Source organism: Passer montanus, unplaced genomic scaffold (genome assembly GCF_014805655.1).
Source record: "Passer montanus isolate IOZ18808 unplaced genomic scaffold, ASM1480565v1 scaffold28, whole genome shotgun sequence".
Taxonomy (NCBI): Eukaryota; Metazoa; Chordata; class Aves; order Passeriformes; family Passeridae; genus Passer; species Passer montanus.
Window position 1 is genome coordinate 4,982,078 of NW_024367483.1, and position 144,179 is coordinate 5,126,256.

A 144,179-nucleotide genomic window follows, 5' to 3' on the forward strand; every position below is an offset into this window, starting at 1 on the left:
CAATAATGTGATTCATGAAAGGGAAGCTAGTAACAGTAAAGAAAACACTATTCTGGAAACAGCTCTAGTGTTTCATGTTGATCTTATTATTGGTAGGGGATTGGTAACACTTTCAAAAAAAGTTGTCAAAAAAGTATTAAACTCTGAGTGTCTAATTCCCATTTTATAACTTTTACATTGCATTAGCTGGGCTTTTAGGATAAAGAGCTACAATTTTCTTTACATCATTCTTATTGCTGTCCTAGCACTGTCTCTCTTAATATACAGCATTTGTAGAAAGAACAAGTATTTCTGTGTCTGCATTTGTAGAGTGGGATAGCTTTAGGAGAGCCATCACATTCAATAAGACTAAATTTAGTAAGTCCTAAAGACTAAATTAAAAATTTTAAATCTGTGGAGAGGAAAAACAAAATAAAACATTGTCTACTCTGGAGACTAATTTATAAGTTTGTACTCACAAATAGTCTAATCAGTTGCTGGAAGACATGCAGGTCTAAGACAGGTCAATATCTGTTTGGGAGATCTCTTAATCTCAAAATTATATAGTATAACATGGCTGAATAAGCTGTATGTTCATGGTAGAGATTAATGCCTGTGTACAGTTCTCTTTATTAAAGACAATTTAGCAATATCTGCAGAAGTGTGGATGGTACACTAATTTCTGTTTTCTCTCTCTTTGGGGCACGTCAATCTGTCTACATAAATTGGCTCCACCATTTTTGTGGTGGAACTTTCTTCTCATTAATTTTTAAGCTGTTTTGCCAGTGGCTTTGCAGCATAAATACCACTGCCATATTTAATCACAGATGTGCCTCTCACAGCACCTGAGTCATTCTTTCCTTCAGCAGTAGAGCAGAGCACTCAGAGATGCCACATATTAATGCGAAGCATTAGGCTGAAATTGCATTTGAAAGCTTCAATACAATAGAGCTCAGTGGTCTCTTTTTGCCTTGGAGGCAACAGTAGGGAAACCAACACACATAATAAGAATTTTAACTACAGTTCCACTTTGTATTATCTGCTGCCTTGTAGCATGATGCTGAGAGAGACAGGCATACCTCTGGGAATCAGCCCCCTGGACTGACTAGTAGATAAAATATAGGTGATGATAAACATAAGTTCTTCCAGTCAAAGCCAATAATCTTCTCATCCTTCATCTGTTCTCTTTTTTTTTATTCTTCAAGATTGTTTATATTTGTTTCTCTCTTGCAGTATATTTTCTGATTTTTTTTTAACATCTACTAAGCATGCTCAGGAAAGTTTTAAGTCTACAGTTAGAAATTAATTGTTATCAGTTACCTTGTTAAAAGAAAACGAAGGTTTTTTTCAATCTTCTGAATTAATTAGTTTTTCACAGTAGAACAACATTGGCAAAACTATACAGTTCAGTAAATTACGTATTATATAGGGAATTAGAAGTGAGGTTTGAAGTTGTACTGAAATATGTGATATACATGATAGGATTTGTATCATTTTTATCATTTTTTTCTTACACTTTCAAACACTTACAGTGTTTGAAAGATAATTGTTGACGCTTGAAAAAAAAGTAAAATATTTCTGGTTTTACCCACTAACTGTATCTTACACTTTCAAACACTTACACAGTGTTTGAAAGATAATTGACGCTTGAAAAAAAAGTAAAATATTTCTGGTTTTACCCACTAACTGTATTTTTATTGCACTGATGGGAAAATTGTACATTCCTTAACTTGCAGAAGGGAAGACATCTATTTGTGTTTGAAACTATTTATTGATGTATACATAGAATGGATTTTATTTTATTTTCACAGCTCAAGCAGTCCACTGGGAGCAAAGACAAATGCTGCTTAAAAAGAAAAAAAAAAACCAAAAAAAAACTCCCACCAAATAAACAAACATTACCCTCCCTGTCCCCTGACAACAAAACCTTTAAGGAAGAAATGTTTTGGGATAGAATAAGTTTATATTTGGGTCTGAGTGGTGTGGCCAATTTAAATTCACTTTGTAACCATAACTTTTTTTTTTTTTTTTTTTTTTTTTTTTTTTTTTTTTTTGGAGAGGGGGAAAAGTTATCACTTTTGTACCAATACCTTTTTTTTTTCCTTTTTTTTTTTTTTTTTTTTTGTGAGAAGGGGAAAAAGTTAATAGAAAAAGTGCCCTTAGTTTTCCTTCTGAGTTTCACTTTACTGATCCTATGGCTTCTTTTGAGTTATCCCTTGAACTTAAGAGAACCTTTTAAAAATTGTTCTGGACGTATGAGTTTAAGGTGTTTGGAACTCATTTTGTTCTGTAAGGACAGCTACATACTGTAGTGTATTCTTATGATAATTTGGCAAGTCTTGATAGCAAAGGAATAGAGGTTTTTATCCATCACTATTGCAAGGAAGAATAGCAAATGGAGCACAGTAAGTCTTCTAGGATTCAAAGATAATTAAAACACGGGGTTTTAGTTGTTGCAGTTTTTTTTCCTGTATGTCAAAAAGACTTGTAAATCCAATGTATATTTGTGTGCTGTTCTCCCATGCACACATTCACACTTCTTTCAGGAAAGATGTAGTGCCACCTTTTTCATTGTGCTTGCAAGAGCACAGTGAGCTCTGTTGCTGACTGAGATGCCCATTTTCAAATATCTAAGAGCAGATGCTGTTCATGGTAGTGCCTCCGTGTCGGTGTGCTACCAAGTCACATGATTGCCAGCTTGAAAATTATATATAGAGAGAGCCAAGTAAGGGCATGGTGCTTTGTGCCAACTTGAGATGGATCCTGGGTCTCTCATCTTGGCCAAAATGAAACTTTAAAAATAGAGGCAGAGAGAACGAGGAAAGTGTTGTGGGCTGGAAAGGGAAAGAAGGATTTTTGTGTCTAGCACTGGGTTTGTGAGCATGCCTCTGTGTGAACACACACAGAGAAACAATCACCTGTGCTCATCAGAAGTACATCCCCAGCAAGCTACATCCTGAATTATTCTGATGCTCAGTGATATTAACTAAACTACCTCTTGGAGGAGTCAGGTTTTGGTTCAGACATTAAGCCTATTATGGATGAGGATTATTTTGACTACTGTCAATGGTTGTGGACAATAGTATCTCAACAAAACAAATGTGAGGAAATCCACAAATGATCTGGCAGAACTGGCTCCTGGAGAAACACAAACTCAAGGTTTTTTTTGTTCTTTTATTTTTTCTTTTTCTTTTTTTTTTGGCTTTTTTTTTTTTAATCTCCATCTGTTTTGTCTGTGCCTATCTGCCAAAAGTACATGCTGAATTTCAGTTCATGAGTGAATGAGGGTCTGTTTGGTTTCTTTGAAAAGACATTTGAATCTAGGCAAATCATCTACAGAAAGGCTAAGCATAATTTACTAGCGCCTTAAAGGGTGCCACTCTTGCATGGGCTAAGTTCTTGTTAGTTAAATCAAGAAATATATGATTAGCAGCTGTGAAGAACAACTAATGAAATGAATTTCTGTGACTGCTAAAGTGGTGGTTCTGAAGTACCATTGTGAAGAAGCATCACCGATAGAGCTGAGAGAGCTCTGAGTTTTAGAGTGGGATTGGTTCATTATTAAAGTTTTTATTACAAGTAAGACAGTCAGCTAGCTAGCTAGACACTTCCAGACAGGCAAACAGCACTCCACAGAAATGCTATTTCTGATGTGGCTTCTGTTTATGTGTAGGGCTTTTTTTTTTTTTTTTTTTTTTTTTGAATTAACAAGTTATTTGAGTTTAAGCAGAAGAGTGTTTTGTTTGGGTTTTTTTTTCCCCCCATAAGGACAATGGAGCAGTAACAAGTATTTTCTACTTCAGCAGAATTCAATATGAAAGTGTACATCTGGAACCTGGAGTTTCTGTAAGCTGAAATATTAGCCACTAAGATGTATGTCCAAAAGAAATTGGTTTGCAAAACAAGGAAATAAGGTTATATTTAATATGAAATAAGTGTATCATTGAGAAGGTTTTGTGTTTAGCTGTTCAGGAGGTTGCTCTGATGGGAATGTTTGACCTGCTTGGCACAGGATGTTCATAGAGCTGAAAACACAGGAACTGGAAAGTCAGATGTGTAGGTCAAGGGGGATGGACACAAAAAGAAACCCCCAAAACTTGAAACCTTAGTGTTTAAGTGTGAGGATAATGAAAATTGTTATGGAATAGTAATGGTTTGATTTGAGGAATATTTTATCCCCAAATGAAACACAATTTATGAGAGCACTTTGTATAAAAGCTAAAACTCAGGGAACAAAGGAAGGCTGGTCTGGGAAGAATTATTACAAATCTGAGAATGATAAACAGGAGTGCATCAAGGACAACTGAGTCCCTGTTTTCTTCAGTGCAAAACTTTCCTAACACATAATTAGATAGGTAGCTAATATAGCTAGCTAATAATAGTTTTCAAGTTAATCAAGGGGGAATAAATCACTAAGTAGACTTGATAAGAATGTAGAAGACATGGAATTAATAATCACAAATACATACAGTATTTTTAAATCCTTGCCTTTGGCAGAGGAATGCAACAATAATCAGCATCAAGGTCATCAGGCATGTGAGGAAGATGTACATGGGGAGACCCAAATTCAACCCATTCTTTACTGTAACATATTTTGCAGATATTAGCCATATGAAAGTCAATGAAATTGGGAAAAAATTACTCTAGTTTGCGAGACCTCTGTGAATTAGTTGTTGCAGTCCATATTACTTCTGCTAGTAAGTGAAGTTAAATTAGGTTTTGCATGCTAATGAGCATAATGGTGCCTAATTTTTATTTGATACAGGAACTGAGAGTAGAAAGCTTGTGTGTGTGGTCATGTTTTTTAACCAAAGAAGATCTTTAATTACATGTGACTTCACTCTTGGTCCAAATGTGTAAGGTTCCATTTTCATAATTCCACCTTTATCTGTAGCATGGCTTCTTTATAGAGCGGTGCCCAAAGGATTAGCCTTCAAATTTGCTAAAGGGACTAAATATTAATCAGAATATAATGTAACTGAACTGGCCAGAGTGAAAACCCTATGTGCAGTTGGTCTCATGAGGAGAAATGTTGGGATGGAAGAGTAAAGATAGACTCCTGGGACAGGGAATGAAGATTTGGAATATGATTCTTTCAAAGATGAACAGTGGTGCTGGACCTGCTTAGTCAAGGGGAGGAAACTATGTATAACCAGGGGCAGAGCAGAGTCATGGGAGACAGTGCCATGCTGGCAGCTGCATTGAGCCTGGTGGAATTGCTATGTATGGCAAAGTCAGCATTGTGAGCTGATCCAAACTGAGCAGAAACAAGCTGACTACAGCCAGCTGAAGAAAAAATATACAGCAAAAGAGAGTTTAATCTGCTTGACGTAGAAAAAAAAAAGAAGAAAATTTACATTTGATTGAAAGTTATTGAATTGGAAGATATGCTTTTTGGGTTAAGGATAGGTACAGGTTGTATGCAGCACGACATGTGGGAGATGGAATTCTATAAACTACAGTTTACTTTACTATATTTGCATTTATCTCCCTATCCTAGCCTTCACTCTTCCCCTGGGTCACTGAGAGGTGAACTGGTTGGATGGTCATGGTTCTGGCACTACTTTGTTAGCCTGGAATTATAAAAGCACATTGGAATTATGAAAGCAAACTATGAAGAAAACTGGCAAGTTCCATGAAGGAATTTACAGCTCTAAACAGCAGGATGAAACAGAAGAGTCCTCACCCAACTGAATTACCTTAGTTTTTCTCAACTGCTTTCCAAATAGTATCAGTTTTTTTTTGATTGATTCTAATTTCTGTCAGAAGTTGCTGCCTTTCACCTTTACCCTTCTGTTTTTTTTTCTAACTAGCTCAGTTTATTAAATTTTATTTAACTCTGCCCTCCAAGTTTGTCTGCTTGGAATGGTTTCTTGCTAGCTTTGCCACAATAAATAGACAAGGGGAAGAATCAAGGCTGCCATTGTACTGAATCATCATGATCTAGAGATTTGAATTCCAAAATTTTTATGCCTGCTTTGCAGCTGCTTCTATTTGTGTTTGGTGTCAACCTGCAGAATGGATTAGTTGAGCAAGTTGGCAGAGACATAAACAGCATTGGTGAGACTGATAAGAGAGGTGCTCATCTGCTCGCCTTTTCTTTCGTCTTCATTTGTGTTCAACTTGAGCTTATTGGACAAATTTTGCCCATTTTCACCCTTTTGATCTGTCCCTCTTTTACTCTGTTTGGCATTAACTTATCCATAGGAAGCAGATCATTGTGGCACGGGAGAGAGTCGGTAGCAGCTTCAGCAGATGTTGCCCAGCATGAAGGAACTGCAAAAGCATTCCCTGTAACAAAACCAAAGTTGATACCTGGTACTTTGTCAGTACTGAGGGGGGTCAGGGATGCTTTGGGACTGCCTGCCTGTACCAAGAAATTTAAAACTCGGCACTTCTCTCTAATGGGACTTGGAAAAAGTTGGTTTGGTGAAATCAGGGATATATTTCTTCTGTCATACCTTGGTTGAAGCTCAATTAAGATTAAATGAAAATTTTATGATGCAGCTCTTCCAGCTCCAGAAGATTTGGGGAGAGGGGCAGTTGTACAGAGCACCAGTGTACACTGAGTGCTGCTTTGTGCATCAGATGAAGTGTAGAGTAGTTCTTAAATGTGTGGTTGGGAGCACCCAAACAAAATAGTTGGGAGATTAATGAGTCTTGTGCTGCAAGGCATTCTTCCAAGAGAATAAGGTACTTTGCTATTTTATCTTTTAGCCACAGGTGTATATTTGGTGCTAATAGTGCTCTTGAGATCATCAGGAGGAAAATGCCAGAGGCACGGCAGGATTTGGAATGGTTAGTCATTTATTATCCTTGTGTACAGTCACTGTGAGAGAAACATGTTAAATCATCTAGCATATAGTGAGGGTGGGGAAGAACATCTAAAGCTTGTGAGAACTGCCTGCTGTGACAGAAACAACTCGATTTCCTTACAAAGGAATGGGCATATGTCCAGCTCCAGGAGGAGTACAGTTAATAAAGAATTCTGGAAGACTGCTACTCTCAGAATGATTCAGTGACTATCATATAAACTTCTTAAAAGTAGTGCAGCTTTTGAACAGCCTTAGAAAGTGAGAACCTGTTCTTGGAACCAGTACAAACAGCTTATATGAGAGGGAAACCACTTGTTTTTTAAATCATCATGGCTATCTGAAATGATAGCTGCTAATAAGTGCTGTTATTAGGAGGTGAGGATTATGGGATGTCCTACTGCAACAGCATGCCTGGCAGCTGACGCCATCAGTGGATGACTCAGGATCAGTTCACCCCATCCAGAGAGTGCCTTTTTCCAGTAAAGGTGAAAATTTGGTGTGAGAATTATCATTGAGGTCTTCTAATTACTACAAACCTTGGATCATCAAAAAAAGCTTTGAGAAACACAGGCAGGAGGGAAAGGGGGAAATTAATCAGTTCAGCTTTATGGCACAGTATTGAGGCACGTGTTTTCCAGACTTCTTGATGTTCAACTTGATGAACAACTTGGGAATGCATGTTGATATGAATTTCTGTGACAGATAGACCTTGATCTCTGTGATTTTTGTGAGGGAAACAGGATCATTGCAGGCAGCATTGATCGAGGGTGATGGAGTCAATAAAAGAACTCTGCATGACTTGAGACTAATACCATAGCAGATCTGTGGGAAGTGACAGATATGTGGTTTTGGTATACTCACGTGGGAGGCAGAGGACTGAGATGTTGTTCTCCAATTGCTGTTGTTAAAAACAAGGTAAAAAGCCCAAATAATTAAACAAACAAAACTCCCGTAAGTTAATAATTTGCACACTGGCAGGAAGAGAGAGTTAAGGAGATAGGGGAGACTGGGTTTCACCACTGGGTCTTCTGGAGAAAAAGGAGGGCAAGAAGGCTGGTGAGGGGCTTGGAACACAAGCCCTGTGAGTAACAACTGAGGGAGCTGGGGCTGTTTAGCCTGGAGAAAAGGAAACTCAGGGGTGACCTTATCACTCTCTTCAACTTCGATAAAGGTGGTTGCAGTCAGGTGGGGGTTGGTCTATTTTTCCAGGCAGCAAATGACGGAACGAGGAGACACAGTCTTAAGCTGTGCCAAGGGAAATTTAGATTTGATGTTGCAGAAAAGTTTTTTGCAGAAAGAGTGATAAAGCACTGGAATTGTCTGTCTGGGGAGGTGGTGGAGTCACCATCCCTGGATGTGTTTAAGAAAAGACTGCACGTGGCACTCAGTGCCATGGTTTAGTTGAGGTGTTAGGGCATGGGTTGGACCCAGTGACCTTAAAGGTCTCTTCCAACCCAGTGATTCTGTGAAAAGTGAGCAGCACTCCTCAAGGAATATTTAACAGGGAGTGCCATCATGATGGCTGCACCTCAGGGGGCCTTGCAGAGTGACTCAGAGGCTCATCAGGGAGAATCAAAGCCATATGTCAGGAATCCTCTTCAGTGACAGTTTGGTCAGCACCATTAAACCCTATCTGCCTCTAGTTGTGCCAGCAAGGAGAACTTCCCAAGAAATGTCCCTGGTAAAATCTTCCCTGTGTTAAGTGTGGCTAGGAAATTAAGATGAGAGCACTGGTGTTTCTCTGGCATAGGCTTGTAAGTGGTTGTGTGGAGTTTTGAGTATTTCGTTAATCATACAGAAGCTGATAAAGCCTGAGGACTCAATGTATGTGAAATAAAAGGAAGGAAATATTTAGTTGTCAACAGCTTCAGGTACTTAAGAAATAGTTTTGCCACATTTCAACACCCTGAAGGCCCAGTACCATAAAAACCTGATGTACAGGAAAGATCTGGGGACAAACATATCAAAGAGTGATATCTACTATACTCATCTACTTTCTGTCACAAGAGAATATGATTTTTCCATGGATTTTTTTTCTGTGTTGTGATTTGTTCTGTGAACAGGTCTGCACTCAAAAGGATCCAGTTCTAATTCTATTAAACTATTCAATCATGAATATACTTGAGAATAACTGTTACAACTTTGGCAAATAGCACAGATTAGAGCAAATGAAATTAACTCCATCTACTTTCCAGTTTATTTGTTAATAAATTTATATATAAATACATCAGACAAAACTGAATTGATACAAAAATGTATACAAAGACTTTAAAATTTTGTTTGATATATATAATAATAATATTAGCATCTCATTGAAAAACAACAGGATAGAAAATATGCTGCAGAAATTCTTGCAGCATTTTCATAAAGCAGTAAACTTTTCAACATCACTACATTTTTTTATAGTAGAGCACACTGTGTATAGCAGGTTCTCTCAATTCTGTTGACACAATTCAGAGATGTACAAGAATCACCAATGCTGCTGGAATGACAGTAAAAAAGACCAATATCTAATCTCTCATTTAAAAGCACTAAAAGCTATTATGTAGGACTTGCTAAATATTAAAAGCTGCTTTATATAAAACTGTTATATAATCTACAGAGCCAGGCAAGAATAACTTTTCCAATTTTTTTTTTTTTTTTGCTATCGGAGCAAAATAAAAACCAAAAAAAGACTGCTTTTTAAAAAGCTTTCTGCTGTTCTCAAATGACAAAAAGTGGATTATAGAAGTTGTCCCCATAGAAGAAGCAGAAGTCCTGGAGGTATTGAAGTTTTTTCTTTCCCATAAAGTAACAGAAGAAAGTAGTTTTCCCCTATTGTGTCTTACAAAATTGTTAAGGCTCAATTGAATCCAATTCTTGGAAAAATTAGAGGCTGTGAAATGTTTAACTTTTTTTTTTTTAATGTTTCCTTAGACATTGTATTGAAAAAGTGCTTTTAAAGTGAAAGATCTTTCAGAGTATGTCAAAGTCAGAATATAAACTGTCAGAATTTCTTTATAGTTTACAATCTCCACACACTAACCAAATTGCTTTCCACAGCAGGATTGCTGTTATGAAGGGTGTTTTCAAATGCTAAATTTATGACAGAAAACATCTTGGAGGTGGGATAGGTTCAGCTGGCTGGTATTTTGTTCAGCAGGACTTTGTGTCCAGACTAATACAGTGGAGGTTTTTTTTGTGGGTAGTACTACCAACACATTGCTAGTGATGAAGGCCAAAGTGTCTGCATTGGGAAGAAGGCAGCAGATAGTGTAGAGTGGACGTGTTTAGTTAAGTTTGTAAAAGTTATAAACAAAATTCAAGCAATTTATGACATTTAGTAGCTTGGTAGCCTCATAAATAGTCCTTTGTTTTATAAAACTCATTCACTCTAGGTATCCTTCTTCCATTTCCTCCCTTCTCCATTTGAGAAGGAAGGCTGAAGTGATTAGTTAAAAAATGCAGATGTAGTGTTAGTTTATTTGTATTATTGAAAATCTAGTAACAAGGTGGAAGTTTCATTGGCCTTCATCAAAAGAGTTAAGAAATTATGCTTTATTCATCTTGTTGGGGAGGACTTATTACACTGAGACAAGAACATTCAAAGTGATATTTTCTGCTATATCCCGGAAATTTATTTCTCTCCTTGGTTTAGATGATGCCATGTTCAGCACTGATGAGATATAAGGTCCAATGTTCATGTCTCAAAATGAGATGGGAGAGAAAGAACTGGGTCGCACAGATGATGTGAGACGAACAGACATAGCAGATGTTGTACATCTATCACACTTACACTCATGCAGTACATATTCCATGACCCTAAGGCTTTTTTTTTTCACTTGTTCTCTTCAAAGAACTGCATAAGATTTCTGAAACAATGGAATAAAGTGATTCTATCATGCAATGTGAGGTAATATGTCTTCAAGATAAAAAAATAGGCAAATAGAAAAAATAGGCAAATTCATATGTCTCATATTGACAGAATAGGAAAGGAATAATTTCAAGAGTTTTTTTTAAATGTTATACTGCCTGTAAAATGATTTGTTTTAGCAGCAATGTTCTCTGTAGACATTTTATACAAAATCTATACCCACTACAGTGATCCAGACTTTAGGCCTATTTTGCAGTAATCTAGATAGATTGAACATAGCAGACACAATTTGAAAAGGAAGTTTCTCAGCCTTCCTGTGGAAGTTCACTGAAGACTTGAAATTGCATTGATTTCCCATGAAACTTCAATTTCTAGTTGTTCAGTTACTTACCAGAAAAAATCTGTTTCTCCCCTCATGCCGTTCTTGTGTGCCATCTTGATATAAATTAAAATACTCTCCACAAGCTGGATAAATCCAACTGTCAGGACTTCCATTAAGTAAACACCTGAAATGAAAAGGATACGACACACATTGTTCAGATGCCTTGCTGTGGTTTGACTCTGCCTTCTCAACTACCTCCACCAAACTGTAGCGTAATCTCACTTAGACAGCGAGTGTCTGAAATGAAGGACAAGAATAGAGGGCATAGTGGCAATTTTGGTTTTGCTAGAAAATATTACTGAAATGATTTCAAAATATTGTGGTTGTGATTCTTTTCTTTTTCTCATTGTGCTTCTGTTGTCTTCAGTTGAAGCCCCTGATATTCCCAGGTAAAGAATTCTTAATATTTATAATTTGTAAAATTAGCCTTTTTTTTTGTTTGTTTTCAAATAAAATTGGTAGGCTGTGTCTGTGCTATAGCAGTAAGGTTAACCAGTACATGGATTCTGACTTTTCTGTGTTGTGTAACCCATCTCTGCAAACATTATTTCCTGTGATTCTGTGAATTGCTCACAGGTTTTGGTTGATGTCACAGATAAAGGACAGAGTAAAACATTCAGGTTTTTTTTTTTTTTTGAACTGAGAACATTGATTTTTAATTCTAAATCAGGATATTTTGGTTAGGGTGGTTCTTTCTATTTAGTTAGAAAAAAATATATGAAAGTCTTAAACAGTGAACAAAAATAAATTGAAGTGCAGTTTTTTGGCAGTGGTAAATACACTTTCTAATACTGGCAAAAATGTGAGTTCAAAGATTCCAAAACCACCCCAAAAGTTAATATAAAAAAATGAATACAAACTGACTTAGGAGTTTCAGCAATGAAAGATCCTCATGTAATGTTCATTTGAACTGAAAAAATGTGCCTGTTGTGCCTCTAGAATTTGATGGGGCAGCCATGGAAACAGTAATAACTTTGTGACTGTTGGCTAATTATATGGAAGTTGTACCAAAAAAGGTTATACATAGCCTAAAGTATTAAAGACTTAATGAAACGGTCATCACTGTAGTGATAAATATCTGTTCCAGAATGTCTTCTCAGACAGTACTCTAAGCATATCAGACTAAATAGTTGGCCATCATTCTGTAATGCCACCATATTTTTAAAGAAATTATAGGCCTTCAGTAGGCTATAAGTAATAATTAGGGATTTGTAGCAAAGGCAGTTGGACCCAGTTGTAATAAGTAATAATGACATCATTGAATCCTGGAGTTCAAAGCACTGATAATTTTGTCCAGTTACCTCATGGAATAGATTGAAATTCCCTTGAAAGCCTCCAAGTCAAATTCAGCCATTACATAAAGGATGGCTTAAACTGATCATAAAAGTGAGCACATATAGAAATACAGCTTATATTTGTTCAGCATTCAGTAGGTCTGAAAAATGGATAGAATAGTCAAGGCAGAAACCAGGAAAGAGTAATAATAAATCGGAAACTTCCCTGTTTAGTGCCTATTTCTGCCATTCCTAACAGCCTGACTTGATCTCAAATCAGTGGCAGTTGCTATATAGTCAATTTAAAGTGTCTACTGTATGCTGAATTGGTGTAATTTCATGTGCACTTGTTACATGACTTTGGTTTTCCCTTAAATGCATTGCATATTTAGCATGCAAAGAATAAGAACTAATTTCAGTGATATATGTTGATTAGGTTCTTGTTAGGCATAAATAAGGGTTATCTCGTGCTATACAGTACATTACATGTGAAAGCACATAGCTTTCTCTATCTTCTTCCAGTTCCACCCACAGACATTTAGACAAAGAGCAGAGGCTGAAGTGTGAATCTCTTGGCTCTGAGCAAAGCCTGATACAAGAAACAGCAATGTTTATTGATTACTTGCAACTTTTTGACACTGCGAAACCAGGAGAAAACAAGGGTATAAAAATGTCAAACCTAGAGATAAAACTACCTCTTCAGAGCAAACGCATGAATTTTGCACTAAAATATGGACAATATATGTGAAGATATATAGTTGGTAACTTAGAAGCATGAAAGAAGGTAACTCACCTGGATTTATCAAAGTTTTCTAAGAAGAAAAGACCATGTTGATTTATTGTATTTGACTTGCTGCTGTTGGTAAATGTAGCGACTAAGGGCAAAAAGAAAAGCACTTTTAGAAGTCCGATTACCTATGAAAGAGCATTTGTGAGTAGGACTTCTGATGCTAACACAGTGTTCAAAGTGAATGAGATCATATGTTGAAAAAAAAGAGGATGAGAACACTTAGAGGGAAGGAGAAGAAATTTAATCATCTTAAAGAACACCCAGGAAGGTGTTCAAGGAAGATAAAAAGTTGGAGAATGAAATTTTCCACTCTGTCAAATGGGCTAGATAAAATGAGAGGGTAGGAACAGAGGAGTAAAATTGGGAGTTCAGGAATTAATGTGCGCATAGGTACTCGTGCAAATATAAAAGCTGCTCAGGTACAGAGGAAAGAGAAATTGGAAGGCATCTGGAGAAGGAGCAGTGGTTAGAAAAATGCTTTTTTCTGGGATCAGTGAAAATTGGATATTTCAAAGAAATAGACTGAACGCAGTCATACTTTCAATCCAAGAAAACCAAATCCTTTCATCAGGACTTCTAACCTAAGAAACAATTAATAACACTAGTTGCTATTGAAGAATTAAAATTCTCCTGGTTCACTCAATAAATATTAGTCTATAATATTTAAGATTATCTTCATGTCTTGAAGACACTGTAAACATGTCTGGAAATGACACACTCCCACAGTTTCTATACAGCAGAATATGATGAAACCAGCCACCAAAAAATATTACATTTTCCACTTGCATTCATATCAGCTAACAGAATAATATCCATGTGATTTAGAACTAGACATTTCAAAAGTCTTTAAAGGATCTGAAAATCAAGTTATAAACTGTGGTGCTTCCTAAAGTTCTCTAATAAATGTATTATTTCTGTATGAAGTGCAAAGGAGAGGAAAGAGATTTAGTGACATAGAATATTTTGTTCTTTTATTTTTCACTGTTGTTCATGCATATTTTGTACTTTTTTTTTTGGAGAACAACATAAGAAATAGTATTTCTTGTCTAAAATGTGAATACTGAGAGTCTATGTAGAGATTGCTGAGGTGTGATTATTTTTTCTTGAGCAAACTCTAGGTTTCTAACCCAGTTCTGTCACTTAAATATTATTCTGAGACAGGGTCTATGGTATCATCAGTGTTTATTTTCATGTTTAAGTTATTATAGTAGCACTTAAAAAAATTAATTGTGCCTTTCACAAGTCTCTTCATGGTACTGATTGCCATGTGATTATCAGTTTGGCAATTTTTAGTGAGGCTGGGTTCAGGTAGCTAGTACTGATACCCTAAATGCTGTTGAATTTCACTGAAAGCAAATAAGCAACTCAATGGAAACAAGATATAACTCAATGATTAGGATTACTTATTTCGCTTTTTTTTTCAAAACTACACCACAAAATGATGAATGATAATTTGTGTATGTTCTTCTGATGGACCTGAGAGTTGGAAAATGTTTATTTCCTGTAGACCCATACCTTTATGATTTTATACTTCTTGCACTTGGTTGCAAAGGTGTTACAGGAAAGTACCTAGTAATTTGTGACATCTAATAGAATTATTGCACATACATTAAAAGTATATATATAAAAACTTCTAAAGTGCAATTTTTGATGTGCTAGACATACCTGGCAACTCTGACACTACTAAAAAACTGACATCTCAAAACTTTTCTCTGAAAACAGGAAAACAAATTCCATTAAGTTCAGTAAACAGAAAAAAAGAAAATTAACATGTAAGAGGGATGAAATTAAACCTAAGTAAAGGGTGGGACACATGGAAGAAACAAGCAGGGACATCCTGGGGAAGGATAGCCTATGCCTATATATTATATATTTAGTACTGTACATTCAGTGTCAGTGTAAAGCAAGAAATAGCCAACTGCTTTGAATACAGGCCTTGGGAGGACTGCACCAAAAAAAAACAAACCCCAAAAAGATGGAAAGCCAAAAGAATTTCTCATCTTGTTTCCAGTTAGAACGGACAAAAATATTCTTAGAAAGCTTCCAAACCACTCAAACTGTAGTGATTCACTGAAATAGAACTGAATTGAAAAATATTCTTTGGAAATAGCAATGAACACCTCTCTTGCTGCTTTAAATGAGCACAAATAGCTGAAATGCATGGTGGCGTTATGAAACATCTAAGGATGTATTAATGAGAAAGCTCAAGCTGGACTTCAGCTACAGAAGTGCATGCAATGTCTTTGAGAAGAAAGTAAGGAGTAGTGAATTCCTGTACTCTAGATTACTTCATAATTATAAACCCAAATATTTATAATAAGTATAGATAGAAGTAATTATTTAAGTAGGGATAACATCAGGAGATTTTTTTCCAAGAAATCAAGGTATGCTGAGAATATAGAAGCCATTGATTTTTCTCTCTTAATCACAAGCCTTTGAAATCTCTTGTAATATGATTAAGAAAAACTGTTTCTTCTCAAGTGCAAGACAGATCTGAATGATCATTTTATCAGTTAAAAATGCCTGGTAGGTCAAGTGCAGTAAACATTGTTGTGTTTGCACACCAGGATTCTGGGCTGAGGAAGTGCCATTCAAGGACATGCATAAATGAGATAAAACTGAGCCATAAAATCAGGAACACAGAATGAGGAGGAGGTGTTAGACAGACAATGAGGTAAATTAACAATTACTTGGGTTAAGTTTGCATTGCAGATACAACTTAAACTTGTATTTACAAGGAGAAACAAGAAAGAGAAGTGTGGTGATGCTTGACATCTAAGGCCAAGTGATACTTTTAGAGGGTTTAGCATAAACCTTATATTAAATCATCCCATTTTAGCAGTTGTTTATAATAATACAAGGTGAGGAAAAACTGGTAAATGGTTCATCTACACAGGGAATTTGTTTAGCTGCTACGCAGTACTGTATTTTCCTAAAAAGAACTTCTATTTCTAGAGCTACCTGTCTCATAAAGCTTCACATGAGCATTGCTGACCCTCAAGCACTGGAAAATCTTGTGGCTTTTCAAACCCTCCTGTTTTGCTCTGATGATTTTGTCCTTGGCACATTAGGGAAAGTGGGAACTCACATAATTCTCTGACCCTCTTCTTGGAGGAAAACCACTGCTTACTCTTGCAGGTGTTATAAAGCCATGAGAGTTGGCAACAGTGTGTATATAGTTTTGTTTTCTACCTAGTTAGGCTGGAGAGAAAATTTTATTTAGTTTTTGCCTCAGACAAAATTTTAATTGATAATGACACTAAAAGCAGAAAAGCCATTTCCTTGAGATTATAAAAGCTCTACAAGCCATCGCAAACATAACAATGCAAACTTGCTGTACTTCTGTGCTTTAATCTGTGCAATTAATATGAAGACCAAATGTAATTCACATTTTTCTTTAGGTAAGAATTCTTTTATTTGCAAAGCTGCATTCAAATCTGAGAAAGCTGTGAAGGACAGCTTAATAGTTTATTAAAAATAAAAAGCTAGCATTGTTTTTAACCTGACTGCACTTCTCAACAGTGATTTGCACAAGCCCTTATGGATTCATTAGTTCCCACCACTTTAAGTGATTTTCTACCTTTGTACTTAGATTATTAAAAAGTTCATTTCTTTGTAAAGTTGTTGTCACAACAGGACTGTGTTTATATCAGAGGTTAAGACTTTTCTTACTAAATTACAAAGGTTGGGGTAGCTAACAAATAGAGACATGAAGATAGAGTTTGCATGATCATTTCAGTTTGTGATTTTTTTTTTTCCTAAATTGAGAGAGATCTTACACAGATATCTGCTGACAATTTTTTGGTATTTTGTTTATCTAGAGGAGTAACATGCCCTTTCTAGAAAAATCAACTTATACTGAGAATTAGATGAAGAAAAACTTTCTTGCACATGCAAAGTGTGGCCCTCTTGAATCCAATTTCAGCACTTTATTGATGGTTCTTAATGCATTTCAGGAAGGGAAATAATTTGGCTCTTCTGTAGGTGAAAGTAATGTGAATTCAAAATGAGAACGGAGACTACAGTGGATGGAGTGGGGTGTTTTATTTTTTATCAACATGTAGGGGTGCTTTCAACTTTAATGGAGGAGGATTCACCTTCGAAGATGTGGATTTCTCATAACAGAAAATAGTATATAGTCAGAAGTTATAATTTTATAGTAAGAATGGCACCCATTTTATTTGCCATTTTCAGGCACTAGCATTCAACAGGTTATTCTTTAGCTGAATTAATTTTAATAGTTTGTCAAAACAGGTATTTGAAAGGTTCTTGTTTTACTTATTTAATATGTCTGTTACTGATATTTGATCAGATTTTTTGTAGGGTTTAGAGTAATTTTATTTTCATTTTTATGTCTAATGCCAGTTCAGAGTTGCTTTGAACTGAACCACAGAGAAGTAAAAATCTGTTAGGACTTCATTCTGTATTTCAGTTACTTTATATTTTGGTTTTGCAATTACCACTAACACTTGTTGTGCCTTGACATGTAGTAGAAATGTATAATCTGTTTTATTAATTGTTCTTGAACAGTTGTTTTATTGGAGTGAGGGCCAGGTTGGTTTGATTTTTGAATTTTAGCTCTGAAAAAACCCTGTTTGTTTATATATATGTATATTTCCAGTTTGTTTTCATAATGGCTGTATATATTTCCTTTGAGTATTTAGAGATTTTCATCAGAAAATTTTATTTTGGGTAGGAACAATATTAAAGTACTCTGAGGCATGGAAATTAGTCTATAAAATATTTTGAATTTATTTTGTTGCATTCCACTCATTTCAATGAATGTGTTCTCCTTTGTTGGTTTTATTAAACTCGTGTGTCTGAAGCTGTTTGGAAGATATTTATTTACTTCTGAGGTATGGGAAGTTCTTGATAGATTGGAATACAAATCTAAGAAGAGGATTTCTGCCTTACAGTGTTTATAAGTTGTCTTCTAGATCCTCTCATATACTGAAGTATATTTTCTGCTACTAAAAGTGCAATAATACTACGTTGATTGTTAACATTGCAACATGCTAAAAATTCTCAGTTTTGTTTTGAAATGTAACAATAGCAAGAATTTTTTTTAGAAATAGTTTTATTTTTTGTCTCTAATCTCTAAAATTAAAAGAAACCTTGACCATAATGCATAAAAATGTGTTTCAGGACAATTCACTACAGTGAAGCACTATATTGCTTTGTCTTAGTAAGGAAATTAGTGCCTTTGGTACAATCCATTTTGGTCCCCCCTTGTGCTACCTTGACATATGAAGTTAAGTTAAATAACTTCAAGTTTGACATGGTGAAGATGAAGTGAAAATCTTGCATGCATGTCAGTGAAAGTATAGCTGTAAGTTTTATTTCAGGAAAACTGAACATTTGTGTCAGTTGTAAAATGCAAACTTGATTTACTACCAACTAGCTAAGCATTTAGCAGTGTACAGCTCGTGTTACTGTTGATAAGCTAATTTATGAAATATAAGGAAGAAATTTTTTTTGCAAGCCTTAAAGGATGAAAACTGAATTATTTTCAAGAACATGAGTTAATTTAGAAAATCATAATTTTATTTTTCTTCCCAGAAGAAAAAAGAGCCTTATTGTAGTAAATGGTGGAAATGCAACTTTCTTTTCAAACAAGAGGTAGATAAACAAATGCCTAACATGGATTTTGATTTTTTTTTCCTGCCTAAGTAATGCATCAAATATCCTTGCTCTTCTAGAACTGTCAGTTCTTGAAAGTCAATCCTAACAAAATTGTCACCTTCTGGTGAAAATAAAAGGCAAAGTTAGTAAGAAGATGGTGTAGGAAGTATGATACTTAAAATGAACAGAATGCAAGGAAAATAGATTGCAAGAAATAAGTTGCAAAGGAAGAGTCACCTCTGAGATAAACATCTCTTCATGTTAGCTCCAAATAATAACAGTAAAAGTGGCTGACAAACCTCATGTGATCAACTCATTCAACTGATGTTTGACATGTCTTCAATTAGGGAACCACAACATGCACAGGTGGCCTAGCTAGAAGAAGTGCACAATGAACTTGACTAATGTGCATGATTAATTTATTTATTCATCCCAGTAAAGGTGATCAGTTTCCAATTTAAAATCTATAAATAGATCTATAAAATTCAGACATTCTGATTCCACACTCAGCATTTTTTGTGGAAATCAAATGGGTACATATCTGTGGTACAAAGAACAGCAAAGTTCAACATCAAATGAGATAAATCCACAACTTTTAACTGAAAAAATGGTGCCTCTTGGTGACTGTTTTCCATTAACAGTTGCTGTTTTCTAAACTCAATTACCAACTGGTCATTTATGGAAGATTCCTTTGAGCTATTATAGATGTACATGGCAACTCTGTGTTTGCGGTGTGTGCATTACTTTGGCATCTGATAGCTCAGATGGGACCAGAGCTTCTCAGAGTTATTGGATAATAGTGACAAGAACTTTCCTTAGTGATGGGCCTGTCCAAGAGTCAAATCAATATTGCCATTAATATTAATGTAGTAAATGCACCTGCAACTGAGTGGAGCATATAATAAATGGGTTTAGGTACAAGTGGAATTTAGTGCTTCAGTTCAGAGAATGTGGTATTAAGAGAAATATCTGTAGTTGTCCTAATGCCTTATATTAGTACGTACAATATTTTTCTCTTTCTGAACACTTGAACTCTTTTTTTTTTTTTTTTTTATGTGAGCTACTGAAGTTTTGAATACTTTCCCAAGTGAGGAATTGGAAATGTATTTGTAATAGCAGACCAAGCTTAATGTAGTGATAATTCTGGTAACAATGTTGAAACAAGGTCTTCTGACGGGGAAGAGTGAGAAAAAGCATTTTAGAAGAGGCCTTAGGAAATATATGTATAACCTCTTTGCAGCAGCAACCCCAATGAGATCAATGTGTTGTGCTGTATTTATATTACTTCCAGTACAACATTGATATTCTGGTAAAAGATTGTAGGGAAAAGTAGAGCAAATAGCTTTTTAGTGATTATTCTGTATCCCTGAGTATTCTGGGTCATATGTTGTATCCGAAAGCAATTTGTCTGCATTAGAAACATATAATTTTTTACCTCCCTGAAAGCAAATAGTACCAGTAGCAGGATTACATTTATTATGCTGCAGTTAATGAGATTTGGAAGTGCTTAATGTAAAAGTGCGGCATCATATATATTTCACTTAATTTGAAAAATATGTAAGGAAAAGGGGTGAGACTATTTACTGATGAAAACCAAAACCATCCCTTTCACCACTGGAATGAGGACACCAACCAAGAGAAAAGTAATTTAGCCACCTACCATGCAAAACACCACTGAAAGTTATCATGGCAAAACTTAAACCACAGAAATCTGGAGACTTTTGAACTCAGAGGTTGGCAAGAGCAAGTACTAAACAACCACCCTATAAAGTCTGTTTGGTTTGTATCACTGTCTAAAAAAAGATTTATGCCTTTGCATTTCCCTTTATGTTGTGCATCATGAGCAGAATTTTGTTTCTTTCACAGTGCTTAAGGCATTTGGAAAATGTCCTTAAAAGCATGCTTTTACTTTGGGTCACTCTGAAGTTGTCAGGCACTTGGACTAGATGATTAGGGGTATCTTCCAACTAAATATGTTCTGTTCCATTCTAAATACATTGGCAAGTACTATACATTAAAAGGACATGATCTTTAGGAACAGTTTTCTCAGTTATGCTGGCGACTCAACATCCACACCAACCACTCTTACATTTATATATTCACTTGCTTGGTTGGTTTTAATTTTATTGATTGGTTTTTTTTGTTTGGTTGGTTTTTGGTTTGTTTTTTTTTTAAGTTATTTTTATTTATTAGTCCTATTAAGCCTTCATGGACTGAATTAAGTGTATTAGAGATGCCTCCAAAGTGCATCTTCCACCTTTTTTTTAATGTGAAAGGTTCCCAAATCATGTGCTTTGAAACCATTTCAAGAGAAAATCGAAACAGAAAATTGAGATGACAGGTTGTTTTTTTCAAAAGCATCCTTCAGTCAACCTAGAGAAGCTATAGGCACAACCCATCTAATTTGGCTTATCTTTAGAACTAATGCAGTGTTTCTTGTTTTTACTGTTTGTTTTCCCCTTCATGAATAGATTTGACACTTTTGATTTAAAGTAATACAGCAGTTAATCCCCTGCTATCCCCCCAAATTGTGACAAAAATATTTGTTTGTTTCCTTGACAGAGGGAAAATGAATATATGGCTTTAACACCTGCTCATTTTCTGTTCCCTTAATCTTTTTATTTATAATGAGGTCAAAGTGAAGCAAAAATTACTGCACTTTTCAGTAGGTGTGCAGCTTTTCCCAGTTTTATCTCAATTTTTTTGTATTTTTTTCCTCCTTTTTTTCTTTTCCCTTATACAAAACTAGTATAATTTTATTATAATACCTCTTTCCTAAGAGATGCGTCTTTTTGTATGCATACAAGCTCCTAAATCTTCTTTTTTTTAATCCCCCTAATGTGTTGCAAGTCTACCTTATTTAGTGGAACTCAGAAGTGTTTCTAAGGGAGGCGTGCATGCTGGAATATTGCCTTTGTATGGTAATTAATTGAATATGATAAAGAGGACATGATGACAAAGTCAAAGCAGAAGCAGAAAACAAGTACTCTGTCTATTTCTTAACAAGGAAACTGGCGTAGTAGAGGCTAGCCAGACTGCCTGCAAATTTAGTTTGCTTCATGGGAATTGAGTTTCAGGGTGCAAGTCCCATGGGAAAATCCCAGGGGATAACACTGTGTATGGCTGCTTTTCTGTAATAAAACTGGCACACTTGCCTGTAGGAAGGATATTTCTTATGGAGGAGATGTCAGGACAGGCTCTGCTGTGCAGGACTTTATTCTGTGAGGTCTAGACTGAGATCCCACTCTGCCAAGAGTTAGAGGACTTGTATCACCCAGCCTGAAGTGCTCAGAAAGATCCCAGCACTGCCAGGGGTATGTGCCTCAGTCACTTCTGTTTTCCTCCTGCTAAAGACAGCAGTGTGGATCATTGTTGAACGTGACCAAAGGACAGTCTAGGTGGCTATCAAATAACCCAGCCCAGGGAAAGAAGCAGCAAGTGAATGCTCACAAGGCGTTTGCAAGGTTTGTATGAGCTGTAGATTGGAAAATCCTCATATAATAGTAGTAACTCATGTGATTTTGTTAAAGTAAATCCAATTTTTGCACCATTGAGACACTGTTGCTCTCCTGAACTATTTTATGTTTTGGGAACTTTGGAAAATTTTCCCAGACAGCGAAGTTCTACAAAAAGAAGAGCACAAAGATAAATTTTATTCCCCCTTCTAATTTCTACATTTTGTTTACATTTTACGCTGTGTTAATCCTATTCTCCCAGCTGCTTACCAGCATGTTTAGGTTGATAAGAAAATGTCCTGCTTTCTGATTCAATTTTCTCCTCCGCTTGCTGTTGTGTACCACTTCACTTTTATTCTCTTTTTTCTTCTCTCATCCAGTCCAGAAATATTTCCTTTACATTGATAGCACATAGCTACTGAAACACTTTGGGATGGAAGGTGTCAGCATCACATATTTGCTAAGGACATTCTTATGCCTGTAGACTGCATGTACTGCCTGGAACAGGCACATGGAGCTGTAATTGCCTTGATTTCATTTGTTCTTGCACTTCAATTTTTCAGTAGCAATATAAACTGTATATTTTAGGCAGTCTCAGTTGTACAATTTTATAAACAAAAGGCTTGGTGTTGAAGCTTTAAACCTAACAAAGTTCTTAATCAAGGCTACATATCTGTCATTTTGTTCCCTTTTCATATATGCTAAATAAAAAAAAGGTGTTCCTATTTTAGTCTATAGCTCACACTCTTCTTTGGTAAATGTGAGCTTTACAGACCCCTCTTTTTGCATATAAATACTATTTATATCTCAAGGTAATTACTGTGAGGAAAATGGATGTTGTCTCACCTCTGTGGAATTTGTATGAGGTGAAAGAAATAACATTTTTAGGATGTTGGCTTTTTCTTAGCAAATAACCTCAACAGGGTTTTGTGGTACCAATGACCCTTAAAATTTAACATTTTTGAAATGAGAAAATTACCACTTAGCAATAATGTGACATGACTCAGGCAGCTTGATGTTGTCTGTCAAAATCTACCATCAGCAGAAAGATTTGAAAGAACTGGAGATGATAGGAAGAAAACAACCACTTGCCTTATTTTCTTCCTCTCATAATTTTATGTGGGTAAGCAATTAAAAAATGAAAGGAATTGTATACTGACATAGTTTTAAAATTCAGGCATTTTTTGTACTCTCATGTGAACACTTCTAATTTCATTGAAGATAGCCAAATTACAGTCATGTAAGTTGAGAATACTCTTGCCTTGTGCTATAAACATTAATTTGGTAAATAAAGCATAAGACTATGTGCAGTCAGAAATAGAGCATGTAAAAATTTTGCATTTAGGGATTTATTTTCAGCAAATGAAATTTGGCAGGAGTTCTCTTAAACCATTTTCAGTGAAGATTTCTTCATGTTATTCCTGGCTTTTACACGCTTTCTCTAAAATATCCACAAGCTGTTCCATTTTTTTTTCTTTTTTTGTGATCATGGATGCTGAGTTGTATTCCTTAATGCCTCATTTTTGGACTTCTAGAAGGAACATCCCAAGAGGTTTTGCAGAATGGACAGAAACAGAAAGCGGAGAGTATGCGTATGTGTGTATGACTGAGATGGGTTAGAGTAACATCTAGACAAATTAATAGGAGAAGCAGACCAGTAAATAAAAGAGAAAAATTGAGTGTAACATTTGGGAGGTGTGGAGCTGGAGAATGGAAGGGAAAATGAGCAAAGAGAAAGCAGATGCAATGAGCATTGCAATATAGACACCACTCTTTTTTGTTTGGAGTTGGATATTTCCATTTGGAGCCGGTGTAGAACATTTTTGATTCAAATAAATGTAAATATCATTACAACTAACGTTGTAACTAAAATATTACAGCTCCACTTGTAGCACTTCTCAGAGCTAAGCAGTATCAGCAAAGTGGACTGTTTTTAGAATTATGGTATTAAGTATTTGCAAATGGCTATCTGGTATCAAGCCTAAATAAATAAATATATGAACATTGACATAGGCTTAGGAAGAATTTAATTAAGATTTTTTTCAGAACTTTCTTTATAGTTAGAAAAGACTCTAGAGTGTTCTCCTAGGGCTACATTCATTCACTTTCTTCACATTTGAGGAGCAAGCCATCACAAACCAAAAAATCTACACTAGACCACAAAATCAATCTTGTTTGTAACACAGCTTGTCAGAGGAAGCATGTTTCACTGGGAGCAGAATCTCATGTTAAATATAATAGTTTTTTTCCAGCTTTGTCTTCCTCACTAGCTTCTGTGTACAGCTAGAAATCTTACCCCATTAGCCTGAAAGTACTGATTTCTCTGATGCCTTGTGAAGGCTGACCTAGAACAGAGACTAAACAGAGTTAAAGAATAAAGTAGGTATTTATTAGAAGGCCTCAATGGATATGCCTTGGGCAGCACAGGAGCCAAGCCAGGGGTACATCCAAGATGAACCAAAATGGTCACAGAATGGACAACTGGTCATGAAGTCTCACCCTTTAAGAAGTTCTGGTCCATTTGCATGTTGGAGTTAATTGTCCAATTGCAGCTTTAGGTTATGAAGTCCCATTCTCCTTGTTTTTCTCACTTCAGTCCACATTGTTTATGCTCTTGGTCCTGAAATTTGGATCTTTTGTCCTTGGTCCCCAGCTACAGAAGGAATTGTTTTATCTCCCTACTCTGTGAAGAGAGCTTACCAACACTTTATATGAAGCTCTGAACTACACACTAAAGCAGTACAGAATCTGAAAAATATAAAAGTTAAAACTTTAGGAATCATTTCCCTGTCCTTTTTCTTGCCATCTTCCTGCCAAGCAGCTGGCAGCCCCTTGGTGGGACACATGCTCAGTTTGGGCTCCTCACTTCCCTCCGGTATGTGACTGTCCCCTTTCATCTAGCTCTAAAAGGTTTTCTCTATTGCCTGCTCTTTTTAAAAAGCTACTGAAGCAAGCTGGCTATGGCCAGCTGCCTGTTGTGAGTCCCCTTCCTCAAGGACATAGGGACAGGAAATAAGATGTCAAAGCTCAGGGTTCAAAGGCTCAAGGGCTGCTTCTCAAACTGTTCTTCTCAACACCAGACAGGTTCTGCCCTTCCTTACCTTGATGAGATTTTGATCCTGGCATGCACTTTATGGCCTCAAGAGAAGGATTTTAGTAAGACAATTACAATTCTTAAATTTGCTCTATTTTATGGAGTAGCAGCATTGTATGAATTGCTTTAAAAGGATTACTAGGACTTTGTAGAGGTAAGATTATAAACTGTTATTAAGATTATAAGATTATAAACTGTTCTTTCCCCTTCAAGAGTCAGAGAGTAATTTGCAAATATGAAGCACATTCAGAATAAATAGACATGGAAGTAAAAAAGGATTTCTAACTACAAGAAAAAAGCACACAGTCCCAGCCATTTTATCAGTGGTGGTTTGCAAGGAGTGGCACAGCCCCGTGCCTTTCATTAAAGGGCCTATTTAATCGACCTGGACATATGTGATATCTGTAACAACCTGCACAAGACACTCAAATCCATTCATTCTAGGAAGCTGTGCATTTTCTAAGGTCAAAATAAAGCAAATCTAGGTGAACGGAAATGATAGCTATACTTCTTGGAGGAAACAGTACAAGTATTTTCTTTTATTCAATCTCCTTAGTTTACCAGGGAGACAGGACTTCTGTACACCTCCTCACCTATAAAGTGTGTATGTGTGTGTGTATATATGTTTGTGTTACAATTTCTTGGATTTTGAATGCCTGAGAAAGGCTAAGTAGTATACAGACTTGGTGCCCACTTCCTGTAAGTCACACTGCAGAAATCTGTGTGTTGATTGATAATGGGTTTTCATCAGCATGCAGGGATTTATTAATAATTTGCTAATAACCGCATATCAATTACACATCTCTCCTCCTTTTTTCCCCCCTTTAAATGGAAGCTTTCTCCAGGACTCTGCCTATATCTGAACTCTTTAATATCATAGCCTCTGTGTTTGAACCCTGATCTCATTTTATCACTCTAACGAAGTCCAAAGCTCAGGTATGATTTAATTCTGAAAAGAATGGTATTTCTTTGAGAGTGGGAAGTATGACTGAACCCTTACTATCTCATTTAATCTTGTTATGCATGCACCACTGGTATCTGAGATACTTTCTCAGGAGGCTGGAGGGAAGACAGATATGGCCCAGATGCTTAGGAAGAGGGGACAGACAAGGTGAGGACATTACTGGTGCAATGACTACCTGCTGTGTGGTGTATTTTATGCATGTAGGTGGATAGGAGTTTCTGAGGCCGACATCAACAATAACTAAAATTCACTGTTGTACAGATAACTCACATTTCTCTCTTCTCTACTTCCATGCTCAAAGTTGAGCTGTAAGTGGGGCACAGCCGTGAGACTCTAATAATCTGACTATCATTTGAAGTGCTTTGAACTTTGAATTTCAAGATGCTTGGGAGTCTGAAACTGCAACTGCAAGAAACTCTGGCACCATATTATAGCACTTTTTGTATTCCACAGATACTATTTGATTTTTCTGCTTCTTATAGGCAGTCTTCTTAAAATAAGATGATTTTTTTATTTAATAGAAAAAAGTAGAGAATGTATTTTTAAATAAAAAGTAAAAAAATAATCTGTAAAATATTTGACAAAACATATAGGCATGTGATTAATTTAGCTTTTTTTCTTTTTTTTTTTAGAGTAAGCTAAGCTTCAACAAGTTATGTGGGGCATGTATTTTAAGAACAAAATCAACTGTAAGGTGAAGCTGAATAATCTTGCAACCACAGTTTGGCTGTCAACACAAGTTTGATTCTCAAATGTTTTTATGCGAAGAATTTCTTTTGAAAACAGCTTTAGGTTGGCCTCTAACTACAGAGCTTTATAGGCAAATGAAAAAAAAAAAAGTAAAGCATATGGAAGCTGTATAATTCTGTTCTGGCACGTAATGCTGTCCCTGGATTGTAGTAGCTTCCTTCTTTATTATTCAAGGTGTGTGTTTAGTTTCCTGGCCAAAATTTTTGTTTCTTTAATTTCACAACTGAATTTCATCCATCCTTACCAACTTGTAACAACTGAATTAATTTTGACTGTTCTTGCAACAATCTCTTTTGCTTTTCTACAATTTAACTGCATCTTACCTTTCATACTATAATCTTTTTCAGGAGCAGTGTGGTTCAAGAATTGAACAAAAAAACACCTCTGCTAATATATGGGCAAGGACAAGGAAAGCACTGCAATTGCAGTAACTTTTTTTTCACACCATAAAAATGAAGGAGAAAGACAACTTCTCTGGGAAGGCAATGCCACTTGCTCACTCACATAATCACAAAGAAACGACACAGATCAGCAGTGGCTCCAGGGGGATCTTCCTGAAGTTTCAAGTTTTGTAGCATAAACTAAGGATAGTGATCTGGTTTTATATGTAGTAGAGTAGATGCTGGGTGTGCAGTTGTTGGGAGGCAACAGAAATTCTGTGAAAAGCAACATGTGGCAGGAGTAGCCTGGGAGGACAGATGACAACTTTATGTGCAGCAGCTTTTCTCTGGCTCCTTGTTTCCACATGCCAGGCACAGCTGCCATCCAGAGCTGCATGTGCCAGGTGCCAAGGAGTGTGTTCCCCTCTCCCATGAGAGCTTTGCCCCCTTGCATCCTCTGGTGTTCTCTGACCTGTTGCAGGTGTGTTCCTGTCATGTGGTTTTGCTGAAAGGAATGGTTTCATAGCAGTTGGACAATCCCATTGCTTTTGAGTGATACCATCCCTGCTGCAACAGGTGTTATAGAGTTTGCTGGGGAAAAAAGTCACACTAAACCCCCAAATACAAAAAGACAATTCAAATAAATGACTACGTTCAATTTTTTCATACTATAGGAGGAATATTTGTTGGCACTCACGTTTTTTTGTAGAAAGATTGGGATTTTTAGCATTATTAGTGGTGCTAATTGAAGCTATGTTTGGGTTATCTAGCTCCCTAATTTCAATACATTATTCCTACAGCCATATTGTATTGGTGCATGCAGGATGTGAAAATGGGAATGAAATTATACTGCCCTGAAGTTAAACAAGCTAAAATAGAGCCAAATCAAGACCAAAACAGTCTTTTCCATGTAGCTCTGAATGAAGACAATGTCATTGAAAATGAACCTGCCACTGCTAATATGATGCGGCAGCTTTTTTACAGGCAAGTCACTTCACAAATTATAATGGTGCTTAAAATGGCATATCTAGTGGCTGTATAGATGCCCAAGGACATCCCACACTTCCACCTGGTGCTGCAGAAGAGCAGGAAATCAAGCTCTGTGTTGTACTGTCTTGTATCCACTTGGGCATTTAAAACGGCACCTGATGCTTGTGTTTAGTACATGAATCACTCCCTTGGTATAAGACTCAGCGTTGTGTTTCTAGTTCCAAATCAATAATACAAGAGTTTATTTACCATGTTTTGCCCTCAGCTCTTTTTTCTCAGCTGGGGAATCTTTTCTGTTTTATTCTTGTCTTTACAAATTGTATGTAATAAGTGTAAAAAGGAGAAGGTGGTATAGTTCCCCCTTAAGTTTTTACTTTTATTGGGAACAAACAGGTAAATTAAATGATATCTGATGGAAAGAACAGGTAGTTGGACAATGCTACTCATTAAACAGACCTGACTCTGTTAAATTTCCGAGGCAGATGTTCAGTGAATCTCTTTCATTGGGTTTATGCATCTGATGGTGAACATTTACATATAAATGAATCTCCAACATAATTAAAATAAAATTTATTGTTGGTAGCAGCATGGCATAGTAGATTTTGGTAGATGATTTAAATTAAGAAGGCTAAGTTAAACAGCAAACCTCAAAGCTGAATGAATTTTTATAACCTTTTTCCTAGTGACTCCTGCCCTTTCTAACATTTTTGGGGGCTATTTAAAATGAAACTATCATTCCCCCTTCTGCATTTTTCCTTTTGCTTCTTCCCCATATGTGCACTTCCACTAGTACTTCTGTGCTGAAATATTTCTGAGTTTGTGACAGTTTTTTTAGGGGTTCTAATGATGATAAGAGGATCATGAACTTTAGTTCCTATGACCAGTGTTATCTAGTTGTGCTCCTTACAACTACCTTGTTAAGAACAACTTAACTGTATCTTTCACATTGTCTTTTGTAATGTACCTTGCTGAGATTTTATAGTGGAATCATTAATTGCCAAAGACAATTAGATAGAAAGTTTGAAAAAAAAAAAGTTATTTCTTTAGCCTAAAAACAGCGCAGTGGGTTCTAGAACTTAGTGACTGTTTTTAGCATGTGAGGACTATGGCAAATTTTTCCCCCTTCACATATTTCTCTCATTCTTGCAATGTGATTAACATTTCTTTAAACACATCCTGCAGGAAATTTATCATTGGCTTTGGAAATCCTGATAAATTTGTGGTTTGAAATTAGCATTTGGATTTCTTCGGGTCTTAAGCACACTAAGCCTCTATAGGCTGAGATCTGCATGCAAAATTTGTGTAGAATAAGAGTTGACTTCCTCACAGGTCCTGCATCCAGAATATTTAATGTGCCACAATGCTTTGAGCATATATATGGATGTTTAAACAAGAAAACATCAAATCTGTATTATCAATGCTGTATCTTGTGATACAGCAAATGCAGGGACAACTAAACACTAATTTTACTGGAGAATACTCACTTTCCTGTGGAGGCATAAATGCATGAAGGGTACTTTAATGTACTGACATTCAGGAAATATGAAATCTTAATAAGCATACTACAAACCCATCATAATTATATTCATTATGTTCTTGAGCATTCTTTAATATATTAAATTGTATATTAGCATGTTTGCTCAATTTTTGTCAGTCATGGAGAAAGTGTCTCAATAACTGGTTTTCTAAGGAATAAGTAATATATTTTTTAATCCTGGATACTCCTTATTATAATTTCTTATTAAGTTAATCTCTGTACTTCATATTTCTCTGGTTTACTTTCAAGTATCTTGGACCAAGTTGCAGTGAGTTCCATATGGGTCTCCTCTTGGGCTTCACAGTCTTTAAAAAAGACTGGAAAAAATCTACTTACCTTGTCTTGGCAAATATTTGCTAATAAGGTAACTGTGACCATACAGCTTACAATTGGTTTCTGTCCTCTGGCAGGGGAACTGTTTGAGGAAAAGTAATTAAAGAATCCCTGCCCACTAACTGCTTATAAATATAAACAGTGTCAGAGTGGAATGTTTTTACCTCTATTAAGTGGCAACTTTAAATTATTGCTAATACGGACAGAACATACACAACAACACCAGGCATTAATTGATACATACAAAGCTGGGCTGCACCACTGTTATATTACACAAGACACAACTAGACTTAAAATTACTTGGAGAGACCTATATAAGACTGAGTCTTGTTTCAGTCTTACACTGGAAGATGAAAAAAGAGTATCTATGGACTGAGTAACTGATTTTCAGGAAGTGTTACTGGGAGGTGCAGTCAGTGCAGTTTGATTGATCCACTTGCCTGCCCCCTTCTCCTGATTCCATTTTATAGTCCTGTAATTCATACACAAGTAAAGAGGATAATTTTCAATTAAAACTCCTTTCTTGAACACCAAGAAAAAGGTGTTTTAAAATCTTTGTGCAGAAGGGATTGATGAGAGATGAAGGAAAGGGAGGAGAAGAAATTTACTTAGAGTTTCTACATTAGAGAGTCTTTTGGCAGAATCCAATTAATGATTGTTAGTAGTGCTAGTATTTATTACTGATCTAGGGGTCTTTGCTTTGGGATATGTATTACCTAAATACCAAAAGCAGAAAATACATTATAAGTAGAGAAGACAAGAAGAAAGCCAGAGAGAAAAGAGGGAGAGGGACCTAAGGTAACCTAACAGTAAATGAACATTTAAAATGTAAAATAGGGGTCTTTGCTTCGGGATATGTGTTCTATATATAGAAAATAGATTATAAGTAGAGAAGACAAGAAGAAAGTGGGAGAAAAAAAAAGAGGAAGAGGGACCTAAGGTAACCTAACAGTAAATGAACATTTAAAATGTAAAGCCAGAACTAAAGTCAAAGAATCACAGAATGGGTAAGGTTGAAAGGGACTGTAGGGGATGATCTGACCCAACCTCCCTGCTCAAGCAAGGCCATCCCAGAGCCCAGGTTATAGGATTGTGTCCAGGTAGTTCTGGAAAATCTCTACTGACAAACATTGAGGTTCCCTCTCATGTGCCTCTTCAGGCTGAACAGCCCAGCTCCCTCAGCCTTTCATTACATGAGAGATACTCCATCCGCTTAATCAACTTTGTTGCCCTCCACTGGAATTGCACCAGGATCTCTGTGTCCCTCTTTGATTGAGAAACCCAGAACTGGACACAGCTCTCCAGATGTGGCCACACCAGGGCTGAGCAGAGGGGCAGGACCATCTCCCCTGTCCTGTGGGCAGTGCTCTTCCTCATGCATCCCAGGATACCTTTGGTCCTTCTTTGTCCCCAGGGCTCTTCTGGCTCATGGACAGCTTGGTGTCTACCAGGACCCAGCATTTTCCTTTGTGTTTCAGAAAGTTCTTCTCTGCCTGTGACTCCAACCTGCCAAGGCCCTTCTGAAGGGCTGCGCAGCCCTCTGGGTTATCAGCCACTTCTCCCAGCTTTGTGCTTTCCAATTCCCTGTACCCTCTATCCAAGGTGCTGAAATCCCTGTTTTAACTCCTTATGAGTTATCACTATTCAGAAGGAAAAAAAAATAGAGAAAAGGAAGCTCATTAATAAAAAATGAGGCGATGAAATCAGCTGTTTTTTACAAAATTGCTGAATTACCAAATCTGTTTTAAACTTGATCATCTAACTAGATATGTGAAGGAAAAAAAAAAGCTTGTGAGAAAAGTATAAATAATTAACTTGAGAGTGTATCTCTGATGGAAAAATACAATAAACTAACAGTCTGATTTTTTAAACATACGATATATAGATCAAGCACTTTTTGCACAAATAGGCAGCAGAGATATAGGTATTGCACTTAACAAAGCAATATGGATTAACTGTTAAAAATAAGAAAAATTAATATGAGATTGTGAAGACTTCCCTTCCCCAAGAGAAACATACTGAAAAATTAAGGAAATTCTCATTTACCACTTCTCATGTTTAATCTCTGTGGAAATGGAGATACAATAATCCAGAAATAACTAAAAGAAGCATAAAAAATATCTTAAGTAACATAATAAGTTAATAGTTATTAAAAAAAAAGTCTGCATCAACATAGAAGAACCTAATTAAAAATGCCCTTTAAAACTCACAGGAAAACTTACTTGTGATGAAATCCAGCAAAGCTTTTCCAGGCCAGTGTGGCAGTGGGTCTGGGCTCCTGGAAAGCAGGTTACTGACAACTGACAAAGGAATTTTATCTGTAATGCTTTGCCCCTGAGGCTTCAAAGTGTGGAAGATGCAGCTTATTGTCCCTTTACAATATCAGGAATATCAAAACAAAAATACTAAGAGATTTTCATTGTCGTGTTTGATGAAATAGGCTTTGGCATAGCAGGCTACTTCAGCATTTATTATTTATGTGATTTTTATCATGTCAGGCTTAATCTGCAGTATGGCTAATCTTTAATGGATTTAATGCTGCCTGTGAGGTGCTGAGAATGCTCTATAAAAAGAAGAAAATATGTTGCTGTTGTTACTTCCCTCAAAAATGACGTATCCGTAGTTTAAGTATTCCAATGAAGGATATACAGCCCAAGGAGTATGTTAAAATCAGATGGAGAATGGTTGCTCCTATTGTCACTTAGATGTCCTGGACATTCAGTCAGGCCAGATTATGGATGAATTAAAATAATTTTTAATTACCTTCTCCATCAGACCACACTACAACTCACCTTACAGAGAAAAGGTCCACTGCAGCTTCTGTGCAGGGATTTGTCCACATTGTTGCTCTGTAAATGATCTCAGAGGAGGAAGAGAGGAGCAAATCTGTCTTTGTTTTCCGCCTGTCTGCTGAAAGTTTTGGGAAGGGGAAGCTAGGCTGGAAATTATTTGTCTTTCAGCAGTGGGCCCCCTTTAGGTACTGGAAGATTGCCCTGGTGCCTTCTCCAGTCTGAGCAGCCCCAGCCTGTGTCTGTGGAAGAGATGCTCCAAAACCCTGATTTTCTCTGTGGTTCTCCTCTGGACTCACTCCAAAAGGTCCACAGCCCTATACTGGATGCCCCAGAGCTGAATGCAGGTCTGTAAAACGCCTAATTTGCATGTGGTTTGGAATACATTCTGGCATATATTTTACTCTCAGGCAAGTTAAAACTAGCTATTGGAAGTTGATTATGTAAGTGTACTTAGAAGAAAGGAAAGTGAGCATTTTATTTCTGTGTTTGGAAAATATCGGTACTTGTGCTAAGTAACAATTGCTAACCTAACTTCTGTAGATGACGATGTAGGATTTCCTTTTGATAAATCCCATTTTTACATGGCCATTAACTGCAATGACTGTAATGGAGGTTTTGCCAAAAACAGTTGATTTTGCTAAAGCCAGATTTTGACATATTTGCCTCAGCTGCATAATTTTAACCATCAAGCTAACAATACCAGCCTTTGCTAAGCCTCTACTCAAATAACCAGCAAATTTGCTTGAATAATTTTGTTTGCCTTATTTTTCCTTTTTTTAACTGAATACCAACTGCTGAAATCCAGGCTACTGGATGTCCTGAGGCTGTGCACAGCAGTCTTTGTCTACAACTGGAATCATAGCTCACAATTCATGTTGATTTTGCTGCTGTTTTTGTTTGTTTGTTTTTTGTGGGTTTTGTTTTATGATTTTGGTATTGGCTTTTTTTTTTTTTTTCATGTTTTATTTTGCATTATACTTTAAGCTCCAGGAAGAATGACTAACTGTAACTTGTCCTCAATAGCTGTATATCCATTGTGAGACTCTGAGAAGAAAACCCAACACCTCAACAAACAAGCAAAATATTTTTCATGCATTAAATTGGTATTTTTAGATAAGAAATAAGTAAAATATCTAAATTCTAATGAAGTGATAACAGATTTCCTTTATTTTACAATTGATAGAAGATATATATATGTAGATAAATAGATAGATAAAGAGGACAGTAGCTACCTCCTTGATGCTGTTTCTTCCTTGAGGGCAGAGAGATAGTGGGTTGAATGTCCATAGGAGCACAAGTATAACTTAGAGTTTGTGTACCAGCTTTGTTCTGCATTTTTCATAAAGATAAATACTTTATACCCTAGACTTGAAGCAAGGGAGAAGGAGAGGGGAATGATTGAAGATGATTATGAACAGCAAACTATCATTTAGAGAGCCATTATTCTAAGCCTTAGCTCTCAAGTGCCTCACTGGAAAGTACAACTTAGATAAAATTTGTCTGAATGACTTGGTTATTCCTATGACCCATTCTAAGACCACCAAGTAAACATCCATATATCTATAATATTGCTTTCTTTTTGTCATTCTGTTTTAAATCTGCTGCTTGTTAGATTGAGTACGGTACTACTACTAAGACAGTTATTTTTTAGCTGAAAAAATATGTACAAACTAGACAGTCAAAGCCATATTTACTTCTGTGTCTGTAACAAGTCTCAGTGGCTTTTTCTTCCAACATGTTCCTCATCCATTGAACCCATACGAACTTGGGTAGCCAAGTGTCCAACAGCCACTGGGGGAGGAAACACGGTTTTGCAGGTCTGGAACATTTCAAACAGTGGAAAAAACACAGCAACATCCTAATTCAATATTTACTTGCTGATCTTTGGATTTTAATGTGGCTTTCACTACCTTCTTGTGACTTTTAGCTCTTTTTCTTATGACTCTTCTCACTGGAGAGACAGAGTGAACATTTAGACCTCAGCCAGCCTATGCTGTAGACCAGCTCTTAGAAGTGTTATGTGGCAACCACATTTAATATCTCCAACATCTGTTTCTGGATGGTGAATTGATGTATTATGGAAAAATCAACTTGTGCTTGAAGTAACTTTTGCTTAAATGATTGGATTGATTTTATCCAGAAATGCAAACTTCAGAAATTTTGGAGCTACTGAAATCAGAGCAGAAATATTCATTTCATTAGAACCAGAATTCCTTAGAGAACTCTGTCTGTTTCTTAAAAGTGTAGAGAAAAGAATGAAAGTATAATGGGCCTTCCTTCAACACTGTCAGAGCTAGAGCAAGAAGAATCTTAACACAATATTTTCTTGCTCCTTTTGCATTTAGAAAGTAGCAAAAACAATCTCTGCCTTCCACTTTTGTGGCCACATTAACATAATGTAGGTGAATTAGCCAAAGTGGTTTATCTAAGGAGGTGCTATACAACACTACCAAGAACTCTACTCTGCCTAATGAAGTGTCAATATGTCTCAAATGGTCCCTCAAATAATTTAAAGGAATTGTCAGATTTAGTCAAAGAAGCCTCCAATGATTTATGGTATTGTATAAAGCTCTTAATCATTTAACTATAGGAGTGCTTCAAATCACTCATCATTTTTTCAGCTACTTATCCTGATGCATATACTAATGTCTAATTTGCTAATTAGAGGAGGAAGATTGCAGTGCTTTGACAGACAAGGCCAAAAATGTATTCTACCCATAAAAGACGTCACAAAGGTAACAAAGATGATTTGCAAAGGAGGCAATAAGGCGTAAATAAAGCAATCAGTTGCAAGACTGGAAATCTTCAGTTAGATAATTTACTATAAAAGATTAAAATGAATGCAGAATTGTGGTAAATGCATACAAAGCCAGAGGAAAATCCTAATAGGTTTCAAAAAAAAATCTTCATACAACTTCCTTTCCACAGCAGTTTTAATAGGTTCACTTGTTAAACAATCTTCAAAAATTGTCCTCATTATATAATCTGTTTTAAGAGGAAATATGAGGAATTCCTTACTCATTAGTTCAGAGTGATGTTAAAACAAAGGACAAGACATCATGAAAGACTGCTAGAAAAACTGTTATTAAAGCAGGAATATAATGAAAGAGAGAAAAGTGATGAAATATTTGAACAACCTCTGTTTTATAAGGAATCTGACAAATCAGAGATACAATTCATTTAATGGAGATCATGTGACTGTGTTAATTTTGCAAGAGTCCACAGGCTCTGACAGACATGTTTCTATAATTGTAGAAGCAACCATAGCTTTGCATTTCTAATTTGCTTTTGTCACATGTCATATGATCAAACATAAACTTCATGGTGTTAACAGCCCAGATAGAGATGGTGGCTAAATTGCAGAGGAATTATGTGAAAATCAGAAAGTAAAATTTGGGATATTAACATTAGTATTTATCCTATGAGATTAGCTACGAAATAAATTCAAACACCATAGTGTAAGAAAACTTAAATAACAACAAATTACAATATAGATAGTATATCACATTAATTTTAATATGTTGAAATTGTAATCAGAAATAATTGGACTTGGAGTAGAAAAGTTGCTGAAGCAAAAGGAAATTAACATTGATTGCAAGTGGAATAAACTGTGCAGATTTGGAAGGTTCTGATTTATTGAGGTGGGAACTACTTCTAAGGCCATTAACATAAAGATTTAATTAATGTGTCATTATTTTTGCCAGATAGTGCAAGGAGTTAGAAGCCATTAAAAATATAATTTCATTTTGTTAGGGAAAATCAATATGAAAATTGCAGGAGTAGCAATCTCAGATTACCAGACTGGACATTAATAAACTTAGCTATTGAAAACAACTAAGAAACAACAAAAGTTCCTAACAAACATCACAATTTCAAGCATGAAAAGCTGTTCTCTTTCACATTCTAATGAAGTCTTTGTCTCTTGGAGAAAGTAGCATGTCTAGGAAATATATTCCTTACTTATTTGTCTGTTTCTGTGCTTCTCAGTCCCTCATGCTCTCAAATACCTGCCCTTTGAGCAGTATCCAAAATGCTCTAACACTGCTACTTTACATGTTTCATCCTCCTTCTGTGCTCTGCCTAGTTTGTACCATGATTCAGAGAGCATTACATAAACTTAAAACATCTCTGCATAAAATGATACTGCCCTAAAAGCAACCCACTGCTGTTGTAAAAGTGACCATAGGTGATGATGAATTGGGATGATTCTGTGCTACTTTACTTCACCAGTACAAATTAATATTCTGTGAACTAGACAAGGATGAAAAAAGTCTTACTGGATAAGGACTCTCAAATATAGGTTAATTCCTGACTTGAAAAACTATTCTGTTTGTGACTCAGTGAAAGGGGAATACTTCCTGTGCTGATTGAAGACCTCAAGGATAAAATCCAGTCATGATTTTGTAGCTCTCAAACTGTTTCTGAGGACCCTGTAAGCAGGTAGATAAATAGGAAGAGAGAGATTGATTTTTTCTCTATTTATATTCTGTAGACACAAACATAAAAAAAAAATTCTTACCCTCTCTGCTTTTCCATTAACTTGAAAATACCAGAGATTTTGTAAACTACACTCTTGCTTGCCTTGAGTGGAGAATTCTGTGTTACAAGGCTCCCATCCCCCAGTGATTTCTCAATGATCCTTTTATCATGTATGAATCCTTTAGAAGATAAACCAATCACTCTCTTTCTATTATCTAACCCTTTCTACAGTAAGTGGTGTCTTTTAATTCACTCAGTACTGAAAGAGAATGTGCAATATATGGTACTGAAACATTTTGAGACTCAGTTTGTAAATGAGATGTGAAGGGCCTCCTCCTCACTCCTGATGTCTGTGTTCTGAGCACATTGGCAGTAGAACAGTGCAGCCTCTTTACTTTCACCACTAGAAGGGCAGTAGCCCTTTCCTGTGGGGCTTCCTGGGTAAGAATTCAGAAATTGAAGCAGTCTGTCATGTTGTCCACTGGATTCCCCAGATACCTAAGTGAGACATATTTGAAAACAAATTTCTTTGTCAGATGAAAAGAAATCCTGTCTTGAAGTGCTGCTGCTCTTGAAGGGAACTCTAAACTTCTAGAAGCTGTCATTTTGCAGTGTTCATTATCAGCCTCATTGCTATTCAACAGACAGTTTGGGACAGCAAAAGGAAAGCTGAGGCTCTGTAGGAGTAGGGAAGTCACTGCATTGTGCCTGGATCCTCTTTTCTGTGTATAACATTATCAGCACTGGAAGAAAAGCTTGAGTATAACCATGCTGAGGCCTTTCAAATGTATTTTATCAGATGGTCTCTGTCTCAGGGCACAAAGAGCATATGTTAGGATTACTGAAGATATTTCTTTTCATCCAAAGAGTGGAAAAAAAACCAAACAAACAAACCACCCAAATAAATTGCCCAAAAAACAACCAAAAAAATAAAGTCACCAAATGAATAAAATATATTCCTAACTTGCTAGCCAGAAAAAACCACATTTTAGTTCTTTCTTCTCCATTCAGTTTTTTTTGTCTGTTTATCACAATGCTTGAGTTACCTAAACCTAGATAGCTTCTGTTTTCTCTCACTTTATTATTGTAGCTAAAAGCAATATATATAGAAACAAGTAGTTCAAATATCAATCCTGCAACTGGAACTCACCTAAATAGTATAAAAAATCTTCTGAGATGCAGTTTTTATTTACGTTTCATCCTTACTTTTTGCATTGTAAAGCTGTGATTTCCCTATTTCCCTCCTTTAGCATCATAAAATCAGTGCTGTAATGGAAAGGTAGTGGGTTAAAACATAATAAACAACTTGATATTTATAGAATATATATTTTTAAAATTCATAATTTAACCTTAACTGTTGGATTATTGCACCAGTTCCATTGAGTCTTATGGAAAAAAGCACTTTAGGTTCCACTATTAGGTTCAAGATGGTAACAATCCACTGTTGAGGCTCTTCTTTAAGAGTTTCATTAACATATGCAGCTTAGAAGTTGCAATTAGCTTCTGCTTCAGTCAGTCAGAGCCGAGAAACAAAGGATTCTGAGATGGCCAGGGACTTGTTAGAGTAACTTGACCTGGCTTTTTTACCTGTGAGGTTCGGGATGTGTCCAGTATTGCCGAATGGCGACTGTTTGAGGTGCCCCTTACTGACTGCTTTTACAGTGGAGCCAAATGGCTTCTGGGGATATTTCAGGTGGAATTCATGCCCTTACCCCAGAGTACAGCTGAGGTGGAGACACCAATATCTGAAGGTAATTGCTCAGCTACAGCAGCCAAATGCCACCGACATACAAAATTGTTGATTTATGTCACACAAAGGCAGCATGGAAAGCAAGCACCTGGGTCAAGTGTGCTTTTTCAATTTTTTTCCTTTACTGTCTTCCTGCGTTCAGTCACAAGAAATGATACAGAGCTAGCCTGAAGAGTGGAACTGAATGTTTGTGGGAAGATTGTCAATTTTAAAGCAGACTCAGGTGTAGATGTAATGGCCATATCAGAAAAGAAGTTTCACTTCCCTCACAGCTGAACCAACTGTGGCTACTCCAAATAGTCCTAGAGACAACATAAACACAAAGAGGAAAGGCTGTGTCTTAATTTAATACTTGGGACTGGGAGACTTTACACTTATATTTTCCTTCATCAGAACACTTACTATTCTCTTGATGAAAAGAATGAAAAAAAAAAATTTAAAAGTGTGCATTGGACTCATCTGTTATGTACACACTGTCACTGTTTTAACATTGAAACTATGAACTTCAAAAAATCTCCTTTCTTACACTTTTCAAATCGCTTCCAGCACAACACAGTGTTGGACCAGCTACAGTCAGCATCTTGTATGATCAGACCCTGATGTGTCAGGCAATTTGCAATGTGTAACAGAGCTGTTCTGTGTTAGAAGCACAGTATCATCTGCTGTCACACTGTGAGGAAGAATGTAAAAACCCAGATGTGAGAACCTCAAAAAACTCTTGAGAAGGTGGAAAAAACATTTTATAACTTTCTAATTGTGGAATTAAATGTATTCTATTGAAGCAGAGGTAAGGATAGTCTAGCTACCTTCCTAACAAATCAGCACCCTTGTCATCCTCTACTAAGGCTGAGGCATGGCCATTGAAATTTTCCTGTTTGTCCCAAGGATTTAATTGATTACTGAAGAGATACTGCAGTGACTTGGTCTTAGGCTTTTCTGCTCATCAAACCTGTCAGGACAGGTTTTGAAAGGGTAAGGGTAGACAAAATTCTCAGTTGTTATCTGTTGTGACTTCATTTCATTCATTTATAATAAAACCAGTATTTTAAAGTTTACCTAAAATTCTTCATTTTTAAAAAAAAAGTCACTGTCTACAAGTTAAAAAAACTAAAAGATATGAGGTAAGTTCTTTCTATTTATCTTAAGCATAAGTTAAACTTTTTGCCACATAGAGAACATGAAGGTGCATGTTTTAACTGAGAAGCATTTATATATCCAGAGGATAGAGTGATCATCTGATTAATGCCTGTAACATCACATAACATGAATGTATGTTCCAGGACGAGACAGTGTGGATTATTTCTTTCCTTTCATACATGGAATATTAAACACTCAACTTCTTTCTAATGTTCCGTCAACTATAAACAATTTTACTTTTAATTAAAACAGCATATTAAGGATAAAACCAAAGGTGTAGAGATGAGATACGATTTCCCTTCTATAGTTATCTTCCAGGCATTATTACTAGGATTTTGTGAGGAAAGAATTAAATAGAAACTAGGCTTTAGTTTTATTATAAATGTGAATCACATCATTAGGAGATAATACTATATTATTTTTCTGAATTGACAATGAACATGATCACCTTAACAGGCTCCTTTTGATGCAGTATTTAAAATGATAAGTGAAGGATGTGTAAGGAATAAAATAGAACCACAGGTGGTGTTTTGGTTTCCCTGTACCACACTTGAAATACTGAGAATAAATTCACAGATAACATTTTCTACCTGAAGTTTGGAAAGACTTTATTAATTGCTAAAATGTTTAACTTCCTGGTTTGAGTCTGAATTAGAAACTTCAAGTCATAACTCAAATATTTCAAAACAGCTAGATTTTAAGTTAAATGTTAACTATTGTTTAATCATGAATTTGCTTCAAAGTAGCGATAATACTGAGACAGGCTGTGAAGTCTTTCAAATTCCAGCATAAATTAGTAGATTTATTTAACTCCTAGATTTAATTTAATAAATAGATTTAATTTAACTTTTTGTCATTCTCAGACTCAGGGTTCACTTTATTGTTGACACGTACACGGCTGCATCACTTGGAGAGCACAAGTGGGTGGGTGTCGCTCACGCAGCCGCGGCCTCGCCGCCGTGGGGAAGGTCTCAGCCCCAGCGGGGTTCTGCTTGTTTGACAAAGCCACCTCTGTGGGCTCCTCCGTGGAAGGCTGGAGCTAATTTGAAAAGTCAGACAAATGACAGGCAGGGGAGAGCGCTGTCCTCCCGCTGTGCCAGCGTGGCACTGATTCACAAGGAGAACAGATGACTTTGCTGAGGCTGGGAAGAAAATATGTGGCAGAGCTGATCCCTGGCATGAGAGCGGTGCAATGCATCAGCTGCAAAAGCGTCAGTGCTGTGTTTCTGTGGCCTTTGCCTTTGACTGCAAACTATCTGCCTGTCTCCTGTTAGGGCTGAAAGACTGGGATTCTTGCCTTCTGCAGGAATTAGTGTCAGCTGAGCTCCGAGCAGTGGCTGGCATTGCCTTCCACATGAGCTGTCAGTCAGACAGTGGAGATCTAACTGATCACCTCCTTAAAAACACATGGTGATCAAAAAACCTGTACAACCAAAGTCCTGACTCAGAATTGCTTGTTTGGAAACTAAAGAGTTGACACTATGCCAGTAGTTTGACAAGACTAGGTCTCATTAAAGTGATTATTGTCATGTAATGATTAGGGTCAATTACATTTTCAGGCACTCTGAGATGTCTAGCTGCTGCTTAGATATTGAAAAACTTGTGTAAAGCTAAGCCTTGCTTAATGAAAAAGTAGAGTTCAAAGTAGCATATAGAGGAATAAAAAGGGCATTTATGCAAGAGGCAGTAAATTAAAAGAGCTGAGAAGATGTGAAGATAGATGAAAATGAGTATGTGAATTGCTTCTGAAAAAACATTAAGGTATGGTAGCATCTATATCAATTGTAACAACATAAATTATGTTTTCAAAATTCTATTCACATTTATATTCATCTAGTTGTATTTCTTTTTCTAGTATGAAATATTGAATGTTTTTTTTACCAACTGTTCCCTGTAATAAGACATTTGCCATGGTATTACAAGATAATAATAGCTTTGTCTGACAATGCCTCTCTCTCACTCTCCATGTTTTCTGGGTGGTTTATTTGCCCTTTAATATTTTAGGCAGGTGGGTTGAGATCAGAATAGTCAGTCTGCATAATTCAAATGAGAAGGTCATGTCCTGCTTCCCCAGAGGGGAATCCCCAGAGTGATTGTCCAGCTTGAACTGCATAGAGATTTGAAAACAAGTCCCATTCAGTTGGTGGAAGAACTAAAGGACTTGAACAATGCATAATCACTTCTTTTTCACCTGTCCTGTAAGGAAAACTTGAAAATATTCGGTAACATAATGGCATGTTACACTTACGTATTTGTGTATAGGTGGCAAATTAGGAGGGGAGGGAGAAAGTCAAGCTTTCATCCTAAAGAAATAGGAAGCATGTCCAAACAAATGGTCCTGACTATTTAAATACATGTTATTACCAGGGTAAAAAGACAAAAAATATTTTCTTAATTTTGTGAAGGAGGAGGAGATGACAGGCTGAGGAGTCAGCACAGCTGGATGGGCCAAATACAACAGCAACATCTGGCAGATGCATCTACACTGAGTGCAGATTCACTGCTGAGCTTCTTTATAGTTCACACTTAGTAACCAACATCTGGGTTATGCCAGCTGTTCCAAGGCTCTTGGTGTCCACCATAGATGCTGCTGGGTGGCAAAAGCAAATATAATGTGGGTGGATTAAAGAGCAAGTGCTGCCTTTTCCTTAAATGCAGCAGTATCAGCTGTATGAATGTTTCCTTTTTGTGCTCCAAGTCAAGCAGGGACTTCCACAATTATTCAAGTAATTTGATGCAATTCCAAAGTATTTCAGATCAGTGTTTGAAAGTGCTGGTGGGTGTGCTGATTGCATTTTCCATTATTTTAAGGGGTCAATTCATTTGCTACTTGGTTACTTGTAGAGAATTGTGTTGTGCCAGTGATGGTAAGATGTTGATGATTTCTCAATTCAGGCAAAAATATGTTTTGATGCTTGGTTTTTTTAAAAGTCTGTTCTTCACTATATCTGGGGCTATGCATGCTTTTGTCTTTATTGTTTCTTTTTAAATGAGAATAAATAATAAATTATCATTAATAAATTAGATGGAGTTGACAAAAGTGTAAGTGCAAATGATGGATTTCTATGTAACCTGTAGGGAATAATTCTGGATCCACTGAAATAAATGACAGAAGTCTGAAACTTAAATGGAAACAGCTTTATAAAAATATTTCATTATCTTAACTAGACATTAAACTAACAATGACTTCAGCCTTCCGTCACTGAGCTGAATTAATATGAGTGAGAATAGAAAAAATCTACTATTGAGGAAAAAGATTCCTTCCATTGAAATTATTGATGTGGTCTCATGCATTTTATGGGTTATGCTTATGTAACACATTACCAGTAGAAATAGAGGTGATGGAATGGCCATCAAAGTTATTAGGGCGCTGTTTGTTTTATTGCTCTGAGTAGATTGGTTGATTTCAGAATAACCCAAGTTAATGGAGCTGCTAGTGTAAGTACAGTGAGCATGATTTAGTCCTTGACACATACATATTTATGTATTGTTATGTTGTGGGGCACTTCTTCAAGCTGTGATTATTCTATTAAGCCCTTGCATTCACTTGAATTTTTCACATGCTGCTTCTTATTTACAAAAAGCTATCCAGGCCTTGCAAGACCTAATGAATTTTTAATTGTGAGCCAATGATAAAGGTTTCTGCAAACACTCTGAAGTCATCCATCATTAAATACATTTTACAAAACAATTTTCTTTTTCTTATTTTGATGTTGCCACCCTATTTCCATCTTGTCATTTGACTTCATCAAAATATAAGACTATATATAATATAGTGGATGCAGGTGGATCCAGAATATAAGTTACTCAGCTCTTGAATGTCCTCTGTATTATCAAAATTTTGACTGAATGCTTGTTTACATACAGTCAAATCTCAAGTTGATTGCCATCTCTTTAGGGGTCTTGAAAAACCTTAACATATATGAATTTTAATGTTTTGACTCATTTGTTTTCATATTATTTCCTTGAAAAATGCATATGTTATGTGACTAAAAAATGTGCTTCTTCCTTTACATTGTTTAAATTGTTTAATTTATAATGATAATCCAATCTTCCTTACTGACTTCACCATTCTATTTTTTTTTCTATTGAAAATATCTTTATATGAAAAAAATATTGTTGGTGAGCAGTAGTGTTAGAGAATCTACACTTGCACTTTATTGATGTTGTTCTTTTGCTATTACTCAAGTAAGGTGTATTTATATTGCATTTTATTCCTCAGATGCTGGGCAGCATATATGAACATCAAACATTCTTCTTACATTTTGAAAGAACAATGAAACCTGCCAAATTTAGACTGCAAGATCAGCAGGTTCATTCATGTTTAGGATTATAAAAGGAGTTTATGAGAAATGAGATATTACTTCTGAAATTTGGCAATATGTAAATTAGAGGGAAAAAAAGTGATTTTTTTTTTTTTAGCCATGATGCATAGTGCAGGGAAAAGTGATACTGTTAACATGTAAGGAAGATTTACCAGTGAAAAATTATAGCTTTTCCGTAAAATTAATTGATTTTTAAATTTTTATATAGAACCCCTGCTCCAATGTCTGTTACATTTTTAAGCCTTTTTCCAATAAGTGAGTGTGAGAATGCAAGTTCACTGTTAATCAGCTTTCCTAAATTAAAATATTAGCCTGTGAGTTCTTGGTATTGACAGAAAACAAAACATAATAATTTTGTTCTTTTAATATTTCCGGAAAGCTTCATAACTAAAGCAGAGATTGAATTAGAAATTGTTTGAGAAAAAAAATGGTACCACCCTTTATTTAATGAAGGCTATAATTCATAGTTGCTAAAGGGTAAAGAAATATAGTCAGTTATTTTCCTTTTTTATGTGAGTTATGGTGTTTTGATTTTTTGGAATGATGGTACAAAATCCTCTTTGCAACTCAAAGTGTTTGATGCTCATACTTGTAATATTGACTAACAAAAATAGATTAAGGTGCTTGTAAAACACATCAGCAGTTTGATTTTCCTGAATTGTTATAAAAATTGTGTGAAATAAATGATCCATTGATATTTTGAGGGCTAACTTGTAGAGTAACATGATGGGGTATAGAAACTTTAGGGTGAAGGCTTTTTTTTTGTCACTCATATTCCCCTTTCAGGGATGAGTGAAGCAAGCAGATGTAATTCTATGGTATAATATATAGTGAGGATATAGAATTAAAATATCATGCTTTGGAAATACATTTGAGAAAACAGTTAAGAAAGTTCAGCAGAGGACCTCAGTGCCTGAAGGGACATTTCCTGTGGGTACCCAGCCAAAAGGATGGCTGTACTCCAAGGCTTTGTCAATCTTTCAAGGGAGAATTCTCATATGTTCTCAGCTGGGTAGAACCTTTGACAGAAAACAAAGGGATAATATGGATTTATACATTAAAAATATATTTGTTTATGCAAGATTGGGGAATAATTTCAGATATTAATTAAAGCTATTTGTTTAGACATTCTCCTTCTTTACTTAGACTAACTGCAATGTTTTCCAAATTTCAGCCTGAACCCAAGATTCAGTTGGGCTTCAAGCTCCAGAGGTTCACTGAGATCTAATTCCTCTTTGTGGACAGCTGTTATATCCTTGGCACTCTGAAAATCTGGCCATGTATCACAAGACAGGTTCAAAATGTCTTTTTTTTTTTCCATGAAATCGTGCATGGACTTCATGCAACTTCTTCTGCATGGACTCATTTCTGCATGAGTCCATGCAGAAAAAGGCTTTTTAATGTGCTATTCAAAATAATTGAAAAGGAATACCTCTCCAATTTACAATGCTGTCTGAATCTGGTTTTGAAGATATCAGCCTTTGAAAAACAAAATTCTTTCTTTTCACAAAATTGGTAACTCACAAAAGCCAACCAACCAATGAAAATCCTTAATGAATTAAAAATCTTTTGTGAGCAAAGGGACTTGCCCATAGAATAGTAGTATTGTTTTTATCCCCTTTGTTTTACACTAGAGATTACCTTTTATTAGCATGTACCAATAGGTATTTTGGTGAAAATCCACTGAAGTGAGTGGGTTTTTGACTTTTAAATTAGTATTGGAAATATCTGGTATGTACCTAGAAATTTCACTATGGAAATGGCCACTGGGTTCTTGTTTAGATAAGTCAACAAGATTCATAGAAGCAGAAACAGGGTTAATTTTAAAAACCTCTTAACTATTATCTTTCTCTTGAGAAAATACCTTAGACCATGCCCTTGTGTACAATAGAGAGAACTACAATATTACATTGAGAAAACCCTGTATTACTTTATATAACATTTAAAGCCAGTTTTTGTAGATATAAAGGTGTAGCAGAAATTCAGTTAAGGTTGAAATATCCTTTGAAATGTGTCCTTTGAAATGTGTCTTCAGCATTTTTGACTAGCTGTAACATTTAATTTTTTTTAAGAATATAAAAAGATGGTATTTTTCAAATGCCTGAAGTATAGGGGGAAAAATTAAAATGGTTCCCTTTTCAGAAAGCTTTCTTCAGCCTTTTCATTTAGCCTTTTAGAAAGGGCAGGGTTATGCAAACTCAAGATACTAATAACAAAGGACAGCAGAAATGATCTTCCAGAAGGTAAGGAGGGGGATATACTCAGTCCTACACTCTTTACTTAATGAGGTGATTATTTGTTTTTCCCTAAATAGGAAAACATATTCCTGAGAAAAAGCTACATTTTAATATATTGGGTAAAAACTTGACTGACACTCTATAAAATTTGAGGAACAGTAACTAAAAACTATAAATGACACATTTTTGCCTTGGACAGATTTTCTACTAGATTACTACAAAATTTGGTGTTTATATTGGAGATTTAAAAATATTTATATAAGTTTTTTGGGTGAGGAGTCTGAAATGAAAGGGAACAAAAAAAAGCTCTGAAGAGAACACTTGATTGCATAATGGCATGAGTAAGTATCTCAGTATTATGCAAATAAGGTTTGCTGTAGGTGACTACAGAATAATTATTCTAGTGCTAAAATCGGTGATGACAGCTGTGTTTTTCAGGAATTTGACTGCAAACCTTGTTTCTTGGTGCTCACCTTCTGTAAGTGGTGACTAGTGACACAAAAACTTCACCATTAGAGAAATGTTCCGCTATGGAGAAGACTCTAAAGCAATAAATTGTGCCAACACAAGTCCATTTCAGAGATTCTGTAAGTTAATAGACTGCTTGAGTAATTGAACAACATGGATAAATGTCCATTTGTGGAAAGTTCTTGAAAAATGATGGCAACATGAATAAAATCTAAAGAACAAGCAGTGCAGCACAAATAACTTGTGATAGGGTCCAGTGTGAATCCCAAAGTATTATCATTTTATTGCAGAAAAGTCTATGATGCAAATTCTAATAGCAAGAGACATTAAGCTCCAGTAGTAGACACATGAAGATTTAGCAGGTGGAAACCATAATATGCCAAGGGATATTTTTTTGTTTTCAGAACACCCACACTCCTAGTAACTGATATTAATCTGTATGCAGAAAAATTGTCTTTGAAAGGATTTCACAGAAAATTTATGTTGCCTTTCTGCTGTCTTTTCTGATATTAGTTGCATGCTATATTTTGAAAATAAATAGTCTGTGTGACAGAATATGATTTTTTCAATGTAATAGTAATATGTAGCAGTGTCACAATGAAAGTAATGGTTTGATGTTTCCATGTTATTAAACTTCAACTTAGTTCTTAAAAGTTATAAAATACTAAAATTCTCCACATATTTAAAGCTTGAACACTTAAAGTATCTTATTGATGAACAGCATCAGTATATTAGACCTTTTAATCAAATTTAACAAAATGTGGAGAAATTCGAGGAATTCATTTTCTCACATTTTAAATTACTCATAAACATTTTATTATAAATATTTTGTAGTTTCATAAATTATCTTTTATAACATAGCAATATGAATAGATTTCTTAACCTAGACTAAATGAATGTTTATGCTTGATAGTCCATATGACTTAGCAAAACTCTAAAGTCTCAGAACTTTTTTTTTGTGGATAGTCCAAAATATTTTTGCAATATACTCTAGCTTGAATTTATATGCTTTGTTGAACACCCACTTTTCTCAACAGGTTTGCAGCTTTATAGGGTTGCACTTCTGCCGTGCAGTTCCCCTTGAGCTTCAATTTGTGACATTTGATGAGAACTACAGAGATACTCTTTAGGGATGGATTTCCAGATGCATCTTTTCTTTTGTTACATGTCTAGGTATGTGGAACCAGTCCTGTGAAATGCTGTATTTCAGTGGGAATTGACAGTGCAAGCAGGCTCAGAAGTACCTCCTGAAACAATGGATGGAGTAGAAAACATCAAATTACTCCAGAGTTCCTGTGACTTGTGAGTATGACTCAAGTGTTCTGAAAGAAAAAAAAGAAAAAAAGGCAAAAAAAAAAAAAAAAATGGATGGAGTAGAAAACATCAAATTACTCCAGAGTTCCTGTGACTTGTGAGTATGACTCAAGTCTTCTAAAAGAAAAAAAAGAAAAGAAAAAAAAAAAAAGCACAGCTTTATAGATAACACCAGGTCCCCCTAAATCATCAAGGTTCCTTTGCCTAAATCATCAAGGTTCCTTTTATCCAAGTGTTGTGTTTCTACTTATCTCACTATGCTGGTATAGATAAGCTATGCTTTCCCTTATTTTTAGTAGTACTCACCATTTTCCCAGTGTTCACTCAAAATGTCTCAAGTCGCTACACCTTATAAAAAATCATTTTGAATGCTTAATTTTATCTTAATTTTTATCCATATTAAATTAAAACAAAGCAAACATCTGAAAAAATAACAACAATGACTTAAAATACTCAAAGATTTATTTTAGTGACAACTGGAGAGTCACAAGGACCTTCATGAATCTGCTTAAGTTTCTCAGGGAGATTTACCTTGTTTTCCTCTATTTTTTTCATTTAAAAGGTGCATGCTGTGTGCCAGGATTAGAGAATTTCTTCCAGTTAATTTTAAAACCTTGAGAAGATTTTTGTTGTTTTCTTTTTAGGTGCTTGTAAAACTTTCTGTTAGTCAGTCTGGGTACTAGACTAGGTACAGCCATGGGACTGAAAATGAGTTTTGATTATGTACTCAAAGGAATGTCATGACACAGGGCTGGTGATTGTTTAGTCTTTGTTATGGTATAAAAAAGGATCACCCTCATCAGTGAACTGATGAACAGGATAATTCAAGGAAGAATTGACATTGCTTGAGGCCAAAATGGTGAAATGTTTTTCACTAGAATTTTAACCACATGAGAGAATTTTGGAGAATGAATAAAGGTAATTTTGTCCATCAAGACCTATTCTTTGTAGTAGACTGTTTTCCCAAGGATGATATCTAATTGTTTCTTGAATGACACTGGTGCTTTTTGCCTCCACAACTTTGCCTGCAGGCTATTCTATTTATTATTCTCTGCATAAAAAAGTCTTTTTTGATATATATGCTGAATTTATTTTTCAATTTCTAGTTAATTTCTCTTGTCCTATAATCTGTGTTGGAATGGAAGTAATAACCTGAATTAGCATTTTCTGTGGCAGATAAGAATTTATATGCTTGAAAGGAGACAGTTCTACACTGTCCTTAAAATTAGATGCCCAGATTTACAATCTAGGTAACCACAAGTGCATATCAAATGGTGGCAGGGCTCTCCCTTGAAAGATTTCACATCAGAGTTAGTCTTATTTCCCTGAATGCACTTTACTGATGTTGTTGATGCTTTGTCCCTCATTGACCAAAAACCTGTCCAATACAGAACATCTGATGACACTTGATGTCTTTTTTAACATCAGCTAAAGGGAAGACAAATGTGAGATGTACTTTAAACTTATTTCAACAGGCAGAAAAATGAGAGGCAGTAGCTGGGGACGTGAGAGTAAGAGCTCACTAACTCCTCCTTTGCTCTTTTTTCAGACAAACTCTCTCTTACTTTAGTTTTGGAAGATTTAAAGATAAATCAGATTGACTACACTGCTTGACTTTAAACAGTATCAAAGCTGGGTTACTGGCCTTAATGGAGGGGTGCCTAATCTTCCTGGATCTTTACAGTTTTTGCCCAGTACTGGCCAGAGGAGCCAAGCATCTGATTAGACAATTCAGTCACAGTATATTCATGTGGAGTTTTTTACTGTGTCAGGCTCCAGAAAAGCATCCAAGACAGTGTTTAGCTGGGTGTAGCATAAACTATTTTAGCAACAACAGCATCATGGTCTGCATGCCACATTTCTTTTTTGTCTGGAGACAGAGAAATCAAAGATTGTTACTCTTGCCATTCCCCATCCAACCACCAGGCCCTAGGTCCATCCATAAATGTTCTTCAGTTGCAGACGTCTTACTGGGTTTCAGATGGCCCAAGTCTACAACTCCTCAACAAAAACAAGAAGAAAAATTTGTTTTTCTCCCACTTCTGAGAAACTTCTTGAACTTTTGTACTGCAAATAGACACCATATCCTCTCCTGTGGCAGACCCTGCTAGCACTCTTCTTCCAGCAGCCTGTGTTTCAGATTAGTTGAGGGTCTGCATTATCAACACCTCCACAGATGTGAGAGCCAGGTTTCGTAGCTGATAAGCTGCACATGTTTAGGAAAGAAAAACTGACTTAAGCAGTGAGATGTTACTGTGTACATTACGTGAAAAACTTTATGGAAATGCAACAAGTGCCTCCAATCTGGCTCTGAGACACTGACCCTCTGTGGAAGGTCTATAAATCAAGTCCTGTTACTCATGGACAGAATTGTTTAAAGGGAGCAAACAGGTGTCAAAGTAGTAATAAAACATGTTTATTTAGGGACTTAAAAAATACCAGGCTTTAGAGAGGACTTTGACATTTCTAGGACTTACTCTTTAAAACAGAATGAACGTTATACCCCCTTGCTTTCTGCTGGATAAACAACACTCAAAACAATGTCTTCAATTTGTAAAAAAATAAAAACAAAAAAAAACCAAGCAAGAAAAAATCATGACCAGTTTCCAGTACTGGACTTTTCTAGGACTTATTCTTTAGAACAGAATGAACATTATACCCCCACTGCTTTCTGCTGGATAAACAGCACTCAAAACAATGTCTTCAATTTATTAAAAAAAAAAAAAAGGCAAGAAAAAATCATGACCAGTTTCCAGTACTGAAGGAGAACTTTCCCTGACTATAAATGCTTGTATTACCTAGTTTTCCAACATGCATTTGAGATAAGACAGTTTCAAGCTATTTCTGAACAACCATTTTATTGAAGTGATTTCAGAAACAAAATCTCTATTGAGACTTTCTTATCCCCCATTGAACAGCAAGAACAATCATGATAATTGTTTCAAATCATAGTTAAGTGGGAAGAAAAAAGACCCATGAATATATCCATGGCAGAATTTGTGCTGTCTTTAGTACTTTAATTATCTGCTTAACCTGGAATGCTCTGCAAAGCATCTTTGTAATGTATTGGTCACAAAATATTTGTCTGAGTAGTGTGATTCTTGTATATCAGTGCCCATTTCTGATCATGGGAATCTGGCCTTACTTCCTTGCCAGTAATGGGTGTGAACATGGGTTAGAGTTTGTGCCAGAACATGTCTGTGGAACAAATTAGTTACAAGTTATAATGGCATCGACTTTAATTTATGCTGCCATCATAATAGGCCTGTGCTTGATGGGAAGATCCTTTATTGCTTAAAACTGAGGAGGATGATGGACAATCTTAACCAGTGTCTTGAAGGAATTCTCCTTCAGTACTGGAAACTGAGTTGCACCATACAACCTTATTTCCCCACCCATACTAAGATGTAGGGAGGCCCAGGTACAAAGCAGTGTACAGATACCTTGTAAGAGCTTTCTCAGTGAATCCATTATCACTAGGTGTGCAACAAAACTAGTGTAAAAAGAGAGAAAAATTGAATGTATAGAACATTGTTCCCTTGTTTAAAATTGGAAAATAATGTGAGATAACAAGAGTAATTATTTTATTCCAGCTAGCGAAATTCAGTGAAATTAAATTTGCAGAAATTTCTTTGCTGTTGCAAGAAAAAAAAAAATAAAATGAATTATGAAAAATATAGAATGGATAAAACTGTGTAGTGCATTCCAGCAGAGATTAAATACTCAATGTGATTTTTAAACTTACTTTGTTTTATTAAGCTTCAGGTTACTAGAGACTCTTTTATTAAAAAAAAAAAACAAAAACAAAAACAAACCTCTATGAAACTGATTTTGTTTAAGCTCTGAATTAGTATCATAGCATGAGACACATGGTTTTAGCTTATAACTATATTTTCAAGATATCTTTATATTTGCTTAGGAGAGGGTAACTGAATTTCAGTAAATAAATATTTCACATATATCTAGAGGCCATGTTTTTACTGAATATGCATTCTGTTTAGCCATATTAACAAGGTTTGCTTTCACAGGTGTAAAACAGGGTCAGTTATGCTAATAAACCCAGAAATTATTCCCCTGTGAAGACCAAAACACTGCCAGAAGCAAAGAAATTGATAAGATTTAGCCAGAAATTGAATATGACATGTTTTTTGCATCCTAAAGTGATGCATTGACCTTACTTGTTCTTCTTGAAGTCTAAATATTTAGAGTCTCTTCATTCACTTAAATGCAATTCCTTATTTTCTTAAATTTTACTTTGTTTTGAGCTAAAGCTAGAAAGGAGATGCTACTTCAAAATAAGATTTTTTTTTTTTTAGTTTATTCAAGAGAATTGCGATTTTACTGTTTTTAATGGCTGCTTTGTTTCATAAAATACATTTATGCTCTCACATCAGAAGGATTTGTAAGGAGTCACCTCACTTAACAATAATCTTTAACTTTGTATCCTTTTACCTTCAGGTAGGGTGGAATGACTAGTGCAGATTTCAGTCTGCCTAAAATAATTTTCTCTGTTGGATGGAGCAGATTATTACAAGGTAATTTAAAATATATATAGAAAGTGGGGAAAAGTTGTTTACAGCAAATGCATTTGTTAACCCTCTGATAATTGCCTACAGTGTTTTGAAGATGTAAACACAAATATGCCATATGAATGTATGCATGAATTTCATCTAAGAATATCTCAGACTTGTCCTAATAACTAGAAATACATTTTCTAAAGCAAATTGTTATCTGGGAATAAATTGCATGTTGTCTACATCTTTCCTCCCACAGTCACTTGCATATCTCCAGTTGCTCGCTCTTTCTGCTATTCCCCTTTTTTTCTTTTTTACTTTTTTAATTTTTTTTTTGAGCAAACACATTTAACAGCTGTGGAAACAAACAGGGCATACTTGGCAAAAGTAGGGACCAGATGCCAAACTCTGCAATGCTTGTTCTCACAGCATCAGGCGGGGCTGCTGCTAACTCCTTGGTGTCACCTCTGCTGGCTCCTTTTCCAGTTTCACTGCTGGCAGGCAGCAGAAGGTGCATCTGGAGATGTTGTCGAGGTCCTGCAGCTGTGGGGCTGTCTTGGCTCCTGTGTCCGTATTTCTCTTTTATATTTAAATGTTATTTTTGCATGAAATAACATTAATTACTCAAACATAACTAGTATTTCTCTCAGCATTCATGGAGATGGGAGAGAAAAGAACTTTGTTTTCTGTAGGAGTAGATGTTTTTCTGTGATTAATTAGTGTCTTGAATTTTGGGGGAGATTGGGCTCCTCTTTAATGGGGTGCAAAAATAGCAGTTGGCACTGCTGATGTGCTCGGAGAATTTGTGTCTGGGTGTGATATGGGGTCACATCAGTGTGTGGGGAAGGAGAAGGTGAGTGGGCTGTGAGTTCTGCTGTGGCCTCGTTCACTGTTGGTTTTGCTTTAAATTCCAAGTCACCCTTGAGAGGTCTGGGGAGCAACTAATTCCAAATGCTATTAATAGACTGTAAAATAAATCTGGCATCCCAGACAGAGAGAGGGAGCAAAAGAGGAAGCTGAAGGGAGAATACATTATCCTCCTCAACCAGTGATAGGACACAAGGAAATGAAATGAAGTTGCTTCAGGGGAAGTTCAGATGGGACATCAGTAAAAAGATTTTTCACTGAGAGGGTGGCCAGTCATTGCAGCAGACTCCCTGGGAAAGGAGATGGGACATCAGGAAAAGGTTTTTCACTGAGAGGGTGGCCAGTCATTGCAGCAGACTCCCTGGGAAAGTGACTATGGTACCTGAGCCTGCCTGAGCTCAGGAAGTGTCTGGAAAACTCATTTAGTCAAATGGTTTTGTTCTAGTTAGTCCTGTGAGGAGCAGGGAGTTGGGCTTTGTGACCCCTATGTGTCCTTTGCAAATTCAGATGCTCAATGATTGCATGGTTATGGTACCAAGGCTGCCTGAGCTCAGGAAGTGTCTGGACAACTCATTTAGCCAAATGGTTTTGTTTTAGTTAGTCCTGTGAGGAGCAGGGAATTGGGCTTTGTGACCCCTGTGTGTCCCTTGCAAATTCAGATGCTCAATGATTGCATGCCAGCTAGAGTGTGTTGGGGAGCATAGCATTGGTGAAGACTGGACTCTAAATTCAGATAATGCTTCTGTATGCTTCCTCATTTATACTCACATAAATGGAAGTTTAGATCTTTATGGGTTCAGTTTCATGCTATAATTTGCTATTGTTTTGTGACTAATGCTGGGTCTTATTTGGGTGCTAATAATCCTTCTCTCTGGAACGTTTGTTCTGACTGGAAGTCTCTTCTTGTTCCAGAAGTTACTTTCTGTTTTTCTATGGCTCCGGTGTCCATGGGGCATGGCTCTTATTTGCAAATTAGCTTTTCATAGTTAATCCTTGCTGCTCTGTGGCTTTTTATCTTCCTGCCCACACCATCAGCACCAGTCCAGACTTCATCAAAGCATTAGGCTCCTGGACTGCCATATCAACTACTGATACGTGAGCAGATATAAATTTCATCCCTTGTTGTGGTGGTGGTAGGTTCTGTCTACCACGAGGTGAAGCCCAAAATCTTGCCTTCCCTTCAGGTTTTCAGGTTTAGGGAAAATTTGGAACAAATCTGGGGAAACAGACTGCCATATCAACTACTGATACATGAGCAGATATAAATTTCATCCCTCTTGAAATTGTTGTGGTGGTGGTGGTAGGTTCTGTCTACCATGAGGTGAAGCCCAAAATCTTGCCTTCCCTTCAGGTTTTCATGTTTAGGGAAAATTTGGAACAAATCTGGGGAAAAATGTGAGCATACAAGGTGTGTTCATCAGATGGGTGAGGAGATGAATATATATACTAGGCATTGTGGTCAGTGAAGGTATCCAGAAGAAAAAAAAAGGATGTAGTGCTGGTTCTGAGGAGACTGAATGGGCAGTGGGAAGAGGAGTGTCTGATGATCAAGGGGCTTCCATGGCAGAAGGAATTTAGGGACCCCTGTCCTTGACTTGCCCTTCTCACAGCAGCTATTAACCAGAAATTGGTGTGATTACTGGTCCATACCTATCTGAAAGATTTATCTAAGTCACAAGGCTTTGCATATTTGTTTTCACTGCTAATTTTCATTGTTGCAACATTTCTTACATGTTGTTACATTTCTTTTTGCAGTGAGAATGTGATTGTTTTTCCATATGCAATCGTTCGAATTGTCAATTTTACTAAAACTCAGCATTGTTTAAAATCAGAAATGGAAAAATACTATTGCTTCATAGTTAACTTTGATGTGTATTAGTATTCTATCTTTCCCCATTAAAGCAGCCAAAGTTAACATTGTTCTTTTCAGCAGATATTTCTAGTAATTTCAATGACTTCTTTTGCCTAGCATTTTTTCTTATAGACAGATAGTATAATATGAATTTACTTAGGCAGCACAATTTTGTAATGCATTGTTGAAGGTTTTAGACCATTCTGCGTATTTTTCCTGTAAAAGGGAAAACACCTGGTTCTCATATAGTGTTTATGATGTGCATCAGCAAGCTACTACAAAGAACTGAGATGCTGTACAACTTAATATGTCCATTTGCTGTCATTTTAGAAGCTGTAAGGTGTTGATTTACAATGCATTTGGTTCCAGGTTAGATCTATAAACTGGGGTAATGAATAGAGGGACCATGTCACCTGGGAGACACAAACTTATTCAGGAGTGGGTGATTAAAGAGCAAACAAAATACCACCTTACTATATCTCTAAACTCCAAAGCTGTGAACAATAATCAAAACTGTATTTGAAGTATATTCATTTGTAACTTTTCCTTGAGATAATTTCCATTTAAAAATCTAATTCTTACTTCACAACCAACAAGAAGATTGCCTATAATAAATAAGCCCTTTGCCTAAAATCTGAGGACATAGCTGGTACATACCTCATTGATCCTGCCATGCATTCCCTGCTCCTAGCCCATGGTCAGCTACACATGGATAACTAAGGATAACAGGAACTGGTGCATGCAGCATCTGTTTTCCTCATGACCTTGCCTCATTCATCCAAATAAGTTTTTATCAAATATGATAAAATTTTCATGAGGCAAAAAATTTTAAAGTCTATCTTTTCCTGCTGTTGTGTGCCAGCTAGAGACATACTCATATTCTGGCATGCTTTTTGGTGATTTTATTTTTTTAAATCAGCTTTAGTTATATTTAGGCATAGGGGCTGATCAGGTATAGGTAGTATCTGTCCTGGAAATTTTACAATAGAAACAGACATGGAACATGCAATATGTTTGAAATGTCTTTTCATTTTTTAGGAGTTCAAGTTTTTCATTTGTCTTTTTATTGTTGGAGTCATTACAATGAACTTCAGAGTTTGTACATCAGAATTTTTAATCATGATTCAAAAAGTTACACAATGAATAAAAAATAAACACATATTTACACATGAGGAAGAGAATATACAAGCATTTTAGGAATTCTGTTTCAAATGTGAAATATGGTGATACTACAGACCAGTGGTGTCCCCTGTGCACAAATGGGTAACTTGTATATCAACTTATTTGTTCTTGTGCAGCTACTGAATTGTGCATGGCAACAAATGTTTCTAAGATGGAGGGGGAAATAAGAAGCTGTTGTAAACTTCTCAATACATGTCCTTGTCATGACAGAAAACCTGTACACCACAGCAAGCAGTCATGTGGCGGTTCTCAAACAGGAATTTAAATTATCAAATTATTAAGAATTGAATGCTGAGGAATGTAAGCAGGAAGAGCAGATGTATTGGATGTGAAGCCAGTCATATTTGAGAGCTGAAAACAATTAACAAAATACCCCAGAAATTGTCCAATACCAATAGAACAAAACTGTGACAGTGTATGGATATGAACAGAAAGAAACAAAACTGTTCAGTGTAACCTTATTAAACTTTTTCTTAGTAGGTTACTGCAATAAAGTTTCAGGTTTTGAAATCAGGATTCATACCTGGGTGGAATGTACAGCAGTTGGACAAAATCCTTAATTTTATGTGAATGCTGTTTGGTATCTTCTTTACAAATAAATATCAACAGATTAGGATAGAAAATTATTCCTTAAATCACTGTGATTATTTTCTGTAAGTGGAGCATCATCTGGAGAAAGCATGCTGTGTAGTGGCTATAGAGTCTGTCTTGTGTAATTTTTAGATAAATTGCTGCAGCACTCTGTATCCTGGTCACAGATCTGCTGTGGTCTATCACAGCAGCTATGCCTTACCCAGTGTTAAAAAATTGAGACCAGTGCATCACACTCCAGTGACAGTTCTTCCAGCTACTCATCCTCTTCTACTACATCTTGGCCCACTGAGTAAGAACGTTCCAAGTTCTCCTTCCTCTGTAATCTGTCTACTGGCCTTTCCTCCATGTGATTGCCATGGAGCAAAATATCACACAATTGAATATATTTATACACACAAATATTGTTTTCAGATTTTTTTATGCTGTTGTGAAGGTTATCTGTGTAAAGGAGAGTGGGAGAAATATTTTTTTATTTACATCACTTATCATTTTGACAGTAACCTGCATTTTTTTACAGAAACCCTACTTGTGATCTTCATCTACAGACAACAAATGAAATTAATTGCATTTATGACTTCCTACCTTTTTTGTCTCTTGGTTGGATTGTGTTCTGCATGGAAATGTGAGAATTCCAGCTGGGGTTTGGTTTTTGTGTGGGCAAAGGCATTCTTAATATTTTGTTTGGACGTTGATTCTTTATACCAGGACAAAGCTGAATATATTCTGCTGTATTTTGCTTATGAAGAGGCATTAATTAGGTATTTTTTCTTCACTGCTTTAGTGGAAACAGCAGATCTGTGAGGTCTATCCTGCTGTCTCAAAATTGGTTAAAGTTATTCAAGCAGCTCAAAGTTCAGAGTGAGGAATTAAAGGATTACCAGACTTTTGTATTCCCCAGAGGTGAGAAAAAACACCAAAACAAACAAACAAACAAAAAAACACAAAAAAAGAAGAAAAGGAAACTCAACAACAACCAATCTTCATTAAACATATCTTGTTTTCTTTGAAATTGAGGTAAAAAAAAATTCATTCAATCATTTAAGTTACTGTCCATCTCTGGAGACTTTTAAAATGTTGTTTTGCTCAATGTGAAGTGTATCATGCTCCACAGTTCTTTCAGTTCTATGAGGAGAGGACAATGAACCATTGAAGAGATTGGTGTGACTTCTGGTTGCCATTACTGGGGATCTGCTGGTGGTAAATATCTGGCACTGGCAGAGGGATGATGAAAAATACAGTCAATTCAAAGAGAGACTTCTTTCAGAAAATCATGCAAGCTCTGTTATCTACAAAAGAGCTTCATGATCACAATAGTAGTAAACAGCTGGCTGTAAAGCATCTTGCTTATTATTAGTGCCACTTTTTCTCTGAGTGTATGATCTGATACAGGTGATGTTCTTAAATGCCATTTCTTTTGCATCATCCTCCAGTGAAAGTATGTTCTGCCACAGGTGAGAGTGATGTGGTAGAAAATGACAAGGGAAATTTTAGTCATTACAATAGTGTCCAGTGTCAGAACATTAAACTAATTCATCTTGAATATATTTAATGAGATAATTTTTCATTTTCCGTTCTCCATGTTTCTGTTTTGTACTCACCATGGTCAAGGCAATTGGGTAAAAAAATGCAGGGTCAGTTATGCACGACCCTTGAGTAATGTGGTCCATAATCCTATGTTTTACCTTAAATTCATTTAAATTATTTGTATTAATTGCCAACTTGAATTTCAGGTGACTGCAACCACTGCAAAACAGAAGCTCTGACACAGTGAACTGGAAATTCAATAACTTTGGGGCAGTGTAAAAGAGAAATTGAAAGTGCTTGGTGGAAATGCAGAGATTTCTAGGGTCTCCATAAAGTAAGGGAGTTACAGAGATTTTTAGGACAGTATCACCTTATGCTCAAGAACAGAGTGAAGACATCCATTAGAGGGCAAGGCCATATGATTTGTTGACTTTTCTATTAGTTTTAAAGGTATCTTGTGCTGATGTTTCAAATTAATATCTAAAAGTAGTTATATATGGTAATCAGTAATGAACCAATGATTATTCTACTGAGATCAACACAGCAGTTGAAACATGGAGGAAATTGTGGTTGATTTGAAACAAATAGGGGGAAAAAAGCAACTGTTAAGTCTTATTTAAGGACTCTACAGGAGTGTTACTTCAGGATACGTGTAAATTAGTGGCTAAAATTCTGTTACAGGGTTGATGGGGAAAGTAGAAAATTTAGGCATTTGCAATTTAATGTCATATTAAACATTTCTGTACACAGAAAATTGTCTGGCTCATTGGTTTATATTATTTTTCAGAGAATGCAAGTGTATACATTTTTGCACACACAGTGTTACAATTGTATTTGTCCAAAGATAATTTACACTGAAAAAAAAGCAAAGGAAAATATGTAGCTCACTAAAAATTAACTGTTCTGTAGCATGCAAAATCAGACGCTGATATAGACATTTATAGAAATGGGTCTTGTTTTAGTTTCGTATTTCTAAGCCACCTGCTAAAAACTGCAAGTGCATTGAGAACTTTTTCAATTACGAATTTGGGCTGAGATCCTTATTGTTATTATATTCATACATAGAAAATGCTGCTAGAACTCGTGAGATGTTTTCAGTTTTGTTTTGTTGGGGTTTTTTAATGAGGTGTTTGATGGTTTGCAAAACCATTAGACTTGATTTTTTTTTTTTACTGCATTACTTCTACAGCCTCTTGAAGTGAGTGACTGTACACAGCTTTTTCATATGCAGTATGAAAGGCAAATGAAAATAAGGGAAATAAGATGTAAGCTGAACTTAAGGTAGCAAGTTTGTTTAAAAACAAAACAAAAACCAACTACTTTCATGTCTTTTCAGTTTTCCAAGTGTTTTTGCTCTTTTTTTTTTTTCTCTTTTAACAGACATGGAAGCACCAAAAGTTTGGAGATGCAGTTTATATTTTTGGAAGGAATACACTGGTTACAGCTCTTGCATCTTTCAATGTCTTTTGTCTTTCAAAGCGTTTCTGAGTTTGCTTTTCAGACTTTCAGGCTGCGAAACCCAGCAAATGGGAGGTGGCATTGCTGGAGCTGAGGACACGGATAATGATCTGAGAGTATTTTACATTTCCTTTTGGAGACATAACTCAGTAACCAGACCCTACCCTTCCTTCTTGTGGTGAGAATTCCCGAAACACTGTGAGTGGTTTGAATCTGTAATGCTTTTAGTAGAAGACAGTGTGACATGGCAATGTTTCACACAGAGAAAATTCAGAGTGGGGCAAACCTGTTTGAAGCCATTGCATTTTTGTGTGTGCCTGCCCTCTGTGTCCCTGTAGGACTGAGATGTTTTACTCTCTGATCAGCAGTAATTTTCAATATCTCAGAGCTAAGACATCCCTCTCCAGGCCCTTCAGAGAAAATGTTTTCCGTCCCTCAGCTCTGATGTCTCTCTTACGGGTGGAGTCCTGGCTCCTCTCTGTCCACCTCTGCCACCATCTCTCCCTGCTTTGAAAGCTTTCTTGGGCTCTCCAGTATTTTTTCCCACTTCTGCATGATCAGCTGGGTCCAGATAAGAGGACAAAATCCTGCTTCCTCCAAGGGTTCTCACCTTCTTGTAACAATTTACTTCCATGCTTCCAGACTCAGTTTATCCAGACAGAGTAACATGATGCTGGAAGCAAACAAAAACTCTGGCCTGCTTGTTATGGGTTCAAAGAGTGAAGGTAAAGGATTGCCTCTTCCCATGTTACACTCAACATTCAGGCACTAGTCAGCTCTTCAGTTAAAGATTTTCCTTTAAAATTTGAGCTGCAAATAAAGAAAATAAGGAGATCTTGTAGAGCAGTAAAAAATGAAAATACTGATAGGTGATTGCTATAAGAAATAATTTTCCCTTTATATCTTAATAACTTTCAAGTTATTGTGTATGTAAATAAGGAAAAATATTCCAAATTCTGGACAACTGACATGATGTTCAAAATCACCTGTTGTTTCCTTTCTCAAATTTTATTAGAAATATTTTTACTTGCAAAAGGATGGAACACAATCAAGGTACTGGCAACTGATTGCTGCAAATTGTTGCTATCTCAAAATAAGAAATATCACAACTTTGTATTTTGTTTGCAGTTTTTTAGATTATGCAAATAAATTATTTACTTTTAAAGATACAGAATTGCAGTGTCTTAGGAATTGTAGACAGGAACTGGAAATTAACTGCATAGATTGAGAAGTTATATCTCCCTTTCTAGCAAGTTATTGGCAGTCTAAATTAGTTTAGAAGTATGATTGGAACTGTACCACTATGAAAACCTTGTGTATGGGGAGTTCTTTGTTTTTCTTTTTTGATTATATATATGTACTAATTATTGTTTAAAGCTAATATCAGAGAAAGAGGGAGAAATTGAAAATAGTTATGCAAGAAAGGTCGAGTTTGTCTAGGTTCCATTTTCAAAAGCAACTTACAAGAAATATTCATATAACTTTATACATTTTAACAGTATATTTTGAGAAAGAAATTAAAATCTTTCCATCTTGTTTCCTTGTCCCTTATTCATCTCTGTGCTCCCAGTTTCTTCTTATAGCTTTTTATTACAGTTGACTATTTTTGGAATTGATTGAGGAAGTCCTTTTATTATTATACATTACTTAGTATCTCAGTTTTGTCTACTTTACATAATGATAAAGTAGTTTAGAAATTCAGAAACATCAGTAAATCAAAGTAAGCAAATAATGCTGTATAAGAAGTGGGGAAAATGTTAGGAATTTTAAATAGTTGTTTTTACAGAGAGTGGGAGTGAAAAGTTGTGACATGATTTTCTTCTGCAATGATGAAGAACAGATATTGGGCATACAAATACTGTATGATGAATGCTTTCTGTTCAAAATTCTGGTCTGGAACTCTGAGCCTTGCATGTTTAGTAAAACTGGAGTTAAACAGATGCCAAGGAATCAGGAAACATGACTGCATCTAGATCACAAACATTTCTAGGTCAAAAAATGGACTGTATCTTCAGAAAAGAAATGTCATGTATTAAGAGTCCTTCGCAATCCCTGAAAAGGCTGTAAGCATTCAAAGGATTTGTATCCTTGGATACTTTCCACTTCCTTTTCATTTGCTGTATGCTGTTCTTCTGAACACCTCAAAGTAGCTTATAAATAATGAATTAAGCCTTACAGAAAGTTCTATTTTGTATAGACAGCATTGCCGCCCATTTGCTAGGAAGCAAAGTGAAACAGAGGAAGAGAACACTGGCACTACTGCTTAAGAGGTAGAAAGAGAATGGAAAAATTAGGAATTTGATGACCATTTGCCATGACCACATGACAACTGGTTTTCTTTAACTATCTTTCAGTAATCAAATAAGTAGCATTACCTCTCCTTCCTCCCCAAAAATCACTTAATAACATTTGCTATGTACACTCTCACAACCCAACCCATGTTTTGATCTGTAAATGTATGTGGAAAATAATATTTGAACATTCTTTTAAATTATTAAATGCTCTGCTTGTCTGTTATATTCATGTTGATCATTAGCTACTAAAATCTGTGTATCTGTGTATCAGGTATGTGCTTGGGAGAGAACAACATTTCATTTATTCTTTTTATGTTCATAATTGTACTCTTCTGAAGAGATAGCTGAAAATGCAGCATATGGTTTGGGTGAAAGCAGTTGATCTGACTATTTTTAAAAGATTAAATTCCGCAACTTTTCTTTTTAGTTTTTTGTGAACTGGAACATATCTTATATTTGAATGTTAAAGAATTTTTGATATAATTGGACTATTTGTTTCAATTTTTTTTTCTTAACACTGTGGGACATAATTAACTGCTATTTAATGATGAAAATATTTGAAATGTTTATGGACAGTTCTGTGATTTCATTATGGGTGCAATAACTATTCATAGATTATGACAAATTTCTGTTCCTATTTTTAATGAAATAACCCTCAGTGATGTTTTTTGCTTGTGTTTTTTTAAATTTATGTTGGAGGGACTTATCTAAAACTGTTGGATTTTTTCTTTAAATTGTTGCAAGAGTCCTTGAAAAAGGACTCTTGAAAACAAATCAGTATAGTGAATTCTGCCCATTCAATGAGTAATATATTAGGCCCTAGATTTTTCTGAAACAGGAGATTTTGATAATTCAGGCACCATCTTTGTTACTCTGTTCTGAGATTTTGCTATTGCAAAAGGTCTGGGAGGCAGCACTTTTGAAGTATTTTGTTTGCATTTCAATCAAAACCAATGTTCTTTCTCCGTGCCATTAGCTACTTCTTCTGATGTAAAAGTGGGAACAAGATAATATTTTTCTTCATTGCAGTGAATGGTCAAAGAGACAAAGCATGAGGGTAGATGCAAACCCTGATCCCCTCCATGGATCACTTAACACTCAGTCCTCCTAAGCCTTGCTTTTGTTCCTTTATTTGCACACTTATAACATGTGCTTTCCCTCAGAGTCCCTCTTGGAATTTGGCTTTGTGTTTGTCAGTGTAGACAATCAGCAAAGAGCTAAAACTTCCTGTGAGCTCCATGTGCCATTATGATAAGAGCCAACAAACCCTTTCCAATACCTTACCATGGCACATTTGTGAGAGGTAATTCAATAAGTAAACCCCTCTCCAGTTGGTGTAGAAGCACTGTAGGGTGTGATCTGGCAGTGAGTGAGTTTATGCCATTGAGTTTCAAAAGTGCCTACAAATTTTTGAAGATGTTAGGTGGTGTATTTTTTTTAATCCCTCTATTTGTAGACTTCTTCCCAATCAGGATGTGCAAACCACCAAGAAGTAGTTTACAATGTTATCACAAAAAACCCCTTTAAAACTATAAGATCCTGTTCTCATGCTGGGTATTTTAGTACCATTAAAAGTTACTATTTTGAACAGATGAAATGGGGTTGATTTCTATTAGAAAGGTCTTGGTCTTCCTTTTCTGTCTTCAATTTCTATCCTAACAGGTCAAAAGATATCAGTCTTTGACTTGTCACAGGTGCAGGACTGCATATTGCCATTTCTGGGCTTCAGGCCAGTGTAAATTTCCAAGTAGAGGGAAAAGTGAATGTTTTTCAGGCAGTCTGGCCGTTATGGTTGCTCTTTTGTTTGTTTTCTAATTTTATTAATTCTTGCCTGTCTCAGTTATTTGCATTCCAGTTATTGGTTGATAAAACTTTGAAAGACTTAAGGTAAAGCAGAAAAGTTTGTGATAAAATTAATTTTATTCTTTGGCACTGATCAATAGTGGGAACAAAAAGTTCATAAATTAATATCTGTATGCACAGAACTGACAAAAAATGCAGTTTTGTTGTTCAATTTCATTTGTTTCCTGGATTGTCTCACCCATGCTAATAGTTCTTATAAATTTGCATTTATTTCCTCTCTGTATTACTTAGAGTATGCTAATATTTTCTCCTCTTCTCCTACCACTTGTATTATTCAAGCACAATGTGTCCCATTTGTACTTAGCTTTTTAGCTACATGGTGATTTTTATTTTTAGCCAAGTTTGACTGCATCAAATAATTTATGTGATTAAATAAATTTTTTTAAATAAATATTTCTTTTTTGTGTGAGTGTGCGTGAGTGTGCATTTTTTGGGGGAACAGCCCCCAAATGTTTTACGTTTATCACTCTTCTCAATTCTACAGAGTTTGTGAAACATAGCAAGGTGAAGTTCTATTAAATTTCTGTCTAGAATTATTTTTATGAAAATATTTGGCTTTCATCCCTAATATTTTCCAGTTGGAAAACAAAAATTACTGGTGGCACTCATGTTTGCAGAGTGTTCAGGAGGGGAGGGAGTGGGGCTTGTGCCAGCTAGGAGAACAGTACATATCAGAAAGCTGGAATTCCACATCAACCTAGTCCAATTTGCTCTTGTTTTAGAGGAATCTGGTATTGACTAGACAATTAGCATTGTTTGAAATGCTCATCTATATCGTGCATTGAATACATTATCCTGTGAAAAAGTTATTGTTCCCTCTGAATATTCCGTCTCCGGAGTCTATTTGTGTTTAGATAACCACAATCTGCAACAGATTTTCTGTCTCTTTTGTGTAAGAGATTAATGAGGTATTGGATCAAGTGCAATGTAATAAAGGCTGTTGTTTTTATGCTTTTGGTCAAGCCCGTAGCAAACTGTCTAGAACTAAATTTTCACAAATGTACCTTGACAACTTCTGTCATGTTTTAATCATTAGATCACTCTTTTCAGTCCCTTGGGTTTCCTGCTTTTTTGTTCCCCCCCAGCCCCCAAGATATAAAGTAATGATCCCAGGAGGCAAGCTCTCTTTGTTATATTTCTATATATATTTAAATTATTTTTATGACTCTGCTTCTAAAACATGTTTTACAATTGTTTTGATGCATTTTTTTCCTTTGAACAAAGCATAGCATTTTATGATCACATATATTTTTATCATCAGTTTTTAATTGGTGCAGGAACAAGATATTTATTCCTTTCCATATAGAGTAAAACAATATTAGACAGAAATGTACCTATATTCATGCAGTTTTTAATTGTTTTTGACCTAGAGCAAAACACATGCTAAGCAAGTTCTGATTTTTGAAATTGTAATGCCCTGAAATCCAAAACAAAGATTTCCTCTTTCCATAAGTCAAAATATTCCTAATTATCTCTTAACTTAAAGCTTGTGGAAGAAAAAAAGTTTTAAGGAAGCTATTATGTGAAATGGTTGAAAAAGTATAGGTAATTATAATCTGTTCATTATATATTTCCTTCTCTGAACCTCTGGATTGTTTGTCACATATATCTTTCTGCTATGCTTTTGGTAGTATTTTAATGTGAGAAAAAGACTTCTGTCCTTTTTTTAACACACATACTAATTGCTCAATAGAATTGGATTGGAACTTGGAAGGGTGGGATGATGGTCCTCCCCTGTAACTGCCTTTAAGTGTGAGTTATTCCCATTTCATGCATCAGTATAAGGAAATAGCCATTTTTCTCTGACAGAGAAAAATTTTGTTGGATTGCAGTCAGCCTGGGCTGGTGCAGAATGTTCATAGACATTGCAGAGGGCTCACAGACATGTTCTCTCCTTTTCCCTCTCAAAGCAGAAGTAATTCACATGAATAGAAGTACAATGTGCCTGAGGCCCACAGAAAGAAAAATTCGGAATATTACTTAAAATATACAGGTGCATTCATATTGTGTCCCTCTATTACTATTATTCAGCCATGTAGCCTGAATTTAACTTGCTTAATATTATCCTAGTCTAAATTTAATGTAGCATACATATTGCCAGATTACAAAGGGGATATCCCTCTGATTCTCCTGTGAGATCAAAATCTAGCCAAGCCTTTGAACTGGACATCATCTGGCAACTTTGGGAAATTCCACATTATCCCTTGGCGTCATTTAGGGTAAAAATTCAGTCAGTGCGGAAGATGAATAGCATTTAACCTGCGTTTCTAATTTATGTTTCCAATAATACCTTGAGGCTTTGTTCACTTCTTCATCTTCTGGCTCCTCCTCTTAGAATATTGTATTTTATTTTAGGAACTGGGCTGGTTTCCCCCTGTACACATTTAATACTGGGGTGTGCTCAAGTTTTGTGCTGCTTCAACAGCAGCTGAAATATTCTAGCTCTCTGTGATACCCATAGTGTAAGGGAAACCCCTGAGTGACATGAAAACCACTGAAGCTTTTCTCAGCTTATTTAAGGCAGGTGAAAAAGTGCATGGCAGGAAGACCATGGTGTGCTGGTGGCTCCTAATTAGCACGCTTGCAGTGAGACCACAGTACATCAACTAGACAGGGCTGGTGAGTGGCCAAAAGCTCACTGTAGCTTATTTTTCCTCATTCACCTTCCAGAACTATGCATTCACTTGAGTTCCGTTTTTTTTCCCCCCCTTCAATTTATTAATGAGAGACTTAAAGTCCTGCAACCCTGAGCCATAATTTCTCCTGATGTCACTGGTGGTTAAAGCCTGTCATCAGGCGTTTTAGCCTGACTACACATCAAGATTTGCTGTGTGGGAAAGAGCAGCTCTCAAACAGTAAGATTAATGCTTGATTGGTCTCTTGTCCATCTAAAAGCCTTAAAGACAGAAATAAACCAGAAGAAATCAGAGAGAAATAGTGTGGTTTATGTATAGTTTTGAGATCGTAGAATTCCACATCCTGTTTTTTGTGTGTGTTTCCACACAAGCCATCACAGGCGGGCACAAGCATGCATCAGTGTTTCTTCCCACAGGAAAACCTCTCAAACCCATTGCCATTGTGCCAGTTTCAGTGGGAGAACCTGATGACCTGAACCTCCTGACCAGTCAGGTGTTCCCACCTCTTAGGTAAGTTCTGTCATTCAGTGGATTATTTGAATTGTTGTGAATGCTTTGTTTTACCACTTGTCCTGCTTTGACCAAAAAGGTAATCTTGCTCAGAATCCCTCTCCCAGAGACTGGTCATTCCACATGGAGTCATTCCTTACCTCATGTAATAAATGCATTTTCCCATTAATATTGCTTTTTGCTTTTTCATCAATGAGCAGTTGTTGAGAGAACACCTAATCTAGACAGTTACTGCTTAACAAGTACAAGCGTTCTGGCTGTGTGAAAGATTCACCTCTGAGTCGTTGTCTCAGAAGGAGCCTCAAACTCTTTTATTCTTTAAATTATCATAATTGTGTGCCTTGTAGCTGCAGTATTTTCAGACTAATGTTATATTTTTCTCCTTTCTTTTTTGGTTAGTTCACTGAATTGGTTTCAATGCCCTTTGAAGTGTTTCCTGTTAAATAAGATGGGAGTGGTTTTGTTGTGGTTTTTTTCCTCATTTGGTTGTTGGGGTTTTTTCACTCCAGGTGCTAATTTCAGATGACAGCTGAACCAGCTTTGGTGATAAATCTTCGTTTCAGTGTCACACTCAATGGATTGTTAGGAGAACCCTGGTATTTAAATGACTGTTAAGTGATAAAAATCTAAAGGAAAAACTTTCCAGTTTATAACATTTAATAAGCTTATTTCTACTTAACCTCCAAAATTAACACATATATACCTTTCAGTTTTATTAACATTTTTGAGTTGATTTATTTATGAAAATGTATAAGATTTAGCCTCATGTTTGACTATTTACCTAATAAAAAATACGTAATGATGTTGAGTTCATCTGTCTTAAGAAAAAAATATACTGTGCTGTTTAAAAACTTGGCCAAGGTACAGCAGAAATATTTTGTTTTACAATCCAACTGCTTAGAGGGATTATTCAATTCATATTCACCGCTGCTGAAATCTCTCATAATAATTCATTACCTAATAGGATTACCTTAAAAGAGAGCTAGATGGCACAGTTAGTCAATAGAGCACGATATATTTTTGGAGGGTTAGGCTTAAATCTGACCCTGGGACACAAATGCATCATGTTTGCTGGTCTGACTATAAGCCCAAGGAGATGTTTGTTTATGTTGCATACAATCTGGCATAACTTCATGCAGCTGGCAGACTGCTCAGTAAAGACCTGAGACTCAACGAGCAGTTTTGGACAGAGGAGCATTGGCACAGCTGTTTGGAGAACCTGATTTAGCACATCTGAACTGTTCTTGGCTTTAGCCAATGGAGGTAGTTTTTAATTTCCCTGACTGCTAAAATTTATAAAATTCATATAATAATTTAGTAGAAAATTGAGAGCAACAGTGCCACTGGAACTCATCTTTAGCTGCTGTGTCTAGGTATTATTCCTAATGATAATCGGGATAGAAAAACTGGCTTACATAAAATTTTGTAATAAAATCCTCTGTTGCAATACTCAGATAGCTTAGCTGTCTCTTAAAATTAGGAAATGTCAAAGAATAGACCTCCAATAACAAGAGCCATTTCTGAGTTTTTAGGACATAATCTATAATTACAATAATCAGTTGGTAAAATCTGTGTCACTTTGTGCTGGATAAAGTCTAATTATATTTTACTTCTCTGTTAGTAGCTCAATTAGTAGTTATTCCTGAATTAAGTTGTATGTACATTAAAATGAAGTATGTTATCTAGGATAAAAATATCACATCAGTGAAAAGAATAGTTGTGAGAAATAATAATAATGTCAACTTTTCTTCTGTTTTCATTTTTCCCTGTTGCCATACAAAGGAAAAGTTTGTATTGTAGCAGATTTCATGCAAAAAAAATTCAGTGCTTTATTCTGACATTGTGCTACATCTTCTATAGGCTAATGTGGGAACACTTTTCCAACACATGCAGATTTCATGTAAAACTGTCTAGAAAATTTTGTTTGTGCTATATAAGTTTCTTACTCTTTGTTTCTAATACAAGGGTTGTATTATCATTTCCTAGAGGAAATTCTAATGGAGAAAATTCTCCACTAGAGTAGTGGAGTACATGAGGTAACACTCAGTCTGTTGCTTTTCCTCAGGAACAATAAATACGTATTATTTTGTGCTAAGACAGGCTCTAAGTTTCTATGTTTTGCTTTTAGAGTATCAGAACTCAGATAAGCTATTTTAGTACTTGTGTCCATTGTCTTTATCAATTCTATTTGAAAATAGCAAATTGATGATAGAGCTGGTGTGTTACTAAAGGAACCATTCTAATTTATTTCTCATATATTGAGAAATTGAGCTTCCTCAGTAGCTTCAATTTTCTTTGCTTCCATATGTTGGCTTTGACAGGCATGTAACATTAATATGTTTACCATTTCCACCATGGACATCTTTGTGTGAACTAAGACAGGAGATTAAAACTTTTGGGGCTAGATTCTTTGGTTTGTAGCATATAGGTGAGTAGAGCTCTCTATCTTAAAAAGAAAAAATAAAAGGAGTAAAAATGTTTAAATGTAGTGCCTTATGATAGATCTGTTGCATGTATGGCATTTGTATTGGAATAATTAAAGAATGCAGCTTTACAAAAGTTTGAAATTTATAGTGATAAGATCTAGAGTGTCATTAACATTCACATATTCCACCACAATTTCAGCTAGTCTTTAATTGAATATGTGGTGCATTTCACAAATCAAATGCCATTAGATATAAAAGATGACAAGAGTGTCTCTGTTGAGAAAACCTTGGATATCTATGAGCAAAAATCAAAAATGCCATACATTGTATCTGATCATACTTTTACTCTGCAACCTAATGAAGTGCATTTGGTAGTGGCTTTAATTGCTATGAATACAGAACTTGCTATCTGTGAATGGGAATCATTCAAACTTAATGATGACCATGAAAATCTTGAAATTCTCCAACACTGTTAAGATAAACTTAGAGAGCAACATGTTGTCTGAACAGAACAAAAAGAACGAATTTGAAATTAGTCAATTTTAGAAAAGGAGACACTGTAAAACTGGGCAGATTGAGTTGTTCCTTATTAGAGGAATTTTTCCTTATTCTTAAATAATATTTCCTATACTCTTTTGGATATATTATTAGGGTTTGGTTTCATCATTTAAGAGAAGTGCAAGTGGATAAAATCACTCATTCAGAACTATTCTTCATCAAAAGCAGACTAGAAAGAGTTCCCTGTATCATTTTGTGTTAACATTGTCTGTGTTGTGTTAAAATTATCTGTAAAGAAAAGCATGTGTCTGACTTAATGTTTTACTGAACATTTGAGAGATGTTAAAAATACCTCTTTACCTCTTTGAAGTACTGCCTATATATGAATTTCGTCACCTGATGGGTGCTCCTGACCACTGCTGAATTGAAAGCATAATAGTAAAATTTTTAGTCTGGACATCATGGAAAGTGCAACATATAAGGTACAAAATTCCAAATCATAAAGCACTATGGATATTCTAAATTTTAACTATCAGAAATCTCAAATTACAGTTTGGAGAACAATTCACTTGGTACATTAGGTTATACCAGAAACCAGTGGAGTATAGCCAGGTCTGTATTCTTTACCCGAATGCCTCATGTTGTGTGCAGTGACCCAGCTTTTGGCAGCCACAGAAAGGCAATGATTTTCTGCAGCATGCAAGTTCTCCTGGGGTGTCTAAAAAAGTGCAAACACATGTAAAAAAGATCATCCTCAAAATTCCACGCTTTTGATCTCAGATGAAAAGTAGAGATACAGAAAAAATTGCAATACCTTCCCCTTCGTATTAATGTATGAAAACATGTGGACTTTGACTTACAGCAACCATACGTCTATGTATCTTTGAGCTTTTGCTGGAATACATATTTATTTATTATTTCCCAAGTGGCTTTACTTTACCACCAAAATGCCTGTGACTATATGTGCAACTGAGAAATACAGGAAAACCAACTTCAGGTTTGGTGGTTTGGGTGTGGGTTGTTTGTGGTTCTTTTCCATTTGAAAGTATAATTTAGTGTTTGTTTTTGCTGTCATATGTTATCATCTAGGAGATCCAGTCATGAATCCTGTTATGACAGGTTATGACTATGTTCTATTGACCCTATACTATTTGTAATGCATAATAGGCAGTGTAAAATATCAATTATTAAAAACAGTTCAAATACCGTGTGTACCACCAAAATGCCTGTGATTATATGTGCAACTGAGAAATACAGGAAAACCAACTTCAGGTTTGGTGGTTTGGGTGTGGGTTGTTTGTGGTTCTTTTCCATTTGAAAGTATAATTTAGTGTTTGTTTTTGCTGTCATATGTTATCATCTAGGAGATCCAGTCATGAATCCTGTTATGACAGGTTATGACTATGTTCCATTGACCCTATACTATTTGTAATGCATAATAGGCAGTGTAAAATATCAATTATTAAAAACAGTTCAAATACCAGATTCTTTGCAGTAACAGTAGTTGTGAAGATTTTTAGAAAATGTTGTCCATAATTATTGCAAATTTACTTTTGCTGGTTCTGAATTGTGAATTATGTTTTTGAAAATAACCCATAGGTATTAACTCATCAGTGGCTTGGAAGGTTCATCATTTATTTGGAACATGAGGAAATAAGGATATGGTATTGATCAGAGACGGCATGTCTGTGAGGCATCTTCCTGTGGCAGAGAGTATGCATTGCACTAGAAAATGCTAATAGACTATGGCATTCCCCCATCCCATTAAGCCTGAGGGAGTGTCAGGGTTTACCATATGGCTCTCCATGTGCACTACTTTTGTCAAATTCACTCTTCTCACTCATTTTTTTTGTCCTTTTTAATATGTTTTTCTTTTGTTAAATAGAAAATTATTTTCTTAATTTTTTTTTCTTTTCTTGCCCTGCTACCACCAGTCCTTTCATCCTTCCTCCTGTTCAAACAGAAATCTTCATTTAACTAGGGGTGCTTTTCTCACTTCTGTTTCTGCCTGCCCACTGTTGCTAATAACAGCTCCTTCTGTAGTCTCTATAGCAATCAGGCAGCAGAAGCACTCAGCACTGAAAAACAGGCAAATCTCGGTAGCAGCCTCCCATTTTTTTCTTTTTATTTACTCTGCAGCAGTTGCCACCTGCCTTTACCTCTGCAGAAATCTGTGAATATGCTGATATTCATCGAATAGAATGGACCAAGAAGAGGGAAATAGCAGCATATGTATCAGTTTCCTAAAGTAATAAACTGGATTAAAAATTAGTATATTTTACCACACTTTGTGAAACTAATGAAGCTTCTCAAATGTACATAAATATTCTGCTTCTGTTCAGTGTAACTAAAATATCTCGAGAAAGTGATATAAACAAGGTTAACCTCTTTTGATATTAAACATAGAATAGTGGAATAGTGAATAAAGTGTTACCCTATATATTTTGAGTGAAAATACAATAAATATTCTAATTCATACAGGAAAAATTCTTAGACTGAAAGAAGACAAAAATATTTAATTTTCTATGTATGAATGTCTGTGCAATATTACAGAGAAATGGTGAATTAAGTAAAGTTTGCTTTTATTGCAAAGACAAGGTTTGGGTACTGTATGCTGTGCAGGAAAATCAAATAAGACGTTCTGTCAGGAAGGCAAAAAATAAATAGCATTAGTTCTCTAGGCTGATTCTGAGCTATCAAAAATATGTCCAGTCTAACATAGATGGCATTTAGTTATAGTGCAGATGAATATTTATTAATATTCTTCAGAGACTGAAAGGATGGCTTTTGTTTTACTAGACACTTGAAGACATGATATTCAAAATGATTCCTTTGTTTGGAGTCAAAAAGTATTATTATCATTTTGGCAAAGAGCGTACAAACAAAGCTATCAGGCAGTGCACTGTACTGACAGGCTTTGAGTTAGAAGATTAGTGTTGAATGAACAAAACTTCAAGTAATTTGCAAGGCCTTTCAGTCAAATGTAGGACAGGTGTTTTATAAATAGTGTAACACATAACATAATATGTGGCATTAAAGATTTTCAACAAGGTCAGAGAAAAACCTGTTTTGAGGTCACTTGGCAGGTGACAATCAGTAAAGTATAAATTAAATCTCAAAGCAGTTTTTCAAGACATAAACAAGTGTGATTTTCATTTGGTAATGAGTGGACAGTGTGGCAGTAGAATTAAAAAGCACCAGCAATTGTGCATTTTCATAAGCAAGAGAGAGTGAAACTTTAATTGTTCCTTCATGGTGTCTTTGTTGAATTTGTCAAGAGATGCCAGAATAGGAGAGATTGTCCTTTATGAATGATACCCACACTGGCATGACCCACTTGTGGGAACATGGGGAACCATCTGTGTCAAGGTACCAGAATATTTTGTGTCCTCTTATATAAGAATGACTCATCATGTAAAGATGATCCCATTTGCATCTGCACCTGGGGAGTCATTTGCTTTACAGAAGCTCATGTTCAACACAGTTCTTCTGATGCAACAGAAGCAATGAGTGAAGCAGATTTCTGTCAGAATTCTAGGTACGAGAGAATAGCAAACAGTGCAGGTGACGCTGTGCTGACTGCACCAGCCTGGTTTAAGTGAGGTGACTTTCTAGCAGAGAGAAGGCCTCAGAGTACCCTGCCTGTGCAGTTAATAGTGCAGGGATAGCTCCCTTCCACCTGCTTTATCCCACTGTGCCTTCCAAGCACCGACTAAGGGTCAGCAAAGGGTCTGAGCAGAGGATAAACAGACTGTCTGAACTCTTCAGTTCAAAAGCAAAGGGCTGTAGTCTCTGTTGAACCATGGCTGACTGGTGCCACTATGGAAAATTAACTGGCTTTGTTAGCAAATGCAGAGGAGAGATGTTATACCAACAATGTTGAAAGCAAAATTGACAAAACAGTGGAATAAAAGCTCTTGAAAAATGCCAGCAGGGCATGAACAGGATGGAACACACTCTAAGAAGGAAAAAACTGTTTCTTTAAGTCAAATGATTTGTGCACCAGTCTCAGCATTCATTTAATGGGAAAGTAACTTCCTGTGTGATAAAAATGCAAAGAATAACTTGAAAGCAAGAACTAGCTGGTGAGTGATGTACTTTGTTAGGCTTCAGCAGTAAAGCCTGAAAACTGCAACCTTTGTGTATTCTAACAATCCATTCACTTCCATGCTGCATTCTTCTGGCTACCAAACAATGACACCTAAAAATGTTCGTCACTGCTGGGCTCTAATTCAGCAGCAGCGAGAAGCAAAAAGATGGCTGATTGCAGTACAGAGGGAGAATACCTGCAGGGAGTGACTTCTTGGTTGTCACAGAGGAGATGACAGAAAATTTGGCAGCTGAAAAGAATGACCACTGGTTTTTTTTGTTATTTCAGGAGAAACAAATTCCAAAATTCTCAGTAGGATGAAGATTGTCATTCTGTTCCGATAAGCACACAGAGCAGCACACAAGCAAAGAGGTAACAACCCAGCATATTAAGTCTGTAAGAACTTACTAATAATACCACTTTTAATATATATATGAATATATATGTAAGTTGTACTGATTATGGCTACATCTTGGCAGTCAGAGTCAGCAGATCAGGAAAAGTATCCTAAGTATTTTTCTTATCCCATGCCTCATGATAAATATTTGGTTGTATTTTTAATGGAATCTACTTTACTTAACTCTTGTCATCCTTTTACAACACCTATTGTTTAAAAACTATTAGAAGAACTATTAAGAGCTACTCTTGTGTGTCCATGATCCCAAGCTACAGTTATCTGTGCGTGTGGACTATTCCTCTAGATGTGCATGTGCAGAATCAGTACAGAATACAGAGTGAGATGGGCAGGTGGTTGAATGATTAATCTCTAAATTTATTGCAAAATCATGCAGCTTCACACTTTGATCTTCTTGGCTGTTAGGATCTGATTATTAAAAGATGCCTCTGCCCAAATTAAGGTGGAAATGAGACCATATGCCAAAGTCAATAGTACAGATTTTATTAAACACTAAATGAGAGAGAGAGGGAGATTAAGTAGAAAGACAGTCACCACCACATGGATCCCTGTGGTGTCTTCCTGGCCTTTTTCTTCTGGTCTTCTTGGTGCTGGGGGTCTCCAATTGGTTTTCTGGAGGTACCATTTTTATACAGGCCTTTTTTGTATATTCTGTGCTTATCACAATTTCACTCAGCAGAATTTTATCCAGTGTGCTCATTCCAAACTCTCACCTTCATTGAGCCCTGGAAATAATACCTTCCTCTTTTCCATCTGCACCTGTTGTAGTGGCTTAACTTATGGGCAATTCCTTCTTTGACAGTGGTTTGAAACATTCTTTAAGTTCTCATAATGGTTTAATAATCTGTCTCTGGAAGTAACAATCTTTAGAAACATCAAAGAAGAAACACAAACTTTATAATATTCAGCACTTACTTTCCTACTATAATCTTTTTGATCTTTAATTATTATTGCATTTAACAATATTTGTTTTAGGCTGTGGCTTCCAAGCTTTTTTATTGTGGTCCGTTTCTTCCCTGTATTTCTATTTGCAACTAGAAATATAAATCAGTGAACAAGTAGCAGAATTGGGGAGCTAATGTTTTAGCTCTCAATTTGAATTTGTAGGACTTCTAAAATGATTTGTTACCATTAAATTTTGCTGTTTAATTTACAATGTTGTTAAATGAGCAAAGCTCTCCTGTTTTAACAACATCCTTCAGTAATATGTTCTATCTGGGGAAAAAAAACAAACCCAAACCAACAAAAACCCCCACCCTTTATTATAAGTTTGGAACTCATGTTCTTTCTCTCAGTATGCATTACTGAATTGTAAATCAGGGAGAACAGAAACTCCCAGTCTTCTCACTTTGTTCTAGTCAATATTAATGCTTGTTTTTATTATGCATTCATGTATTTTCCCTTTCTTGGAGGGAATGAAAGCATTGCTGTATATTTTAAGGAGTCTTTTGTGTCTTTTCATATTCCTCTTACTCCTCTTTGGCTTCCTGTGCTTTTTCTTCTAGGCTCCTTGTTAATACTCAAAGTTTTTACTGTTGAGTTGGGCAACTTGATATTTCTGTCTTAGAGATTAACATATGGTTTTACGCTGGGGTATAGCAACTAATATTTTCTTTTTTTGGAAGCTCAAATAAAGATCAATTTATTTGAGCAGGGTGAAGCCAAGAATTTTCCAGATTTTTAAAGAAATCTACAATTTTTTTCTGGATATTTTACTACTAGCATAAAATTATATGAGTAAAGGGTGTTAGATGACTCTCACAAAATCCGTCAAGTATTAGGACTAATTGTAGTTATCCACAATCTAATTGCATGGTTCCATACCTCTTCCTTCTGGTTTTTGCTCTAGTGTATTTTAAGCAATTTTTTAGAAAATAGAATTTCTTCAAAGGGAGGCTTGCTTTCTTGAATGTTTATGACAATCTTTAGACAGTTAAAAATTACCTTCTTTGACAAAGCCAAAGATCAAGACTAGGAATTTTCACGTGAATATCCTAGCCACAGGACTTCCATAAAGTGAAGGGCAGAAAAGGGAACACGAAAGAGATGTAAGCTAGAAAAAACTGTCACCTGAATATTGCTTCAGTACTTGTTATAAAATATGAAATTTTTTTTGGAAACAAGATTAAATAATGTATTATAACACTTCCCAATTTTTGTTCTCATTGAAAATGTTTGGATTTGGCATAACTACCAATTCATTTTCCAGAAAACTATTACCCAAAAAAGTATGTTTTATCAGTCTGTTCTAGGTTAACATAAAATTCCTCATGTGTGTGTACTCATGTGTAAATATGCTTTAAAAAAAAGCTAGGAAATTGTCAGAAGCTTAAGACAACTTGCATGTTTTATTATTAATTCATGATGAAATTAATCAAATGTTCATGTAGATACAAATGGGAGATACCTGCAGATTATTTTGCTATGCCACACTCATGTCAGATTTAGTACACCACAAAAATTGTTCCGATCAGTCTGCAACATTTTCTCTATAACAAGAAAACAAATGAATGGTTTGGAGTACAGTTGAAAGAACAAGCCTGGTGTTTTGTTGCTTTATGATCTGTGCTCAGAGTCTGTGTAATACATTCTTGACCTTTCAAGGAATGGCGTTTTTCTTTCAAATGTAGTTTCCTTTTTTTGAGTCTACGTGTCTTTGGGTCGAGCAGGACAGCGATGGAGCACTGTGGTAAATTGACCAGTACACAATGCCACTGTCCCTGCAATTGAATCAGAGTGGTTCAACATATCCCTTCTGCTAAAATAACTGAGGAGTGTGTTTTGCTTCACGTGGTAGAAAGCTGGATTTCCACAGGGAAAGGTTTGTTATCTCTGTTCTTTCTCCAATTGTATGTCATGATTTTAGTGAATGTTCAAGCATGCAAACAACCAAATTTATTGGCCAACTTGTTCTGTTTGTAAAAGAGACTCCCATCAAAACCAAAAGGGAAATGGTCAAATGCAAGATTATATTGGAACACTTTTACATGTAGAAATACAAGGCAGTGGAATGATGATAATGACTGTTAAAGAAATAACTGACAAACTTCAGAGAGGAATAAAAGAGGGTCACTACTTTGGTATCTACTGCTGCTGCCTTGGCATCTGTGGCTCTTCAGCAAGCGAGTATTAATGTTCACACTGCTTAGGTGTTTGCTTGTCAGTCTGTAGGGTATGCCAAATGATAATTTGGGAAAAAAACTCCTCAGACTAGTTCCTTGGATGTACAAGTTAAGAATTTGAGGTAGTTTTAGAATAAGAATTGGAGGAAATTATTATTCTGGTGGGTAAAGTTGAAGCTCCTGAAGCTGAAAGATCATTTATTTTTTCCTTATTCAGCAGAACTGGAAGATTTTTGTTTCTGATGTTGAATTACTTTAAGTGATGAGAACTAATTTTCTTTAGGTAAACATTAGAAATGATCAGATGAGCTTTTGTTATTTGCCTCCAGTGCAAAGCACAATTTATATAAGGAAGGCTGGTGGGGGTTTTAAGTGATGACTTGTTCTCCTTAAATACCCATGAAGTTGCAAGCGAGAATATTGATTGTGATATTGATCAGCTCAGTGATGGTGATGAGACATCACTGTATTAATTATAAGGTCCTACATTTACTGAATAACTGTTCATTCCTCTTTCTCTCTCCTTTTACTTCTTTCTCATAGCTATACAATGTAGGTGGCTAAGAGTGTGTTTTATTTTGTGGTGCTCTTGTTCAGGTGTACACTAAGAGCAAATGAGAAATTGTGAATCCTCATCCAGTAGCCATTTCAAAGGAGAGTTGTTGTAGTTTTCTTTCCTCCTATAAAGTTCAAATGCACTTTGCTTCATAGCCAATGGGAAGCAAGGAAACAGAGAGTAAGAAGGAATGAAAGGCATGTTTCCTTTAGTCTCTGTCAATTCTTCAAATAATTTAAATTATTATTAGTAGCATTATTATTCTATGTCCGTGTGCCACAGGGTAGTTTAATAGCCTGGCCTACAGGAGAAAAGGGAAAAATGCTTTGCTATCATGAAAATGGAGGAAGTGGCTGAATTAAAATTATGAGCTGTCAGAGGGGAAGAAAGGTAACTTCTAAAACGTTTTAGTGTCTCATGTAGAAATACAGTATGGTTGGCATGTCACTTTCATTTTGGTTGTTTCAATGGCTCCACTACTTGAAAAAAATCAGAATTCCTATCACATCGTGTGACTTTTTCTCACTGTTTACTTTTGAGTTCACTTTCCCACTGTGTCCAGCTGAATCATTCAAATTTGTGTTGAAGTCTAGTGGACAAGTGACAGGGAGTGTATAAGCCTAGGGGAGACTTGTACTAGAAATAACATAGGCAGTGTGAGCAGCTCACTGTATCTTCGGGTCACATTATTTATTGATTTTATTTTAAATGTTGTTCCATAGAAATAACTTTACAAGGTTCACAAAAGATTTTCTTAGGGCTCGAATAGACATCAGTATGATACAAACAAAATAATACAATAGCTGTATGTCATCACTCTGGAAAGATATCACTACCTACAAATCCTTATAAAAAAACTTAAGTGTTTCAGTATTTGAATACCAGACAGGAGATGGATTGCTGCTTTTATTCCTACTTAGGAGAAAGCCAGGGTGCCATCAGATGGTGAGAAGCAGCTGAGGAGATGGAAAGCTGAAATTAGTTTACTTTGTTACTGTTAGACAAATTAGTTAGACTTTGTTACTGCACCTCTTTTTTTAAACTTTGTTCTACTTTTTAAACTTGTAAGTGTTCTCTTAATGATTGGGAGACCCTGAACATGAAAAAAATGTTATCTTCCTGAGGCACTGAGATCACTGGGGGGTAGTGATGGAGCTCTCTTAATGATTGGGAGACCCTGAGCATGAATGTTATCTTCCTGAGGCACTGAGATCACTGGGGGGTAGTGATGGAGCTGGTCAATCTTATTGGAATTAGAAGACGTCATGTCCAACATTTTTCATCCTTGCCCTTTGTGGAAGTTACCTTCTGTGTAGTACAGTTGTAGTAAAGCTGACAGAAGTAGGTGTTTGCCTCTGCTTTGCTGCATTTTCACGTGGCTCAGTAAAGACACTGGCCTTTGAACTGGAATGACTGAAGAATGAATGAAGAATTGTCCTTTTTACCAACTCTGGCATGTCAAGAAAACGGATAAAAATTGAGAAGCTGGAGAACTAGTAGCTTCTGAATGTTCATGGTTGTGGGTTTCAGGGTTAAGAGTCAATGCCTCTGAGTGTCATAAATGGTACAATTAATAAATTGTCTGATTTGAAGCTGGCAGCTTCACTGGGTCCTCTCTTGATGGGATGTGAGGCAGCGTCATCTCCCCCAGTCATGGATTTGCGTTGATAGGCAAAATACAGCCACTGATACAAGGCCAGTAAATAAAAAACAAGCTTCCTGATATGCTTTCTTGATATTCAGCTCTAGAAATGCATGTAGTGGAGTTGTGCCATCTTATGTTTGGAACAGTGATAGACTAATAAAAAGATTAAATTTCCCTTCATATCAGTCCAGAGAGGAGTAATCTGAATCAGGACTTTTCACACACAAATCTACATCAACCCATCCCTTGTGTGCAAATGAGTACAGTAATAATATGCCGAAGTGTTGATATGACACTGGCATACCTTGTTATAAATTATTTCTTCTTATATGGCTATCCAATGTATATCTCAGTATAAATTTTTAAATGCCGTTTTTTGGGCCTGGGGGAAAATGGGATTTTGTTAATTTTGTTTGCTTTTTTGTTTGCTTGGTTTTGATTTTTTGTAATTTTCTCGTATTGGGAAAGAAAAAAAAAAGCCAACCAACTATTTCCTGCTTACCAGGAAAAAGCATAGAGCATAGATACAGCATATTGCTGTCCAAACTGAGATCAGACATGGAGAGTTGGAGTGGTAGTCTTAGAATTGAGGAAAATTCTCATTCAAATCTGTCCTTAGCAAGCTGCATACATTATACATTCAAATATATGTATATACATGAACATATAATTGAGATGGATGTACAGGTGGTATGTTCCAAGAAAGAGTCAGAAAAAGAGATTAAGGTTAAATGTGTATTTAAAAGTAGGGTTTTAAAAATGCTTGCTTTTCTCAAATTCAAATTCACATGTTTTGAAAAGTTAAATGGGATTCAGTTGTTTGAGGATTACTTTGTGTATGACTTGGATTTAAATCACAGGGCATTTCAGATCAGCTACTCTGTTCAAAGTGACTGCTGTTAAGGATTTAGACATGATATTGCTTCCAGGGTATTAGTAAAGCAGGTCGTCTTCTAGCTGGTTTAGAAGTGAAATGTAGATTTTACATTGTCCTTGTCTAATGTGTATTTTTTTTGAGTATTCTTGATCGGCTGTTTAAGGGTATTAACTGCTTCAAAATAATTGGCATCATTTAGAGGATTTTAAATAGAGGAATAGAGTTAAGCTATGTGAAACCATGCTTTCTATTTAACTGTAAAAGTGTAAAAATAAAGTCTCTAGAGTGAAAAAAGTTCTTAGAATCATGCATTCAGTGATTCAGATCCTAAAGAAACACACAGATGACACTTCAGTAAGGGTAATATGAATATCTTGGATTATCATTATATAGCATTCAGCCCAACAGGCTGAAAAGAACATAGAGTATTTATGAGGGGAAAAAAAATAGATAAGATTTTTGTAAGCTTTTTAAGCAAAGTCAAAAGAAAATGAAATATGCCTACACTATTTCACCCACAAACAGATGGCCAAACATAACAAACCAATAGTATGTAAATATCAGTGTTAAGAAGATCTGTTGCAATGCATGAAAAATTACTGGTTTCTTGGCTGCTATATTCATACAGACTAAACCTTCACACAGAAGATTAAGATATATGTTATTTTTTTCGCAGAGACAGATGTAGTTGCTCAAAGTTGCCACCTTCATTTAGAAGACCATTTTTTAAGAAGTGCAATGTAGAATCAAGAGATGCCCTTTAGAACTTGTAAAGGTGGTGAAAGAAATACCCAGAATTCGAAAGTCTGAAGATGCAGTCAGTGTTTGAAATGTTGCTCTGTTTTCACAAGGCCTGGGAGTCCCTTGCACCCACATAAATCTGTGAGAGAGAACTTGTGAGGGAAATTGAAAATTTGAGCAGAGTTGTTGCAGCAGGCAGGCTGTGAAACAGTGAACTTCTGGTTCTGTGTCACGCAGTCATCAGAATGCTGGCACCAAAGTGTCTCTTCCTGTTTAAATTCACAAGAAAAACAATGATCTAGAATGCATCTTAGTGTGCTGCTCCTGGATGCACGGTTTATTAACTACCATCAAGACCTACAGTTTTTTTCCAGGTGTGTTTCAAATAGCATCTCTAGTATTTGAAGACACATTTCTCAACTAAAGTATGCTAAGGGTGTTTGCTTTTTCAAATTGCAGTAAGGGGGGGTTTTCATTTTAATTTTAAAAAAGGGCTGCGCAAGTGACTGGACTTGTGACCTCAGGCAATTGCTTTAAAATTTCCCTCTGACAATGGTTTGTCTTCTCTGGAATGTGAATGATGCTGCTTTACTCCCCTGCCCTAGTAAAATGTTTTGAGTTCCTTAGATTAGGACCTTTTGTCTGGCCCAGGTTCTGTACAGCATTGTGCAAAGCAGAAGTTAAACACTACAAAATATGGAATGGGCAGAGATCCCAGTTTTAAACTGAGATTCTTCTTACTATTATTTCAGCAGAATCAGAAAAATGTACTACAGTTTTCTGAAAGTAAATAGATATGATGAAGTGAGTATTGATCATTTATAGTCTAAATAATCATGAATCAAAGAGCTTAAGCTATTAAAAAAAACCAAACTATTTTTTAAAGAAAGCTGCCAGTTTCAAAAAATTACTTTTTGTGCAGTTGATCAAAATATGTTTTTGAATATTCTCTAAAATAAAATTACAAAAATAGCATATATATTTTTGAGATGAAAGTCTGTTCTCATTTTTTCCCTATTGTTACTTGTTGCTAATAGAGGGTTCCAAAAAATCTAATTCTATTATTCTTCAAGTTTTTATCAGGATCAGGGAAAGAATTCTCTGGTTTGAGATTTTCATGAAGTGCTGCTTATAATATGTCCTTTCCTAAGGCAGACTAAGATAGCCCAATATCTTTGCATCTCACCATTTTCAAAATATATTTTCCTGACATTATACATCTTGAAAGCATTAGAAATAATGTGTAGCAACATGATTTTGGGAATTTGCTGTTGACTATAGGCATGCCTTTGTAAAAAGCAAGTCTAGAGACGTGTTTGCTGCTACATTTTTATATCAGTGACATGAATTATTTCAGTAGTATTGTGACCAAACCAAATTCAAGAACTTCTGAACTTGAAAGTTTAGGTAACAGATGTTAAAATTAAGTGCTAGGGTGTTTAAACTTTCTTTATCTTACTCTATCACCATGTGATGGTTGTTGGGAAAGATGTCCCTGTCACCAGAGAGCTGAGATCAGTGCCTGCCCCTCCTCTTTCCCCCACCAGGAAGCTGTAACTGCAATGAGATCTCTCCTCAGTCTCCTCTTCTTCAGGCTGAACAGAGCAAGGCACCTCAGCTGCTTTTCATATGCTTCTTCTTCAGATGCTGTCTAAGGGAAAATAAAGCTTTTTTATGTGCTACAGATTTATTAATCAGGAACTGTATATAAAAAACACAGGGGAAGAGAACAGGTACTTCTGGATAGGTCACAGAAAGAAAGATCATCTCTGAGCATGCAAAAGTGGCTGTTGTGCAAAGAGAATGCTGGTTCCTGAAATTGTAACAAAATGTTCTTCATGTTTCCTTCCTCCTCTCCCCAAAAAATCATGTATTTTATAAAGGTAATGCATCTTGGAATTCCTGTTGTGTCAGTATTCCTTCTCTTAATCCTAAACCATTTTATCTAGTATGGAAGTGCCATGGAGGGATGTGGGTCAGTAGACATTAAAAGGTCTAACTGGGTTTCTGATGTAAACAGAAGAGGAATACAATGAATGAAAATATTGTTCTGAAGTAGGAACTGAAGTACTCTTTCAAATTTGTCAGCATTAGTATGTCAGAGTAAAGCATCAAGTTATAAAAAATGCATTTATAATTTTGTCTCAGTGTTGATACCATATATATTAATTGTTCTATTTGATTCATGTCTTTAGTTCCCTCAGCTCTGTTCTCTCTCTGGGTAAGACATTCCCTTGCCTCCATTCTCTTTTCATACTTTGCCAGCTTTCCTTGTAGACAGCTGAAAATGTGTTATAGATCATGAACATGACAAATCTCTACATACTGTTATAATAAACATTGCTAGCTCTAGCAAGATAGACCATTTCCCTCTCTATGTTCTGAAATTATAGAAGTTAGCTCTGAATTCTGTTGCTCTCAAATGTTCTCCTATTGCTGCCTCTCCATCTGACTTTCCTGTGTGAAGTGTACGTTAACTCTGGCATGACCACAGCCTGGTAGCAGAGATTGTTTTGTCTGTCAGTGTGTTATCACCTGGGTTACATGAGAGAGAGCAAAGCTGGTGGTGGGAAAATCGAATTAACAACACAAACATCAGTTTTGTAATGGAAATTATTGTTTACATTTAAAGTGCAAAGTATAGCAAATACAATGCCAGTCTGGTTACATTAATATGAAGAGAAACAGAGAAACATTATTATAATAACAATTTATTACTTGTACAATTTAATAAGGAACACTTTCTGGTGACAAGCTGGTTAATAAGAACAGGCAGTCAGAACTGAATATGCTTAGGGAGCAAATGATAGTCTTTATTCCTATGGGTTTAGTTTCAAATTCTCCAGGTTTTCTGCAAATGGGAAAATGAGAAACCATCCAGTTGTAATTGTGAAAAATTTCCCTCTCCTGTTTTATTTAATCACTTAATCAGTTTCTTATTGTGGATTCATTTACAACTTTCTCAGGTTTGTATTACAGGAGCAACCATTTAGTTTTTTTCTTAACAGACTTGGCTTCTGAATTTTTTTTGTTGCAATTCTGACTTTCTGTATCAATGTTTTTCCATTCCCCCCTCTTTTTTTAGTTTTTTGAAAATCAAAAATCTATCTGTGTTGCATGATATGCACTATTATAAATTTCCCATTTACTTCTACTCATCTTTTTGGTGTCCCATCACACGATGAGTATCTTCTGTCATATGGAAATACCCACACGAACTGACAGCTGATCCAGGAAAATATAGATTAACATCAAATCATGCATGTTAATGGAAAGGAATTTATGTTGTTCTCTCACCAATGAATACTATGATGGAGTGAGAAAATGCCATAGGACAATCTCAGTGCTGAACTTGCTAGAAATTGTTGCCAGGGTAGTCTATAAGATGTTTAATTTTTTTAATGAGTTGCTATTTGGATTCTTTACTTAGAAGCTGGTTTCATGTTTTCCTGGAAGGACTCAGTTTTCAGCTGTTAGCAGTTTTTATCCAGCTGAATTACAATAACACAAAATGTGAGTGGTGCATTCCAACCATAAAATGATACATCCTTTGCTCAGAGGGTTTGTGTTCCATATCCACTGAATCAGGGGAGCTATGCCAGGTTATGCCATCTGAAGGTTTGGCCCTCAGTAGCACACAACATTCTGTTTCCAAGGACCATTACTCAAATAGAATAACCCAATCACACTACAGGCCAAGTGTCTGCTTTGCCAAACTTTGGGACAGGAACTTCCTTAATCTAATTGTTGTGATAGAAAATGAAAGTACAGATGAGTAAGTAGCACAAAGTTTATATGGTATTTCCTTTTCTCTCTTCTAGAATTAATTTGATGTCCTGTGGAAGTAAGATGTGACTTTCAAAATGGAGAATAATTTTGTTTATTCAAATTGCCCCTGTTAAAATTTCTAATTTTAATGGCGGTTGTTAGGGTGTTAGTTTTAAATGTACTGAGGGCTAGACTTGGGCCAGAACTTAAACACTGACATGCAAGCAGCCAGAAACCTCTGGCTCTCTATTGCCTGAACTGTGATAGCTGCATAGGTCAGACTGTGTAGCAGAATTATTTCTAAAATTGCATAATTTCTGTTAGTAATAGTGCCAGGAAATGATATGTAAGTGAGGAAATGAAAAAGTACTTATAGCAAAGTTGAAATAGAGGTTTTAGGAACTGTATTTGGCTTTGACAAGTCAAGGAAAAGCAGACAGATTTCCTCAGTTTCAATTTATATTTCATTAACACACCCGTAACAGCAATAAAAATGATAACAAGGTACCATTTTGATGACTTAGCATTCACATGGAAGTAATTAAGAAAATATTTTGTTGATATAAAAGATTTTCTGGGGCTTTACAGTGAAAGAAATGTGTTACACTTGATAGTGAGGAAGGTTGGCTGGAACTACAGTGTAAGTAAATTCTGCTCCATTGTATCTGTGGGTAAAAACAGATTAGAATATACAGGATTGTTACACATAAAGAGGTTATTGTTACTAATGTGCATTCAAAAGGTGGGGGATGACCCAAAATCCTAGTTTCAGGGATGGAATAAGTCCCTGATGTTTCTGAAATGAAGGGTTACTGATGGCAGTGGTTTCTATTCACCGGGAGAGGTCAGGTGGCTGCTTGTGCTCAGAGCCTTCCTTTTCCATCTCCTTGGACAGCATGAATGCCTTGCTGAAGGAAGTCCTGGTTGCAGGTGTTCAGCCTGCGAGCCCAAGTCGTTCATTGCCTCATGCCAGGCCACAGTGCTGCAACTGCAACTTTGAAGTTTAATTAGAGCTAATGCACAGAGTTACAATCTGCCTGGTTTTGAGTGTTTATGTAAAAGTAACCAAATGTGTCAAACCCAAGAGAAGATGCCTTTTTTTCAGACTGCATGCAAGAGAGTGCATTTTCCCTGTGAATTACTATATTTGGAAAGAGGTGGTTTTTTTAAGATCATTAGAATAATATTAAATTGATGAGATGTTGAAAAGTAGTTTCTTTATGTATTTCATATGAAATAAGGGAAGATAGCTAAGATTAATTTCATTGTAATGAAGCCTTTGTTTTACTCAAAGTCTGTAGAGGATGTTTTTTAGCTGTGTTACCTGAATGAGTGGTTAAGAATGTGCTGAATGTTGTAATCTTGCTTTAAATCCATCTGACACACTGATAACTTTGAAAGCTTTTGGTATCTCAGAATGGTAAGAAGTGCGAAAATAAAAAGGGCATTTTTTTAGGGGAATTTAGCCAAAGTGGCAATATACTGGGATGGAGTGAGTTGTCCATGTGTATCTCCTATCTTGCTTACTCTCTTCCCAAGCTGTCAGCTGGTTAAAGCACAAAATGAGAATATAGTTCCCTGATACCACAATGACAGTTTAAGTAGTACCTTTCCCTGACCATATCTTCTATTGCCAAGTCCCTGAAAATTGCTTGCGAGGGTGTGAAGTGCATCAAATCAGATCAGGGACCCGATTTAGATTAAAAATAAAGCCTCCTTCTCCTCACCTTTATTCTTTCATCCCATTTCATTCCCTGGCCCGGGCTGACAGCTGTGCCGGAGGCTGAGTTAGCACAGCACAGAGCAGAGGAGGGAGGCAGCAGTGACAAGGGGCAGGGGGTGGCTGCTGCTGGCCAGAATGAGTATTGAACGCCTCTTCTTATTGACCTGTGGCCTGTGTGCTGGCAGACTGGATGTCTAAGGTCAGGGTTGCCAGCAGAGGAGGGAGTAAAGTTTCTGTACACTTTAATATCTGTGCAGGTGCAATTAGTAAGGAATTGGGGCTTGGTCATACCATGTACCTTGGGAAAGTGTCTGAAACCTGTTGTATGAAACTATTTTAAACTAAACCTCTTAGGAAATCTAAAACTTGTTTGAAGTAGATGCAGGAAGTAGCACTGAATTAGGACTGAATTTTCCAATTTTGTGTTTCCCAACTAATTAGGAGTTGTAAAGCACCTTCTCTTGTTGCAAGAGCCCCTCAAGCACACACAAAGTAGATCTCCAGGGAATTAAAACTTCCACTGTTTTTCAAGTGACTCTCTTCCTGCAGCAGGGTGCAGCCCTCTTTGATTTGATCAAGTTGGCCAAATCATTTATAATTTTGCATCATTACTAATATGTTTTGACAATACTTTGTGCATAATTTACTTCTAATAAATATATGTGGGCCTCTCAATTTGGAAATCACCCATAAATCTATTATTGACAACTTCAGAAGTACGAAGTTATCTGATAGCTCAGGTAGGATATTTTAAGACCAATTCAGATAGTGTGCTATGGATTATTTCATTACTACAAGTTCTTATAAATGGCTGTTAGAAATTAGTATGAATATGGATTTTTCTTTCCCTGGTAGTTCACCACTGTTGCAATATGTGGTCCAAGTTATTTGTACAAAATTATTTATCTGTAAGTTGGGATACTGACATGTCTCCATGTGGTGTTTATAAATGCACATATATGCAAGCTACATATATACACACATATATTTCATTATTATACTATTATCTGTGAGTGCAAAAGGATTTTGGAATGCATATTTCAGATTAATTTTTAAACTGCATAAGTCTAAAAATTTTGAAAGAAATTGTACCATATTTGTTAGCTTGTATCTGTTGCACAGTATTCAATTAAACACTTAACTTGCCTACTCATTGATCCCATGTATTTATGCAGAGCTGTGCTCACTTTTAAATTCAATTTCCTCAGGGAGAATACAAATATTTTTAATTTTGTTTTGTGAGCCATATGTTCAAGAGCCGCTACTAGTTTGCTGTTTCAACTTTCTTTGCCTTTTTCTGCCTTTACAACATTCCAGACATTCAATAGTACAGTCTAAATAGAGCACTGTAAACATGCCACTAAAAAAAGTTTCTTGTGCAATGTAATTTTATTATGAACTCAGCACTTATTTAGTTTTATCCTAATATCCCCTCAGTTCTTCTCTGAAAAGCCATCCCTCTTTCTGTTTATTTTGTGAGTCAGCTTTTATAAATGTATTGCTCTTCATTCCTTTTATCTTAGCTCCAGCTTTGTGGGTTTGCCACAGGACTACATTAGGGTGGTTTTTATTTGTATTTTTAATGTGTTTCTGACCACCAGACCATAGTAAATGTGTCTTTATTGAATGATGGCTATGCTTTTTTCTTTATGCAATATTAAATTTGTCTCTCTCTTGTGGTCATCTACCCATTTTCATGACTCATCTCTGTTCTTCTGTTTGGTCTTGACAAGGAGGTAGAGCCTCCAGGGATCAGAGGAAGAGCAAGTGAGACCCCAGGAGCAAATGGGCAGGAAAGGGCAGGAGCTAAAATGCTGCAGTCAGACTGGATGTCAGTTTATGCCTGCTGGCAGTGGGGGAAGGCTACAAGGAAAACAGCAAAGAGGCAAAAGTGGCCTCGTTTCATAAAAGTGACAAAAGGTGTAACTAAACCTGTGCAAGAAGAAAAAAGACAGAATCTGGCTTTATCTTGAGTGTATTTGTCTTGAGAACTATGTGTGCTAAATTTCAGTTTGGGAAATAATCAAAATTACTTAATTGTATCATTAAATTTTGCCATCTGCAGATTTTAATTGACGCTTGATTATTAAAGTGAGATGTCCTGTGAACATTTTGGGTAGTACATTGAATACTTGAAGAACAGTTGCTATTCCAGTGATGTGGATTCTTTGCAGGATCAGGTTATAACATATTTGGATGCCATCTAAAAAGTGTATTCTCTCCTTTGCCACATAATTATGTTTCTGTAACCAATGGATTTCCTGTATCAAATTTTGAGGGTTCTACTCTAAAACACTTGCATAGATCACATTTCCTTTCTGTTGAAGTGCTTCCCTGGCCTATAAACTTGACATAGAGGATGAATGGTCTTAATTTCTTATGAACACTAAGGAGCTACTTTCCATCTTGTAGGATTTTTTTTATCAGGTTCTAGCTGTGACAACATATTTTTACTCCAAATAATGCTCTGCTCTGCCTTATCATTAGTCTTGGCATCTTGCTCACTGTAATCTCTCTCTCTTCCCCTACCCCCTATTACTTGGTATTTTAAATCTTCTAAGTGTTTCATATATGCTATTATTCTCAAGATTCAACTCAAAGTTCCATGATATGCTGCTTATCTGTAAAGGTCGATATTGATTTGATATATCTTGGCAAGCATTTTTTGCAGCATGAGGTAAGGGAAAGGGATATCAGAATTCTCAGTCTTTGCATTACAGAGTCCCTGTGGAGCAGCTGCATCAAATTTTTCACATTATTTATGACTGAAGCAAAAGTAACTTTCTGATTGTCCTCATTTTTGTGATTTGTCCCCTACTCAATGTCACGCCAGCTTCCCTCTGGAAGAAACGTTTTGGGATCATTAGTCAGATGGAAGATCACATACCTTTGTATAATTATTTGAGATGGTTAGATGCCATCTAACCATCTAGGTAATTCAGTCGTACACTTTGAGCTAATTTAAATATAAAGTGCACTAAAAATCACTACCCACTTCTGTACCAAAAAAAAATCACCACCTACATTTTAGCTGCTGCTATTGTGAACTCCTGGGATCACTTTGTGTTAAATTTAACTTTGAAATTGCTAACTTCTTTATACTCTTTCTACTGCAGAGTCTTTTCTCATTTGATTATGATTTTTTTTTTTTTCTAAAATAAGATTGTATCCAGGTGGGGGTTTGTCTCTTTTTGTGAGTAACAGATGATAGGACAAGAGAAAATGGCCTCAGGTTGTACCAGGGGAACTTTAGATTGGCTATTAGGTAAAACTTTTTTCACCAAAAGGGTTTTTAAGCATTGGAACAGGCTGTGCAGGGAAGTGGTTGAGTCACCATCCCTGGAGGTGTTTAAAAGGGGTGTAGGTGTGCACTTGTGGACAGGGTTTAGTAAGGAACTTGGCAGTGATGGGTTTAACTGGATGACCTGAAAGGTCTTTTCCAACCTAAATGATTCTGTGATTCTGTAAACAATTTTCTCTGCATTGTAGAATGACAGACATTATGGCTGCTGGTCAGTGGGTGGTAAATTCTATGCCTGAATAATATTGAGGTAGCTGAGGAATATGTCCCTTTTTCTAGAACAGAGACTTCCTAAGCTTAGTCTGAAGAAAAAAAATCCATGAAGAATTTAATGTCTATTCCTGTCAGTGCTAAAGGAGGGAAAAAACCTCCAAAACAGGGCAGTGTGCAAGCCCTGTGATCAAGCCTTTTTTAAGAATCACAGAATGACTATGTTGGAAGAGACCTTCAAGATGATCAAGTCCAGCCCATGCCCTAAACACCTTAACTAAACCATGGCACCAAGTGCCATAAGCATTTGTTTTTTGAACACATCCAGGGATGGTGACTCCACCACCTCCCCAGGCAGGCCATTCCAATATTTTATCACTCTTTCTGTGAAAAACTTCTTTCTAATAACCAACCTATATTTCCCCTGACACAGCTTAAGACTGTGTCTCCTCCTGAATGCAAGCATACAACCAAATAAGCAAATTATTATGTACCCATAATAAAGAATTGCTGCTGATATTTTTTTTTCTTCCCCTTGAGTTGTTCCTCTGTTTCCTGAGATGTATGGTTTGGTTCTTTACTTTGTTTTGGTGACAGATCAGTGTCTTAATATTTTTCTTCCTAAATTCATAATTAATTTGAGCATCTTTCTACTTCTATGACTTGGAAAACAATGGCACTTTGTTAAACTCTGCCTTTTAAGAGAGGCCATTATTACTGTCTTAAGTTGTGCTCTATTACTGTTTTCTAAGCACTTACTGACTCTGTACTAAGCGCTTTGAAGGCTTAGTAAACACAGAAATAATAATTATATTAAATCTGAAATTACAGCTGGGGCCATGAACAGGAAATCCATGCCTAAGTGCATTTTCATCCTCGTTTAAAGAAAATGAGTTTTGGGGAATTGGTTCTTAACATAATATTGTAGCATGAAAGTAAGTTATTTGGTGAAATATTTTCAGGCAATTGTTATGCCCACTTAAAACACATTGAAAACATGAGATCAGTGCTATCTTAAACAACTGGGGCTGTTGGATGAAACCTCTTTTGTTGAAGAAATTGGGAATCTGAGTAGGAACATTCTAAAAAAAGAAAAAAGTGAGAGTGAGACTAACAGTGACATAGAAAACTGTTTGTTTTAAATCACCTAGTCAAGTAACTGCATAATTGAAGTGAAAAACAGAAAATTCATTAAAATATTTAGGGGCATTAATTTAAATATTAGAGGTAATATTGAAAGATAATAAATTCAGACTAAATATGGAGAATATGGTCCAGAGACTGATCAGTGTTGTCACCACTCAAATGAATGTGCTGGTCTAGTGCACCACAACCCTTGCACCTGCTCCATTTGGCTATTTTCATGCATCCTTACTTATTTTGTTTTTTCAGTGGCCTGACATTCACCTCTTATATATCCAAACTGCATGGCTGTAAGATTGGTTATTCATGGGGTAAAGTTTTAGAACCCGATTTTAGTTTTTCAAATGTGCAGAGGAGGTCACAGAGTAATTTCAATGCAACAGGCTGTATAGATTCCCAGCCCCTCAATAATCAAAATCTTAGTGATCCTCCACTCCTTTGTGAATTTAACTGTGTTTTAAAATAGAATTAGAGTGCTGTTTTTAATAGAAAACAATGCAGGATGTATAAACACAAAGTGTCAGATATAAGAAAGTGCAGTTGCTAAATTTTAATGTATGTTTCTCTATATAGCTTCTTTTTTTTTCTTTTAAGTTTTATTTGGCTTTCATCATTCAAATAATAACTACTGTTAAGTACATTTGCAAAATAAAATTCTAAAGAGAGAAATTTCATTTGTAAACAATGAAAAAGGGAGTGCTGAATTTTTCCATTTTATACCTAAAAACAATTATTCAGGAGGCTATTGTATGTATGATTTGTGCTCAAACAGTTTTATTGCTTTAAAATCTTATCTTTATTAATAAATTATTATATACTGCTTTAGACACCTTCTCAGCTACTGTGTTCCTGAAATTTCAGGGCTGTATTTAATTTGCTGAATTTCTAGCATGTATGATGTAATGACTTGAAATGTCTCTCTTGTGTACAAAGGTAATGCCAGATAATTGACTTTATGCTCCTGAACCTAATTTTCTTGAAGGAAAATTATTTAGATTAATTCAATAAAGACTAATGGGCCTGTTAAAATTAGTTGCTTTCAAAACAGTGCATTTGTTGTCATAAACATCCCTGCTTTCTCCAGAAGCAAGGCTCAAGGTCTTAGTTTTCTCCACAGAAAGAATCTTGGCTGCAAAATTGTTCACATTACACACACAACACCCTAGACACGTTTTGTAGAACTATATAAAACCATTCTCATTATTTCAATTTATGGTGTAACTGGGTGCCAAAGCCTTTGAGCTTTGGCTCAATGTGAGCACAATGCAGGTTATGAAAGGACAGTATAAATGAAAAATACCTGACCATTACACAAAGGATACTGACACTATTGTGCTCTATCCAGTTGTTTACTGTGCAATACTATGGAAAGTCTATTATACTAGTTTTATAGTTACAGATGCTCTTTTGGGACATTCATCACATGGTCCTGAACAAACATGGGGAAATAACCAGTTGCCTGTTATATACTATATTCTCAAGACAACAGCCCTTTTCCCATCTAGGGGAATGTATTTTCAAGCAATATTGATTTTTCTTTCATTCTTCTTTCCTCTTCTCTCTCCTTAAGAAGCCAGTTTTAGAATTATCTTTGGTCCTTAAACTTGTTTGTCTCTTGTCTCTACATGGATTTGTTTAGTCTTTCTGTCTTTTTGTTTTGTTTTTTGGTTTTGTTTTTTTTTTTTAAACAACCTTGTATTGGTGGAAGTTATATGCTGGACTGTGATCACCAAAATACAGTACTTTAATGGGTCAGCCCCCTGCAGGACATGTCACTTTCGGCTTCTGCCATCAGACAGCTAGAGGGAATCTGTAAAAAGGGGTGATTTGTTTTAAAATGTTACTTAAAGGCTGTTAATCAGGCAAAAGCCTTCTGAATTAAAAGTTCTCTCCAACAGGTCCTTGGTTTGATTTGTTGTCACTGATGTACCTCAGACAGATCCCAGTAAAAAACAAACTGAAATGGCTGCCACCATGAAATTGCCAATTAATAGCATTCTATTTGTGACTTTAAGTCAAGGAGTAAGAAATCTGGGTTTTTAAAGCCTCTTGTCTGTGCTTTGATGAAAACTCACATGGATGGGATCCCCATGCACAAAAAAGCAACCAGCTTAAAAATTCAAGAGGAGCTAGCAACATGCCCTCAGCAGCCTTCTGTGCAAAGAGACCTTTGACCAAAGTATTGAAGCTCAGTCCCCTTGAAAATGTTTTGATATAAATCTGGCCTTTTCCAGGTAAACGTAGAAGTCTTTTGAACAGTATTGCTGTAAATGTGATTTGTGAGAAGAGCAAACACAGAGTTTTGAGCAACCTGTTTGAAAGGTAGTGATTCATTTGAGGTTTGCTGTTTATGTATTTGAAACATCTTCCTTTATCCCACCCTTTTTCAATCTTTCTCACTTTAAATTTGGAGGAAATCATGCCTACATATATCAATGTGAAAAAAACCTTTGTTTTTCTGCAACGCATACTCATGTAAATTTCACTTTTCTATGAGAACAGTCTGTGTAGATGAAGGCAAGTGTATGTCAAAATAGGATGGAGAAAATGTTTCCTCTAGGTCTCTGTTTCAGCTTTTTTTTTCAGGTTTTTTTTTAATAGTTTTTATAAATCTTACCTTTATCGTTTGAAGTTTTACCTTCCAAAGTGGCTTATGAAATAAATCCCTAAGAACTTAATAGGGTTAATTAGTACATTCCAGTGATGGATTTAATTTAAAACAAAATATATCCTATGTGAGGTTTCATTTAGCTGTAGACATGGCTTCTTATTTTTAGATGCCAGTTTCATTATCATGTGTTTTGACTAAATGCTCTGACCCCTATATCAAAAGTATGAGCAAAAAGAAATGTTATAGGAACTTCATATGGGTATTCATAGGACAACCTATAATTTATGACTTATGTTTGATCGTAGCCTTTTTAATTAGAAACATATTGCATCTGCTTAACACTGCTACTGTTTTGTTGCAAGAGATTTTCTGTATCAATTAATCTAGTAATATCCCTGAGCAGTCTGAAATTGTTGAAGAAGATGGAAATTGGCTGATGAATGTATTGGTCACTTCAAAGGCGTGTTCAAATCTATCTTCTTGCTGTCCTAATGAATATGGAAGCCTGCCCAGTGTGTGATTGGATTTTAATGACTTCAAGGTCAGGGACTTTGTAAGGTGTGAATCTGCTTGCAAGGTCACTAGTGGCAAACAGTGCATGGATCTGAAAATACACAAGGAGCTGTCAGGGATATTAACTTTTTGTAGAAAAACCCTTGGGATGAAAAGGTTAATAGGTGATTGCATTGTAACTTGTTTTGAAACTCAAAACGAGCTGTAAAGTTACGTGCATTATCCTACATTATGCCTTGCATAAGAAACAGTGATAATTTAAAATGTGGGCAGTGTTTGATTGTAATAGTACCCTAGCTTATCAAAAGCTTGCATTTGCCACTGTATAAACTGGTCCACATAATCAACATATGCTCTAAATCCAGACCTTTGGAGAAAAAGGTGAAATTACCTGGATGTGTAAGTGTATTTTTTCCTGTAGATAACTCAGACTAGCAATTGCCCATAGAAATTTAGGTTGCATGTGTAGCAGTTATACCCCATATTAATTTGCTATTCTGTAGAGATTGTTCAAGATAGAGGAAAAAAATAGGAAATTACTCTGAAAATACTAAGAAAGTTTATAAATTACTTGTCCTAAGGTACTTGACTTCTGAGGGAACAGCACAGAAATTACTCCTACATGAGGAAAATAAAAAAAAAAGAAAAAAAAACCCAAACAAACTATGAATGGGGAGAAATTTGGAGGGCTGGTGACATTTTTTTCTTTTTTTTTTCTTTTTGTTTTTGGTAGGAAAAAAAATTAATTTACAAAAAAAAAAAAAAGTAACAGGCCCCCCAAATTTTTCCCCCTTTATAGTTTGTTTGGGTTTTTTTTTCTTTTTGTTTTTGGTAGGAAAAAAAATTAATTTACTAAGAACAAAAACTCAGAGCTGTTGGACAACTTACCCTGCGCTGGTTTGAGGCAGTGAGTAGTTTCAGGCATGGCTACCGTAGCTGCAATTTCTCTCAAGCTATTTGTACCAATGGGAGGTTTCATCTGATGGGCATGTTCAGATCTCAGCTAACATAATAATGTAGAATAGGGTTCAATATAAGCTATTTCCTGTCACTGGAAGTTTACAGACTTAGTGATTAAAAAAACAGGAAAAAAAATACCACAAGTATCCCCCAGCTATGGGGCAAAAATCAGTTTTACTGAAGCCCGAAGGTTCTGTAATTTTCCTTTTTTTTTTCTTTTCACAGAAAGTATATGTATGTATGTATGTGTGCATGCAGATTTTTGTATGTCTTCTACTCCACATCTGTGGATTTTATGTCTATGTGGAAGTTGCTAACAGTGTTTTGGTCTGTGTGATTCATGATTAAACTTATCAGTACATCAGCAGTAAATGACCCAAATTTAGTTGCAAATTCAACAGCAAATTCAGTTGCCACAGAAGTTCTACATTTAAAACAAGGACTTAAAGTTTTTGCTGTAAATGAAAAATGTTATATCCTTCTCAGAATAATGCTTAGTCTTTGCATTCTTTATGGTATAACATAACCAGCAGTCATATAAAAAATAAAGCAGAAGAGTTTTGCCAAGATGGAAGACTTCCTTGGTTTGAATTCATCCTACATATATTCACTGTAGTCTTTTATGGTGTGCCACTGTTTCATTGATTTCAGTCTCCTGAATGAGTAAGCTCAGGTTTCTATTTCCATCTGGTTTTGGAATATAGAGGATGAGGAGAAAGGTGTTTTGTTCTCACTTGCTCACTTATTGATTATCAAGAATTCCTTTTTCTTTCTGCATCCTGCCTTGCTACAAGAAAGAGAGGGCATAAACTGGTTTTTCTCTAAATGTTGTTTTGGGCTGATAATAGGTTGAAAACAAAAATTAACTCAGTTTCAATTTTCTGTCTTTAAGATAAATTGAAAATGTCAGCGTTGACATTACAGGATTTTGAAAAAGAATAAACTTGAAAGTAATAGCTTTCTGTAGTTTTATAGTGAAAACAGTGAAACCTGTTAATAGGATGAATATTAGCTTTGGGAGTGCCTTTGTTTAATGACTCACTCTAATGATTAGAGTAACTGTTTATTCTCAGTGTTGACAAGCATTCTTTGTGTAATCTGTAATGGATTTATAGGAATATGAACTGAATTTATGTTTTTTGCGGCCACTTGAAGCTGAAGGCATTTCAGAGGAAGGCATGAAGCCCATTTCTTTAAGGCAAAACAATCTTATACTAATCTCTATTAGTTGTGATTCTATAATGTCAATTTTCAAACCATATATCACATGTTAATATCATTGTATATATGAACTTATTAGCATCCTGTTCTTTTTGTGTTGTGCTGGTTTTAATTTTTGAGGTTCAAGACTGCAGGCAAGTTTGTCAGTTTCTTCCCTACTGGCAGTTTCTGCTTTGGACCTCTGCATTGCCTATTACGTACACACATTGACAGTAATTTTAGTGTCTAAGTTCCCTTCTGTTCTTCTACTCTTCTTGCACTCTCACTAAATTTTCTCATATTCTAGATATGTTTCACTGTAGCTTTAATTTTCACTGATTTGAACAACTAATCAGTCAAAACGATCTCTTTTCACTGGTTGTCTATGCACTTTTTGATTAAGTGATATTTCTGAAATTCCAGCTGTTTAGTCAGCTTTGGTAAAGCAAAATCCTGAGATTGGGAAAAAAAAAAATCTATCTGCTACACTTTTGGATAATTTTCTGTTTCAGCTTGTCTGATATTGAATTATGCAGTCATTCTTATTTAAATGCTGTGTTTTAGGGACACACATCAGAGCTCCATGAGTGGTTTAATTGAAGTGCTGAGTTATATTTTGGAATTCTATACCACCAAATCTGTGGCGTGTAAAATGGCAATCCTAGAAACAAATGACTTTTCTCATTAAAAATATCTGCTAATTTTCTGCAAATTGCACTAATTGCTCATTCAACAGTAGTAATGCACACAGCTTGGTATAAGAGGAAGAACTCATCTTCAGTGGATTTCTGCTCTCTGTACAAACTCCAGTCACACACAGCAGAGCTGAAAACAGTGCCAATGAATCAAAGAAATCACTGGCCTCTTTTATTCTATTTTTAGTGTCCTCCCTATTGCTAGTAGAGCCTTTGCTGTGAAAACATACTGTTGTATTTTTCTGAAAATATGATGAGTAATTATTTTTTAAAGCATAGCCAAAAAGGAGAATAATCTAAGGCCATCCAATCCAGAGCCTGTTGGATTGGGTAATTAGCAAGCCACCCTGGGACAGTTCTGCTTGCATGACTATTAAACATTTATGCCACTGACAAGTGATTGAGCTCTCTCCATCCCAGCATGAGAATAAGAGGCCACCAGGTCTCTCCATCAAGAGAAGGCCCAAAATGTTACTGTATCCCTGAGGAAACACAGTGGGAAGGAAAAATGAAGAGAGCTTGGTTTTAGAAAGGATGCCTGCTTCTTTTCTAATTTTCCTTTGATAGCTGAGCCTCCTTAAGAGCAATGAGTGGTGAAGATGTGACAAAGACAGGGTTGGGGGAGGAAGGGAGCTTATTTGAGGAAATCAAATCAGAATGCAGATGCAAGGAAGATTGACACATAAAGCACTGTGGAAAGCAGAATGCGTTGCTGCTAAACTGTGTGACAGGAGAGTTTGTAAAACCTAAAATCAGCTGTGAGAAGAATAGAGGAACATGATCAGTCCTGACTGAGTACGTGACTGAAACATTCAGAGCTTTCCCAAAAATCCTTTAATGTCTCTGCAGTTGTCAAGCCCTTCTCACCTCACACTTCTGAGGTGGTCTTACCTGGTGTAATATAGTATAGTCTCAGCTGATTCCTGGTATGTTGCAGAAAAAGAAGCTTTATTTTTCATTTTGTCTGTAATGAGAGAGTTGTGCTTAGCAGTCACTGCCTTTATGGTTGTCTAAAAATCAAAAGAAGATAAGGGCTGCTTTGTATATACAAGTGGCAAAACAGCAATATTAGGAAATTATTGAAGGTAGCTATGTCAAAAAGTCTCTTCATGTTGAATGTTCTACTGTTGTAAGCTTGACCTGCTTGTTTAAGTTCATAAACTCTGGAGGAACAATACTGTGTTATCCATTTGTTTGGATCCCTGTGCTGTAACCTTCAAACTATTTTTTTTTTTTTTTTGGTGTTTGAGTACATTTGGAACACAAACTCAAAATATAAATCAAAGGACATCCAATCCTGCAAGCAGAATACCTTGGGTGAATAGACAAGAGTCTTCTCTGGTAGTGCTTCTGAGGGGTAGAGGACCTTTCCCTGCACCACTGGTAATTTGGTGGCTGAATTAGCACTGCCATATGGGAGGTCTGGGCTTCAGTTGCAGCCAATGCCACAATCATCTACTTGGCTTGTGAAATTCCCAGTGGCAGGTGGATGTTGCCGGAGATTTTTACGGAACATTGCTTTTCTACTTCATAACTAGAAAAGGCTTTTATTTTCCTTTACTTCCCCACCATCCCCACAAGGTTTTCACTAGAAATGAATCACAGTCTCGGGGGGGACGAATGTGTTCTGCCTGTCTTCTGAAAGGTTCAGCAGCCAAGGTTTGTATGAGTTTGTCTTTGATAAGAAAAAAAAGTAAAAGAGAACAAGACATTCCAGAGATTTTAGGAGATGTAAGAGCAAGCTTTCTCTCTGAACTGACTGTCCAATCAATTGCAGAATGAAGAAAACAGGATTTGATATCTCACCGGACAAATTTATGCTTTTGGAGATCTATTTAACTTTTCTTCCATTCTCCACTGAAAAAAGTAGTTTCTATTTCTGAATGATGAGGGACATTAATATAAATTTTTAAATTTACCAGTTTCTCCTAAAGACTAGTGCCACTGATGTTGTCTATGATCAGACAAAGATTTATGAGGACAACTCACTCTATCAAACATGCTTCACTATTAAAGAAAAGTGTTCAGAAGCTTAATGTCAAGAGTCAAGAACATGGGAATTCTGGTCTGGGTCCACCCACTTAATTTGAGATGTTTATTTGTGAGTTTTGATATTTTGACTACTTTTCTTGCCGATGGAAAGAGCCTGGTGCTTTTCAGACATAAATTATGCTGATCTCAACTCTAACTTTGGGTAAGATATCTGACCTCTAGATGCCTGTTCTCTTTCTCTAGAGTACTCTCTAGCTCAGATGTACTTAAGTAGAAAGAAACTCATCCTGAATCCTAATTGGATTAGGATTGCTGACAGTTTAGGATTTTGTTCAAACATGGGAGCATCTCCGATATGTAAAATATATATCTTGTCATCAAGCTAACACCCCAAATTAGATTTCTTAAATGTTATATTTATATATGACTCAGTTTCCCATCTGTGAAATATTCACAGAGAGCTTCCTCACTTCAAAGACATGCTGTAGATTTTTAGAAAATAGTAAGAGAAGCCTTTTAAGGTGATAAAATATTCTATATAGAGATATAAAGTGCTGTTTAAACCAGGCTTCAACAAAATAGGGTTTATAAGGAATTAGGCCACGCCATACTTAACAGAGAAATAATAAAAAATAAAAGGACGAAAAAGAAAAGAGAAGAAATTAAAGAAACAGAAGAAAATAAACTGAATAAAAATACTATTCACTGAATATCACTCATTTCTCTGCATAAATATGATAAAAGTTCTGTAGATGTCAGAATATGATATCACACTGCTGAACTGTACTATGGTCAAGAGGTTAGAAATCAGATTACATGAGCAATTTAATTATGGAGGTTTTGTCAGGTTGTAGTCTTTGAATTTGTTACCTTCATGCTATTTTCAGTGAAACATTTAATTTGTTGTTTGATCAAATAATTGGCAAATACTTCTGAATACAATTTCAAAATTTAATTACTCATTAGATTTATGCATAAGTATGTCTCATAATTTTTTTTAATGAGCATTTGAACAATCTTTTTTTGAACTTGAAGGAATACTGGTGCTCATACAGATCTTCATTTAAAAAAAAGGAAGAAAAAGAAAAGAGAAGAAATTAAAGAAACAGAAGAAAATAAACTGAATAAAAATACTATTCACTGAATATCACTCATTTCTCTGCATAAATATGATAAAAGTTCTGTAGATGTCAGAATATGATATCACACTGCTGAACTGTACTATGGTCAAGAGGTTAGAAATCAGATTACATGAGCAATTTAATTATGGAGGTTTTGTCAGGTTGTAGTCTTTGAATTTGTTTCCTTCATGCTATTTTCAGTGAAACATTTCATTTGTGGTTTGATCAAATAATTGGCAAATACTTCTGAATACAATTTCAAAATTTAATTACTCATTAGATTTATGCATAAGTATGTCTCATAATTTTTTTTAATGAGCATTTGAACAATCTTTTTTTGAACTTGAAGGAATACTGGTGCTCATACAGATCTTCATTTTCTTGGGCAAACAAGTGTATTTATCAGCCAAAAAAAGAATGCTTGTTGTTTGCTATTCAATTAATTAATATTTGCTAAACATTTGACTCATTTTTTCTTATTAACAATATTATGTTGCCCTAGCATACAAAAATAGCTGCTGTGGTAACACTCTTACTTTTATAAACTTGAAATGATAAATTACTTTGGCTCGCACTCTGTCTAGATATTGCAATTCCTAATCCCCTTAAAGCTGACTTAGAGTAATTTTATCATCCCTCTTTTACAGACTGGGGTCTGAGAGTTACACAGACAAAGCAGAGGAAAGGATGTGAGAAAACAGCAGAGCCAGCCACTGAAACCTCACAGACACCTGAAAGGAGATTGTTTGTAGCCAGGTGAGGGAGGGCCAATTCCCCCTGGCAGCCAGAGACAGGACAAGAGGACATAGCCTTAAATTGTGCAGGTGCTGGTTCAGGTTGGGCATCAGGAGGAATTCCTTCACTGAGATGGCTGCTAAACAGTGGAATGGGCTGGAAGTGTTTAAGGAAAGACTGGACACGGCACATGGTGGTGGTGGTCACTCAAAGATTGGACTTGGTAATCTCAGAGGTTTTTTCCAACCTGATTCATTGATTCTCTGTGTGTGACTGTAAGGTAAGTGCCACAATGATCTACCAACTTGTTGCAAAGGCAGCTTTTAAGCAGCCTCAAGCCGGGGAAACTGAGGTAGCTGAGGTTAAGATGAAGCAGTTCCCATAGTTTGTTGTGCCAGCAGCACTGTGGATTTGGCAGAGAACAGCTGGATAATTTCCTCTGCTGGGTTTTGACTGACTCTTGCATGCATGCACACACATGCACTACTGCTCTGGACTGAGTTTGTGTTGATCTAAAACTCTGGTTTGTGGAAACAAATGTTTTCATTAACATTGTAATAAGAAGAAACAATACTATTTTTTCCTGACTTGCAGATAAGGGCATCATATGTGGTAAACAGCTGGAGTAGAATGAACCAAGTATTACTCAGACTTAAAAGGGTTATTTGTAATTTTCTGCCCAAGGTAGAATTGATTCCAGTTGGAAAGTAGGAGTCATTTTTAATTTTTTTTTCTTTATTAGAATACGGGATATAAGCCAAGGATGTCTTGGGCTGTCAGATGCAGATCTATCATGTCATATTTTAATCATGTTTGCCAAAATTTAAGGATGATAATTTTTTTTCCTTTGTTTTTACTGTTTTCTAATAGAAAGGAGTTTTAGAGTCTCTCTTCCCTGAAAGTGTGAAGCCTTTTTTCAATATTCAGCCTGGATTTATTCTCAGCCAGTTCACATGCATTTGTTTCAATGTCAGAGTTGCTAATAACATGGCTAGGGTGAAATAGCTCATTTTCTTGCTTTATATTTAGGGATAGCAGCTCCATGTCTTCTGGCTCTTTATTTTGTTTAGGCAAATACTTCAAGCCTTTTGTTATCCTTTTGTAAAATAAGTTTTTCACTTTTCAGCTTGTGCAAGGCCAGCACAAAAAGGACTGACTTCATAACTTGAGGCAAAACTAGTATGCCAATAATGTGCATTCCTGCTTGCAGAAACTTCTGTAGCTATTACATCAGGTTGGAGATTGCCATGAGGTGAATGAATTTGGGGTCAGAGGGAATATGGCTACTTAAGTCTCTGAAATACATCATCTTCATCTCTGAATCTGGGAAGATTGCTGTGAGCAGCTTCTATAGAGCGGAGCTGATAGTCATCTCACTGAGTCAATACAAGTTCACCAGTTTAGAGAAGCTGAAGATCAATCTGATACATTTATTTTTCTAAGTTTATCTGTGTTTACCCTCACACCTCTTGCGTACCATATGAATGTCCCAAGTGACAGAAATCGTTGTAACAGAAAATGGAAGAAAAGCTATGGGCAAAATATATGTTGAACTCTTTCTAGTAGGTTTAGGTATACTGTATTCTTGAATAAAGCCACAGTATGTTTTAAACCCAAAATATGACATCTTCACTGAAAAAAACCCCCAAAACTAAGAAAATTCTTCTGTCACTCTCCATATTTTATTTTCAGGAAATAAATACAATAGTCTTCTAATATGCAAGAGTATTATGCATTATGACTATAACTTCATACTGTACCTATATTAGTTCTAGGTGATCTGCTTTCTATCAGCTTCCAAGGCAAAGTGATTTTGGGTGATTTTTTCCCCAATTAGGATTTCCTAAATTACAGTAATCTAATTCTTGCTAATTGATATCTCATTTGAAGATTCTTTTCACAGCAGCTCCAGGACTCCTGAAGGTTGCAACTATATAAAATATTTGCTTAAACCAAGTTTTCAAAGTTTTTTTGTCTAACCTTTGAATTTTTTGTGTCTTGTATTATGATTATGAAAATGCACTGATTAATTTCTGAGCACTTAGTTTTTTCTCATCCATGCTGGGTCTTTTGTTTGTCGAAGGAATTTCTGCACAGGAAAAGGTTACATAAGAGGGCAATCCAAATTGTGGATACTTTATCTTACACACAAGTTTATAAACTCAAATTTGGAGACTATGTTTTAAATTATAGCCTTTTAAGTTTCTTTACCTTTCTTGAGAAGATTAATGTTTGAGATTGTAATGAATAATATTTGAATTATTCATTTTAATTAAAATTGATCATGAGAACTAATTAAAAGACACGCAACTGGTTACTGGAAGCATAGTTGGACTACTTTTCAAAAATACCATTTGGTGTTCAACATTAGGCTCATGTTGATTTTAGAAATTATATTCTATAAATAATAAGGAGCTATAATTAATTCTGCATAAGAATTTGGAAATCTAATCTTTCATAAAAAGATATTGGGCAGTGCTATCTGGTTTTGAAAAATCATGAGTTCTTTTTTCATATAAAGCTTTATGCAGCATTCAAAAATGTCAACTGAAAAAAGATTTAAAATGACCTTTTAATTTCTTTTTCTCTGTATTCTAAAGTGGGATTCAGCAGCCTTCCCATTACCCTTGTTGGAATATTGTGGGAAGGAAGATACATAGAATCATAATAAATAAATCATCTTGCAGAAAAAAAAATGAGAGTGATCCACTGGATCACCAAATCCAGAAAATCAATACTTGCTATTATAGCAAATCTGATTACAAAAATCAGGTTTTACCTCAGCAATAAGTAGATTGTTGACTTCATTGTTATTCCTCGGGAAATTCTCGCCATTCTTATAATTAGCAACTCTCAGATTTCCAGTCTAAATGTATTAATTGTCAGTTCATGCTCATTTTCTTTGAAAAGCTCTTTACTTGACCTCAGATTGTGACTTGATGACTAATTTTGAGAGCTATGATGGGAATCCATTATCACCTACTCAGTGAGATGTTCTTAATGCATTGCCTAATTTCTACTACATGAAATATAGTTTCACCATTTCTGTTCTGTGTCTGACTGAGGTTGTTGAAAGGAATAGAACCAAAAGAAATACTTTAAAAGACTTTTTAGCCACTTTAGCCTAAGACTTGTGCAGTGATTTCAACAGAATGGAGAGATGCCAGGGACTGTAAAAGTCGAATTTAATAGCTGAAGGTGAACTTAGATGTACTTATTTCTATTTGTGGTGAAAATATTGCACTGAACGGAAACAGATTGTGCAGAGGAATAAATGAGGCATTATCTAGAAAACTTTCCATCCTATGTTTTAATTTCTTTGAAAATTTTCATTTGTCTATTATTCAGAGAAAATTTGAAGGTCTGACTATGGAATTTTTCTTTTTTTCTGAAGTGTCACATGTTCCTGGAACTCTTACATAGCTGTTTTTCCTTTGAAATAAATTCTACTGGTATCAGACAAAAGTTGCATTATTCTACATCCATACTGAGAATCAATTTCTCAAAATAAAAACCTTTCAAAACACAGGAAGGTTTTAGGGCTGAGTTTGACATACTTGTGTTACTCACATAGGCTGAAAATGATTGAAGAACACTTACAGGAAAGAGTCCTGGGGGTTGCTACTAGGAAAGTGTTACTGGGATTTTGGATCTTCACATAAATTTGAATTTAAAAATCTTTGATTGTGATGTTCATGTTCATCACTTTTTTGAAGACCGGATCTGTTCCCAGTAGAACACATAGACTTAAGAATTTTCTTGTCACTCATGTGGCCCATATATTTTTTTTCCCCTCTCTATTGAATGAACTAGGTTGGAAACTTTTCCAAAGCAGGGAAGAACTCTGACCCGCATTTCCATGGCATCAAAATATTATTTTTCAGACAGCATGGCAAGGTTCTGCCTTCCAAAAGATGAGCAACCTACTGAAGACTTGTCTCAGGACACTTTCTGCTAGGAGCCAAGGACAGCTGGGTTAGCAGAGTCAAATGCTAAGGATGTTTGTAGAGGGAAGGAAACACTGGCTAATATCAGCTCTGTGCTCCCTGACCAGGAAAAGGAAAGGCAGAATGGAAGAAACAGGTTTTCAGATTTAGGCAGTTCTGAGTAAAAGCTCTAAGAGATGAATCAAAGGTCGGCCATTTTTATTGAAAGATGAAAGACTCCATAAACAACTGTAGTGGCAACAAATACTGTGTTGAACTGTGAAGATCAAAAAGCTCCAAGCAGAACTCCAAAACAGTTTTGGTGCTGTTTTGGAGTAAAGTCACAACGATCCACAAATTTGAGTAAAGTCAAAATTGATCACAGTGATAAATTGCAAAACGGCCACACTCTTGTGACTCTGAAGAAGATGGAGGTAGAGGATGTTTTGCTCCTATGCTTCTGCTGTATTGGAAGAATAGTGAATGATTTATCTTCTGCAATGGTAAATGGATTTGAAGCAGAAACATTCTCTGAAAGGACAGTAACAAATTAAGATGACCAGAAGGCTTTATATTAAAAAAAGAAGGGTAAATTTTCAGGTACCCTAAAGTCTCTAAATTGTCTTTGTGATTTAAATTTCTTACACACAGAGATTCCATTAGTAACTGTTATATTGTCACAGATTAAAAGTACATGTGAACAATTGGAATCTCTCAAGGCATCAGTTACTCTTCAATAACAAATATTTTCACTGACTTGGAGACAGTTACAGTGGTAGGTTTTAATTTCTAAAGTACCTACAGTAATTATCCATGGTCTGCTGATGGTTATTTATTATTGAATTAAAATGTATTTGGGGATAAAAGCCCATTAGGATAAAGCATTGTGTCAAACCCAAAAAGTTGTGATGAAGTTTGAGTATGGAAATTCCTGCTCCTGGCTCCTATATATTTATGGCCAGGTAGCAAGCTTCAGAGAAATAGAATATTGTGTTAATCTAACAGTAACCACCTGCTTCTATAAAATTAGAAAAGAATTTGAGTTATTCATCCAGGAAGCCTAACCAGAACAAAGAATATTCATGGACTAGTAAGCTGTGACATTAGGTATCATGCCCTTCTTAAGGAGCAGTTTTCTTTCCAACCTTGATTCAATATCAGTGGGGAAGAACTGATTAGAAAGAAAAGGTTCTTGTAGTTAGAAATGGCAATAAATTTTTCAGGAACTCTATCAGCTCATACATATGCCTAATAAATTAACTCGTCTTTATGGAAAAAACCTGCAAATATATTTTATTCAAAGGTACATTGCTTGTTTTGAATCTTAAATTCATTAATCTCTGTGAATTTTTACACTTGTCTGATACGGTTTGAAATGCTTGTTCTGATATATCAGCTGAGGGTAATAATCTGTTTGAATTAATGGGGAACATCATCACTGTGAGGTGTGGGAATTTTCATGTGTAACTTGAGAAACAAGTAAACTCCTGTGCTCAGGGATGTGTGAGTGAAAACATTCATTTTCTTTAATAAATCATAGTTTTAATTATAGGTGACTTAGTTAAATTCAATTATATGATGCATCTCATGATTTCTGATATTTTATTTTTTTTTTACCTTTCCAATATAGCAAATCCATTCTTATTGTGTGTCTTTGGAAGGTGCAAAATTTTCTCAGAGGCAAAATCCTTTTACCTACCAATTCCTTTCCCTGGCTGTGTTTCAAATTGGTGATTTTTACATCACCCTTGCACCATCTCTTTTCCAGTAAGAGTTACACATGGGAAGACTGACTTCAGGACAGTTGCTTTTGTTTTTTGTGGTTTGTTTATTTGTTTGTTTTTACTGTGGTAATCCCTGGATGAAGGTTCCTGGATAAGTTATGACAGCTCAATCACAGCTCTAAATTGTGCTAAACTGTGGTGGAAGCAAGGGGGACACTCTGCAGCCAAGAGTTATTGGAGAGCAGCGTGCTCTGATTAGGCCCTGTTTGTCCCTTGGCAAAGCTTGTGTGTTGGTGTTATGTATGTGTATGTCCTTTCTGTCAGCTGGTCCATGCCAGAAATATTTCTGTTAGGTATCCAGGTCTTCCTGCTGTTGAAATGGCACAGAGGGAGTAGATTTTGACAGGGCAATTTTCTGGACAGCTATTAGAAATTTTTTGGAGACTGTATCCTGGATGCTGCTTCATTCCAAAGCAAGTATTTTACTGTATTGCAGTAGCTTTTTTTGGTTTTTGTGTGTGTGTGGTTTTTTTTTTGTGTGTGGTTTTGTTTGGTTGGTTGGTTGGTTTTTTGTTGTTTTTTGGTTTTTTTTTAATTATTCATGACCTGATTGTAAATGCTGTGATACATCTAGAACAGTGGTCAAATTCATATTACCTGAGCAGAGTTGCCCAATTCAGGAGTTGGGGTTTATCCGTTGCATCAGTTTTGTGGGGATGGAGGCAAGGAAAGGATGTGCTCCTCAGCAGCATGGGTGCTCAGGGTCTTATGGAAGTTTTATGCAAAAAATCCCCAATTAGTGAAAGGAGCATGTTCTCTGGCAGTGCACTTGACTTTTTCTGCCCTTTTATAACAAATTGTAGTTGTGAACTTGCGACCTCTATTCAAATTTTAAAGTGTGTGTCAAGGTATCATAAGCTGTTAAGTTGCTCACAATCATGCTAATCATAAGTAACTCACACTGAATTGGGTGTGATGGTGCTTTGTGGAGTCTTTAAAATAGACATTTCATTGCATTGCTGTCCTCAGCCATGAGACACTGAGCTCAATGAACTCCCCTGATTGTTTGTAACTCTCTACTGGCACTTCTGTAGTGAATGGAGAGAGAAATGGCCATATTCAACCACTCATGTCCTAAATTATCTTCTGAAATTTGCTCCACTGACAGTGCAGAAGGAGAGGGGCTCAAATTTGTGTTAGAGCCTAAAATCAGATGGACTTGGGCATTCAAATGGCATCTTCTTTCCTAAATACTGGATATTTGGCTAAATTGACCTAATGAAATCTTGGTTTCTTGGTGTGAAACATCTGCAGCCTAATGGCAAATAGTGAATGGAGAGAGAAACAGCCATATTCAACCACTCATGTCGTAAATTATCTTCTGAAATTTGCTCCGCTGACAGTGCAGGTAGAGAGGGGCTCAAATTCATGTGTTAGAGCCTAAAATCAGGTGGACTTGGGCATTCAAATGGCATTTTCTTTCCTAGATACTGGATATTTGGCTAAATTAACCTAATGAAATCTTGGTTTCTTGGTGTGAAACATCTGAAGTCTAAATGGCAATCTTGCACACCTAATGTTAGTCTATTACATTTATCTTTCTGTTTCTGAGTCCACAATGGTGATCTGCGTTATGTACCCAGTTATGCTGCTAAAATTGATACTGAGAAGAATCATGTACCACTCTGTCTCTGAAGTGTCATAACAATATTCTTTGATAACCCTGTTCTCTTCCTTTGGATAAAATACTTTTACTGTGGGATTTTTTTCAGATTTCATTGAAAATCCTAAGGGATTCAAACTAACTGCTGCACTGTACTTCTTTGTAATGCAGCATCTTGAAGCTGGTGTCACAAGTAAGAAGTACCCAGTGACTAATCTCTCAAGTAAACCTGTTGGGTTTTTTTATTTTTAATATGGAAAGCTAGATTGTCATGTTCCTCTTGCCAAATTATAGAAATAGCTGTTTGAAAAAGAACCCACAGTAGAAGGAAGGCATCTGTTCAATTTCCTTTGTACTTTTCCACACTGGATAATGTTGAAAACTAAAGATGTTATTTTCCCCCCTTGTTTGTCATCAGGCAGGATAAAACACACTTTACTTTTCATTTCACCATTGTTTTTCTGTAATCAAAAGAGAAACAATGTTTAAATTAAGAACGTCAGTATTCCCATCCTACACAAAATTCTACAAAGCTGGTATTTTGCTGACTAGTTATTTTCGAGCAAGGAATCACTAGGCTTGCCCATGCACAAATGCTGCTTAGGAAACAAGTTCTCCTAGTATGCAACCACTAGTGAAAATAATGATTGTCTTTCAGGGTTGGTTGGTTTGGGGTTTTTCTTTTATTTCAGTGACAATTCTGTATAGGTTGCCAGGCAATCGTGAGTCACTGTATATTCGCATGTGCTGATATTCCTTTAGAATCACAGAGCAGTAGAATGGTTTGGGTCAGAAGGGACCTTCGGAGATCACCTATTTTAACCTTCTCCCACAGGCAGGGGCAACTAAACTCAGTTGCTCAAAGCCTCATCCAACCTAATCTTGAACACATCCTATGATGGAACATCTTCAGCTTCTCTGTGTAACATGTTCCAGTGTCTTGCTACCCTCATCATAAAATAATTCATTTTTATACCCTACCTACACCTGCCCTCTTTGGGTTTAAAATTGTTGCTCTTTGTTCTGTCACTACAGACACTGGTAGAAAATTTGCTTCTTTCTTTCTAAGAAATTCATTTGTATACTGAAAAGCTGCAGTAAAATCTCCCTGGAGACTTCTTGAGGCTGAACAACCCAACACTCTGCCTGTCTTCATAGGAGAGGTGTTCCAGTTTAATGCCTTTACTTTTGATATTTAAACAAGGCAAATGTTCTGGACCATCACCTGCCTTGTAATGAGCTACCAAATACCACCTACCCAACTGCCTTCCACCATGACTTCATTGCTCCCGTGCCCAACCATTAAACCTCTTTTGATTGAATCCCCAGCAATATAGGTCATTCAGAAGATCACATTTATACAAGGGCTGTGAAGCACAAGATGTGACTGAGTACTTTTTTCTGTATTTCATCTTTTATCCTAAAAAATGCATTGAAATAATTTTTCTCCAGCAGTCCTCTACTTCATCGGTCGAAGGTCTCTGCAATCCCAGGATTTGGACTGATTGAATAGTGTTACAGACTTTTGCAAGAGGTGGTAGGGAAGGCTGGAGTTCAGCAGGAAAACTCAGCTTACTTTTTTGTCTTATTTTTTTCCCCTACAAAGTTGTCACGTGAAGGAAACAACTATATATTAGGAAAAAACTCCACTGCCATATCAGCGTTACCCATTTAGTTTACAACCTGCTGTGAAATTTCTACCTCCCTTATAAATTACTTTGAAGAAAACCAGAAATTCCTCTCAATTTTTAAATTTATTTTAATGGAAAGCCACACCATTTATATATTAAGTTAACCTGATATTATGCTTTCTGCCTGACTCTGATCAGTACTGGATGCTCAGAAATGAAGATAAGTTACACACAAATTTAGGAAACAACAGAGGAACAGTGATCATGCTTGGGAATACAGGTTTTTCTCTGACTGTTTTAACTCTATCTTATTTCCATTTGCTGTCTCCTTGAAGGGCTAACAACTATTTGTGTTTACTGTCATTATTAAGAGGTCATTAAGCACTTCTAATATTTTAATATTTATACCTGCTAAATTATTTATATATTTTATTTTGCTGTATCCTTTTGGAGGTGGGCTGACTAAACTAGTATTTAACACTCAAAAGAGTGGATGCACACTGTGTTTATAAAGCACGAAAGTTACATCTGCTGTTTTTCGTTTGTACCCAGTATTCCTAACATCCTACCTGAACACAGATGAGTGTCAAGTTGGTGTTGTTAGAAAAGTATGTATAGTGACTCTTGGGGGACCTACCCAAATGTTTCTACAGACTTTCTACAGGTCTCTGCTATTCCCAGCTGGATCTTTTGATAGCTTGGTTGGTACTGTGATTTTACCAACTGGGCTTTAAGTACCAGATTTGTGGGTTGTTAAAGGCTGAAGAAGAACTCTGAGAAAATATTGCTATGTGCTTGTCCATATGTCCATATTCTGCTGCCTTCTCTTATATTTTCCCATGTTCTACTTCTGGGGCATCCATTGTTAGGTGCCTGGGAGTAGGGTGAGCCTCAAGGTGGATGGGTTCAAGGTCCAGCACTTCAGACTTCTGTGTTTAAAATGTCACACACAAGCAGTATCACGTAGGGAAATCTACTTATTGCTGCAAAAAATCCTTTCATGAATTATTATGTGGATTTAAAATATACATTGGTACTATTGTGTGTTGACAGAAAATTTCATTTTCCTTCATTTTGGATGCAGTTTTATGATTCTCTCTTCTTGTAGAGAGATCTTCATTCACCTCATTGACTCAATTACATAGTGATACTTTCTTTTCTCCTTAACTAAGTCATTTTTCAAGGTGGATGGCTTCTAAATGTAATCCAATTTATGTGTTGGGAATGAAATTATTTACTTCCAGACTAACAAGAAACTTGGTCATTGTTAGACTAAGCACAGCAATGCGAGGACCCTGAACTATAAATTTACCAAGCCAGACCAGGCAGCTCATAAGCAGATACAGTGAATAAGGAAAATTAGATGCCTGTGGCTGAGCTACAGTAGCCACCACACTGATGATTCACACTTCAAGAAACAAGAAGCAATGCTGAACTAAGGGGAGTGCTTGAAATCCTAATTGTGTCTTGGTCCAGAACAGCCAGATTAATCTAGACACTGATCTCAGAAAAGTGGTTGGGTTTTTTTTGTTTGGTATATATCTAGGCAGAGCAGTTTGTCTTTGACTAGATTACCTCATAGTGTTGTGTTATGGGAAATGAATTTTGAAAAAGAATGTCAGCATTTCCTTACATCACCAAAAAGATAACTCTACATGACAAGGAAGAAAAGTTAAGAATATATGTACCCGTAACCTGATAACAGTTTGTGTAGACAGATCTGACATAATATTCAGCAGATTGCTGTCAAGTTTGGGTACTGAGAAATTATTTCTAGGCTCTGTATTCCTGTAGAGCATGTAGGACTTGATAGCCATGCTTCAGAGGAATTCTTTTGCAAGGGTGTAATATAAGCATTCTTTGTGAGCAGCAAAGGCAAATACTGGTCATAGGTCAGAGCCTTAGAAATCAAGGTGATAACCTTCAAAAGGAACTGCTTCTGCAGCAAATGAACCGGCACTTTATGCTCTATCTAATTAATAAGCTTGCAATGTTCTTCCAGCCCTGATGTTGGAGAGAGATGGCCATTAGCCATACAAATCAGCAATGCGGTGATCAGGGTGACAAGGCAGGTCACCCCCCCCTGCACTGTGGTGGAAAATGCATTTTCCTTCAGCCCTCTTGTCAAGCACTGGAAATTCCCCAGTGGATCCAGTTTATGGCCAATTTATCTCATTAATGGGAGATCCCATGACTTTTTGTACCTCATTAGAGTTGCCACACTTTTCTTGGTGTGCTGGGTTTCACTGGGGTACAGTTAATTTTCTTCACAGTGGCTTGTAAGGGTGTGGCTGTGTTTTGGATTTGTGCTGGAAATAGGGTTGATCACACAGAGATATTTTCTGTTATTGCTGAACTGGGCTTATAGAGAGCCAAGGGCTTTTCTGCTTCTAGCAGAGACCCACCAATGAGTGGCTCTGGGGGGTTTAGTTACTGGTTGGGTTTAAACCATGACACAGAGGTAGAGTATTTCAGTAGTTGTATTATTATGCATGTTTTTAACATTCTTTGTCCTTTCTCATCCCTGTGGCAAATCCCCATTGGACTATTACCAGTAAGATAGGAACAGACTCAGCTCCATTAGATTAATAGAAAGAGAAAGCTGTGATCATTCCAAGTTACGGAAGCATTTTGAGATACAGGTTATTCATTGTTTTGTACATACAAAGTAATTTCACGGAATAACGGAATACTTGCTATAGTTTCTTTTCCATGCTGCAAGATTTCTGATACCCTGGAGAAGGATAATATGCAACCAGTGCTGTATTTGAGATTCTCATAGACATGCAAAGCCTTGAAATACAGCTCCAAAATAGTGTAAATTCCAAAGTAGTAAGGTCAGCTTAATTTTAATCTTTATTTTGCATCTCTTGATAATGTTAACATTTTCTAAATATTGCTCTTGCTGAAGCAGTTTAGTATTTTAAAAAATATTTCACGGAAAAAATTCTCTAGTTTAAATTTGGACTAACCCTTACCAAGACATATATGCACATATATATGTTAAGAAAATTTTCTTGGTTTTAATAATTTAAGTCTTTGTTAAGATCATCTTCACTGACTTTTTAAGTTCCTAAAGAGGTGTATTTATAGCTTATTTTTGCCCTATATTGTTCCTCACTAGTTTTAGTAAGAAATGGCCTCCCTTCCCCACCAAGAGCATCAGTTGGCAACTGTATGAAAAAAATGAGACAAATTCACCTTCCTGTTGTGTTCCTTCACTCTGAAACACTGCAGAGTTTAAATTCTTCTGTTAGTTTGTTCATTTTCTCTCTCACTGTTGCTGTTCCCCTCTTGTTCTTTCTTGCAGTATCTTTCTTTTGTTCCCTTGCTCCTCTATTCTGTTGGGTTGCAAAAGTGATGGTTTTGTATTTGGGGATATTTTTCTCTGCATGGAATGTTCTAAAACATAACAATTCAGCATGCTGGACAAACACCAGGATTTATTTTTCTCAGTCAGCTGGATCCAAAGCCCGTTGTAATCAATGGAAATAACACAGTATGATCCAGTAGGATTAACTCCAATATGAGTAGAAGCTAGGGAACATAATTAAAAAGCATGGCCATCCCATAAAAGTGGTGATGACTTTCAAAGTCTGTCTCCCTCTTTACTGGGGAGTGGTGAAGGTAAATTGCAAAAGTAGACCTGCTTATTTGTCTTCTCTGAAAGGTGACACTTGAGATGACTTAAAGTGAAGCCCATGGGAGTCTTTTTGTCTATAAAATCAACATCTGAGGAGCAAAAGCCAATGAAGTTTCAAATAATTTGAAGAACAGATACTGAAGAAATTGTTTGTATCATTTTCTCTCTGCTTTTAGCTTAAAGGGTAGTATGAATACTTCTGTCTACCTGAAAATTCCTAGCAAAAGAAAGAATAAGAAAATTTAATCAGAATTTTGGTGGAGTCCTACTGAGAGATTTTAGCACAAGATTATGTATGACCCAAGAATAAAGGATAATGAAGAAATTGTTGGGCATCATTAAGTATTACATTGCTGTTTTGCTGTTTAATAGAGGACTGTAACTCATTCTGGATCCTGATTTTTTAAACAGAATGAACATAAAAAACTACTAGCTAAAGAAGTAACTGATATGTAGAGGTACCTATATGCTATTCCTTGCAATTCTGACTAAGCAGCTAAAAGTGTTTGAAATTAATATCTAAACTATTTGACTTTTTGATCCAGCAGTATGACTGATAACTATGGCTGAAATCTAAACTGAGATGTTAGGAATTCTTAAAATATTGGGTTTTAACCTATTCATGTCTTTTTCCATCATCTCTCCTCTTCATTATGAAAAAAAGCAACACACATGTGCAATGATTTGTGGGTGGCTGTAAGCAATGACTTACTGTAAGCAATGACAGTGTTGGATCTGTGACTAATTTGCTTCAGTGCTTCTGGAAAACGAGTCCTTTCACCTCTCTCATGCTTGTTATTTGGGTGCATGTTCTATATCATGTAGTCTGCCTAGTCTGGAAAAAATGTGAAGAAGAGAAGGTAAATGTAAGGCTGATGTAAGCATTTTAGAGAAATCATCCTTCAAACAAGTGGATCAAGAAAAGCTAACGGCACCTCATTATCCCATTCATATATTCCACTGATTTGGGTGTTTGAAAGGCATTTAGCTTGCTGAGTTGGATTTAGATTTGCTATGACAGAAATGGCACTGCCTTTTATTTTGATACTTGCAGACTTCAGTCAGATGGGATAATGTTATATCCATGCTTTCCCCAAATTCCTGAACCTTTAGCTTGGGCAATTAGCCATTGAAATCACTGTTGTTATTATTACATTGTCTTGGTGCTAGAACTGGAGTTTTTCTTTTCCCTATGAATATCATTTCAGTGCTGTCATTTCCAGATATTCCCCACACTTTTGTTAGATAACACATGCTCAGCAGATGGAGGAAAGGACAAAGCCATTGATTCCCTTCAGCAGTATAAGTGAGGAAGAGACAAAACCCAAGTGCCACTGTCACCAGCCATTAAAAATCTGGAGATGGAGATTGCTAACAAAGCACTGAGTGGTGAGTATTAAACTGTACTGCAAATTTTGGCTCTTTTAACTGTGGATGTTTTGGAACAAATTCTCAGCAGGATCTTCTCTTTAAGAACAGTTGCCTTTAACTGGGCTCTTACTTTCTGTTGTCTTGTTAATACTGTCCTAAGATTCTTGTTTCTTCTTTAGCTTTATGTATAAATATTTCATATGTGGATGAATTTTGAACAATAACTTCTGCCAAAAGCATAAGATGTCACTATTTGCCAGGTTTCAGTTTTTTAACAGCATCATCACAACAGCAGACCATGGTCTTTTCCAATATATTCTTTGATGGTCAACAGTATATAAGGAAAAACAATTTCTGGATGCTCTTTAATTAGAATGACTGATGTTTTCACTGAGGCTTGCAGACAACACTGACACTTCAGTGTGTTTTCTGAGAATAGAGCTCAGTGACAATTGACAGAAAAACATCTGCAATACTGAGAAGTAATATATTTATCTATTTCTGATATTTCTGGGAACCTTACAGCTCAGTCTCAAGGTCATAAAGTCCAAGCTCTATTTTGGCAAATACAGAACTGCCTCCCAGAGTTTAGAGCTCTGCAATAAACTCAAGGCACTCTGCTGTTTGAACAATGCTTTCCAAATTTAGATGGCATGGGTTCTTCTCTTGATAGCGGCCTTCAGGTCTCTGTCAGGCTGTCACATGGAGGAGGTAGCTTGCTTCAATCCCTTCCTGTCCCTTCCCCAAGAGCAATGCCTGCCTCCTGAAAACTTGGGCTGCTCCATAGTTCATCCCTTCAGGCTACAGCCACTTAGCTCCTTTTGCATCTGCTGCTTCCCAATACTGCTGCAGAGTCTGCACAAATACCATCCTCTGCAAGTTACCTTCCAGCTTCTCCACTCTTCTGTTGCACAGTCACAAACTGGGATCACAAAGCATTTATTTTCCCTGCTTTCAATCCACACATTCGTATTCCTGTAAATCTGGGCTACAATGCTGTGCCTACCAACAGAGACTTCATCTCCATGTGGACACACTTCCTATTTCCCAACACCTGGGGCTTGATCCTGCAGACCAGCTGCATTATGGGGGAAATTGTGAAGCCTGCAGGTCTAGGCTCCCATAGTGGCAGAACAGGAACCACCAGGTGAATAGTTTTACCCTGCCTCTGTGGCTTTGTTCCTGTGCTTTGGAATAAACTGAACAAAATACTGTAGCTAAAGCTCCTGTTTTTGATACTCCTCACCAACCAAGCTGGAGTGATCAGCACTGTCTGTAATGCTTATGGCTAAAATTAAGCAGCATTTGGAGGTAAATGATTGCTAACAGAAAAAAAAAAAAAAAAAAAAAAAGGTTAAGAAAAATAATTTGTCCTGGATCTGTTCAAATGTTCAGTCTTAAAACTGACTTGTGGTTTGGTTTTGTTTTTTTTCTTTAGAAATTGGAATTTTGTTTCATCATTTAGATGAAATGTTTTGATGCTTAGTTTTGAAACAACAAAGACATGTATCTTCCGATTCATGTTTATAATTGGCAAAAATGATTTCTTTGTGAAAGAACACTGAGATCTTGACTATATTATTTTCCCTGAGGGTGTCTTCATTCATTGCTAAGTTTTTTAGGAATCTCCTTGAGTTGCACATGTCTGCTGTGATACAACACTGAAGCCTCTGTTATTCTGATCTACCATATGCTTATTTATTCTGAAAAAAATCTGTTACTAACTTTGTATTCAGAGACATCCTTTGTCTCCATACTAATTCACTTTTTGGCTATTTAACTGGCCCACTGAGACTCAGTTGCAATAGATTTTACATAGACTGGAAACAAGACTGAGACCCACATTTCCTTTGGCATAGACCTGTAAAGGAAGTGGAGATCTAATGGTGAATACAATTTTGGACAAAAATTTTTCTCAATTCTAAGTAATTTTAACACAAGGGAAATGAAACTTTGGACTTAAAACACTAGCTACACATAGGATTGTGAAGAAATAAATTAGAAATATTAATATCCCACTGTCAGAAGTAACTAAGCTCATTCTTTTGTCAGACACACATACCACTCTCTATCTCATGGTGATCTCACGTTGCACTTAAGGAATATTTCTGTGAAGTATTTGTCCTGTCAATTCTGTCAGAGAAATATTAAACTTTATAATTAATAAATTATCTCTTTTGGGCCACCAAAACTAAAGAGCTAGGTCTTTAGGGCTAATAATATTTGCAGAAGTAACCTTCAGACATTGGACTTCACTACTTTTTGTCTTGCCAGTGTGATGAAATATCTTTTGTTTGGAAGAGATAATTTTAATATCCTCCATCTATTCCACAGATAGAGAAGGCAAGCCAAGAACCCGTTTATCTTGCCTGAAATTTGCTTTCAGTGGAATTATTTATTTTAACAGAAAATTGATCCTAAAGGGGAGATCACTTCTCAGGAAGCAAGAAGTGGGATATTGCTTTACCTGTTTAAAAAACTGGTACTTACCACCTCCTAAGCAACACTTATTCTCAGCCCACTCCCAATAAATCTAACAATGTGCAGTAGCTAGCAGCCTGTTTCCCCCATAAGTGCTGCATGTGATCATGTACTGAAAGGTCTTTTTAAAAAGTATGTGCATAGGGGAACAGAGTTAAAGCTTCTGTGGGATCTATAAATTTAAACATCTTTCCTTTGCAATATTTAAGAAGCCAAGGTACACTTCTTTCACATAGATTTGTCTTAAAAAGTGATAAATATGAGCCATATTGAAGATAAATTTAAATTAACTTTAATATAGCAATGCCATATTTTTCAACATGTGCAAATGCTGAACTTATTTTCCACAAGGCTAAATGATTGTGTCACTTCATTTCCTTTTAAATTTTAGATCTAAGAACTAATTTTAAAATAACACAGACTGAGTTTGGGAAGCAATGTCACCAAGTAAGAATCACACCAAAACCATGTGTGAACAAAGGTGACACTAAGGTGTCTTTGTATCACTCTACTCAAATGGTTGTCTGGGCACTGACTCTGCTCCTTTAATTACCAGGACAAGTCTCAGTGCTGACAAAGGATGCAGCTGAGGTTCAAGTAAATCAGTCCAAGAAAGATTTAGTCCTAAGTTAGTATAGCTACTGGGAAATAGTAAAGACACAAATACCCAATTAATCTATTTAAAACTCTTCCAGCTCCAGAGCACTGTTTTAAAGCACTCTCTTAAAAATGGATGCTCTATAAGCAGCAAGGAGGAACCAGCTCCCAGTGCTACTCCAATAGAACTGAGCAAGAACTGTGTCAATCTCTTCAGGTCTTAAAATTTCCAACTGAATTTGAACAGAAATTTTAGATGCTTCTGGGAGGAACTATCATTAACAAAACGTAGACTACATTAAGCATGGCAGGAGCAGTTGTTCTCTTTATACAGCCTTGATTATATTCTTGTTAAACACTTCATGCTGAAGATTTTTCATGCAGAAATGCCTACTATCACAACAGAATGTTCAAACTGATATGCCTCTGAATGTTGCAACAGGAAAAAGCAATTCAATAGTGTGGGTAAGCTTTGAAGTTTTGTAAGAACTCCTGTGAGTTTATAAATACCTGTCTAGATATATTTATACAGAAGTAGCGCAAAGTTGTACTCTTATGCGCATTGTTGATTTAAGACCCAAGACATTTTTAAGTCACCTGGTCACTAGTGCAATCCTCTGTCCAGGAAGAAAAAAAAAAAAGATGTGAATGATAGGCCAAAATCATTCAGGAGGATACATGACAAATTCATAAAAATATTTTCTGACTGATTTTTTTTTTAACCTCTGTGGAGAGACACTTTATATAGCTGGAGTTGGTTGTTTGGTTTTGGTTGCAGATGTGTGTGGATTTTTGTGGGGTAGGGTTTTTTGTTTGGTTGGGGTTTTTTATGTTTGTTTGGTTTGTTTTTTGTTTGTTTTGGTGTTTGTTGTTGTTTTTTGGTATTGTGGGTTTGTGTTTCTAGGAATAAGTGAGACCATGTTGTGAAAATGTGACCTGTTGTGTGAGAGGTAAGCCTGTGCTATTGTCTTTAATCTGAAAGGCAGAGGTGCTCTGATGATGCAGTTGTTTCCAACTGAATTCCACTAGTTCTAATGAAATTGGAGCTAGTGGAGAAGATGCACTGCTGTCCCTTCCCCAGACATGTGGCTGGTCCTAGCTCATGGTACACAGGAGCTCTCCAAGACAGTTCTGACCTCTCTCTTGGTGCAGTTGCATTTGGGATGTTGAGACTGAGCATCAGAGTCACCTACTATATCAACCAGGAAAAATGACAGGTTTGAACAGAAGGCAATGTCTCCTTCCATCCAAAATAGAAGGTTACAAATAAAAAAAAATTATTACATGTCTCATCCCTCTTAATTTCCCTCAATTCTCTCTCCTGCTCATATACACTTTCTTGTTCATTTTCAGAGTTTTCCCTGCTCTCAAATTCTTTGAACTCAAGCAAATTGCCTTTGATTCCAACACGGAAAATGAAATATGGAGTTTCTTAAAACTTTCAACTGCAGCTTCTGAGTTTATCTAGTATGATTCTGTCTAACTCCGTTGTTGTGCTCAATTACATTATTTTCTCTAGGACTTATGATCACATCTCTAGAGCCATTTTGAATCTATTTCAAATGATCTTCAAAGGGTTTGTTTGCTAATACATGGAGCCACCTGCACTTGTGAATGTTATCCTCCCGTTATGACCAGGGAACAGAATTAACTTCTCTGACATTACTCTTTGCTAGTGGTAGGTTCCTTTGAGTGTATCTAGGACAAGCATTTCTCCTTTCTGTTAATAGCACACCTGGTCACCTATTGCAAACAACATTCAGCCAATCCTTCATTAAATCCTTAGACATCCATCCTGGTTTTGACACCTAGCAATTATTCCAGTAGGCAGCTGTTCCTTCGGCATTGTTTTATGCTTTGGAATCACATATGGTGGCAATTTCATGCCATCTGCTAGCACTGCCAACAGGACTGTAACATGCAGTTTTTCATCCCCCCAAGTTTTTTTTATGATGACAAATTCTCTGCCTGTTTCTTCAGAGGTGTAACTGGGTGGTGTGTCAAAACAAACTGGAGCCTCATTGGCATTCCCCATTTGGCTCAGCAAGCACTGAAAGGCATTGATTTTTCTGGGGAAGTTGGAAAGTAGGTGTGGGTATAATAAAGTTCTTCACTGTAGGCAGAATCCATTGTGCCACATCATTTGTACACATTGACTATGACTTGCCTTGAATTCCCTCTATGCAGCATTTTGTGCTTGTGCTGTTTCTTGATCTTTCAATTTAATGATTTCCTATTTTAAAGGAGTTTCTGTCTTTTCTTGGAGCGTGCAACAATTCTACAACTTGTTCTTCTACTTTGTGAGTGTTCTATTTTAGGTGCACTTACACATATATATAAATATAGTATGTCCTCCTAACACTATTTTTTTTTTAATAAGAAGTACCACCAAAATTAAAATATGCATTGTATACCTATTGGTTCCTCCACTGTTGCACTCCTTTTTCTCAACTCCATACAATCTGCTATTTCACACATAACTTACAAGATTTGGGGAGACTCAAAACTGTGAAAGATCACCGTGGAGCCTTCTGAGTTACAGTACAACACACAGCTTCATGAGTCAGTGAGAAAAAGAGTTAACATGCTAACACTGTGTTTTATTTAAACTTAAGAGTTGCTTTGGGCTTATTTATGCTCCTTCACTAGGAGACCTCCCACAATGCACACTCACTTTGTCTTCATTAATGCTAAAGGAAGAGGAACTATTTTTTTCAGTTGAACTAACTGGGGGGAAAATTTATATTTTTTTGCTGAGTTTTGCTGCACCACTTTAACACACGAGTCTGCGGCGCAAGATGGGATCCACCCAAGAGTGCCAAAAAAACTTCCAGAACAGGTCACCATGCAAAATTCATTTACCAGCACCCCTACTCCAATGGGAGGGGGGTCCCAGTTAATTGGAGGTTAGCAAAAGTAACACATTCAAAAGAATGGCTGGATGGGGAATCTTGACAGCTGCAGGTCTCATCTTCATCTTGGTGCCAGGGAAGGTCATGGAGCAGATCATCTCTAGTGCCATCACATCTTGAGTGTACAGGATAATCAGAGCATCGTGCCCAGCCAGCTTGGAATTGTGATCACTGCTGAGGCCACACCTAAAATTGTGTGTTCAGTTTTGGGCTCCTCACAACAGGAAAGACACTGAGGTGCTGGAGCAAGTCCAGAGGAGGGAAACAGAGCTTGTGAAGGGTCTGGAGCACAAGTTTTATTAGGCTGAGGGACCTGGGAGGGTTTAGCCTGGAGAAAAAGAGGTTCATCAGAAACCTTATCACTCTCTACAACTCTTTGAAAGGAGGATTTGTGATATGGGGGTTGGTCTCTTCTCCCAGGTAATCAGCAATAAGAAGAGAGGAAATGGCCTCAAGTTATGCCTAGGAGAAGTTCAGATGGGATATTAGAAAAAAAAATTATTCACCTAAAGGATTGTGAAGCATTGGAACATGCAGCCCAGGGCAGTGTTGGAGTCACCAACTTTACATGTATTTTAAAAAAATTAGATGTGGAAGTGAAGGACATGGTTAGTGGACTTGGCAGTGCTGGGTTAATTGTTGGACTTGATTGTCTTACAAGTCTTTTCCAATGTAAATAATTCTGTAATTCTACTGAGGTGGAGATCAGTCTTCTGGGTAACAAGTGACAGGACGAGAAGAAACAGCCTCAAGTTCCACCAGGGAAAGCTTATTTTGGATATTGGGGAAAATTTTCTCACTGAAAGCGTGGTCAGCCATTGGAACAAGGCGCCCATGGAAGAGGTGGAATCACCATTCCTGAAAGTGTTCAAAAGGTGTGTGGATTTGGCACTTGGTTTACTGGTGAGCATGGTGATTCTGGGTTAGTTGTTGGATTCAGTGATCTTAGAGGTTTTTTCCAGCCTTCACAATTTTATGCTTTTCATTCTGCCTTTGTAAAAGGAATAGAGTTTTGGGTAAGAGATCTGGAAATATAAGAATTATATGAGAAGATAATGGAATCATGATTCAAGGGAAATTTTAAGGAGTAATTAATATTGAAATGTTAGGATCTCTTTGCCCTTTTCCTTTGCTCAAACCTTTGGTTCTTTTCTGTTCCCTGAGTAAATTAATTCAAATGCAAGCCAGGATTTTGTGTCTGTAAATATATGCCAGAGTGTTTATTGTTTTGTTGCCAGTAGGTTTGCCCACTGAGGCCTCCCAGCCCCTGTATTTATACACTTTTCACACTGTAAAGGGATCACAGCTCCTTGAGAGACATAGTGCTAACATTTCTGTGCTGCAGAAAATAGAGAAATAGTGGTAGGCCAGCGCTGATGTATTGTTAAAATTCCTAACTTCATTATGTGGGAGCCTACTAAATCTTTACTTTGCAATCTGAATTCAGAAAGAGGAAAAGTGATGCTGAATTACTTTCTTTCTCACCGGGAGCAGTCTCACGCTTGCTGCCTGTGCTTTGTAAGGGCTGCATACATAGTTAAACACCTTTTGCGTTTACAGATGCCTTTACATTTACAAATGCCTTTATCTTCAGAAGCATATTTGACACACTAGGCTGGCTTACAGTCTGAAAAGCCAGTGAATCATTCCGTGAATAGCTGAATACAGAACGTTTGAAACAATCAATGACAACTTGCCAGGGCTTGGGCAGAATGCTCCCTATTGTAAAAAAGAGCTGTAGAGCAGCCTGTGAGACTGGAGTGGTCATCTGATAGGAAAAGAATGCAGCCAATCTCCAAGGAGCTAAGCAGATTTTAGCAACACCAGTTGCCTGTAGTAATAATGTAAGTTATCTCCCTGCATTTCACTGAGCTTTCATGTTCTGCTTAGGAATGAAAGGATTGCTACTTTTGCCAGTCTTCATATCTTAAGTATTTTCATATTTAGCTAAATGTGGTTGGATTTTTTTTGTCTGTTAGTTTATTTAATATTTGATCTGTTTATACAAATGTGCTTTTATTCATGAATTTGTGAAAAGTTACAAATACAGATAATTCCTGAATTGTGTGACGTTATGCAGACTTGAAGGCAAAATCTTATTATGTAAACATTTCACACTTATATTTTCACTATTAGACTCTTAATACCCCACAGCTACTAGAAGAGAACAAAATTAGATGCTAGTGACTTGACTTTGCCTTTCTTCTTTATTATGTACATCCAGTTACAAAAGGGTGACATTTGTGTGGGAGGTGTAAAGAGAGAGTATAAATGCATGTAGGGATGGGGTGTAAATATTTTAGCACTGCTAGACAACCTAGTTTATTCCATTTACTGTGAATTGCACTGTTGCATTGCTTAACATTCAGTTGTTCACATCTCAAAAGCTCTCGTTTCTGGCATTCCAGACATATCTACAAGGTTTATGTGGGAGAAAAGTATTTTCCCAAATCTATTGAATATAGATTTTGACTTGCAACCTTGCTGAAATCCACTGTAAACTATTTCTTTGACAGCAATGCATTTTAGATGAATACCATAAAGAATTAAACCTAAACAAGCCTTCAGATTATCTGTACCATCATTACTCACTGCTTAAATGGAGCTGCTTCTCCAGTAAAACAAACAAAAACAACAGTAATCCAAGTTTCCTCTGTAAGTATTACAGACACCCAAAGAAAGTAAGGAGGGTGAGCTCTCTTACACTTTTGAACTTAGAAGCAGAGTAATAGAATTTTGCATACAGTAGGAATGGTATTTGTTATTACCACATATTTTCCTCTTTATTTTCATTGTGCACATAATTGTATACTTGGTGTATTTAATAAGTCTTACTGTGCTACAGTGCAATTCAAGAGAGTGCTCAGAGATTCAAAACACAATGTCAATGAAATTAGATGCCAATGCTAAGGAGCTCTTCTATATTTTATTTCTTTGTGGTTTGTGTGAGTATAATTCTGTGAATACATAGGAAATTATGGCAAATCATAACAAAAGATATACTGTGCCAATGGTGATTATATTTCTCTATTATCAGTGTGTCTAAAAATGAGTAGTTATTTATTCTACATTTTGCTCTACCACATTGTTTGAATTATAGACATTTGGGGAAAATTTTCCTTCTTTGGAAATTGGTCTAAGTCATTGTAGTAGAGGGGGAAGAACTAAATGGATTTTTTTTTTCTGTTCTGGTGTCTTTCCACCTGAGGTCTTGGAAATTCTTTCATGGAACTTATCTAAATTGGCAGTAAATAATGTGCTTTTCTACCAGGTGGATGTTGAATTGATTTGAAGGTGATCAGGTGCTGCATCATATTTATTTTCACACATCAAAGGTAGGCATATTGCAAGCAATTAATCATGTGCTTGTTTATTGTTTTGTAGTAAATGCATTTTACACACACCTTTTATTGCTGATTTTAATTTAATTACAAATCATCCCTATGTGTATCTGTCATTACTGAGGTGAACACAAAAGTGAAAGGATGAGAGAGAAAAAAACCATAAGCTTTTGCATCTTTGATACTGGTTACTTTTGAAATAAGAAACATAAAACAAGTTATTCATCACTGGTGTTTTTAAAACAAATTAACTATTAGAAGTATTTGCAAACATATTTTGGTACTAACTGTAAAACTCTTGTGTTTTACATAAAAACCTTGTCAGTTTTCAGAAACCAAGTAATTTTGTTCTGAGGGCCCAGTTTCATGAGGTGGAATTTATCCAAGATAAGCCAGCATGGTTAGTTGTCATGAGAAACATCAGGTAAAAGATAGGACTACAATAAAATGAATCTTAAAAAACTGAGTTTTACCCTTTTCATCTTTTCTACCTACTAATGTAGACATCAGTCCTTAGTAGGATAAATATTTCTTTTCACAGTCATTCCCCCAAGGCTTTTTGCTAATGGCTCTGGCAATAGGAATTGTAGGATATTTCCAAACCTCTGAAGTTTGTATTTGGTGTATGGATATGATTTTCACTGTAATATATTTAATGTAAATATGTTAAAAAATATGTAGGTGTTACTCTGTGAGATCTTTTCAGTTTCCCATTGTGATTTTATTGAGAATAAGGATTGATGCACTTGGGTTTTAAACTTTTTAAATTGTAATAGATAGGAATTCTTTACAAAAACCCACAGGCAGTTGTACAGTTTTCATCTGTTAAGAGTAAAGCAAGGTTTCTATTTGAAGTCTGTAAACTCTTGTCTCTATAGAGCAACCACATTGAAGCTCCTATGTCATGCTGTCTTGATAAAAAATAGAAATTTACAGACAAGGGAAATTTGAAAACATTGAAAGTAATGGTTGCCAGCATAGGTGTGTCTGTAGTTGCAATTAAGAAGTAGTAAAGTGCCTTTGGGGAACAGTATTAACAAACTGGGCAAACAAACATAATTCCTCCATTTCTCTTTTTCTACACTTCTCATCCCTTCCCAAAATGGCTCTGTTGGTCATGCATGGTAGGAAGTATTAATTATTTACATTTTCTGGTGGATTTAAGTCTGTGGTTTTATTTTGTCACAATTGTAATAATGCAACCCTTTACAAAAGGAATGGTAGGTGTTTTTGGATAACTTCTGGTTTAGAGTGCAGAGATAGGAGGATGCAGTAGTGTGACATCAGCATTCACATTTGCATCTCCCATTATGGAATTTTATTCACTTAATGGGTAAGTCCCATTTCTTGCCATTTTTATTGTTTCTAAATCCTGTCCTCTATCCTTTGTGCATTATATACATTCTTCGAACCCCCTTTTAAAAGGCTAATTTCTTTTTAGTTTTAGATGGGTTATGAACAATCTCTGAATTGAATTGGGGCAAACTGATATAACTCAATGTGGAAGCTGACCCTTGGAGTCTAATACTAATCTTCCCCTTATAAGCCAAGATTAAATTGTTAAATATTCAGAAAGCTCCTAATCAGTAGACACTTTTTTTGGGGCAAGGGAAAAAAATGAAAAAAATCCATACAAACCCGAAAGAACGCTCTTTTTCCCATGTTTTTTCCACAGTAGTTAAATTTCCATTATGCTTTTGCATAAGTTAAGTCTTTAACTCAAGACTTAAAGCCCAAGTTCCTTCCAAAAATAAAATGGGTAAGACTTTCATTAGTACTTTTGCTCTTTGATTAGAATCACAATGAGTTTCAGATTTTAAAAGTTCTTAAACAAAAGGACAAATTCTGCTCTTGGTCTCATACTGTAACATCAGTGAATCCTTGCAACTAAATTCTCTTAAAGAGTAAAATGTTAATTCTTTTCCTCAAAAGACTCATGTTTAGACTGTTGTTTGTAACTGAGAAATCTTGCATTAAATTTATGCAGCATATGAGGAGGAGGATACAAATCCAAAGTAACAACAATGTGAGATGTGCTCAAGCTGCAATGTGTACTATACATGGAATCTTGAGGCTGAAATGTTGGATACTTCTGGGGACTAATTCAGTGAATTAAGTACTTGTATAACATTGCATACATAAGCCTGGTTATAGTACTCAATGGGTCCTTTGCTCTTCATAATACTAGTATATATTATTATACCACAGACTGAAAAAAAAATTGAAAAAAACACTGATTTTGTTAGTGGCAAAATTCTGCACTCTGGATAAAAATTTTAACAGCTGTTTTCATGTCATAGATGGTGGTTTTAAATAACTGTGAATTGCTGGCCTGAGCAGGCAAAAAAAGAAATAACAACTTCAGTATTTCTTCAACAATGAAATATTTAACAATGCAACAACAAGTATTTCAGAACAATTAAACTCTTTTATAGACAAAGAAAGTTCTTTCACCATCCTGCACACCCTCAGGGCAAGGTGAAGCTCTGTCAAATGTGAACCATTCTCCCAGAGCAAGGATTTGATTGCACCAGACCCTGAGCCTCTGAATTTGCGTTTCAGACATTAAAATATTTAGCCCTGTTTACTCTGTGTTCTTGTTAGCAGAAGAAGGCACCAGAGTGAGGTGGGACTAGTGCATTACATGGATGAAGGGAAGGGAGCACTAAGTTTTAGTTTTGTGATAGCTCCACATAAATAAGAAAGTTCTTTCACCATCCTGCACACCCTCAGGGCAAGGTGAAGCTCTGTCAAATGTGAACCATTCTCCTAGAGCAAGGATTTGATTGCACCAGATCCTGAACTTCTGAATTTGGGTTTTAGACATTAAAATGTTTACTCTGTGTTCTTGTTAGCAGAAGAAGGCACCAGAGTGAGGTGGGTCTGGTGCATCACATGGACGAAGAGAACAGCACAGCGGGGAAGGGAGCACTGAGTTTTAGTTTTGTGATAGCTCCACATAAATACAAGTGCAAGGCACCAGCTCAAATGCAAGGCACCATATCTGCTCAGAACTGCTAGCATATGTGTTGTCACCATTATCAGCTACAGCTGATACTAACTAAATCTTAGCTCATGTCCCTGCTAATCTAGGTGCCAGGCAGAAGACATATCACTGGGCATCACCACACCATCATCTCATAAAAAGTCAGACACAGGAAGATGTAACCTGTGGAAACTGATTTGTTTTCTGTAGTGTAGAAGCTACTAAAAGGTTTCCAAAATCCCAGCCCTCTAATCCTTGTTTATAGCATGATCTGACTATACAGGATTTTTTTCCTCAGTTTAATGACTGGGAATGTATTTCAGAATTAATTGGATTTAAGAATGGCTACAGGTTTAGCTTAGGATGGAAACTGCAGGCTTCATACACTAAGAGATGAACTCCAAAATTGTGCGTTGTGAAGTATCCTTGAAAAGTGACTGTGTAGAGGAAACAGACTTGTTCTACAGGCCACTTAAATGAGTGAAATAGGGGTAGTATAAATATTGAGCAAGTAAATTGCTAGAATATGGAGCGATACTGTTGACCCAGACCCCTTACCTAGAATAGGAAATAAATTTACTTTATTATTTCAAGATTGATACAGGATATATCCACATGAAAATTTTACCTGATAGCTGGGAAGCCCAAGAGGTGTCATAAATCCTGTAAAGATGTTATCTGATTCCTGAAATCTGCAGTGATGTGAATGTTAATCCTCCTTATAACACCTCCAAAAATATGTAGACCATGCAGGCTAAAAGAATTCCAGTCTTATCTTCACTACCCTTCTTCCACCACCTGTAAATACTTTTCCCACCACCATGACCTCCAAAATAGCAAGTTGAGTGCAGTGTTAGTACATAGTATGGGAGGGGATTTTGGGAACACAAAAGAACATCTTTGTACATTACAGACACAGTAATAACAATATCTGGTTACCTTCATTAGAATCTAAATATAAATCGGAGCTTATTTTGCTGAGTCTCAATAAAATCAATGAGGATACAGAATGCTTGTTTTACTGCAAATATGCAGCTGTTGAACTGAAACAAAGTTCATTCCCCAATGCCAATCTGTGTTTCTAACTACAAACAAGTATTTGCTTAACTGAAGTGGAAGGGCACACACTATTTATTGACCTGTAACTGTCTTAAACTTCATCAAGGAATTTGCAGAATTTTTCTGTTTATCCAAATGACAGATCTGGATCATGAGAATATCATTAAATATGTGCTCAGTCATTTTAACTGCATTGATTCCTTGTCTTTGGATTGTTAATTCATTACTCTGCAGTGGATTTTTGCTGCTAGTCAGTTAATAATATATGTATTGAGCATTAGGCATACAAATGTGTGATACTGTACATATTTTGTATGCAAACTCTTACCAGGCAACATCAATTAATGTTGCAAGTAAATTAAAACTCAATTTGTTATAAAGATCATATTTTATTCTTTAACAACAACAACAAAAAAACAAACCAACAACAAACCAAAAACCAATTAGGTGGACTTGTATGGATTTTACAGTTCCTATTTCAGAAACAGGAACTTGAAACTCTTTTAGTCTCTGAACAATGTAATATTTGCCAAAAATTGCTTTACTAGTTGGGTTACTAAACTTTACAGAGGTCTATTACAGAAGAGTTTAATCAACACTACTGAGTATTTTGGCAGTACCATCCCAGCTGTATTTTATACTTTAACAACAACAACAAAAATAAAACAACAAAACAACAAACCAAAAACCAATTAGGTGGACTTGTATGGATTTTACAGTTCCTATTTCAGAAACAGGAACTTGAAACTCTTTTAGTCTCTGAACAATGTAATATTTGCCAAAAATTGCTTTACTAGTTGGGTTACTAAACTTTACAGAGGTCTATTACAGAAGAGTTTAATCAACACTACTGAGTATTTTGGCAGTACCATCCCAGCTCATAGAATAACACTTTTTTTAAGTTCTAAGATTTGCCCTCATTTATTCCTAAGAACTATTGACTAGCACCAGTCTACTTTAATAGGTGACAAAAGAACAGCAGTGGGATGTTGGGAGAATGAGGATGGTGGGACTGGACCTGTCTCCTACACAGGTTCTCAGAGTGAGCACGAGGAGTCTGGAATTTTTCATCTACACCTACCATAATTATCTAAACTGGAGTCTTGTCTCATACAATTCATGAAACACTCAAGGCAAAGGGAAATTTTAAGCAGTAGAAAAATGTGCTGGATGCAGAGTGAGTAAACCTGAACTCTGATGTGTCTGTAATTGATCTAAGTCATGAACACCACAGAATGAAATACTACTTATAAAGAAAGTAGCAGATATTTTTTTTGTTTTCTCTTTTATACACACCTCAAAGGGAGAGTCTTCTAAAGGAAGTTGTTTTGTGAGCATTGCAACTCATGATTCTGTGTTTCTAAGGTTTTATATCTAATAGGTGCTTTTTTTTTTTCCCCGCTCCTTTCCTTTTCTTTTTTTCCCTCTTTTCCTCTACTCCCTATATTCTTCTACTGTACCTTGACCTTCTCAGGTGTCTGAATCCCCAGATGGATAGAAAAGTACTTTGTGAATTCTTTCAGGCTGCTACTGATCTAATTCATTGAAATGAATATGTATGGCTGTTTGATTGACCAGCTGATGAATGAAAACTCAAACAGTCGCGCATTCTGCAGGGGCAAAAAAACTTTTTCCTACCTAGAAGCTGATTTTCTCAGACTTAATGTTTCTGATGCAACCAGACTTACATAGTTGGATTTAGGTGATTTATTGAAAAGGTTTTCATTGAGAAGGTAGGCAGCAAGCCTGTGAATAAGCTTTGTTTCTTAGGGTATCCAGGTGCAATTTGAAGGAAGGATATTTATTCTGGGATAAATTTTAGACTTTTTCTGCTTCCCAGAAAATCAGGGAAGATACAACAACACAGTAAGATTTACTTGAGCAATCTGTCTTTGTAACACTAAGTCTGATTACTGGATACATTCCCAAGCTATGTAGTAATCGGAAAATTATATTTCCAGAACCAATTTATCCTCATCCTTTCAGGCTTTTTTCCCCCTGCCCCATAACCTCTATAGCATCTGGTTTCCTAAAGTCTGTCTATCCATCCAGAATTTAATTTTCTCCTGTACCCTTCCAAATTCTATATTTTTTCTCGTATTGATGAAATAGCACCATCTTTACCTGTCAGTCAAAACCATAGTACGACAACTTTCAGTATTAATCTTGTTTATTTTTATTACCTTTTCAATAATATCTGCATTCCTCAAATCCATCTTTTGGCTTCCAGTTCATAGCAATTTCAATTCAGATCACTTTTCCTTATCTTTAAGGTCACTCACAGTTATGGTACTCCCTGCTTATCTGAATTGTGTACCAATGTTTTTCATGTCTTTGTCCATCTCTATCACAGCTTTGTTCATAATGTTTCCTAAGGAGATGTAAAGCTTAAAGATTTACGTTTTCTAAATCAGTTTTTCAGGTAAATTTCTATTATGAGGCCTGTAAGAAATTCAAAGTTAACCATAGCTAGAGAAAACACTATTATTATTTAGAAGGAAAAAAGAAATAATTTACATATTAATAAATACAAGCACATGTGTTTGTGTGTGTATATATGTGTATAGATATAGAGTATATGTTGGAGCCTGCTATTTAGGACAAGGATGGTCTCCTAGGTGCAACAGCAATCCATTAAACCATAAAATTGGTGCTCCTCTAATATTGTATACTTGCTAGATCCTCTCCATTTTTTAACCCTGATTCAAACTCATCTTCACTCAAGCACTCAACATGCTTTAGCATTGTGTTTCCGTCTGTATATCTGATCATAACTACACAAATGGAATAGCTGACAAAAATCCTTAATATCTATATGTCCCATATGTTTTGTCACTTTGCCAGACTTGTATCTCTTTTTTTCATCATGTCCTGAAATGATAGGAGGATCTGTGCTTTCGTCGGAGCATTATCATTCCACAGTTGTTCCCGCTGCTTATGGAAAAGGTGGTGTTTCCCCTGGGCCCAAACATGTTCTCTTTACTATTCCTGAAAATACCAGGAAAAACATGGCAGAATTTTTTTTTTAATCAGCTTTGGATTTATAGCAAAAATATTGGTGGTGTGCTTTTTCACTTCACAGGAATGGAAACTTTCAGCATTGACTTAATTTTATCTCATTAAGGATCGTGGGAGTTCTGTTTAGCATTACCTTTAGTAGGAACAATGATGACAATCCTGATTCATTTAACTAATCTATGCTTTGAAAATTTGAATGCTTAGGAATTTTTGAAGGTATTGCTTGGCAGTATTGAGGCTGGTTTCTTAACATAAAATGCAAAAAGTCAATGTGATAGAAATCAATTTATTCTTTATCTTTTAGAAATAAAAAAGGAAAATTCTCGGAAAAAGTAAAACTATCCATTCAGAGCCTTAAAAAATGCTTTGACTTCAATTTGAAAAATCAACTGTGTTTTTTGTCAGATTGCTTGGTATGAAAGGGTTAAGTGACATTAAGTTTTCTTGTTCTTACCTTTCAGTCCTATATGAATAGTATTCATTATGTACCTGTCTATTCAGACATATGGTCTTCTTTGTGTTCATCGTGGAATGATACTCCCAGATGCTTTGAAATGTGAGTGCTTGTTGCTTTTGGGGTGTGTGTCTGAATGGGGAGGTTGTTTTCTTTTAGGTTCAGGGGTGTTACAGTCAACAAGTCAGGAAAAGACCCAAGAGGTAATGGTTACACTAGTGTGTGACAGATAGTAAAGATCCAGGAATTATAAAATAAAATGTTGTCCTTTGTATCATTCAGGAGACTGAAAAATGCGGAATTCTCATTGATTTCCCTATTTTCCAGGTGGAAAGGCTATGTGGAGCTTCTGCTAATATGAAAAAAAAAGTGGGACTTTATTCTTTGTTTTGGACATGTATCCTTAAAAGAGCGTGTATGATCTGTATGTACCAGGAGAATGAATGTGCTCAGCATTGTCCCATTTTCTTTTTAGCCTAGTCAGTATTTCATTCACACACACTTTTAATATTCTTGTTGCCTAAATCATATATTAATGTTCTTGGTCTCCATAGCTGAAAGGCATAATTCCAGTAATGAGGGGAAATAAGCAGAATGCTTGATGAAGTAGCTAAGCTACCAAACAACAAACAGAATGTTTCATCAACTCTGTTTTAACAACTGCTATGTGAAGCTGCCACAGCTTTGTCATTTCCTCACCTAGAATTTATTGCAATGTGGTATGGTATCAAAAGGGTCAAATCAACTAAAATGTTGTGAAAGCATAAAATGCAGCATCAGTAGAAATAAGTTATGATGAAATCAGAGAAAAAAATCCCAAACAACTTACCAGCCAATGTTTTCAACATTATTTCATACAACAATTTTAGTGTTTTGCTAAATCCCATGAGAACAGCCGAATCAGCAGTTACCCCAGGGTAAGTGATACAGTCTCGGGGCTAAATTAGTTATTTTGTTCTTTGCCCTTCCAAGATTTCATATTGAAGAAGAAGTTTGATATTTCTAAGACTGAACTCTTTTAAATACTTCCTTTTTTGGTCCATTTTCTTCTTAAATTCTGAGAGATTTACAGAATAGAACTGTACAATTGAGAGGAAGAGGAGAAATCAGAGATGATGGAGTTAGCTTCTAAGTTACTGAGAGATGAGTTCCCAAGGTTGTGTGCTTTCTTCATTATTTGTAATATATCTTTTCTAGCTGTAGAAATATAGTTGTATAATACTTAAAATAATTACATTTAAATTAATTTCTTCCATCATTTTATCATTCATTGCATGATAATTGCTATTTAAAAAAATCTAATAAAAGATTCTTAGGATTTCTTTTTTTGAGCCAATACATTGAAGAGTACTTTAAGTGCCATCTATTAAAACATTTATTTTCCATTTTCCCTTATGGCTAGCGGATTATGATAGCCTTTCTAAGCAGTTTTAACTGTCTCTACAGAAGCATTCATATATATGGGAACATCTGTTAAGAGTTTTTGTTCACAAGTACAGAACAATGTGATGCAGATGTTAGAGTGGATAACCTGAACATTCCTATTTACTGTGAATTTTGTCAGCTCCCATAGTTTTGGGAGCTCATCTCACCCTGTCAGAAGCACAGTAATTCTGAACCAATGGAGTAAAAATCAGACCTAGAGAAACTGGAGGGTAGATAAAAATAGCTACAGAATTTTGTAAGTGTACCACTGATACGTGAAGAGAGACAGGATCCATTTGGAAACTGTCTTGATTCTGTTAATTGCTTGTTCATTATTCCATAAGCAAGCTTACACATTATTTCCTGGTTTCAGATAAAGCACAGCTGGTAATCTGTCTGATGCTATCAGCTCTTTTGAAGTGATTGGGCAATACCTGACTGATTAGAAAGAGATTTTCAGTAAATACATTTTACTCATTGCGCAAACTGATGTGAAATATTGTTCCAGCCATTTCTTATGTATTTAGTCAAATATATCCAGTGCTGTCTTTTTTCTGAGTACATTAAATGTACAAAGAAGAAAACCCACACTCCTGGAGGCTACAGTCAAATAGTGCATTCAGTTTGGAAGTAGTGAATGGCCTTTTTTACATGACTGACGTGAGAGAGACCAAATCAGTTCAGACCATGTCTGACAGTCTGCTGTCTGACACAGGCCAGCAGTGGATCTCCAGGATACGGCAAAAGTGTAATGGCATTCCCTGGAATGCTGTCCCAACATCCTATGGCCTCTGGCCAGAGGCTTTCCTAGAGATTTGAATTTAATCATCTTCAAAGGATTTTACTTTCCCTTTAGCTGTACACCAGTTTTTATGCACTGCAGCTCTTCCTGGGGTGAGAGCAAGGTCATTACTTGCTCTGCATGTTCTGCTCATGGCTGCGTGTGTTTGTGCCATGTACCCCTCACCCTGCCATGTCTTTTTCAGGCTGAAGGGTCCTAGTCTGTTTTGTCACTTCTTGTACAGCAACATTTCTTACCTTGATAATCACTGCCATTCTCCTGTAAAATTCTCATTTTCAGTGTGCCCTTTTTGATGTGAGAACTTAGAGCATTTAACAAGAATGTACAGCATAGTTTTCTACATAGACATGATGAAATCTGACTTATTTTCTGTTTCTTTCCTAATTATTCACAAACTTCTTTTTCTCTCTCTTTTTTTTTTAAATTTTCCATTGATAATTTTATTGATGTACATGATTGGACAGAGCTTTTAAATGTATTTGTAGAGTTTTGTTTTTTTTAATTTTTCCATGTACAAATAGCTTTTTATTTACCTATGATGAGTTTTATTGGTCCAAAGCAGAACCTTCTAAGTTTCCCTGTTTATTAAAAGCAGACATTGGTTTTGCTGTTGTGAATATGTCAAGATCATAAACACACTACATCTTTCATTTTTCATCCAGGTTTCTGTATCAATTTGTGAATACAACTCATAATTCCCCACTAAACACTTCTGACTCTGTAAAATCTAGTCACTTTTCTTTAAGTTTCTGTTTCCCAACTGTGTGAGGACATTTGTTGTCATCCTATGCCTAGAAGTGTTGAGTTTTCAATCTGCGAGACACATTTTGGCATTCCAAGGGGATGAGATGCAAATCTGATTTATCACTATCCTTGATCATTTCTTCAAAAGACCCCTATAATTTGGAAGGAAATAATTCTCTTTAGAAGAGCTTTGTTGAACCTTCATCATGTATTTTATTCTGAACTTCACTAATTCAATTCTTTATTATGAGCAAAAGATACACTATTTAACCTTTGATTTCCTTTTGAATTTTATGCCATCAATTGCTGAAAAATCATTTTGTCTTAATAAATTCTTATAAATGAATAAGTGGATGCATAGATTAAAAACATAGCTTTAGCATTATCTACTTTGCATACTCCTGTTATGCTTAAATGTTCTACTTTTTCTGTGGTCTTTTTGCAGGCATCTTTCTTCTTATGTGTTTGAAAATTTTAAAATATTTTAATCTGTATTATCTGGTTTTAGCTCTTTGAAAGTTGTTTTTCAAGCTCATGTTTAGCCTGCTAAAACCTGCTAAAGATTAAGAACCTTTCTGTCTTCTTTATTTGCACACATCTTCACTATTTGAAAGCAGACTTATGGATTTTTACTGCCTTCTCCTGCTTTGATATTTAACTAGATTTTCTCAACTTCATAATTATTTTTTTTTTTAGCATCAGTGTGCCTATAATGTATGCCTCTAATATGGTTTTAAACAATTTTGACCCTACTTCTCAAAACTTTGACTGTCCTTCACAGATTTTAACAACTTCCTTATTCTTTGTCATTCTGCTTTGCACATTTTGTAGTACCAAGCAACAGCAGACTTTGCAAGTCTGTTTGCTCTTATGGATGTTTTTGTCTGCTTGAGTTATGCAGGGCAGCTCTTTAATCACAACTCTTGAGCCACACCTTTACGAGTAAGGACCTGGTTAGAAGTTTATTCTTTTAATTCTTGACTAGAGCCTCCATAAAGCAATCATTCAACATGCCTAAAATTTGAATTTTAACTTTCATTTTAATGAAATATTTTTCAAATTCAAAGTACAGATGGTCTTTCTTATCTATTGCAGATACCACTCTTGGTGCCTCTCTGATTTTGCCAAGAAACCTGAATATTAAATATTTTTCCCACCATGCTGACTAGGCAGCAGTACACTTTGAATTACATGTTATCTTCCAGGATATGTGGAGGTAAGTAACTGAAAGGTACAATTCAGTGAATAAAATGTGTGTATCTTCCAATATCTCCAGTGTGTTGGGACTTTAGAGACTCTCTTTGAATCTGTATGACATCAGCATATGTTGTTTGTCTGCAGTTGACTGTCTAAAAGATAAATTTCAAGGACATGTTGATTACTGGGTTTAATACTTCCTTTGAGCTTTGAAAAGACTTCTTGCATACAAATAATTAACTTTAATGGAAAAGAAATGATGTTGTCTCTGCAAATGCTAAGTGTTGGATTTGTGAATCTAGTTTTCATGTTCAGGCTTGACTTTTGATGAGTTTCTAAATTAAACCTCACAATGATTCAATTTTTAATGATTCCTTAATAAAGGATGTTATCTTGACAATGAGTTAGCTAAAAAATAAAATAAAAAAAAAAATACTTCTTTTAAAACTGGGATCAGCATAAGCAGTCATTAGGGTTGGACATACTAGTTTATTTTGCTTCTGTACCCACCCAGTTCTGACATTGTATGAGGCCAAGACAAAGTTTTCCATAAGAAGCAAGTTGCATTATGACACAATATTTTTATACTAATTTTTTTTTAGTATTGTATTTTTATTGGAATTCACTTTTTGCTCTTGACCATGAGCTTTCTTAAAAAGCCATCCTCTAGATATTTTGCAGGCTTGACATGTTCTGATGGTATGGAGGACAGTGATTATAGGTGGTGCATTCAATTGGCCCCTCTGAATGAGACTTGTGTAAAAGTCTTGTTCACACTGTTAACAGGCTAATAGTGTTTGGTTTTGCCCTTCCTACACACTGCTTGTAGGTCAGTGGCACATGACACCGCCTAGAAAGTTTAAAAGTGGCTAAAAACTCAATAAGCTCTTACTGGATACATGCTACAATATCTTCAGTTTCAACGCTGCATTTGTTTAATATTGAACTCAGCTGTCCCTGCTGGCTCAAGCTCAGTTCTTTGGGTGGGACTGGGATAATTATCTTCTGTGCCAATGACAAGGCAGTTCATTCAAAATGATGCTTGGAGCTGAAAACAACATTTTCAGGAAAGCAACAAACTAGGCTTTTTAACATGATTCTAATCCTTGCCTAAACAATTACTGAGAACTGACCTTTAACTTCTCTCTCAAACAATTTTGGGTTCACAGTAAATGGCTGGGTTTTCTAAAATGAGATTTGAATATCCCTCTCTCTAGAAAAAAATAAATATGCTACAGAAAATTTTGCAGAATAGCTGATTCAGTTTATTTTACTGGAAATAATAAAAGCCTCATTTTGCAATACAAATACGCATTGTTAAAAGGAATTCCACTTGCTCTGCTGTTTGTGAAAGAAGGGAAAATGGTAGTTTTGAAGCTGATGATGTTTGTTTATACCAAAGCTATAATAAAAATAGCTCTAGTGCAAAAATTCGTTCTTCATCATACCAGTACTGCTCTGTCCATTTTGTGAATGGGCAGTGAAAAAAAACAGGAGCTAGAGGAAAGATTAACATAATTTATCAAGCAATTATCCATCATTGCAACTCTCAGATGCTTGTTCCTCTTATTTTAAACTCTAGCCAAGATCGATAAATGCTTTGCTTCTTCAGAAAGCAACTGTTGTCGATCTAGAGTAAAATTTTCGTCATTTGTCTCTTAAATGCCAGAAAAAGGAAAGGACTCATGGGTTGTTACAGAATATTTTACTCTAAGCCTACTCCAACATGTTGCCCTGCTGTGGCAATATTTCTTAGTCATTATTATTCCACCTGGCAGCAGTACTTCTTAATTTATTGTGGGCAACCTGCTCTTCTTGTCAGCTCATGTCTGAGATTTTAACGTGTGGCGGCACAGGGGAAGCAGGTTTTCTGTGAGCCTTGGGATGAAAAATGCTAAGCTGTGGTTATCTGTAGAAACACCTTCCACATTGGGAAATTGGTCTAAGTGATGTGTAGGCTTTGCCACCTCCTGCTACCACCTTCTAAACTCTTGTAGGACAAGCAGAAAATATCCACCTGACAAGTCTCTGTCAGCCTTCCAAAAGGTGACCTGTGCACTGCCCACAGAGTGAAATAACTAGGGCAGGATGGACGATGGCCATTGATATGGGTACATGGGACAAGTCTGAGTGAAGAGAAGTAGTTGGATGTTGGGGCAAGTAACATTTTGGTTATAATAGTCTTTGCAAGGGTGTTAGCTTTATTCTAGTTTCCCTAGATTTAAACCAAATTAGGTATGTGGAGTTCTGTAGCTTATTGCCATTTCTGAGCTATCCACTTTCTCCTCAGGTTAATATTTTTATATAGGTGACATAATTTTGCAAAAAAATAATTACTATGTACACCTCCAAAATTAGCTTAGAACAGTCATCAAGGTACTGCAAGCGGTTATACTTCCTACATTAGAATTGCAGAAACTGATAAATAATTAGCCCTTTGCATAGCGTTTCAGCAAGGAAGGAAATGATAGTAAGTAACAATGTACAAGCAGCTTTGGTGATGATTGTCTTTGGCAAAAGAGCTGAAGGACAAAAAAAGAAAAAAAGAAAAGAGTCTGTGAGACAAGAGCCATGCCAGCACAGCGGAATAAGCTCCTTTCCCGAGTGTCTGACTGCAAGGATGTGAGGAAGCTTTGGTTCTGAATCTCTGCAGGCACAGTTGATACTGACTGAAATATTGATCCTACTAACTCAAGTTCAGGATTCCCCAAACGTGGATACGTGTCCTCTGAAGCAGAACAGCTCTGAGCAGAGGAGCTTTTGTCAGTATCTACTTGTTCTCTCTGATCTAAGAGAAAGAGGTCCAGAAATATGCTGCTTAAGTGGTATGTGAAAACTGTAAAACAATAAAATTAAACAAATAAAAGTTGTCCTAATAAAATAGCATGTTTGGGCACAGTAGTTTGGCTGTATACTGCAGATACTCCCTAAAGATGTAATTCAATTTTCATTTGTTGCATATTCAATGTATTTCTCATTTTGTTCTTGCAATGATTGGTTTTGTGCTAAAAACTGGCAATCATGCTAAACTGAACACAATTAGTTTCCTTTTCCTGTAGTATTAAAATCTTTCACAAAATAGAAAGAAATCCTGTTCCAGACTTGTGCTAGGTGTTGAACAAAGGAGCTGCACAGTCAAAACCTGAGAGAATGTTACCCATTTCTTTATAACAGAAGAATTAATTGATTTATCTGAAAAGGGATAGGTTTGCATCCTACTCAAAGATAAGAAAAAAACCCAAACAACCAACCCAAGGAGGTATGTAAGTCTTTTCTTTGTTGGGAAAGTACCTGTGCCTTTAAAAAAAACCAAAAACAAAAAAAAACCAAAAAAACCCAACCCACCACCACCAAAAAAAACAAACAAAAAAAACCCCAAAAACACCCCAAAAGACAGCAACTTTATGCATTGGATAAGTAGGTGTAATAATCTACAAATTAAATAGAGATGAATACAGCAGCTTCCCTTATGGTGAGATTCAACTCAAAGAGAGACTCTTCAAAATTATGTGTAAAGTTAAAAGAAGAACCAAAGACTTTCTTTGCAAGTTTAAGGCAAAATTTAACATAAACAGGGAATATATATCCTATGGGATTTATTCCAAGCAGCTGTGAAGGAGAGCTTATGCTGTTGTTTACTTTCTCCATAGCGTAAAAAGACTGAGGAGTCAGCTGAAGGAGATAGCTGACTCAGTTGTCATAACTCCTCAGTTGGGAGGCTGCTGTGCCCTCTGGAAAGGTGAAAGGAAAAGGAGGCAGTGTGGGTTTGGACACTTGGGGATCCAGACTTTGGTTGTAGGATCTGGCACCAGGCTGCAGGACTTTAAGCCGTATCCAACTGCCTGACACACTGGATATAACATCTGGATTTTGGGTCAGAATTAGCAGAGAGTCCTGCATGAAAGGAGGCTGAACTTCATGTACACGGTGAGTAGAGCAGCCTCAGTATTTTCACTGCAATATAGGAATCTTGTTGGGTCCATGTTATTGTGAATGGTTTCCATCATATGTCTGGTGAATAGAATTCAGGCGTCTACTTTCAGGTCAAAATCCTTATCATGTCCTGTGAGACTTGTTCAGCGTTGTTGGAGTGACCTTAGAAAGCTGGACTTCAACTGTAAAACTTGAATAATCACTTAATTTTATTAATGTAAGACACTTCAAGATGATTAGGTGACAGTGTAGATGATTGCTTGTTTGTGTTCATGTAAAGAAAGCTGGCTTTGGGTTTTCATCTACTTTGATTCTAAGATCTCTATGGAGCTTTAGAATAGGAAACTGTAGTTCCAGACTAGTGACATTTGTTGATAATAGCTGTAAAGTGTTATAAATTCTTGCATGTCAAGGTCTTAATACAAAATTTAAATGGTGCAAGTATGTATAATAAAACTACATTTGAAATGCACTTCTCACCGAAAGCCAGAGCAGACCTGAGCATATCCAGAAAGCAGGATGCTCTGTAGACAAAAGACATTCCTTCTGCCTTTCTCCTGCCTTTTTTCTTTGACATCCATCTGTACCCATCTGTAATGTGCTTTCTCAGTCACTTAGATTCAGCATCTGAATGCTGAGCTCCCTATCATTTCACTTCCCCTTAGTCTTGCTATGTGCTATAAATATTGAAATGTCTTGTTAATATTAATAAAGCAGTTGCTTGTTTAGACTGTTAAGACTACAGATTAGGTGGCAGTGGGATGCTCAGGAGGAAGAATATATTAAAGATGTCTGTTTAAGAGAAAACCAAAGGTAGGATAATAAATTTTCATCCTCGTGTAGCCATCATTACGTCTTCATCAGAAAGCCTGGGCCTCTCATTTGTCACACTTTTTAACAAGGGTGGAAGAGGGATGGAGTAGAAGGAACAATTGCAACTGCTATCAACACTTCCCATTACAATGATCACAGATAATGTTGCATTTGGCTCCTGCTGTGTGCTCCATAATTCTGCCAGGGAAGGAAATGATCCTGTTGAAACATGCAGTTCTTATGTTGCAGGGATATTTCGCAGTTTTACCTTGTTGTGTGCTGTAAAGTATAATTTCCCAAAACATGCTGTATTATGGTTTCATAGTATTTTAAAGATATCTTTTTTGGAGGAATTGAAGTTGGAATACAGTAGTGTTTATCACTTCTGCTTATTTTTTTTGAAACATCATAATTTTAAACTCTTCCCCCCAGCAAAAGACATGTTTTGAACTATAAAAACATTCCTCACCAGAGCGAAATTCCATTCCTAATGATTTTCACAAATAAAGTGCAATCATTAATTGACTTTATCAGTTTTGTGATATGTCAGTACCAATAGAACATTTCCTAGCCTTTGATGATGGTTTGATACAGGACATTTATAAATGTTAATGTTATTAGAGTACTTGTCAATATATTTATGTTATAGAGACAATATCAATTTTTTCAAAGTTTGTCTGAGAGGAACACATCAAAATATTTGTGGAATCCATTGAAAATAAACACAGAATCAAGTGACATACTTTTAAAATTAAGAGTAATGTTAATTTTATCATTTATCAATAAAAAATTTTCTAATATATACTTTATTAAAAAGAATATTCTTCAGTTTGTTACAGAAGAGTCCATGCAATTAAACATACACAGAAATCTGTAAGGTGGTGATAGAATTATTGTGTCACACCTGATGATCTCATATTTGCATTGCTGCTAGTGAGAAAAAAAGAGAAAAAGATGATAAAATACTCCTTGAGATTGCCTTGTGGTTCATAAAACCTGCATATTTAACAACTGCAGGTTCCTGAACTCCATGATTTTTTCTTCAGTCATTTTCTAAAAGGTTCATGACAGAGGAGAAGGTGTTAAAAAACTAGCTGTAATTAACCACAAATTGGAGGTAAACATATGGAATTGTTTAATATCAAATTCACAGTGTTTTAAGAAACTCCTCTGAAAAGTGTCATAGCTTATGTGAGATATTTGTGCTATTTAAAAAAACTTGTTCAAGTACCTTGTACAACAAACCAAAGGTGTGCTCAAAAAAAGTTTCCATCCATAAAACTGTGCACAAAGACTCCATAAAAGGAGATAGCTGTGACCTTTTAGTTTGTATATAGCATACAGACCGTAATCATAACCATATAAATTGAATATGTGAAAAGTGCTGTCCCACTCAAACAGGACAGGATTTTATGTGTTGTGACTCTTATGCCACTGTTTATTACCACTGATCTTTAACTTTGGGTCAATATTAACATAGGTGTGAGTTTGAAACATTTTGTGTTTCAAAGTGAACATCAGTGGTCTGTGGAAAGATGTGGCAGGAGATCATCTTTAATGTTATTAACATTATACAGGGGTTTGGTTTTGTTTTTATTTTTTTTAATTTTCACAAACTTGTTTCAGGTGAAATGCGTAATAGCCTGAGTTTGAGGAGGACATTTAAAAATAATAATTCTAAATTAATCACAAACTCGTTTCAGGTGAAATGTGTAATAGCCTGAGTTTGAGGAGGACATTTAAAAATAATAATTCTAAATTAATACACAATGTACTGCTTAATTGCATAGACTCTTATAATTCATCAAGATTGCAAATGAAATGCTGGTTTCAAATGAGAAGTTTGGTTAGATGTACTTGTCTCAAAAGTCTCAGAAGAAAACAAAAATTCATTAATTTCCTACCTCTTAGACATTTAAAGATTTTCTGTCGCAACTCAACTGATGCTATATTATCTCATCTGTCCATGATCACCGACACTTTAGAAGTCAGTGAAATTCATGTTTTCATCAAGTTTTTCCTCATGTTTTTTTTCTTTTTCTGTGCAAAATATGAGGTTTGTCTGATATTAAGGAGGAAAACAATGTTAAATCCTAAGAATAA